Source organism: Capra hircus (genome assembly GCF_001704415.2).
Source record: "Capra hircus breed San Clemente chromosome X unlocalized genomic scaffold, ASM170441v1, whole genome shotgun sequence".
Taxonomy (NCBI): Eukaryota; Metazoa; Chordata; class Mammalia; order Artiodactyla; family Bovidae; genus Capra; species Capra hircus.
In genome coordinates this window covers 32,397,033-32,527,118 of record NW_017189516.1, presented here as the reverse complement: position 1 = coordinate 32,527,118, position 130,086 = coordinate 32,397,033, and the positions used below count along the sequence as shown (strand labels likewise).

The 130,086-nt window shown below is 39.5% G+C and overlaps 1 protein-coding gene across 1 annotated transcript; it reads left to right on the top strand.

The window, feature by feature from the left end:
* Positions 1–66,763: 66,763 nt before the first annotated feature.
* Positions 66,764–109,557, top strand: OTC (ornithine carbamoyltransferase; the record flags this gene model as incomplete). Its single annotated transcript, NM_001285729.1, is given in 13 exon segments — positions 66,764–66,770; positions 66,773–66,774; positions 66,777–66,783; positions 66,785–66,789; positions 72,454–72,474; positions 80,170–80,173; positions 80,176–80,180; positions 87,830–87,985; positions 89,956–90,078; positions 96,946–96,999; positions 97,080–97,229; positions 99,792–99,929; positions 109,363–109,557. Coding segments are annotated over 13 exon segments (732 nt in total), but the record flags the coding sequence as incomplete, so codon positions are not given.
* Positions 109,558–130,086: the final 20,529 nt, after the last annotated feature.

Sequence of the window (130,086 nt, the reverse complement as noted above, 5' to 3'; positions counted from 1 at the left end):
AAGAAGAAGAAAAAGAAGAAAGAAAAGAGAAGAGAGAGGAAAGAAAGAAAGAAAGAAAGAAAGAAAGAAAGAAAGAAAGAAGAAAGAAAGAAAGAAAGAGAAAGAAAAGAAGAAAGAAAGAAAGAAAGAAAAGAAAGAAAGAAAGGAAGAAAGAAAAAAAAAAAAGAAAGAAAGAAAAAAAAAAAAAAAAAAAAAAAAAAAAGAAAAAAAAAAAAAAAAAAAAAAAAAAAAAAGAAAGAAAAAAAAAAAAAAAAAGAAAGAAAGAAAAAAGAAAGAAAGAAAGAAAGAAAAAGAAAGAAAGAAAGAAAGGACCACAAATATAAACAAGAAAGTTAGGAAATGGGAAAGCTCACTAGCAAAAGCGAACATACAGTAAGGGTTGAGATCATCCACACAAAAATATGATATTTTAGCCAGTAGTTTTGACAGGTTATTTTTGTTCAAACACTAAGTCATGTCCAACTCTTTGTGACGCCATGGACTGCAGCATGTCAGGTTCCTCTGTCCTCCACTATCTCCTGGATTTTTCTCAAATTCATGTTCATTGAATTAGTGATGCTACCTTTCCAAGCACCAAGGTCTTTTCCAATGAGTCAGCTCTTTACATCAGGTGGCCAAAGTATTGGAGCTTCAAATTGTGGGAGGAGGAGAGTATAAATTCAAGATATTGAAAAAGCATTTGAAAGTAATAAAGCAGCAACTTCAAAAAATATACATGTATAGACTTGCTATCAAAAACTCATGGTAACTGCAAATCAAAAATTTATAATAGATACATACACACGAAGGAATTCAAACACAACATTAAGTAAAGTCATCAGATCATAACTAAAAAGAACAAAGTAAGAAAGGAAGAAAAAAGACCTACAAAACAATCCAGAAAACAAAAGAAAACTGGAGAGTAGCAATAATTATATCAGACAAAATCAAACTTTCTCCAGAATAGATTGCATGCAAGGTCACAAAGCAGCTTTACTTAACACAATATTGTGAAAGTTAACTACAAGAAAAAAAAATGGCAAGAAAGAAACACATGGAGGCTACAAAATATGCCACTAATCAACCAATAGATCACTGAAGAATTTAAAGAGGAAAGAAAAAAGTGTAAACAGATTAGTGAAAACTAAAATATGAAAATCCAAAACTTATTGAACAGAGCAAAAGCAGTCATAAGAATGAAGTTTATAGAAATATGCTACTGCTAAGTCACTTCAATTGTGTCCAACTCTGTGCGACCCCATGGACAGCAGCCCACCAGGCTCCCCCATCACTGGGATTCTCCAGGCAAGAACACTGGAGTGGGTTGCCATTTCCTTTTCCAATGCATGAAAGTGAAAAGTGAAAGTGAAGTCGCTCAGTCGTGCCCAACTCTTAGTGACCCCATGGACTGCATCCTACTAGGCTCCTCCATCCACGGGATTTCCCAGGCAAGAGTACTGGAGTGGGGTGCCATTGCCTTCTCTGTATAGAAATATAGCCTTCAGCTAAAAAGGAAAAATCTATAATAAGCAACTTAACCTTATAGTGAAAATGACTAGAGAAAATCAACAAAACCCAAATTTAGTAGAAGAAAAGTAATCATAAATATCAGAGCAGAAATAAGTGAAATAGAACTCAAGAAAAGAGTATAAAAGATGAAAGTATAAGTTGGTTCTTGGAAAAGATAAACAAAATTGATTAAACACTAGCCAAACTCAACAAGAGAAAAAGAAACGGCTCATATAAATAAAATTAGAAATGAAAAAGCAGTTATAATTGACATCAGATAAATACAAAGGACCATAAGAGGCTATTAGAAGCAACTATATCCAATAAATGAATAACTTAGAACAAATGGCCAAATTCATAGAAAAGTATAATCACCCAAGATTGAACTAAGAAGAAATTTAAAAATAAATGAACAGACCAATTACAAGCACTGATTGAATTTGTGATGAAAAACTCCCAACAAAGAAGAGTCCAAAACCAGATGGGTGCAGAGGCAAATTCTATTATTCATTTAGAAAGGTGTTAACATCTATATTTCTGAATATATTCCCCAAAATCGCAGTAAACAAAACACTTCCAAACTCATTCTATGAGAACACAATCACTCTGATACCAAAACCAGAAAAAGACACAATAAAAAATAAAATTACATGCAAATATGTCTGATGAACATACACATAAAAGTTGTAAACAATGTACTAGCAAACCAAATCCAACAATTCATGAAAAAGATAGTGCACCATGATCAAGTGGAACTTAGAGATGTAAAGATTTTTCAACATCTTCAAATCAATCAGCATGATATCCACATTAACAAAATGAAAAAAAAAAAAACTATATGATCATTTGGATAGATCCAAGAAAAAGCTTTTGAAAAATTCAACATCCATTTATGACAAAAAACTCTCCAGAATGTGGGTATAGAAGGAATCTAACTCAACATAATAAAGGCCATATATGAAAAACCTACACCTAACATCATATTCAATGGTGAAAAATTGAAAGAATTTTTTCAAAGATCAGGAGCAAGATAAGGAAGCCCACTCTTTCCTCCTTTATTCAACATGGCTTTGGAAGTCCTAACCTCAGAAATCATAGAAGAAAACAAAAGGGATCTAAATTGGAAAAGAAGAAATAAAACTGTCATTGATTGCAGATGACATGATACTATACATAGAAAATCATAAAGATGCTACCAGAAAACTAAGAGTTAATCAGTGAAAATTTGGTAAAGTTGCAGGATAAAAAATTAACACACAGATATAGTTCACACATCTATACATGAATGATAAATGATAAAGAGAAAAACAATACCATTTACCATTTCATCAAAAAGAATTAAAATATCTAGGAATAAACTTACCTAAGGATGCAAAATGTTGTACTTTGAAAACTTTAAGACACTGATTAATGAAATCGAAGGTGACACAAACAGATGGAAAGATATACTGTACTCTTGGATTGAAAGAATCATTATTGTAAAACTGACTATACTACTGAAAGCAATCTATAGATCAATGAAACATATACAAAATTATCAATGGTATTTTTCGCAGACCAGAACAAAAATTTTTACAATTTGTATGGAAACACAAAAGACCCTGAAGAGTCAAAGCAATTTTGAGTAAAACATACAAATATGGATTCCTCAATATGGCTTCCTGAATTCAGACTATAGTACTAGTCTATTGTTATCAAAACAGTATAGTACTGGCACAAAAACAGAAATTTAGACCAAGGGACAAGGACAGAAAGTCCAAAGGTAAACCCATGCAACTATGGTCATCTAATCTATGACAAACAAGACAAAAACATGCAATGAAGAAGATAGTCTCTTCATTACATGGTGTTGAGAAAACTGCTATATATAAAAGAATAAAATTAGACCATTCTCTAACATCATAAACAAAAAATAAACTCTAAATGGAGTAAAGACCCAAATGTAAAACCAGATACTATGAAGCTCCTAGAGGAAAATGTAGGCAGGATATTCTGACATAAATCACAATAATGTCTTTTTGGATCTGTTTTCTAAAGGAATAGCAATACAAACAAAAATAAATAAATGGAACCTAATTAAGTTCAGGAGATTTTCCATAGTAAAGGAAACTTTAGTCAAAATGAAAACGCAACCTACAGAATGGGAGAAAATATTTGTAAATGATGAGTCTGACAAGGGATTAATCTTCAAAATATACAAGAAACTTATGAAGCTCAATATGAAAAAAAAACCACCATAAAATGGACATAAGATCTAAATACACTTTTCTCCAAAGAGATACCGATATCCAAAAGACACATGAAAAGATGCTAAGTGTCACTAATCATTAGAGAGATGTAAATAAAAACTACAATGAGATACTACCTCACATCAGTCAGTCATACGCCCATCATCAAGTCTACAAATAATAAATGCTGGAGAGAGTGTGGGGAAACAGAAATCTTCTTACTCTGTTGATGGGAATGTATTAATAAATTGTTATAGCCAGTATGGAGAACAGTATGGAGGTTCCTTCAAAAACTGAGAAGAGCCAACATAAGATCCTGCAATCACACTCCTAGGCATATGTCTGGACAAAATGATAATTTGAAAATAAAAATGTACCCCAAATATTCATTGCAGCACTATTTACAACATCCAAGACATGGAAGCAATTTATATGTCCATCAACAGAAAAATGGATAAAGGAGATGTGGTATCAATATATACATGATGGAATATCACTCAGCAATAAAAAAGAATGAAATAATGTCATCTGCAGCAACATAGATGGACTTAGAGGTTATCATACGAAATGAAGTAACTCAGACAAAGCAGATATGATATGATATAATATCACTTGTATATGGATTCTAAAGATGATACAAATGAACTTATATTTAAAAAGTGATATAGAGACTTACAAGATGGTGGAGGACTAAGAATGCGAGATCACCTTCAAACCCACAAATATCATCAAAAATACTCCTACAGAACACCTTCTGAACACTGGCAGAAGATGCCAGACTTCCAAAAAGAGAAGCCAATCACCTCAGAATGAGGCAGGGCAAAAGATAAAGAAAAAGAAAGTAGACAAAGGATTTTGCGATGGGCACTTGCAACCAGGGGAGGGAGTCTTGAAGGAGGAAAGGTTTCTACACACCCAGAAACCCCCTCACAGGCAAGGTCAGGGGGGAACTACAAAACCTCAGAGGGGAACACAGCAACAGGTACTTGGAAGGCAAAATGGAGAGAATTCACTGCAGAGGTCATTGCCAAACAGCACTTTCCAGCCAAGAAATGGCTTTCATGCCCATGAAGAATGAGGGCTGGGTGCTGAGGCTCAGGCTTGGAGTATGGGGTTGGACCCCAGGGAGAGGACTGAGATTGACTGCCGTGAAGATACTCTGAGAGAGCTAGTACAACACAGCTGAGGGAGTCCAGGGAAAAGACTGGGTCTCCCAGAGAGGCAAGAGATCATTGTCATGAGGACTCTCTAACTTTGAGCACTTGCAGACAATGGCTGTGTTCCCCACTGGCTGCCAAAGCCAGCAGGAGTGCCAGTGGCAGAATTAAATGTGACTGTAGTTTATGATCACAGTGGGGGAAACATAAGCCAGGGGAGTGCCTGAGACAGCAGTTAAAATGCCATCACTGTGGTCCTGACCCCAGAGGTGGCAGTTCCCACCAAGCTGTGACTGCCCACACCTTACTGGGAGCCTAAGAAGCTTGACTCTTCCTAGGAACTCATAACAAGGGGCCAATTCCTCTTGGAGAGCACATGACTCCATTCAGACTGTAGCAACATCCTGAAGGTCTCTACCACTGCAGGCACTCCCTGGTACTTCCTAATTTTGGCTAACATAACCCATCCTCCCCCCAGCCCAACAGAGCACATGAGCCCTAATAAGCATCATCCCTTGTCCCCTCTTGTCTGGGTGGGGAACAGACATCAGAAGGCAGTCTAGAAGCAAAGGCAGGCCCCAAACCAAAGCAGAACACTCTGGGCTCTGTGACCAAAGAAGAGGAAGGAAATGCACTCCTTCAGGTGCAGGTACAATAGATTTGTTATTGTTCAGTCACTGAGTCGTGTCCACATCTTTGCAACCCCATGGACTGAAGCATGCCAGCCCTCCCTATCCTTTACTATCTCCTGGAGTTTGCTCAAACTCATGTCCATTGGTCGATGATGCCATCCAACCATCTCATCCTCTGTCATCCCCTTCTCCTCCTGCCTTCAATCTTTCCCAACATCAGTGTCTTTTCCAATGTGTTGGCTCTTTGCATCAGGTGGCCAAGGTACTGGAGCTTCAGCATCAATGCTTCTAATGAATATTCAGTGTTGATTTCCTTTAGAATTGATGGAGTTCACCTTAGTTCCATTTAATTGTGGAGTCTCCCTCACAAGGGTGGGTTGGAGCAATGCCTGTGAAGGTTTCCTGGTTGGAGGAACTTGTTCCTGTGTTCTGGTAGATGGAACTGGATCTTTTTCTCACTGAAGTAGTGTGTTTTGGGGTATCTGTGAGCTTGGTATGGCTTTGGGCAGCCTATCTGCTAACGAAGAGGGTTGTGTTCCTAAATTACTGAAGGTTTGGCATGAAGTGCCCAGCACTGGAGCTTGCTGGCTTTTGGGTAGAGCTTGATCTTAGTGTTGAGATGGAGGACTTTGAGAGAACGCTTGTCAATTAACTCTCCATGTGTTGGGAGTTTTTTCATTGTCCAAAATCCTAGAATCAGGTCTCCCACCTTTAAGGTTCAGGCCCAATTCCTAGCTGTAACACCAAGACTTTACAGGACACACAGTGCAGGAAACAAACCCCAAGACTAATGGTGGAGGCAACAGTCCAGAACACTCAAAGAAACTCACACACTTACAAAGAGTAAAGAAGAGATGAAAAAGTTTTTTAAAAAGGATAAAAACAGGGTGAAAAAAGAGAGAGCACTCAAGCCAGGAAACGCACCTATAAGTGAAAATTAGCACTAAAAGCTGGACTAGCAAAAATACAAAATCAAGAACATGGACAAAATGCAACATAATTAAAGAGTTCTGTAAAAATAGGGGGAAAATGCAATGAAATGTATTCCTCTGTAATGTACAGCATGATGAATATAATTAACACTGCCATATGTTTTATATAAAAGTTAAGAGAGTAAATCCTAGGCATTCTCATCAAAAGGAAAATGCTTTTTTTTAACTTATATGAAATAATAGATGCTCACTAAACTTGTGATAATTATTGCATAATGTATGTATGTCAAAGCATTAAGTGTATACCTTAAGCTTAATAGTTCTATATGTTAACCATATCCCTCCAAAAAAACTGGAGGGAAAAATAACATTCACTGTATTTCAATAGTATTACAAAAGCAATGATACTCTAATACTGGTAGCTGATACCAAGAGCAAAGCATTCTTTTTTTGCTTTTAAACTGCTTCTTTAGGATAAAAATCTCTTCTAAAGTTGTGGATGACTTCATTGAAGAAAATAGGTGTGATTTAACAGCACTTGGAAGAAAAGTTATGACCAACCTAGATAGCATATTCAAAAGCAGAGACATTACTTTGCCGACTAAGGTCCGTCTAGTCAAGGCTATGGTTTTTCCTGTGGTCAAGTATGGATGTGAGAGTTGGACTGTGAAGAAGGCTGAACGCCAAAGAATTGATGCTTTTGAACTGTGGTGTTGGAGAAGACTCTTGAGAGTCCCTTGGAATGCAAGGAGATCCAACCAGTCCATTCTGAAGGAGATCAGCCCTGGGATTTCTTTGGAAGGAATGATGCTGAAGCTGAAACTCCAGTACTTTGGACACCTCATGCGAAGAGTTGACTCATTGGAAAAGACTCTGATGCTGGGAGGGATTGGGGGCAGGAGGAGAAGGGGACGACAGAGGATGAGCTGGCTGGATGGCATCACTGACTCGATGGACGTGAGTCTGAGTGAACTCCGGGAATTGGTGATGGACAGGGAGGCCTGGTGTGCTGTGATTCATGGGGTGGCAGAGTCAGACACGACTGAGCGACTGAACTGAACTGAACTGAATAATAAGTGATGTTGATCATCTTTACATGTACCTGTTGGATATCTGTATCTGTAGAGAAATGTCTGTTCAGGTCTTCTGTCCATTTTAGATTGGGTTGTTTTGTTTTCTGACATTGATCTGTATGAGCTGTTGGTATAATTTATATATTAATTCTTTGTTGATTGCATCAATTGCAAATATTTGCTTCCATTCCATAGGTTGTCTTTTTTGTTTGTTTGTTTATGGTTTTCTCTTTTGTGCAAATGGTTTCAAGTTTAATTAGGCCACATTTATTTATTTTTGCTTTTATTTCCACTACTCTAGAAGGCAGATTCAAAAAAAAGAAAAAGAAAGCATTCCTTCCATTTATGTCAAAATGTGTTCTGCCTGTTTTCCTCTAGAATTTTTATAGTCTCCATTCTTACATTTATATCTCTAATGCATTTCAAGTTTATTTTTATGTATGGTATTAGAGAATGTTCTAATTTCATTATTTAACATGTGACTGTCTAGTTTTTCCAATATCACATGTTGAAAAGACAGTGTTTTCCCCATTGTATATTGCCTCATTTGTTGCAGATTAATTAACATATCTCTATCAGTTTTTATTTTGTTGTTTTTTTTTTTTCTTTCCCCCCTTTGCTCTCTATCCTGTTCCATTAGTTTAGGTGAAAATATCACACACTCTTGGTAACAGTAGCTTTGTTTTAAATTATGATGTCTGGGAGAATTATAGATCCAACTTTCATCTTTTTTTCCCCCTCAGGATTTCTTTGACAACTCAGGTCTCTTGTAGTCCAATATAATTCTTAGGAATTTTTTCCAGTGCTGTGAAAAATGCCCTTAGTATTTTGATAAGGTTTGAATTAAATCTATAGGTTTCTTTGGATAATATATCCATTTAAATAATATTGATTCTTTCAACCCAAGAGTATAGATTTTTTTTTTCATTTTTATAAGTCATCTTCAATTTCTTTTATCAATGCTTGCAGTTTTCAGTGTATAGTATATACACTTCCTTAGTTAAGTTTATTTCATGTATATTTTTATGTGATTTAGAAACTGTCCTTTTCAAAATTTTCCTTTCTGATAATTCATTATTAGTGTATACAAACACAACAATTTCTGTATATTAATTTTATATCCTGAAATCTTGTTGAGTTCATTTATTTGTTCTAATAGTATTCTGGTAGAAACGCTAAGGTTTCTATACACAATTTCATGTCATCTGCAAATAATGAAATTTTTACCTCTTTTCTTCCAATTTGAGCCATTATACTTCTTATTCTTGCTTGATTGCCGTGACTGGGACTTCCAATACTTTGTTAAATGAAAACAGTGAACGTGAAAGTTCTTGCCTTGTTCCTGAATTCAATGAGAAGTCTTTCAGCGTTTGACCATTGATTATTGAGCTGGCTATGGGGCTTATTGCATGTGCCCTTGATTATGTTGATATATTCCCTTTATAATCAGTTGGAAGAGAGTTTTTATTGTGAATGAAGTTTGAATTTTCTTAAATTATTTTTTTGCATCTATTGAGATAATCATGTGATTTTTATTCTTCTTTTTGTTACTGTGATATATCACATTGATTTCTGGATATTGTACAATACTTGCATCACTACGATAAATCCCACTTGATCAGTGTGTGACTCTTTTTATATATCACTGAATGTAGTTTGTCAAAATTTGGTTGAGTATTCTTGCATTTATATTCTTCAGAGATATTAGCTTGCATACTTTTTTTTCTGCAGTGTCTTTGTCTGGTTTTGTTATCAGGGTGATTGTGGATCCATAGAATGCCTTTAAGTATGTTCCTTCCACTTCAGCTTTTTTGGATTGGATTAGTATGAGAATGATATGTATGAGTTATCCTTAATATGTTTGGTAGTATTCCCCTGTGGAGCCATCTCATCCTGGAGTTTCATTTCCAGAAAGTTTAATTTTGACTAGAGCTGTTATTTCACTTCTAATGATCAGTCTATTCAAATTATCTATTGCTTTTTGACTCAGTGTTGGAAGGCTGTAAGATTCTAGAGATTTGTTCATTTCTCTAGGTTGCCACATAAAAGTTCTTAGCATTTTCCTATTTTTATTTGTATTGGTGCCATATTGATGGTTATTTCCCCTTTTCCATTTCTTATTTTGGACACTTGTCCTTGGGAGGGATCTGGATTTAGACAGAATGATTTGTCAATTTTATCTTTTCTTAAAAAAATAAAAAGCTCTTAGAAGATGGCAGAGAAGTAAGATGGGGGTATTGCTTTCTTCCCCACAAATACATCAAAAATACATCTGCATGTGGAACTGAGAGGACAAAAGGTAGGAAGGCCAGAGGTTCCCAAGTAGCAGGAGGAAATAAACTGCAAGTGGCAGACATTATTTTTCCTTCTCTACACAGAATTAAAAGAGACTTCTTGTAATTCTATGTTGATGACACCTGGTTCTGCCTTGAGGTAACCAATGTGGTTTTCTTATGGAAATGCTTTTCTTGAGCTACGTTAATGAACCTATGTATTTCTTTGGAATTTGCCTTTCTTCAAAATGGTTGCACCTAAGACTAACTTTTTGTTCTTTTCTCAAATTTTAGGTTGATAACGGCTCAACAAACCAGTATTCATATCAATTATTTTATACCAGGGGGATGACACAACTCATGCCATCATATCTCAAAAATGCATATTGTGAGTGAAATACCCTCAGCTTTGAGGTGTCTCTCTTATCTGATTAATAGCTTTCTAAAAGACATTACTTTGCTGACTAAGGTTGGTCGAGTCAAGGCTATGGCTTTTCCTGTGGTCATGTATGGATGTGAAAGTTGGACTGTGAAGAAGTCTGAGTGCCGAAGAATTGATGCTTTTGAACTGTGGTGTTGGAGAAGACTCCTGAGAGTCCCTTGGACTGCAAGGAGATCCAACCAATCCATTCTGAAGGAGATCAGCCCTGGGTTTCTTTGGAAGGAATGATGCTAAAGCTGAAACTCCAGTACTTTGACCACCTCATGTGAAGAGTTGACTCATTGGAAAATACTCTGATGCTGGGAGGGATTGGGGGCAGAAGGAGAAGGGGACGACCGAGGATGAGCTGGCTGGATGGCATCACTGAATCGATGGACGTGAGTCTGAGTGAACTCTTGGAGTTGGTGATGGACAGGGAGGCCTGGCGTGCTGCGATTCATGGGGTCGCAAAGAGTCGGACACAACTGAGCGACTGAACTGAACTGAACAAACATATAACACCTTGCTAAAAACTAGTAAGAGGGCACTCTTTCTGTCCCCTTCTGATGTCCATGTCAGAAGCTTTCCATATCTCTATTATACTTTAATACAATTTTGCTACACAAAACTCCAAGTGGTCAAGCCTCATCTCTGGCCCCATATCAAATTCCTCTCCTCCAGAGGCCATGAATCCCTGCATAACACACAGCTTGTAGCAGCAACCTTTCATCTCAGGGGGCTCATCTGGGATCTTCAAGACAACATAAGGACACTCGGAGCTCTAGTTCTTTGTTCTCCTAGTAAACACATTTTCTGCTGTACTTTAATAACTCCATGGTGTGCCTGTTTGTGTGAAAACAGCATGAATGAGACATGGAATTGGCCATGAAGCAATCATTGAGCCATGTTCTGCAATTTTCCAATGCTTCGTAATGACTGAAGGCAGACCATGCCAAGAGGCACCCATTGTCCCTGCAAGGGGAGCAGCCAGAAATGGGCAAAGTGTGTGGACTGAGCTTTTTTTTCTTGGTCACATTTCCTGGTCTCTTTGACCATTTCATAACTGCCTGAGGAACTAGAACTAATAACCAAGCCTGTCGGATCACAGACTTTCAAGGGACTTATGATCCATGCTGTTGGTTGTTTTATCATGCACTGCAGACAAGAGCACGTTCAGTAGCTACGTAGAGCTCTAGCTTCAAGAATGTCTCTCAGGCTAGAAGTCGCTCTCTAAACTACCTGCCTCAGTGGCTAGGGACATGAAAGTGAGTCTTTATCACAGCTGAGCCTCCAATCTATGTGGATAGGAACACTGCTGGTGACCATGAGGTTTTTGAGGACACAGATCGGGAATCCCAGGATCTGATCAGATTGGAAGTGCAATGGGCTTCTTCCTTTGGTAACACTAGCTCTTAGTGGGCCAGAGGTGGCTTTGGAAGGATTAGCCCTAATATAGCTTGAGGACAAAAATCACTTTTTCCTCATGGCCAGACCTTCACCACCTATTTTGTTATCACATATACTGGTGTGGTGACACTCAAATGGAACATCTTGGGTTTTATGTTTGCCCTTTTGTGATTTACCCATTCTATTGTGGTCAGGAATATACTCAGGACTGTGCAAAGGCATGCAGCAGATGGGTGTTTTCTCTGGAAATCTTAGCTTGGGAGGAATTCTGGAAGGCTACTCTGTTGCACCCCAGGTGGCATCAGAGGAAGAGTAGAAATCAGACAAAGGGTTTAATGATGAGGAACTGGACATCAATCTGGTATGCCACCAGGTCTACCCCTGGTGCATCTCCACCCTGCCTCAGTGGTAGAATGGTGAGGGACAGTAGTGGGACACCTGCGTCAGTAAGAGACAAGTTAACTCCAGCCAGGAAAGGAAGCTTAGGTGGAAGACTTATCTCCACCACCACCTAAAGCAAGGAGAGATGCCTCTGGTAGAAAAGGCTGCTGGATGCTGCTTTTCTCTCTTACAGATGGAAGCTAACAATTTCAGCCTCACTGCCTTGAACTGCATCCTGAAAAACTGGGATAAATTTGATCCCCAGAGCTTAAAGAAGACATGCGTGATCTTCCTATGTGATACTGCATGCCCAAGGTATCCATTGGAGGATGGTGAACAGTGGACAGTTGAAGGGTCTCATAATTATAATACTGTCTTACAATTAGACTAGTTCTGCAGAAAACAAGAGAAATGGCTAGAAGTAACATATGTGTTGCCTTTTATTTCTCTCTGTGAGACATGCCAGATTTATATCCTAAGGATATGCATTTGGGTGTGAAACCTTCAGCTCCCTCCTGTCCTCCTACTTTGCCCCCATATCCAGGGTTTCCAACTGAACAAACTGAAAGTCAGGGCACCCCTCAAGAGAAGATCAAACTGAAATTCAAACTGCTCCAGTCTCAGTAGAAGTCTAAACTCCAGTCTCAATATGACCTCAGACTACTTTGTTTTCAATTGAAATTCAGCCAGTCGAAGTAAGAGAAGCTCAGACAGCTAAAACTAAGGATGAAATACAGGATGAGACAGAGGACAGGAGACAAAGAGATAAGGAAAATCAGGCTTCTCCAATATATCCCTGGGAACATATGCAAAGGGCAGCCAGAGAGGTTGAGGAACAGCCACACAAGCTGTTGCCTCTCCATGAAGTAACTAACAAGAAAAGTAATGAATCTATGAGAGTTAATAAGCCCTTTTCTTATCAAGAAGTACCAAGAATCAAGGAAGGTCTGGGAGACTATTAGGAGGACCCAGAAAAATATATTAGAGCCTTTAAGTGTGTTACTCTGCTGTGTGACCTTACTTGGAAGGATGTGATGTATATTCTGGGGCAGACACTAACTCCTGACTCAGAAATTCAAGTTTTGGAGAAAACTATTGCCTATGGAGATGAATGGCTTGATAATGAATCAGCAGGAAAGAGGGAGGATGAGATAGCAACCCTTCCTACTGAGAAACAGGCTGCCCCAACTATAGAACCAGACTGGAACTATAACACGGCTAAAGGAAGGTGGGATCAGAGTCACTTTGTCAGATGTATTATTGAAGGACTCAGGCGAGCATGTGCTAAGACTTTAAACTATGCCAAATTGGCAAACATAGAACAGAAAGAGAAGGAAGCACCTGGTAAATCCCTACATAGACTGTGAGATGCCCTTTGCAGATTCAGTGAGATTGATTCTGAAAGTGAAGAGGGGAGATTGATCTTAAAGAATATATTTCTCACTTAGTGGGGAACAGTTATCCACTGTAAGCTACTAAAACAGACATATGGACCAAATCAGTCCTTAGATAATTTGTTGCAACTGGATCAGACAGTTCATTATAAAAACCATTCTGAGACAGCTTGAGAAAAGTGCCCAGAGGAACCCAGGTGGAAAAGGATGGATTTGCTGTTACTGTGGAAAGGAGGGGCACCACAAGTGGGATTGTCCTCAGGCTTCTAAGCTGCCCCGGGTCCATGTCCAGTCTGCAAAGGACCACACTGGAGGAAAGACTGCCCCCAGAGGCATAGGACCCAGCAGTTGGGCTCTCAGGACAGTCAGGACTGAAGCTGTGTGGGGATCCCCCTACAAGTTCCTATCCTAATTACTCTTGAGTAATCACAAATATTAGTAATGGGGAGCCAGTCAGTCAGTTTCCTTTTGGACACTGGGATAATTTACTCTGTGCTTATTGATGTCTCTGGTCCACTTTCTCCCTGATCCACTACTGTAATGGGACTGTCTGGATGACCCAAACATAATTATTTCAGTTGTCCTCTAAGCTGCAACTGGGACTCTGTGCTGTTTTCACATGAGTTTCTGATCATGCCAGAGTCTCCCTCACCCCTTTTGGGGAGGGATATACTGAGCAAGCTGCATGCCTCTGTTTTCATGAATGTTCCCTTTCTCTCCCATTGGTTGAACAAAATATAAATCCTAGAGTGTGGGCTAATGTAAAAACTGGGTTGAACACAAAATGCTATTCCTGCTGATGTCAGGCTCAAAGACTTACACATATTTCCACATCAAAAGTAATATCCTCTAATACCTGAGGTTAAAGAAGGGTTAAAGCCTATCAGTGAAAATTTAAAGGAGCAGGGGCAATTAATTCCCTGCAACAGTTCATGCAACACTCCTATTTTGGGTGTTAAAAAGTCAAATATAAATGGAGACTAGCTCAAGATTTATGAATAATAAATGAGGCTGTGGTCCCTTTACATCCTGTGTTGCCTAATCCTTATACTGTATTGTCTGAAATTCCTAAACCAGCCAAATAATTTTCAGTAATTGATTTAAATGCTTTCTAGTCTATACTATTGGTGAAGGAAAGCAAAATTTTATTTGCCTTTGAAGACCCTACCCAGCCAGCTTCTCAGTTAACCTGGAGAGTTTTATTCAGACAGAGTTTGTCATGGGATCTACAAAACTTTAATAACCCCGAGGCAGTAGTGTTACAATAAATAGATGATATTCTGCTCTGTGCTGAGGCAGAGAAAGCTTGCTCAAAAGCCTCAGCAAACTTTGTAAACATTTTTGGCTGGCTGTGGTTATAAGTCATCAAGGGAAAAGGCTCAGCTTTGTCAACAATCTGTTAAATATCTGGACCTAATCATATCTGAAGAGACAAGGGCCATAGGCCCTAAACGAATTAAGCCTATACTAAATCATCCCCTACTTATATAGCTCAGCTGATAAAGAATCTTCCTGCAATGCGGGAGATCTGGGTTCAATCCATGGGTTGGGAAGATCCCCTGGAAAAGGGAATGGCTGCCCACTCCAGTATTCTGGCCTGGAGAATTCCATGGACTATACAGTCCATGGGGTCACAAAGAGTTGGATACGACTGAGTGACTTTCACTTTCACCTATGACTTTAAGATAATGAGACGACTAACTTAAAGCTACTGCCACATTTGGATTCTGGGTTATGGGGACCTTGCCCAGCCTCTATATATTCTTATAACTAAAATTCAACAAGCCCAAACTGACAAGCTGGTTTGGTGTCCAGATGCTCAAAAGACTCTTAAGGCTCTTCAAACTGCTCTCCTGCAAGCTCCTGTTTTGAGCTTGCCCACAGGGTCAGAGTTTAATTTGTTTGTCAAAAAGAAAAGATATGGCCTTGGGAGTTATGACACAGCCCCAAGGGCCTCACTAGAAACCTAAAGGATACCAGAATAGATCATTAGAAATAGTGGCACTTTGTCTAGAAGTAATTCCTGATATTGCTTTATTAGTGCTTGAAGCTCTTAAGTTCATTAACGGGTGAAATCATACTGTTACTGACTTCTCATGATGTGAGTGGAATCTTAAACTCTAAAGTTAATATTTGGATGACAGACAGTCAGCTTCTTAAATATCAGTCATTGTTGTTAGAAGGACAAATAACTAAGCTTAAAGTTTGTGGCAGCTTTCAGCTTTCCAACAGATATTATGGAAACTCTGGGAGTTGACTCCTGACCCAGCCTCTAAGTCAAAAGAGCTGCTGTTTGAGCCAAGAACCAAGGTCCTGATAAAGACATTGGGATCTGGGGTCAATCTTTCAAGCCCCTCTGGGAAGGCCTTTACCATGTTATTCTTTCTTCTGTCATAGTTGTCAAGGTGCCAGGAAATGATTCATAGGTGCATCCTGACCCAGTCATTTTATGGCTTTATTCTCTATGCTTTTACTTTTTTACTTTTCAGATTGGCCTGATAATCTATGTGGGTTTGCTTTTGCTTACTTCAAAAACCCTGAGTCTGCCATTTGACTCTTACAACAATACCTTCTTATTCTGGGCTCATTCCTAAGCCACATCCCACAATCAGTCTAATTGCTGGGTCTGTGAAACATGCTTGTCCTCATCAGTGGAAGGCTTCCCATCATAGGTGTCTTCACTTCAGGGAAAGGACTTTTTCTGTGTCTGTGACTACCTTCGACAACAGCAATCATATGTGATGCCTCTTCTTAATCTGATGACATCTAACAATCCTAAAATGGACTGGTGTAACACTTTATACCTTAACTATGGACATAATGTGACTTTTAACTTTGATTATACTTTATCTTGGTTTAATGACTATTTTGCTGCACATAAGAAGACAAACGGATCTATATCTGATGTTTTTTTACCCAATGTTTGTCAAATATGAGATGAGGTCATATGGCCTACTCCTGAAAAGGGATGCCTAATGTCCAGTTCCCTCATATGCTGGGAACAAATAGAGTCATTCCCAGAAGTTAGCCCATAACTCAATTATAATCACTGGAAACAACTGGGATTTTTGCCTCAAGAAATATGCAGTGTAATTATTCCTGTGTTTTCTAACCTGCCTGGCCAGGCACTGATTGAGACTGGATCTCTCAGTTACAGTGGCTTGCTCCAAACAGGACCTACTAGATATGTGGCTCTTACCTATGGGCGTCACTTCCCCTGGCTGGATAGAGAGTGCACCCTAAGTCTAGTTTTTACTCATGCCTTCATATTTTCAGAAGTTCCAGAGATGCCTGATATTTTGCCACATCTTAGAACCCGTTGGACCAGGTCTGTATTTCACTGGTATGATTATTTGGCTGCAATGTTCGTTCCCTCTCTGGGAGCTACAGATGTTATGCTACAAGTTGATGCTCTGACTAACTATTCAACAGGCTTTACAAAATTCTCAAAAAAACTATTTCAGCCCTTAATTCTGAACAAATACAAATTAGAAAGGTGATTTTACAAAATGGATTGGCTTTAGATATTCTGACAGCTGCACAAGGAGGAACTTGTGCCATTATTCATACCCAATGCTGTGCATATATACCTAATATGAGCACTAATGTTACTCACTTTACTAAGCACATGAACAAGATGACTCAAGCTATGGATACTCCTGAAGCCTCAGTCACTTCATTTTGGGATATGTTAACTAGTTCCTCATGGTGGAAAACTATCTTAATTTTAATAATTCTGATTGTTCTACTTTTGCTGTTTGCTCCCTGCATCTGCAACTGTGTACCTGGATTTGTTTCTAGATACATGAAGCTTTCAAGGTCCAAATGGTTGTCCAAACTCCTATGAGTGTCACAGCTTCTTCCAACTACTACTTGGGACCTCTGGATCATAGACTTCTCAATATGAGGATTAGGAGAATATGTTGCCTCACCAATTTACAGAAGATGCCCCTTATCAGTTGGGAAGCAGTTATGGAATGAGAATGCTGCCCCTTTCCCTAGGCAACATAATTTTCCTAAAAGAAAAGGAAGAATGAGAGGATAACAGGCAGGAAGGCCCAAGGTCCCCAAGCAGCAGGAGGAAATAAACTGCAAATGGCAGACTTTTTTTTTTTTCCCCTTCTCTACACAAAATTAAAAGAGGCTTCTATCAGTTCTATGTTGATGACACCTGGTTCTACCTTGAGGTAACCAATGTGTTTTTCTTATGGAAATACTTTTCTTAAGCTATGTTAATGAAACTATGTATTTGCTTTGGAATCTGCTTTTCTTCAAAATAGTTCCAACTAAGGAAGAAGCACAAGCTGGAATCAAGATTGCCGGGAGAAATATCAATAACCTCAGATATGCAGATAAAACCACCGTTATGGCAGAAAATGAAGAAGAACTAAAGAGCCTCTTGATGAAAGTGAAAGAGGAGAGTGAAAAAGTTGGCTTAAAGCTCAACATTTAGAAAATGAAGATCATGGCATAGGGTCCCATTACTTCATGGCAAATAGATGGGGAAACAGTGGAAACAGTGGAAACAGTGGCTGATGTTATTTTTGCAGGCTCCCAAATCACTGCAGATGGTGATTGCAGCCATGAAATTAAAAGACGCTTACTCCTTGGAAGGAAAGTTATGACCAACCTAGACAGCATATTTAAATGCAGAGACATTACTTTGCCAAGAAAGGTCTGTCTAGTCAAGGCTATGGTTTTTCGAGTAGTCATGTATGGATGTGAGTTCGACTATAAAGAACGTTGACAGCAGAAGAATTGATGCTTTTGAACTGTGGTGTTGGAGAAGACTCGTGAGAGTCCCTTGGACTGCAAGGAGATCCAACCAGTCCATTTTAAAGGAAATCAGTCCTGGGTGTTCATTGGAAAGACTGACGTTGAAGCTGAAACTCAAATATTTTGGCCACCTGATGCAAACACCTGACTCATTTGAAAACACCCTGATGTTGGGAAAGATTGAAGGCAGGAGGAGAAGGGGATGCCAGAGGACGAGATGGTTAGATGGCATCACCGACTCAGTGGCCATGAGTTTGAGTAAACTCCGAGAGTTGGTGATGGACAGGGAGGCCTGGCATGCTGTGGTTCATGGGGGTTGCAGAGTCAGACACAACTAAATGCCTGAACTGAACTGAAACCCACACACTTATGGGCAACCTATCTTTGACAAAAGAGGCAAGAAAACACAGTGGAGAATAGACAGTCTCTTCGATAAGGGTTGCTGGAAAAGCTGGCCTGCTACATTTAGAGAAAAGAAACTAGAACATTTCCTAACACCATACACAAATATAAACTAAAAATGGATCAGAGGCTTAAATGTAAGGCTAGAAACTGTAAAACTCTTAGAGGAAAACATAGGCAGTACAATTTCTGACATACACGACAGAAAGATCCTCTTTGACTCACCTCCAAGTGTAATGGAAATAAAAACAATAATGAACAATGGGACCTAAATAAACTTTCCGTGATTGTGGTTTTCATTCTGTCTGCACCCTGAGGAATAAGGATGAGATGCTTATGGAAGTTTCCTGATGAGAGAGACTGACTGTGGCTCAGTAAACCTTTAATCCAATTTTCTGTTGATGGATGTGGCTGTGCTCCCTCCCTATTGTTTGACTTGAGACCAAATTATTGTGGAGGTAATGAAGAAAATGGTGACCTCTTTCAAAAGGTCTCAGCATGCACTGCTGCACTCAGTTCCCCTCACATTGCAGCAGGCCACTACCAACCCATGCCTCTGCCAGGGACTCTTGGACACTCACTGGCATGTTTGGGTCAGTCTCTTGGGGGTGGGGGGACTGCTACTTTCTCCTGGGTCCTAGTGCACACAAGGTTTTATTTGTGCCCTCCAAAAGTCTGTTTCCCCAATCCTGTGTGAGTTCTCGTGGGGTTAATGGAAACTTCCTCCAAAAGGGCTTCTGCCACAGCCAGGTCTGCTGCACCCAGAGCCCCTGCCTCGGCAGCAGGCCACTGCTGACTGCTACCTCCTCAGGACATACTCAAATACTCAAGGGCAGATCTGGCTCAGTCTCTGTGGGGTATCCTGGTATGCACAAGGTTTTGTTTGAGCTTTCCAAGAATCTCTGGCAGGTAAGGGATTTGATTCTAAATGTAATTTTGCCCCTCCTACCGTCTTGCTTGGGCTTTTCCTTTGCCCTTTGGCATGGGGTATCTTTTTTTTTTTTATGAGATCCAACATTCTGCTGTCAGTGGTTGTTCATCAGAGAGTTTTAATTTTTGAGTTCTCACAGAAGATGAGCACACGTTTTTCTCCTCTGCCATCATATCACCTTCCCTTTACATATCTGTGATCACAGAGGATTCTCTCCAGCATTTGACACATTTCCAGAATTCAGCAGTGCCTTCCCTTGCACATTACTATTTCAATTTTCACATTCCTAGGCAGCGTTATCATCCAAGTCTTCCAGAGAGATGTCCTAGTGTTGATCCTGTTTGGATGGGGAGGAGGAAGACTGTCCAGAAGTAAATAGGTCAACAGTGCCACTGAGACACGGGCCTTGAAGAGACACCATGTGGTGGTTGGCATCCTCTCGTCTCTGCCGAAGCAGTGTGGGGGCTGGCCTAGTGCAGTATGCATGCCAGCACCTCCAGAGACCAACAGGGGCTCAGCTGGTACTGGAGCTGTGCTGCAAGAGGAGCCCACACCGGGAAAGGTCACTTATTTTAGGGAGCTCTAAAATCACTGCAGATGGTGGCTGCAGCCAGGAAATTTATAGATGCTTGCTCCTTGGAAGAAAAGCTATGACCAACCAACACAGCATATTAAAAAGCATAGACATTACTTTGCTGACAAAGGTCTGTCTAGTCAAAGCTATGTCTTTTCCAGTAATCATGTGTGGATGTGATAATTGGACTATTAAGAAAGCTGAACACAAAAGAATTGATGCTTTTGAACTTACGGTGTTGGAGAAGCCTCTTGAGAGTCAAGATATCAAGCCAGTACATCTAAAGGAACTCCTGAACATTCATTGGAAGGACTGATGCTGAAGCTGAACCTCCAATATTTTGTCCCCCTGATAGGAAGAACTGACTAAATGGAAAAGATCCTAATAATATGAAAGATTGAAGGCAGGAGGAGAAGGGGACAACAGAGGATGAGATCATTGGATGGCATCACCAACTTGATGGACATGGGTTTGGGCAGATTCCGGGAGTTGGTGATGGACAGGGAAGCCTGGCGTGCTGCAGTCCATGGGGTCACAAAGAGTCAGGCACGACTGAATTGAACTGAAATAAACTTACAGGTTTTGCATGGCAAAGGAAACAATACAAAAGATTCAAAGACAATCATAAGAATGGAAGAAAATACTTGTAAATGAAGCAACTTGCAAAGGATTAGTATCCAAAATATATAAGTAGCACATGGAGCTCAATATTAGAAAAACAAAGAGTGCAATCCAAAAAAGGGCAGAAGAAGTAAACAGACATTTCTCCAAGGAAGACATCGGTTCAGTTCAGTTCAGTCGCTCAGTCATGTCTGACTCTTTGCGACCCCATGAATTGCAGCACGCCAGGCCTCCCTGTCCATCACCAACTCCTGGAGTTCACCCAAACTCATGTGCATCAAGTTGGTGATGCCATCCAGCCATCTCATCCTCGGTCGTCCCCTTCTCCTCCTGCCCCCAATCCCTCCCAGCATCATAGTCTTTTCCAGTGAGTCAACTCTTCACATGAGGTAGCCAAAGTCCTTCCAATGAACACCCAGGACTGGTTTCCTTTGGGATGGACTGGTTGGATCTCCTTGCTGTCTAAGGGACTCTCATGAGTCTTCTCCAACACCACAGTTCAAAAGCACCAATTCTTTGGTGCTCAGCTTGCTTCACAGTCTAATTCTCACATCCATACATGACCACTGGAGAAACAATAGCCTTGACTAGACAGACCTTTGTTGGCAAAGTAATATCTCTGCTTTTTAATATGCTGCTTAGTTTGGTCATTATTTCCTTCCAAGGAAGACATATAGATGGCCAATAAACACATGGAAAGATGTTCAACATCACAAATTGTGGGAGAAATGCAAATCAAAACTACAATAAGGTGTCATATCACACCATTCAGAATGGACAAATCTAAAAACAATAAATCCTGGAGAGGATGTGGAGAAAAGGGAACACTCCTGCACTGTGCATGGGAATGCAAACTGATACAGCCATTATGGAGAAAAATATGGATATTCCTTAAAAAACTAGGAGTAATCTATCATATGAACCAGCAAGCACACAACTGGGCATATACCCTGAGGAAACCCCAATGACACATACTCCAATATTCTTTGCAGCACTATTTAAAATAGACAGGATATGAAAGCAACCAAGATGCATATTGTCAGATGAATGGATAAAGAAGCTGTGGTATATATATATATATATATATATATATATATATATATATATATATATATATATATATATATATATATAATGGAATATTACTCAGACATAAAAAGGAATGGATTTAAGTCAATTGTAGTGAAATGGATGAACCTAGAGCCTGTTATTCAGAGTGAAGTAAGTCGGAAAGAGAAAAATAAATATTGCATAGTAACACATATTTGGAATCTGGAAAAATTATAGTGATGAACCTATTTACAGGGAAGGATTGGAAACTCAGAATGAGAAAACAGACTTGTGGACCCAGTAGGGGAAGGGGAGGTTGGGTCCAAAAGATAAAGTAGCATTGACATATATACACTATCAAGTGTAAAATAAAAAGATGGTGGGAAGTTTCTGTATAATTCAGAGAGACCGGCCTGGTGCTCTGTGATGATCTAAAGGGAAGAAATGTGTGAAGGGGATGGAGGCCTACAAGGGAGGGTATATATGTATAATTATGGCTGATTCAAGTTATTCATAGAAACAAGCACGATATTTTAAAGCAAACATCTTTGACAAAGGAGGCAAGAATATACAATGGATTAAAGACAATCTCTTTAACAAGTGGTGCTGGGAAAACTGGTCAACCACTTGTAAAAACATGAAACTAGAACACTTTATAACACCATACACAAAAATAAACTCAAAATGGATTAAAGATTTAAACATAAGACCAGAAACTATAAAACTCCTAGAGGAGAAAATAGGCAAAACACTCTCCAACATAAATCACAGCAGGATCCTCTATGACCCACCTCCTAGAATATTGGAAATGAAAGCAAAAATAAACAAATGGGTTCTAATTAAACTTAAAAGCTTCTGCACAACAAAGGAAACTCTAAGCAAGGTGAAAAGACAGCCTTCAGAAAGGGACAAAATAATAGCAAATGAAGCAACGGACAAACAACTAATCTCAAAAATATACAAGCAACTCCTGAAGCTCAATTCCAGAAAAATAAACGACCCAATCAAAAAATGGGCCAAAGAACTAAACAGACATTTCTCCAAAGAAGACATAAAGAAGGCTAACAAACACATGAGAAGATGCTCAACATCACTCATTATCAGAGAAATGCAAATCAAAACCACAATGAGGTACCATTTCACGCCAGTCAGAATGGCTGCGATCCAAAAGTCTACATGCGACAAATGCTGAAGAGGGTGTGGAGTAAAGGGATCCCCCTTACACTGTTGATGGGAATGCAAACTAGTACAGCCACTATGAAGAACAGTGTGGAGATTCCTTAAAAAACTGGAAATAGAACTGCCTTATGACCCAGCAATACCACTGCTGGGCATACACACTGAGGAAACCAGAATTGAAAGAGACACATGTACCCCAATGTTCATCGCAACACTGTTTATAATAGCCAGGACATGGAAGCAACCTAGATGCCCATCAGCAGATGAATGGATCAACCACTAAAATGAATACATTTGAATCAGTTCTAATGACGTGGATGAAACTGGAGCCTATTATACAGAGTGAAGTAAGCCAGAAAGAAAAACACCACTACAGTATACTAATGCATATATATTAAATTTAGAAAGATGGTAACAATAACCCTGTATGCGAGACAGCAAAAGAGACACAGATGATTTGGGAGAATGGCATTAAAACATGTATAATATCATATATGAAACGAATCGCCAGCCCAGGTTCGATGCATGATACTGGATGCTTGGGCCTGGTGCACTGGGATGACCCAGAAGGATGGTATGGGGAGGAAGGAGAGAAGGCGGTTCAGGAAGGGGAACACGTGTATACCTGTGGCGTATTTACGATGATGTATGGCAAAACCAATACAATATTGTAAAGTAATTAACCTCCAATTAAATTAAAATAAACACTGAGAAAAAAGCAAACTTCCTCCAATTAAAAAACAAATTTAAAAATTAAAAGCTTTCATCTTCCTTGATATTTCTATTACTTTATTTTGGTTTCTATTTTATTTATCTTTTCTCTAATTTTTTTGCATTTCCTTCTGCTGGCTTTACTTCTTTGCTTTGTTGTCTCTTTCTAATTATTTTAAACGTGGTAGGTTAAGGTGTTTACTTGGATGTACTTACTTCTTGAGCAACACCTGTGCACTATGAACATCCCTCTAAGAACTGCTTTTGCTGCATCCCATAGATTTCACAACACATTTTCATTTATCTCATCTTAAGGTATTTTCTGATTTCTTCTTTGATTTCATTGTTATACACTGGTTTTGTAGTGGCATAGTTTCAGTGTCCACATGTTTGTTCTTTCCCAGATTTATTTCTGTTGCTGTTGTTCAGTCATTCAGTTATGTCTGAATCTGTGTGACACCATGGACTGCAGCACACCAGACTTTCCTATCCTTCACTATCTCTTGGAGTTTGCTCCAACTCATGTCCATTGAGTCAGTGATGCCATCCAACCATCTTATCCTCTGTTGTCCCATTCTCCTTCTGCTCTCAATCTTTCCCGGCATCAAAGTCTTTTCCAGTGAGTTGGCTCTTCACATCAAATGGCCAAAGCACTGAAGCTTTAGCTTCAGCATCAGTCCTTCCAAAGAATATTCAAGGTTAATTTCCTTTAGAATTTAATGGTTTGATCTCCTTGCTATCCAAGGGGCTCTCAAGAGTTTCCTCCAGTACCACAGTTCAAAAATATCCATTCTTCAGGGTTCAGCCTTTATTGTGTAATTCTCACATTCATACATAACTACTGAAAAAAAACATATATTTGACTATACAGACTTTATGGGCAAAGTGATGTCTCTGCTTTTTTTTTTTTAATTTTAATTTTTTTATTTTTTTTTAAATTTTAAAATCTTTAATTCTTACATGCGTTCCCAAACATGAACCCCCCTCCCACCTCCCTCCCCACAACATCTCTCTGGGTCATCCCCATGCATCTGCCCCAAGCAAGCTGCACCCTACGTCAGACATGGACTGGCGATTCAATTCTTACATGACAGTATACAAGTTAGAATTCCCATTCTCCCAAATCATCCCACCCTCTCCCTCTCCCTCTGAGTCCAAAAGTCCGTTATACACATCTGTGTCTTTTTTCCTGTCTTGCATACAGGGTCGTCATTGCCATCTTCCTAAATTCCATATATATGTGTTAGTATACTGTATTGGTGTTTTTCTTTCTGGCTTACTTCACTCTGTATAATTGGCTCCAGTTTCATCCATCTCATCAGAACTGATTCAAATGAATTCTTTTTAATGGCTGAGTAATACTCCATTGTGTATATGTACCACAGCTTTCTTATCCATTCATCTGCTGATGGACATCTAGGTTGTTTCCATGTCCTGGCTATTATAAACAGTGCTGCGATGAACATTGGGGTACATGTGTCTCTTTCAATTCTGGTTTCCTCCGTGTGTATGCCCAGAAGTGGGATTGCTGCTTTTTAATATGCTGTCTAGGTTTTTCATAGTTTTTCTTCCAAGGAGCAAGCATCTTTTAATTTGATGACTGCAGTCACCATCCACAGTGATTTTTGAGCCCAAGAAAATAAGGTGTTCTAATTACATTTTGTTGTAGTCAGAACTTATGCTTGATATAGCTTCTATCCTCATGAGTTTGTAGAGGCTTGTTTTGTGACCCACTATGCTCTCTATTCTGGAGAAAGTTCCATGGGCACTTGAGAAGAATGTGTGTTCTTCTTTTTATGGATAGTATGTCTTGACTTATATCCATTAAGTCCATCTGCTCTAATATGTTATGTAAGACTTCTGTTGTCTTACCAATTTTCTACCTTGATGGTATGTCCACGGATGTCAATGGGGCACTAAAACCTCCTACTATTATTGTCTTATTGTAAATTCCTCTCTCCATATTTGTTAGCATGTGATTTATGTATTTAGGTGCTTCTGTATTGAATTTGTGTATGTTAACAAGTGTAATATCATCTTTCTTTCTTATTGATCCTTTCAACATTATATAATATCCTTCTTTGTCTTTCATTATATCATTTTCTTTAAAGTCTATTTTATCTGATATGAATATTGCTACCTCACTTTCTTATTTTCATTTGGATCATATATCATTTTCCATCCCCTCACTTTCAGTCTGTGTGTTTTTCATTCTGAAATAAATCTCTTGTAGGCATATTATTAGATCTTGCTTCCTTATCCAATTAACCACCCTATATCCACTCCAATATTCTTGCCTGGAGAATCCCCTGGACAGAGGAGCCTGGCAACGTACAGTACATAGGGTTGTAAAGAGTCAGATATGACTGAAGCAATTTAGCATGCACACACAACTTTTGAAGTAGCATTTAGTTCATTGACATTTAAGGTGATTACTGATAGGTATGTGGAGAAGGCAATGACACCCTACTCCAATACTCTTGCCTGGAAAATCTCATGGACGGAGGAACCTGGCAGGCTTCAGTCCATGGGGTTGCTAAGAGTCAGGCACGACTGAGCGACTTCACTTTCACTTTTCACTTTCATGCGTTGGAAAAGGAAATGGCAACCCACTCCAGTGTTCTTGCCTGGAGAATCCCAGGGACAGCGGAGCCTGGTGGGCTGCCGTCTCTGGGGTCGCACAGAGTCAGATATGACTTAAGCGACTTAGCAGCAGCAGCAGCAGCAGCAGCAACTGATAGGTATGAACTTATTTCCATTTTGGTACTTGCTTTCTAATTTGTTTTTGCAGTTCTTTTCTATTCTTCTTTTAGTTTCTTCCTATGTGGTTTGATAATTTTCTTGAATGGAATGCTTGTGACCCTTTCTCTCTTGTTTCTGTTTGTCTGTTGTAGGTTTTTGTTTTGTAGTTACTATGGAGTTTATGTATGTTTACCTGTAGCTATGTCTACTTGTTTAAACTAATAATCAACATCAATCATGTTCTCAATGATCTCCTTATTTTTTACTCCTATCCACTACATTTTGTGTTTTTCATGTTCTAGTTTTATACCTTCATGCTTATGCTTTTACTGTTTCCTGTAGATATAATCTCTCCTACAATTTTTTTTTAATTTTTGTTTTTAATCTGTTTACTAAGTTTTTAAAGTGAACTTCAAGCCTTACTATACATTTGACTTTCCTATTGGGATTTTCCCTTTCTATACATTCTAGTTTATTTTCAACTTAGAGAAGACCCTTCAACATTTCTTTTAGGGAAGGTTTATTATTGATGATTATTTTAATTTCTGCTTGTCTGAGAAATTGTTTATCTCTCCTTTTTCCTAAATGATAATTTTGTTGGGTAGAATATCCTAGATTCAAGATTTTCGCTTTCAGGACTTTGAATATATCATGACATGCCCTTTTGTCCTATTAAATTTCTGTAGAGAAATCAGCTGATAGAGTTATAGAGACCCTCTTGAATATGACTCTTTGCATTTCTCTTGCTGCATTTAGAGTATACTCTTTACCTTCAATTTTTGCCATTTTAAGTATAATATGTCTTGCCATGGGTCTGTTTGGGTTAATTTTGTTTGAGACCCTCTGTGTTCCCTATTCCTGGATATCTATTTCCTCAGGACTTTGGTTTGGGAAGGTTTCAGCCATGATTTCGTTAAATACATCTTTAATTCCCTTCTCTCTCTCTTCTTCAGGAACATTTTACATGATCCCATAGATCTTGTATCTTGCTTTCAGGTTTGTTTGTTCGTTTTCATTTGTTTTTCTGTCTGCTCTTTTGATTGCATGATTTTATTTTTTCTCTTTCTGATCACTTACTCATTCTTTTGTGTCTTTTAATCAGCTATTCAATGTTTCTAGATTGCCTTTTATCTCAGAAATTGAATTATCTATTTTTGATTCGGTCATTTTTATAGTTAAGAATGTCTTAACTATATGATCTGAGTTTATATTGGTAATCTTTCTAATTCAGTTAACATTTTTATTACCTCTTTTTGGAACCCAATGTCTCATGGACTGACAATGTCTGTTTCATAATTTAGTCTCAGTTTTCTTTTTTCTCTTACTCTTTTAGTTGGGATTCATTCTTCTGCCTTTTTATTTTACTCAACTTTTTTGTCTCGAATTTAGGTGAAAAGTTTGTCTGTTGTAGTCTTGAAGGTGTGCATTTATCTGGGAGTGTCCTTATGTCTACCACATGTGTCCAGTATCATTATGGCAAAACCGGTTTTGATGTGGACCCCAGCTATGACTTTCCTCAGGATATGTTGGCCACTATCACATTGACAGTGAGTGCAGCTGGTGTTGAAGGATGCAATGTCTGTGCAGAGTATGAGGCAGGACTTCCTCTTTATTCCATAGATGTTGCCAACCTCTCAGGGTTGGGTTCTGCTCCCTACTTACTGTAGCAGAAACACTGAGGTTCATGGTTGAGCTGACTCTCTCTCTTCTGAGTGTGTTTTCTGCCTCAAAGAGTGGAGTATTGATGTAAGTGTGGCTTATGCACTCACAGAGGTCTGATGCATTGCCTGTATAAGTGTTTGTATCTGCACTCCAAGATGTAGTTCAAGGTTGTATCATTCCTCCTGTTCTGGTCATCTCTAATCTAGTGCAAGCTTGCAGCATGGTGTGTGTAAGATTACAGCATTTGCTAGGCTGGGGCTGGGATTCAGGGCATTGTGGTGCAAGTAATTGAAGTGGCTACAGTGCTGTCTGAGATCTGGACTGCTTCTGTGGTGTTGATGGAGTCAGTACCGACATTGGCTGCTGTCACCCCACCTGAACAACTTCCCAGGACTCCAGCCATCCCTCTGTCCCTAGATCACATCTTTTCCCAGGATCTGTCTTCCTTAGACCCATCACCAACCTGTGGCTTGTGGGTGGGTGGAACCAGAATGTTTTTTTCAAATGGGAGCTGTGAGCAAGGTGTGGAGGTCATTAGTGCTTCTTGAGGTACCACTTGAATAAGTGCCAACAATGGTCACCACTGATCCATTTGATCACACATCAGGTCTCTAGACTGTCTATGTGTGGCTAGGCCAAATGTTTTTCCAGGGCCTGTATAGCACAGGTCCCACGCCAAGCTGCAGTGTACAATAAGCAGGCCTGAGTTATCCATTCCTCTTAGATTGGGGAGTGAGGTGACGTGGCAGTCACTAGCACAAAGTTGTCTCCACCCTGTTTATTGTCAAGCCAGCACCCTCATATTATGGAAGTGGAATTTAGCCTTCTCCATCACTTATATCTGTTTAAACAATTCTTCTAGCAGCTAAGGGGTTTGTATCTTTTGCATAGTACCCCAGGTCTGGGCCATGTAGTCTTCAGCTCAATCTCGTCACTGTCTAATGATCTGCCTTTGCATACCTTCTCTTCCTTTCAGATCCTTTCCAAGAGCAGAAATCCCAATCCTATGTCCTTTTGCTTCCTACCTAGTTACATGGAAATCTTTCTTGCAGCTTTTGTTGTGTAGGAGTTTTGCCATTTTCATATTTTTTCCCATGATAATTGTTCCACATGTAGATGTAATTTTGATATGTTCATGGGAGGGAGGTGTAGTTCATACTCTCCCACCTCACCATCTTTATACAACACCCTCTTCTTATTTCTATTATACATAGTAGTTTTTACCTCTTAATCCCCTACTTCTATTTTGTGCCTCATCTATACATTTTCCCTTTGGGAACCACAAGTTTCTTCTCTATGTCTAGAAATGTCTGCTCTTATGAAGTAGCTTGTTTTATTTTTAAGATTTCACATATAAGTGATAACATACAGCATTTGTCTTTGTCTGATTCATTTCACTAACTACAATAACATTCAGGTCCATTCATGCTGCAGCAAATGGAAAAATTTCATTCTTTTTATTGCTGAGTCATATGTGTGTGTGTGTGTGCCTGTGGGCTACAATCCACAGAGCCACAAAGAATCAGACATGACTGAAACAACTTAACACACATGAACAGATGCATATACCATAGCTTATTTATCCAGTTACCTGACATGTGCTGTTTTCATATCTTGGCTGTTAGAAACAATACTGCTATAAACTTTGAGGTGCATGTACCTTTTAAAATTATTAAGTTTTTGTTGTTGTTGTTTATTTGTTTGTTTCCTTCAGGTAAATACCTAGGAGTGGAATTGCTAGACCATATGGTATTTCTGAACATTCACAGACAAGTCTGGGTAAGTCCCTTGTGGGGTCACTGCTCCTTTCTTCTGGGTCCTGGTGCACACAAGGCTTTGTCTGTGCCCTCCAAGAGCCTGTTTGCCCAGTCCTGTGTAAGTCCTATAATCAAATCCCACTGGCCTCCAAAGTCAAACTCCCTGGGGGTTCTCAGTACCTTGGTCAGATCCCCAAGTTGGGAAATCTGTTGTAGGTCCTAGAATGTTCTTAAAAGTGTGTAAATTATTTCATATGATCGTTCTGCAGTTTGTGGGTGGTGTGCTTGGAGGCTTTATAGTGGGATTAATGGCAACCTCCTCCAAGAGGGCTTATTTCACATACTGTGTGACCCAGGTCTCTGCACCCATAGCCCCTGCCCCCATGGCAGGACACTGCTGACCCATACGTCTGCAGGAGACACTCAAAGGCAGGTCTGGCTCAGTCTCTGGGGGATCTCTGGGTCCTGGTGCACACAAGGTTTTGTTTGAGCCCTCTGAGCATCTCCAGCTGGTATGGGGCTTGATTCTAAACAGGATTTTGGCCCTCCTACTGTCTTGTTGGGCTTCTCCTTTGCCCTTGGACGTGGGGTATTTTTTTATTTTTTTGGTGGGATCCAATATTAGCCAGTTGATGGATGTTCAGCAGCAAGTTGTAATTTTAGAGTTCTCGAAGGAGAAGATGAGTGCAAGTCCTTCAAATCCACCATTTTGTGTAGTCTTGTAGTCCATAAGGACTTGTATATCTTCATAGAACTGTTCAACTTCAGCATCTTCAGCATTCTGGTAGGGGCATAGACTTGGATTACTGTGATATTGAATTGTTTGCTTTGGAAACGAACTGAGATCATTCTATCGTTTTTGAGAGTGCACCCAAGTACTGTGTTTCAAACTCTTTTGTTGACTATGAGAGATATTCCATTTCTTCTAAAGGATTCTTGCCCACAGTAGTAGATATAATGATCATCTGAATTAAATTCACCCATTCTGGTCCATTTTAGTTCACTGATTCTTAAAATTTTAAGGTTTACTCTTGCCATCTCCTTTTTGACCACTTTCAATTTACCTTGATTCACAGACCTAACATTCCAGGTTCCTATGCAGCATTGTTCTTTACAGCATTGGACTTTACTTCCATCACCAGTAACATCCACAACTGAACATTGTTTATGCTTTGGCTCCATCTCTTCTTTCCTTCTGGAGTTATTACTCAACTCTTCTACAGTAACATAATGGACACCTATTGAGCTGGGGAGTTCATTATTCAGTGTCATATCTTTTTTACCTCTTCATACTATTCATGGGGTTCTCAAGACAAGAATACTGAGGTGATTTGCCATTGTCCAGTGGACCATGTTTTGTCAGAACTCTCCACCATGACCTGTCCATCCTGGGTGGCCCTCACAGCATGGCTCATAGTTTCATTGAGTTAGACAAGGCTCTGGTCCATCTGGTCAATTTGATTAGTTGACTGCAACTGTGGTTTTCACTCTGTCTCCCCTCTGAAGGTTAAGGATAAGAGGCTTATGGGAGCTTCCTGATGAAAGAGACTGACTGTGGGGGAAACTGGATCTTGTTACAATGGGCAGGGCCATGCTCAGTAAATCTTTAATTGATTTTTAAATGATGAGTGGGGCTGTGCTCTCTCCTTTCTGTTTGACCTGAGACCAAAGGGTAGTGGAGGCAATGAAGATAATGGCTACATCTTTCAAAAGGTCCCCTGTAGGAATTGCTGCACACAGTGCTCCTGATCCTACCACAGGCCACTGCCAAAGCATGCCTCTGCTGGAGACTACTGGACATTCACAGACAAGTCTGTAAGAGTAGGAAGTCAAGAGATATGTTGAGTAACAGGCAGATTTGTCTTGGAGTACAAAATGAAACAGGACAAAGGCTAACAGATTTTTTCCAAGAGAACACAATGGTCATATCAAACACCCTCTTCCAACAACACATGAGAAGACATTTCAATACTGAAATCATATTGATTATATTCTTTGCAGCTAAAGATGAAGAAGCTCTATAGAGTCACCAAAAACAAGATTGGGAGCTGACTGCAGCTCATGAACTCCTTATTGCAAAATTCAGAGTTAACTTGAAGAAAGTAGGGAAAAACACTAGACCATTCAGATATGACCTAAATTAAAAGCTTAATGATTATACAGTGGAAGTGACAAATAGATTCAAGGGATTAGCCCTGATAGAGTACCTGGAGAACTATGCACAGAAGTTCAGGAGATTGTACAGGAGGCAGTGATCAAGACCATTCCCAAGAAAAAGAAATGAAAAAAGATGAAATGGTTGTTTGAGGAGGCCTTACAAATAGCTAAGAAATGAAGAGAAACTAAAGACAAAGGAGACTTTGTAGTAGAGCCTGAAGTCAGGCAAGTTGATTCCTCCAGTTCCATTCTTCTTTCTCAAGATTGCTTTGGCTATTCGAGGTTTTTTGTATTTCCATACAAATCTTGAAATTATTTGTTCTAGTTCTGTGAAAAATGTTGCTGGTAGCTTGATAGGGATTGCATTGAATTTGTAAATTGCTTTGGGTAGTATACTCATTTTCACTATATTGATTCTTCCGATCCATGAACATGGTATATTTCTCCATCTATTAGTGTCCTCTTTGATTTCTTTCATCAGTGTTTTATAGTTTTCTATATATAGGTCTTTAGTTTCTTTAGGTAGATATATTCCTAAGTATTTTATTCTTTTTGTTGCAATGGTGAATGGAATTGTTTCCTTAATTTCTTTTTCTACTTTCTCATTATTCGTGTATAGGAATGCAAGGGATTTCTGTGTGTTGATTTTATATCCTGCAACTTTACTATATTCATTGATTAGCTCTAGTAATTTTCTGGTGGAGTCTTTAGGCTCTACTACAAAGCCACAGTCATCAAGACAGTATGGTACTGGCACAAAGACAGGCATATAGATCAATGGAACAAAATAGAGAGCCCAGAGATAAATCCACACACATATGGACACCTTATCTTTGACAAAGGAGGCAAGAATATACAATGGAGTAAAGACAATCTCTTTAACAAGTGGTGCTGGGAAAACTGGTCAACCACTTGTAAAAGAATGAAACTAGATCACTTTCTAACACCGCACACAAAAATAAACTCAAAATGGATTAAAGATCTAAATGTAAGACCAGAAACTATAAAACTCCTAGAGGAGAACATAGGCAAAACACTCTCAGACATAAATCACAGCAGGATCCTCTATGATCCACCTCCCAGAATTCTGGAAATAAAAGCAAAAATAAACAAATGGGATCTAATTAAAATTAAAAGCTTCTGCACAACAAAGGAAAATATAAGCAAGGTGAAAAGACAGCCTTCTGAATGGGAGAAAATAATAGCAAATGAAGCAACTGAAAAACAACTAATCTCAAAAATATACAAGCAACTTATGCAGCTCAATTCCAGAAAAATAAACGACCCAATCATAAAATGGGCCAAAGAACTAAATAGACATTTCTCCAAAGAAGACATACGGATGGCTAACAAACACGTGAAAAGATGCTCAACATCACTCATTATTAGAGAAATGCAAATCAAAACCACAATGAGGTACCACTTCACACCAGTCAGAATGTCTGCAATCCAAAAATCTGCAAGCAATAAATGCTGGAGAGGGTGTGGAGAAAAGGGAACCCTCCTACACTGTTGGTGGGAATGCAAACTAGTACAGCCACTATGGAGAACAGTGTGGAGATTCCTTAAAAAATTGCAAATAGAACTACCTTATGACCCAGCAATCCCACTGCTGGGCATACACACCGAGGAAACCAGAATTGAAAGAGACACATGTACCCCAATGTTCATCGCAGCACTGTTTATAATAGCCAGGACATGGAAACAACCTAGATGTCCATCAGCAGATGAATGGATAAGAAAGCTGTGGTACATATACACAATGGAGTATTACTCAGCCGTTAAAAAGAATTCATTTGAATCAGTTCTGATGAGATGGATGAAACTGGAGCCGATTATACAGAGTGAAGTAAGCCAGAAAGAAAAACACCAATACAGTATACTAACACATATATATGGAATTTAGGAAGATGGCAATGACGACCCTGTATGCAAGACAGGGAAAGAGACACAGATGTGTATAATGGACTTTTGGACTCAGAGGGAGGGAGAGGGTGGGATGATTTGGGAGAATGACATTCTAACATGTATACTATCATGTAAGAATTGATTCGCCAGTCTATGTCTGATGCAGGATACAGCATGCTTGGAGCTGGTGCATGGGGATGACCCAGAGAGATGTTATGGGGAGGGAGGTGGGAGGGGGGTTCACGTTTGGGAACGCATGTAAGAATTAAAGATTTTAAAATTTAAAAAAAAATAAATAAAAATAAAAATAAATAAAGTTATATTTTAATGACAAAAAAAATAAAATAAATGATGAGAAAAAAATAAAAAAATAAAGACAAAGGAGAGAAGGAAAGATATACCCAATTAAATGCAGAGTTTCAAAGAATAGCAAGGAGAGATAAGAAAGCCTCCTTCAATGATCAATGCAAAGAAATAGAGGAAAATAATAGAATGGGAAAAACTAGAGATCTCAAAATAAGTCTGAAAGAAAAACACCAATAAAGTATATTAATCCATATATATGGAATTTAGAAAGATGATAATGATGCCCCTATATGTGAGACAACAAAAAAGACACAGATGTAAAGAAGAGACTTTGAGTCTCTGTGGGAGAAGGCGAGGGTGGGATGATTTGAGAGAATAGCATTGAACTATATATATATTACTATGTGTGAAATAGATCGCCAGTCCACGTTTGATGCATGAGACAGGGTGCTCAGGGCCGGTGTACTGGGATGGTCCTGAGAGATGGGATGGGGAGGGAGGTGGGAGGGGGATTCAGGATGGGGGACACATGTACACTTGTGGCTGATTCATGTCAACATATGGCAAAAAAAACCTCTACAATATTGTAAAGTAATTAACCTCCAATTAAAATAAATAAATTAAAAAAAAAAGAAAATTAGAGATACCAAGGGAACATTTCATGCAAGTTCAGTTCAGCTGCTCAGTCATGTCCGACTTTTTGTGGTCATATGAACCACAGCACGCCAGGCCCCCTTGTCCATCATCAACTCCCGGAGTTCACCCAAACCCATGTCCATTGATTTGGTGATGCCATCTAACCCATTTCATGTAAAGACGGGCATAATAAAGGACAGAAGAGGTATGGACCTAATAGAAACATGATAAATTAAGAAGAAGTGTCAAGAATATACCAAAGAACTATACAAAAAAGATCTTCGTGACACAGATAACAACGATGGTGTGATCACACACCTGACATCCTGGAATGTGAAGTCAAGTGGGCCTTAGGAAGCATCACTACGAACAAAGCTAGTGGAGGTGATGGAATTCCAGTTGAGCTATTTCAAATCCTGAAAGATGATGCTGTGAAAGTATTGCATTCAATATGCCAACAAATTTGGAAACTCAGCAGTGGCCACAGGACTGGAAAAGGTCAGTTTTCATTCCAATCCAAAAGAAAGGCAATGCCAAAGAATGTTCAAACTATGACACAATTGCACTCCTCTCACAGATTACCAAAGTAATGCTCAAAATTCTCCAAGCCAGACTTCAACAGTATGTGAACCAAGAACTTCCAGATATTCAAGCTAAATTTAGAAAAGGGATACAAACCAGAGATGAAATTGTCACCATCCATTGGATCATTGAAAAAGCAAGAGAGCTCCAGAAAAACATATACTTTTGCTTTATTGACTATGACAAAGCTTATGACTGTGGGTGACAGCAAACTGTGGAAAATTCCTAAAGAGATAGGAATACCAGACCACCTTATCTGCCTCCTGAGACATCTGTATGAAGGTCAAGAAGAAACAGTTAGAACCAAACGTAAAAACAGACAGCTTCCAAATTGGGAAAGGAGTACATCAAGGATGATATTGTCACACTGCTTATTTAAATTATATGCAGAGTACATCATGCTAAATGCTGGGCTGGATGAAGCACAAGCTCGAATCAAGATTACCAAGAGAAATATCAATAACCTCAGATATGCAGATGACACCACCCTTATGGCAGAAAAGGAAGTGGAACTAAAGAACCTCTTGATGAAAGTGAAAGATGAGAGTGAAAAAGTTGGCTTAAATCTCAAGATTCAAAAAACTCAGATCATGGCATACAGTCCCATCACTTCATGGAAAATAGATGGGGCAACAATGGAAATAGTGACAGACTTTATTTTGCGGGAGGCTCCAAAATCACCGCAGATGGTGACTGCAGCCAGGAAATTAAATGATGCTTGCTCCTTGGAAGAAAAGCTAAGAGCAACCTAGACAGCATATTAAAAAGCAGAGACATTATTTTACTGATAAAGGTTCATCTAGTCAAAGCTATGGTTTTTCCAGTAGTCATGTATGGATGTGAGAGTTGGACTATAAAGAAAGCTGAGCAGTGAAGAATTGATGCTTTTGAACTGGGGTGCTGGAGAAGACTCTTGCAAATCCCTTGGACTACAAGGAGATCAAGCAAGTCAATCTTAAAGGAAATCAGTCCTAAATATACATTGGAAGGACTGACGCTGAAGCTGAAACTCCGAAACCTCGGCCACCTCACGCAAAGAAATCACTCATTGGAAAAGACCCTGATGCCAGGAAAGATTGAAGGCAGGAGGAAAGGGGACAATAGAAGATGAGATGGTTGGATGGCATCACCAACTTGATGGACATGAGTTTGAGCAAGCTCCGGGTATTGGTGTCGGACAGAAAAGCCTGGTGTGCTGCAGTCCATGGCATTACAAAGAGTCAGAAACCACTGAGTGATTAAACTGACCTGATGGTATTTGTATTTGTAATTTTTTTTTTCTGACGAAGCTCCATGCTGTCTCACGTAATGGGTACGCCATTTAATATTCCCACCAACAACTTGCTAGGGTTCCCTTTTCTCCACATCCTTGTCAACATTTGTTAACCGTGGCCTTTACCTGGTCCTTGATTTTTCTTTGATCTTTATTATTTCCTTACCTCTGCTGACTTTGGCTTTTTGTTGTTGTTGTTGTTGTTATTATTATTTTCTTAATTCTTCTGCTCCTTCTTCATTTCTTAATTATTTTTATTAGAGCTGTTACTAATTTAACTAAGTTTGAAATTCATGCATACTCTAAATACACAAAGCATGAACTTTATCATTTTTGGAAATCTTTATAATTCCTGTACGTGAAAATCTGCTTCCTTCTTCAGCTTTAGGAAGTTTCATGCATAACTTCATCAAATAAACTTCTACCTCTTTCTCTCTTCTTCTAGGACCCCTGTAGTGAGAATGTTAATAAGCTTGGTGTAGTGTTAGAGGTCTTTTAATCTATCATTTAATTTTTTTTTCTTTTTTCTGTTCTGATTGTGTGTTTTCCATTATTGTATCTTCCAGATTATTTATACTATCTGTATAAATGAACTTATGTGTCACCTAGACTGCTAATTCATTATAGTGTGTTCTCATTTAAGTTACTCTTCACTTCTGACTGATTTTTTGTATATATTTTCTGGATTCTTCTTAAAATTCTCATTGAGTTCATCTATTTTTTCCCCAAGTTCAGTTAGTATATGTATTACTAATGCTTTGAACTCTATCAGGTAAACTATCTCTGCTTCACTAGTGTTGTTTTTGTTTGTTTGTTTGTTTGTTTTTTCAGTTTTTTTTTTTCTTGTTCATCTTTTTTTTTTTTTTTTCTTTTGCCACACTTTATGGTTTGTGGGATCTCTCCTGACCAGGAATAAATCTGATCCATGGCAGTGAAAATGCTGAATGCTAACCACTAGCCCATCAGGGTACCCCAGGCAAGGGCACTTCTTCCCTATTTGGCAGTAGTGCTGGAGTAAGAGGGGCTCAAGTGCAAATCTGTTCTGAATTAGGGTACATTATTGGATAGTTCCAGCAAGCCATTTAGAACCCTAGGTAATTTACAATCTCTGACTCTGTGTGTTCACTAGCAACGACTGCCTTCATCCCATTTAGAGGTAGGGCTGTGTCTGAGCTTGCTCTGCTTCCTCCTAGCACTTTCACCTCTCCTCAGCAATGGCACATTCACCCCAGTAGAGAGCATAGCCAAAGGAAGAGATACTGGAGGACATGCCCAGTGCAGGTCAAGAGCTGGAATGGTCCCAGCAGGCTAGTCAATCTCAGGTAGCTCCTTATCTGCTGATTCCGAATGCTTACTGGCAATGGTTGCCATTTCCCTGCTCAGAGGCTGGGCCAAGTCTGAGCCAGCTTTGTTCCCCTCAGTGCAAAATCTCCTGGGCAATGGCAGCATTTGCCCTAATAGAGAGCTGAATTGGAGCAAGAGGGTCTGGATCAGGCACTTGGTATGGGTTAGGGTGTATGCTGGACTGGTCCTGTGAAACTAGCCACAGGCCCAGGCTATTTTAAATTTACTTCCCCTACTTTATTCTTGGGTATAAGCAAGCTTGTGTATGTTCTGCTCATGAGCAGACTCTCAGTTTTTCACAGCCCTTTAGTAAGTCCTACTGGTTTGCAAACCAGCTAAGGGGATTGGTCTGCCCAGTGTCAGACCCCAAGGCTATGAAGCCCATTATCTGTCTCAAACCTTCAACTCCTCAGGGAGGATTCCCAAGCCTGAGATACCCCCCTTCTCTTCTGTATTCCCTGCTAGGGGCACAGGTCCTAACCTGATCATCTTTTACTTTCCTACCTGAGTCCTTGTGAATCTTTCTTTACAGAGCTGGTTATAGAATAGCTTTTCTGTCAGCCTCCAGTTTGTTTTCAGCGAGAGTTTCCCCATATTTAGATATATTTTTGATGTGTTTGGGGAGAGGTGAGCTCAGTATCTTACTATTCCATCATCTTGATCTCCGTTTAGAAAGGGGATGCTCTTCAGAGGTGTTGATAGTCTCTTTACTGTGTGTGCCTCCAGTGTTCCCGGTGCCTTGCTGTTTCCAGTGTCACTGCTGTTATTGCTGAATTTTCTGCCTTGGGAAAAAGGATGGCAAATGTTCTGCATTCAGGATGCCCTGTCTCACAACTCCACAGCTTCAGGGTGAGGGGGATGATTGAGGAAGAGCCAGAATCATAGTTGTCTTTGCCATGTCTTGCATCATCAGGTTCATAGGTGCCACTGCTGTGATGGAGGTAGGGAAGTAGATTCATGGGCACCTCTTTATTTAGATAGACAGGACTGCATACCCAACTGCTGTTGCTGTCCAGTTCTTTGTGGCCACAGATTATGCTGCAGCTGGGAGATGGGAGGTGTGTTTGCCACTCTGTCTATCCTGTGCTGTTACTGGACTCGCTGGGGCTGTGGACTCAGCTATCACAGGCAGGGATCCAAGATCACAGGTACTACCTCTGCTGTCTCCCTTGGTTCCACCTCCTATATGCATTCCTGTACTGCTGCTGCTGCTAAGTCGCTTCAGTAGTGTGCGACTCTGTGACCCCATAGACGGCAGCCCTCGAGGCTTCCCCATCCCAGGGATTCTCCAGGCAAGAACACTGGAGTGGGTTGCTATTTCCTTCCCCAATGCATGAAGGTGAAAAGTGAAAGTGATGTAGCTCAGTCGTGTCTGATTCTTAGCGACCCCATGGACTGCAGCCTACCAGGCTCCTCCATCCATGGGATTTTCCAGGCAAGAGTATTGGAGTGGTGTTCCTGTACACCCACCTTTAAATGCACAGTTGTGGGAAATTCCCCAGATTCCTTGTGTATAGGGCAGAGACATCTTTGTTAGTTGTAGATTGAGGGGCAGGAAAACGGAGTGTCTCATGCTTCCATGATGCCAATGCCATTCTTTTTGTAAATCTTCATCTTTAGTCAATAATGGCTGCCCTTGTGACTCAGCTGGTAAAGAATCCACCCACAATGCAAGAGACCGGCAATGCAGGGGTTGGGAAGAGCCCCTGGAGAAGCGAAAGGCTACCCACTCTGATATTCTGGCCTGGAGAATTCCGTGGACTGTATAGTCCATGGGGTCACAAAGAGTCAGACACAACTGAGCGAGTTTCACTTTAGTCAATAATGCTTTTATTCTATTTGGAAATAGTTATATTTTCAGGTCTTAATTTCCCTTTGTTAGGAAGATGTGGAGAATTATTTAGTCTATAATTAATTTTCACCATGACTGAGGCAACACCCTTTTGACTTTTCCAAAGATTGTGTTGTATGCACAAGGAATTCCACTCTAGTTGGGGAAAGAATGAACACTTCCATGAACTGTGTATTTAAAATACCTATACAGCAAATTAAAAAGTGGAGACATTACTTCGCCTACAAAGTTCCATATTAGTCAAAGCTATGTTTTTGTTTTTGTTTTTGTTTTAATTTTTTTCCCAGTAGTCCTGTACAGATGTGAGAACTGGATAATAAGAAAGGCTGAGAGCCAAAATTGATGTCTTCTAACTGTGGTGTTGGAGAAGACTCTTGAGAGTCTCTTGGACTGCAAGATTTAGCCAGTCAATCCTAAAGGAAATCAACTCTGAATATTCATTGGAAGGACTGATGCTGAAACTGAAGCTCCAAAACTTTGGCCACCTACTGCAAAGAGCCCACTCAGTGGAAAACCCCTGATGCTGGAAAAGACTAAAGGCAGGAGGAGAAGGGGACGACAGAGGATGGATGACATCGAAGGGGACGACAGAGGACAGAGGTTTGATGGCATCACTGAATCAAAGGACATGAGTTTGAGCAAATCCCGGGAGATGGTGAAGGACAGGCAAGCCTGGTATGCTGCAGTCCATGAGATCATGAAGAGACATGACTGAGAGACTAAACAACAACAATGTGAACTGTGTAAACTACAATCCCAATTTTATCCTTTTATGGTAGTTCTTTTCATAATCTTGCATATTCTTCTCTCTTTCTTGCACTGATCAATATTCAGCTAAACACTTACAATGAAACCTTTTCAGACCCTTGTAGTTTTTTTTTTTTTTTTAGAAGTTCAGCTTATGTTACCTATTCTCCATTTCCAACAGAACCCACAAAATCAATGATGCTACAAGTGCAAGAGCCTTTAAAGGCCACGCATTCAGCATTAATATTTTTCAGATAGGAAAAATGAGTCACTGAGATATTAGACTCAAGTATTTTTAAGTCTCTGGCAGACTTAGAACTAATTCTTTTGTAAGATTTTGTAAGTCTTAGTACAGTGTTGCATTAACTAATTTCTGCCATGCTTCATTCAAGATATCTCTAAAATTTGTCTTTTTTTCACATTCAAATTGAAAACTTTCTTTAAAGTCAAGTCAAATGTGTATTTGAAAGCAGAGACAGTCAAGATTTCACAAAGGAAGTTTTACTGAATAGCTTTTGCAGGATGGGTAAATAATCATGCAGGCAAATGTATAGGAGAGTATGGGTGAATCCTCACAGTGGCAATTATTTACAATCATTGTGGATTGAAACTCTATGGTGAGTTCTGGGGAACTATAAGCCCCATGGTATGGACAGAGGAATGACTATGATAAAAAGTTCAACTTTTATTCTGTAGAAAATGATTCACTGAATCATGAAAATAAATCAGATTTTATTTTAGATACATCACTCTGGAATCAGTATGAAGGAAAGATTAAAGAGTATGGAAAAGCTGTGGAAAGTTTAGATCCAGAATAGTTAGATGACTATTCTAATCATCCAAGCAAGAATTACAGAGAACACAAGTTAAAGGAATAAAAAAATGTCAGTTGGAAGTTTTAAAAACGAGATGGATATCTGTATCTATATATCTCTCTATGTATCTTGAATAGTAGATTCCCAGCTCTCATAACCAACTAAATATGAAGTTTGAGAAGAGAAACTATGATGTGATGGTTATGGTTCCCAGATATCTGATTCTTCCTGGAAATTTGATAAATGATTATCCCATTAACTAAGAAAAGGAGTTAAGAGAATGAATCCTTTTGGAAAAGAAATATGAATTCAGCATTAAATATCCTCAATTTAAAGAATCAAATGAATTTTTAGATTAAAAATTTAGGTTGAGAGTTGACTGTGAATTAGTTTCATGCAGGAAAGATGATCAAGATGTAGGCATAGCTAATTTTATTATGTTTGCTTTATTGTACTTCACAGATACTGCTTTTTTTTTTTTTTTAACAATTCAGCATGATATTTGTGGCAAACCTGCATTGAGCAAGTCTATTGATAACATTCTCCCAACAGCATTTGCTTATTTCATGTCTCTGCATCACATTTTAATAATTCTCACAATATTTCAAACTTCTTTATTATTATTTAATTTGTTATGGTGATCTGTGATCAGCCATCTTTGATGTTATTACTTTGACTCAATGAAGGCTCAGGTGGTTGTTGACATCTTTTAGCAGTATTTTTAATTGTGCACATAGACTACATTATTATGCATTGGGAAGCAAAAAAAAAAATCAGGTGACTCATCTTATTGTAATATTTACTTTATTGTGATGGTCTGGAACTAAACCCAAACTATTTCTGAGGTATGACTGTATATAAATTTTGGATCTATTAGTATGCAATTTATAGTAAGAAAAAGTGAATGTGAGTTAAAACACTCATATTATTAAAACGAAAGAATAAGATCAAGAAGAGTATCTTGGAGAAAAATGACTTTTATGGGTGGATGGAGAATAAAGACCTAAAAAAATACCAAGAGTAGGTGAATCCTAAGAGCAAAATACTCAAAAGCTAAGTAAAATTTTTTTTGTGTTTTTTATTATTGTTTTCTCTATTACACGGTGATGTTTCATTTTCTTAAATTGGAGGATAATTTCTGTACAATATCGTGATGTTTTCTGCCATACAACAATGTGAATCAGCCATAAGTATACACATATCACCTCCCTCTTGAAACACCTTCCTACCCCCAACCCCATTCCACCCCTCTACTTTGTCACAGAGTACCAGGTTGAGCTTCCTCTGTTTTACAGCAATTTTCCAGTAGCTATTTTACATATGGTAATGTACATGTTTAAATGCTACTCTTTCAATTCGTCCCACCCTCTCCTTCCTTCACTGTGTCCACAAGTCTGTTCTCTAGGTAGGTGTCTCTATTCACGCCCTGAAAATAGGTTCATGAGTACCATTTTTCTAGGCTCTAATTTCATCCACCTAACTAGAACTTAACCAAATTCATTTCTTTTTATGACTGAGTAATATTCCATTGTATATATGTACTAAACTTCTTTATCTATTTATCTGTCAATGGACATCTAGGTTGCTTTCACATCTAGGGTATTGCAAATCGTGTTGCAATGAATATTAGGGTATACGTGTCTTTTTTTTTTTTTAATTTGGTTTTCTCAGGGTATATGCCCAGTAATGGTACTGCTAGGTTATATGGGAGTTTTAGTGCTAAATTTTTTTTTTTTTTTTAAGGAATCGCCATACTGTTCTCTGGACTTCCCAGGTGGCACTAGAGGGAAATAACCCACCTGCCAATGCAGGAGACATAAGAGACGTGGTTTAGTCCCTGTGTGGTTCAGGAAGATCTTGTGGAAGAGGACATGGCAATCTACTCTAGTATTCTTCCCTAGAGTATCCCACGGACAGAAGAGCCTGGTGGGCTACAGTCCATAGAGTCACAAAGAGACACAACTGATGTGACTTAGAATGCATATAATATTTTCCATAGTGGCTGTATCAATTTACATTCCCACCAAAAGTGCAAGAGGTTTGCCTTTTCTCCACATCCTCTCCAGCAATTATTGTTTGTAGATTTTTTGACGATGGCCATTCTGATTGGGGTGAGGCGATACCTCACTGTAGTTTTGATTTCCATTTCTCTAATAATGAGTGATATTGAACATCTTTTCATGTGTTTGTTGGCCATTTATTTGTCTTCTTTGGAGAAATGTCTGCTTAGGTCTTTCATTCATTTTTTATTAGGTTGCTTTTCTGGTATTGAACTGCATGAGCTGCTTTTATATTTTAGAGATTAATCCTTTGTCAGTTGTTTCATTTGCAATTATTTTCTTCCATTCTGAGGTTTTTTTTTTTTAATCTTGTTTATAGTTTCCTTTGTTGTTTAGAAGCTTTTAAGTTTAATTAGGTCTCATTTGTTCATTTTTGCTTTTATTTCTATTACTCTAGGAGGTGGGTCATAGAGGATCTTGCTGTGATTTATGTCAGTGTCCTGCCTATGTTTTCCTCCAATATGTTTTTTATAGTTTCTGGCCTTAAATTTAGGTCTTTAATCCATTTTAAGTTTATTTTTGTATACAGTGTTAAGAAATAGTCTCATTTCATTATTTTACATGTAGCTGTCTTGTTTTTCCAGTACCACTTATTGAAAAGGCTATCTTTTCTCCACTGTATATTCTTTCCTCCTTTGTCAAAGATAAGGTGCCCATAAGTGTGTGGGTTTATCTCTGGGCTTTCTATCTTGTTACATTTATCTATATTTCTGTTTTTATACCAGCACCATATTATCGTGATTCCTGTGGCTTTGTAGTATAGTCTGAAGTCAGGAAGGTTGATTCCTTCAGCTCCACTTTTCTTTTTCAAGATTGCCTTGACGATTTGGGGTCTTCTGTGCTTTCATATTAATTGTGAGTTTTTTTGTTTTATTTCTGTGAAAAATGCCATTGGTAATCTGATAGGGATTGTGTTATTTCTGTAAATTGCTTCAGGTAATATATTCATTTTCACCATATTGATTCTTCCAAATGCAAGAAAATTATATTTCTCTCCATTTGTGTCATCTTTGATTTCTTTCATGATTGTCTTATAGTTTTCTTTATAGTTTTTTTTCTTTTTATGTCTCCTTAGGTAGGCTTATCCCTAGGTATTTCATGTTTTGTTGTTGCTGTTGTTGCTGTTGAAATGGTGAGTGGAATTGATTCCTTAACTTCTCTTCTTGATTTTTTGTCATTAGTGTAGAAGAATGCAAAGGATTTCTGTGTATTGGTTTTGTATCCTATGTCTTTAGTAGATTCATTGATTAAAAGCTAAGGAAAGATTTTAAAGAAGAGGTCAACAGTATAAAATATATAGAAAAGGCAACCAGAGAGATAATCTTATCTGAATCTAACACTGAGTTAGGTACAAGGCAGAAGACTAAGTTGTTTTCTAAAATAACAAAATAAAATATGGTGTCTTTTTATAATACACATTACTATTCTGAATTTGGCATCACATGAAGAAACATGCTATTGATATTGTTGTGGCAAGCCATTTAATAGTAAAATTACTGTAGAGATAAGGTCCTATGTCAGTTTGCCAAGTATTATAACTTAATGCTTCCTTTAAATCCACTTTTAATTACATCACTGTGCAACTAAAGCCAAAGGTAGGCAGAGATGTGCGGGGGGGGGGGAGGGGAATTGAAAATTTAAAAGAAACCCAGAAAGCAAACAATAATTAGGCAGTCATGAGTCCTGACATACCAAAATTCACTGTAAATGTAAACTGATTGAATTAATCAAAAGATACAGACTGACAAGATGGATAAAAAGACAGGATCCATCTTAGTGCTGCCCACAAGAGACTCTTCAGCTCTTAAGACATACACTCTAAAGTGCATACTTAAAGTGAAGTACAGTAAGTACCCTACATTAGAACAAGTTCTGTTCTGAGAATATACTCATGACTCCAATATGTTCATAAGTCTAAGAAAGTTCTCCTAGGTACCCAACTAACACAATTGGCTATATATAGGTTGATAATACTTTTCACAAAAATAATACAAAAATAAAAGAATGCTTTTTTTAATCTTACAGTATAGTAGTACCTTGAAAATTACAGTAGTACAGTACAGCAGCGGGCCTACAGAGGCTGGCATCTACTGAACAGGGAAGAAGAGCTACTGACTAGAAGAGGGAGAGGAAGTGGGAGATGGTAGAGTTGAAGGATTGACAGCAATAGAAGATGCCTGGCAAGTTATGATTTCACTTATGCCTTATGGTGATGGTACAGGTTCTGGTTCCTTGCTGGATTCAGTTCTATCTACCCTCTTTAAAAAATGATACAGTGGTGTCTTGGTATTAGCTCTTTTTTCTCATCATAGGTGACATGGTAACACTGGATTATATTCTGAACAGCTGCTGTAACCTTAACATACCACTCTATGTTCAAGTCCTGTACCTCAACAACTAACAGGGACTCCTCAAATAAAGAAAATACCGTTGCCATTGCCTGCATCATAAAATCTCTTGATTTTGTTATTACATCTTCCTCCTGTCTCTCTTTGTCCTTTTTCTGAACCTCTAATTTCATCAGGTCTTCATTAGTAAACTTTACATATTGCACAACAAAGAGTTCAATGAAGTTGTCCTCTTGCATATCTAGCTCCAGATTCTCACTGAGGGTCACTAAGTTGCTGAAAACCTCTTTGGGTTCCTCATCCACATTCACAAATCTCAAAACTGTGTGCAAGGATTCTTCCAGACCTATTCATGGTGATGGCCATTACCTCATGCCGAGCAAAGTAAATGTCTTTCATGACTGTATCGAGGTTATTGTTCCAAAATTGCTGTAACATTCTTTCTAACTCATCACTCACTTTTACTGTCTGATGAAAAGTGTGATATAAATAACATTCCTTTATAAAAAATTTATTTATTTATTTTACTTTACAATATTGTATCGGTATTGCCATACATTGACATTAATCAGCCATGGGTGTACATGTGTTCCCCATCCTGAACCCCCCTCCCACATTTCTCCCCATCCCATCCCTCTGGGTCATCCCAGTGCACCAGCTCCGAGCACCCTGTATCATACATCGAACCTGGACTGGCGATTTGCTTCACATATGAAAATATACATGTTTAAATGCCATTCTCCCAAATCATCCCACCCTCGCCCTCTCCCACAGAGTCCAAAAGACTGTTCTATACATCTGTGTCTCTTTTGCTGTTTCGTATACAGAGTTATCGTGACCATCTCTCTAAATCCCATATATAAGCATTAGTATACTGTATTGGCGGAGAAGGCAATTCTCCAGTACTCTTGCCTGGAGAATCCCATGGATGGAGGAGCCTGGTAGGCTGCAGTCCATGGGGTTGTGAAGAGTCGGACATGACTGAGCTACTTCAATTTCACTTTTCACTTTCATCCATTGGAGAAGGAAATGCAACCCACTCCAGTGTTCTTGCCTGGAGAATCCCAGAGACAGCGGAGCCTGGTGGGCTGTCATCTATGGGGTCTCACAGAGTCAGACATGACTGAAAAGGCAGAGGAATCAGAGATCAAAATGCCAACATATGCTGGATCATAGAAAAAAACAAGGGACTTAAAAAAATCTACTTCTGCTACATTGACTATGCTGAAGTCTTTGACTGTGTGGTTGACAACAAACTGGAATATTCTTAAAGTGATAGGAATACCAGATCACCTTACCCATCTCCAGAGTAATCTGCATGCAGGGTACGGGGAGGGAAGAGGGAGGGGGGTTCAGGATGGGGAACACGTGTATACCTGTGGCGGATTCATGTTGATGTATGGCAAAACCAATACAATATTGTAACTTAATTAGCTTCTAATTAAAACAAATAAATTTATATATTTTTTAAAAAAGAAACAACAGTCAGAACAGGACATGGAGCAATTGACTAGTTCCAAATGGGGAAAGGAAAGGACCAAGGCTGTATACTGTCACCTTGCTTATTGATGAAAGTGAAAGAGGAGAGTGAAAAAGTTGGCTTAAAACTCAACATTCAGAAAACTAAGATCATGGCATATAGTCCCATCACTTCAATGCAAATAGATGGGGAAACAGTGGAAACAATGACATACATTATTTTCTGGGCGCCAAAATCACTGCAGATGGTGACTGCAGCCAGGAAATTAAAAGACACTTGCTACTTGGAAGAAAAGTTATGGCAAACCTAGATAGCATATTAAAAAGCAGAGACATTGCTTTACCAACAGAGGTCCATCTAGTCAAAGCTATGGTATTTCCAGTAGTCATGTATGGACGTGAGAGTTAGACTGTAAAGAAAGCTGAGCACCAAAGAATTGATGGTTTTGAACTGTGGTGTTGGAGAAGACTCTTGAGAGTTCCTTGGACTGCAAGGAGATCCAACCAGTCCATCCTAAAGGAAATCAGTCCTGAATATTCATTGAAAGGACTGATGCTGAAGCTGAAACTCCAATACTTTGGCCACCTCATATGAATAACTCATTCATTTGAAAAGACCCTGATGATGGGAAAGATTGAGGGTAGGGGGAGAAGAGGATGACAGAGGATGAGATGGTTGGATGGCATCACTGAATCAGTAGACATGAGTTTGAGTGAACTCCAGGAGATGGTGATGGACAGGGAGGCCTGGCATGCTGCAGTCCATGGGGTTGTGAAGAGTTGGACACGACTGAGTGACTGAATTGAACTGAACTACTTATTTAACTTATATGCAGAGTATATCATGCAAAATGACACCCTGGATGAATCACAAGCTGGAATCAAGATTGCCAGGAGAAATATCAGCAACCTCAGATATGAAGATGATACCATTTTAAAGGCAGAAAGTGAGAAGAACTAAAGAGCCTCTTGATGAAGGTGAAAGAGGAGAGTAAAAAAAAAGCTTCTTTAAAATTCAACATTCAAAAAAACTAAGATCATGGCATCCAGTCCTATCACTTCATGGCAAATAGATGGGGAAAATGTGGAAACAGTGTCAGATTTCACTTTCTTGGGCTCCAAAATCAATGTGGATGATGACTGCAGCCATGAAATTAAAAGACGCTTGCTCCTTGGAAGAAAAACTATGACAAACTTAGACACTGCATTAAAAAGCAGAGACATCACTTTGCCAACCAAGATCACAGCTATGGTTTTTCCAGTAGTTATATATGAATGAGAGAGTTGGACCTTAAAGAAGGCTGAGTGCAGAGAAATTGACACTTTCAAACTGTGGTGCTGGAAAAGACTCTTGAGAGTCCCTTGGACAGCAAGGAGATCAAACACATCAGTCCTAAAGGAAATCACTGATGAATACTCATTAGAAGGACTGATGCTGAGGTGGAAACTTCAATACTTTGGCCACCTGATGCAAAGAGCTGACTCACTGGAACAGACCTTGATGCTGGGAAAACTTGAAGGCAGGAGGAGAAGGGGGCAACAGAGGATGAGATGGTTGGAAGGCATCACCATCACTGACTCTATGGACAGGAGTCTGAGCAAACTCAGGGAGATAGTGATGGACAGTGAAGTGTGGCATGCTTCAGGTAATAAGGTCACAAAGAGTCAGACACAATTTAGCAACTGAACCACAACAACCATAACTGTGCCCATAGGAGGAAGCTATGAAAAAGGAAAGGTTCCCACACCCAGGGAAGTCTCTTTACTGATGGAAAGATCAGATAGATTGGAGGAGGGGCTTCAGAGCCTGGGAGGATAGAATGACAACATTTAGTGGAAGGCAAAATGGAAAGTATCCTGCAGAGGAATTCAGCACCAACTCCCTGTGCTCTTGAGACTGAGATACTCCTCTGTTGGTGCAAGATGGGTCTGGACACTGAAGCCCAGGCTTCAGAGGTCAGATTCAGGGAGAAGTCCAGGGTTAGCTTCATGGAAATAGCCTGAAGAGATTGTGCAACTGATTGTGTACTCAGAAGAAAACCTGAGTACTGAGCCTGCTGGAGAGGCAAGGCACTATTATTAGAGGGAGGAAAAGGACAGGTGTGGAGCCACCATGAGAGCTCCTTTCCCTGTGAGCATTCCCAGGCAACAATACATTGCCTACAGGAGCACCAGGAGTGGGAGTGCGACACTGCTGTCATTACAGGCTCCAGAGACAGGTACCATTGCTTTTCTGAGACCCACAAACAGGCAGCAGGTCCTCTTCCAACTGTCCTGGGCAGGGGTACGTATAGTATTCACCCCGAAGAAACTCATGAGTAAGCAGTAGACCTTGCCGCCACTTTTCCAGAAAGGCACAGATAGCACCTACCTATAAGAAATCCACAAACAGGTGCCAAGCCCGGCCCCTGAAGTCCCAGGAGGGTGCAGATGGCACATGTGCCTAGAAAATCCATGAGCAGGTGGCAGGCCCAGCCATCACTGTTGCAGGAAAGCATGCATAATGCCTGCCTTTAGGAGAGCCAGAAGGTGCCAAGCCATGTGCCCACTGTCCTGGAAGTGTGTGAATAAAGCCTGCACTTAGAAAAACTGAAGCTGACAGCAGAGCCAGCCCTCACTGTTTCAAGAACATGCAGATAGCACCACCCCAAGAAAACTGGTTAGTAGATGCCAGGCCATTTCCCCACCATCCCAGGAGGGCACAATTGTGCCTGCCACTAGGAAATTCATGAGCAGGTACCAGGCCTTGCCCCCATTATCTTGAGAGAGTGCAGAGATGAACCACCCATAGGAGATCTTCAAGCAGGTGCTAGGTCTTACCTCCAGTGTCCTAAAATCATGCAAGGGCTGCTGCATCTGCACATCCTATATCAAGGAAATAATGGCCAGACACATTGAGGAAAGAGACATCAAATGTCCAAACTAAAAACAGCACTTCAATTCCATAAAAGATGGCTGAGTAGAAGGACTTGAGTTCACTTCCTCTCAGGAAATCAGCAAAATCACTACTGTTGAACAACCATTGATAAAAATGACTGGAACCTACAAAAAAGACATTTTACAGTCAAAAGAAAAGAAGAAACCAAAAAGAGATAGGCAGAGAGGAGCTTTAGCAACATAGTCAAACCTCATAGCTGCCAGGTGGGTGACTGAAAACTGGAAAATAATAATATCATAGAGGTTGTCTCACAGGAGTGAGATTCCCAATCTCCACATGCACCTGCCTAGCCTGAGAGTGCGGCAACAGGAGGAGAAATCCCCAAAGCATTTGGCTTTGAGGGCCAGCATGGCTTAAGTGCAAAAGTTCCACAGGATTGGGAGAGAGACTACATTCATGGAGGGCATGCACAGGGTCTCATGGACACAGACCCAGCACAAAGAAGTAACTCCATTGGAGCCTGAGCTGGAACTACCTATGAGACTTGGAAGGTCCCTGAAGTGTGTTGATTGTGATAACTTGTAGAGGACAAAGACACTAGTGGCAGAGGCCCAAGAAAATAATGATTGGTGTGAGCTCCACAAGAGGCCACCATTTTGGAATTAAGACTTGGCCCTACCCAACAGTTTACAGGATCCAATGCTGGAATGCCTCAGATGAAATAATCAGCAGGGTAAGAACACAGACCCATTCATTAGCAGACAGGGTGCCTAAAGCCATACTAAGCTCACAGCCATCTATAAACACACCTCTTGACACACCTCTGCTCACCAGAAGGACAAGACCCAGTTCCATGCACAAGTGAGTAGACACCAGTTCCTCCCATCAGAAAGCCACCACAAGATTCAGGACTAATCTAACACACCAGAGGGAAGACACCAGAATCCAAGAGGAGCTACACTCTTTCAGCCAGCAGAAAGGAGCCAACAAACACAGAAAGTCAGACAAAACAAGATAGCAGAGCAATATGTTTCAGGATGAAGGAACAATATTAAAACCCAAGGAAACAAGTGAAAATAAAGAGGAGATAGGCAACCGACCTGAAAAAGAATTCAGAGTAATGATAGTATAGATGATCTAAGATCTCAGAAAAATAATGGAAGGACAGGCCAAAAAGTTATAAGATGTTTAACAAAAAAGCAAGAATATGTAAAGAACAAGTTAAAAGAGTTGAATGATACTGTAACTGGAATAAAAAAATATACCAGTAGAAATCAATAGCAAAATAACTAAGGCAGAAGAACAAATAAATGAGCTGGAAGACAGAATGTTGGAAATCACTGCCACAGAACAGAACAAAGAATGAAAAGAAATAAAGAGAGTCTCAGGGGTGTCCGAGACAACATCAAATGCATCAACATGTGCATTTTATAGAAGGAAAATATTGAAAGAACCTGAGAAATATTTGAAGAAATTATACCCATTAATTTCCCTGACATGAGAGATTAAAGACTCACTCAAGTTCAGGAAAGGAAGGGAGTCCTGTACAATATAAAATCAAAGAGGACCATGTAGAGACATATATAAATTAGACTGACAAAAATTAAAGACAAAAACAAAAATTGTAGGGAGGATAAAATAGTTGAAGAGTAGATGGACATGGGGTAGGTGGACACTGGGACAACTCTCCCAGTGGATGCATTGGGAACATATTTTCAGACGAAGAAGTTCTGAGAACCACACAGACAAGTCTCCCAGAACAAAAGAGTGGCAGGGAGCTGGAGCATGGGGATTGGAGAGCAATCCCAGGCTGAGGACTGCTGTTGACTGCAGGGAGATGGTCTGAAAGGATGCGCTGGAGGAAATCTGCTGTAGGGAACGACTTTGGAGGAAAGCCAGGCGACCACAGAGGCAGGGTGCTACTGCTGAGTCATGTACAAGGAGTGGAGCCATCACTGTAGACTTTCACCCTTCACATGCTGGCACCAGTAGTTGACCAATAGAGAAAAAAACCCAGTGAAGGTGACACTTCAAGCCCATGATGCACCAAACAATAGAGAAGGACTCCAGCCAGGGTTGTCCTTTGAGTGCCTGCTGCACTGAGAAATAGAAAAGGACGAGCCAGGGAGGCCCTTTGAGTGTCAGCTGTCAGAGGCTAGCAACGAATCCTAAATGTGGTTCAAGCAGCCATGCTATCTCCACACCTGGTCCTCATTAGGGTAGACCCCAAACCTCCAGGGCACCCTCAGGAGCAAACTCCTGTGAATAAACCACATGCAGAGGTAAGGATAAAGGCACAGTTGAGCTTCAGGTGTGGAGAGACTAAGGAAAAGATAGAAACCCTTCCACCAGCTATACAAGCTGCAGAAGAAATCCACACAATCCACTGGGGAGATTCAGTGTTTACGGAATTATAAAAGAACGGTGAGTGTTCCCACAAAAGAAAAAAAAAAAAAACTCTAATACTGAAAGCTGTGGATATTGGAGGCAAAAACACACAGGAGTAGGGTCAGATTAGAGTCTAAACTGTGCCGATTGCAGGTCCAGAAACCGGCATTGGAAGGCCTCCTAGGGAGGTGGAGGTGGGCTATGCCTCAGAGTGGGGAAAAGGATGCTGACAGTTGAGCCTTGAGAAAAACATTTATTATAATTCTTAAATTTTGTTTCATTCTGTAGTTAGTTCTGGATTATTCCCCCCTTTTTTTCCTCTGTTGTTGTAGCTTTTTTTTTTTTAATTTATTACTATTATCTCTATTTGGGAATTAAAAAAAAATCTAACTATTACTTCTTTATGTATTTCTACTACAACTTTCTCTTTCTCTGTGTCTATGTTTTTTATTTTTTATTTTGGTTCTTGTACTTTTTCTTTAATATATATATGTATATATATATGTTTTTATTATACTTCTATTTAATTTTGCTATTATGTTGTTTTTCTTCTTTTCACCATGTGCTTTCATTCATTTTGCTTGCTTTATTCCTCGGTTGTCACTCTACTTTGTTCTTGTTTTCTGTTTTAGTTTTGTTTTTAATTGGTCAATACCATTTTTGGTTTCTTTGCTCCTCAGGAAACTCCTCTGTACTTTGTTATCCTTGGTGTGTTTCAGTTTCATTGTGTGTGCATGTGTGTGTGTGTTCCTTTGTTTTGTTTTTATACATGTGATGTAATTTTAAAGAGTCACATGGGTTTTGTTTTTTGTTTCATTTTTTATTGTTTTGTCTCTTTGTTTTAATCCCCTTTCAGTTCAGTTCAGTTTAGTCACTCAGCCGTGTCTGACTCTTTGCGACCCCATGAATTGCAGTACACCAGGCCTCCCTGTCCATCACCAACTCCCGGAGTTCACTCAGACTCACGTTCATCGAGTCAATGATGCCATCCAGCCAGCTCATCCTCTGTCGTCCCCTTCTCCTCCTGTCCCCAATCCCTCCCAGCATCAGGGTCTTTTTCAATGAGTCAACTCTTTGCAAGAGGTGGCCAAAGTACTAGAGTTTCAGCTTTAGCATCAGTCCTTCCAATAAACACCCAGGGCTGATCTCCTTTAGGATGGACTGGTTGGAGCTCCTTGCAGTCCAAGGGACTCTCAAGAGTCTTCTCCAACACCACAGTTCAAAAGCATCAATTCTTTGGTGCTCAGCTTTCCTCACAGTCCAACACTCACATCCATACATGACCACTGGAAAAACCATAGCCTTGATTAGACGGACCTTTGTTGGCAAACTAATATCTCTGCTTTTTAATATGCTGTCTAGGTTGGTCATAACTTTCCATCCAAGGAGTAAGTGTCTTTTAATTTCATGGCTGTAATCACCATCTGCAGTGATTTTGGAGTCCCAAAAAATAAAGTCTGCCACTGTTTCCACTGTTTCCCCATCTATTTCCCATGAAGTGATGGGACCGGATGCCATGATCTTAGTTTTCTGAATGTTGAGCTTTAAGCCAACTTTTTCACTCTCCTCTTTCACTTTCATCAAGAAGCTTTCTAGTTCCTCTTCACTTTCTGCCATAAGGGTGGTGTCTTCTGCATATCTGAGGTTATTGATATTTCTCCCAGTGATCTTGATTCCAGCTTGTGCTTCTTCCAGCCCAGCATTTCTCATGATGTACTCTGCATATAAGTTCAATAAGCAAGGTGACAATATACAGCTTTGATGTACTCCTTTTCCTACTTGGAACAATTACCGACCCAAAAATGGCCTGTAAGATATTGGCTCCCCAACCAGAAGTCAGGCCTGAGCCTGTAGCATGGGAGCGCTGAGTCCAGAACACCAGACCTTCAGAGAATTCCTAACCCCAGAGAGTATTATTCAGTTAAAACTCTCACAAAGGCTTCCACTTGAATCTAAGACCCAGAATCAATCAAATGCTTTCAGCACTCAGTGATGGACACCTCATTCAAATGACAAGCAAGACATAAACACAAACCCAATAATCAGCAGACAGACTGTCCAAAGACACTCCCAAAGTAACCACCTCACATGGACTTGCCCATCAAAAGAAAAAGCTCATCTCATCTCACAAGAACACAGGGACAAGTCCCTCATAACATGAAGCCTACACAAGCCACTGGACCAACCTCACTCACCAGGAATAGAGAGCAAAAGCAAGAAGATCTACAAACCTATAGCCTGGGAAAAGGGAACCTGAATACATTAAGTTGGAAAAAATGAAAAGACAGACAAATATGGTGCAGACAAAGGAACAAGGTAAAAATACGCAATACCAAATAAACAAAGAGGAAATATGGAAACTAACCTGAATACATTAAGTTGGAAAAAATGAAAAGACAGACAAATATGGTGCAGATAAAGGAACAAGGTAAAAATACACAATACCAAATAAACAAAGAGGAAATATGGAAACTACCTAAAAAGGAATTCAGAATAATTACAGTAAAGATGATCCAAAATGTCAAAAATACAATGGAAAAATGCAAGAATCATTAAAGACATTTAACAATGACCTAGAAGAAATAATAAACAGTGATGAACAGCATAATTATAGAAATTAAAATTATTCTAGAAGGAATCAATTGCAGAATAAATACTTCAGAAGAATGAATGACTGAGCTGACAAATAGAGTAGTGGAAATAACTTCAGAAGACCAGCAGAAAGATAAAAGAATGAAGAGAATTGAGGATAGTCTCAGAGATAGTGTTAGAATTTAAGAAAATATTTGACAAGATTATAGTTGAAAACTTTCCCAACACAGGAAAGTAGATAGTCACCAAGTTCATGTAGCCCAGAGAGTCCATACAAGACAAACACACCAAACACTCATTAATCAAACTAACAAAAATGAAACACAAAGAAAGATATTAAAAGCAGCCAGGGAAAACAAAAACATACAAGGAAATCTCCATGAGGTTAACAGCTGATCTTTCAACAGAAACTCTGAGGGCCAGAAGGGAGTGGCAGAATATACTTAAAGTGATGATAGGAAAAAAACATACAATCAAGGATTACTCTATTCCGTAAGGATTTCATTCAGAATAAACAGAGAAATTTAAAAATTTACAGGTAAGCAAAAGTTAAGAGAATTCAGCAGCACCAGACTAGCTTTACAACAAATGCTAAGGGAATTACTCTAGATAAGAAACACAAAAAAGAAAGCAAAGGCCTATAAAAACAAACCCAAATCAATACCCAATTAATAGGATCATACATATAAAAAGTAGCTTAAATGTAAATTGATTAAATGTTCCAATCGAAAGACAGAGACTGGTTGAATAGATACCAAAGCAAGATCCTATATATGCTATCTACAAGAGACCCACTTCAGACCTAGGGACACATACACACTGAAAATGAGGGCTGGAGAAAGATAATCCATGAAACAAAATCGACAGAAAGTGGGAGTAGTAATATTAATATCAGATAAAATAAACTTTAAAATAAAGACTATTACAAGAGACAAGGAAAGACACTACATAATGATAAAGGGGTCAATTCAAGAAGAAGATACATTAATTAAAACTTTATATGTACCCAATAAAGGAGCATCAAAAAACATAAGGCAAATGCTAACAAATATAAAGGAGGAAATCAACTGTAGTACAATAATAGTTGGAGACTTTAAGACTCCATTCACATCAATGGACAGATCATATGGACAGAAAATTAATAAGGAAACATAAGCCTTACATCACATATTGAACCAGATAGACCTGAATGATATCTATAGGACATTCAATCCCAAAACAATTAAATACACTTTTTACTCAATTGCACATGAAACATTATCCAGAATAGATCACATCTTGGGCCACAAATTGAGCCTTGGTAAATTTAAGAAAATTAAAATTATATCAAACATTTTTTCTGGCCATAATGCTATAAGATTAGCTGTCAATTATAGGAAAAAACTTCAAAAAACATGGAGGCTAAACAACATGACTCTGAATAACCTGGAGGTCACAGAAGAGAAAATAAATCAAAATATACCTAGAAACAAATGACAATGAAAATACAAGTCAAAACCTATGAGAAGTAAAAGTAGTTCTAAGAGGGAATTTTATAGGTATACAAGCCTATCATTTTTAAAAAATGAGAAAAAAATAACAAAAAAGCAACCTAAGCTTACACCTAAAGAAACTAGTAAAAGTATAAAAAACACTAAAAGTTTATAGAAGGAAAGAAATTACAATGATCATAACAGAAAAAAAACAATAAAAAAATAAACGACTAAGACAATAACAAAGATCAATAAAACTGAAGACAGATTCTTCCAGAAGACAAAATTGACTACACATTCACAACATGCATCAAGAAAAATAGGGTGAAGACTGAAATCAATAAAATTAAAAATGATGGAGGTTACAACAGACAATGCAGAAGTACAAAGGATACTAAATGAGCAACTATATGCCAATAAAATAGACAACCTGGAAGAAATGGACAATTCTTAGAAAATTATGAGTTTCCAAGACAGAACTAAGAAGAAATTAAATATATATATATATATATATATATATATATATATATATATATATATGAACCAACCAATCACAAGCACTGAAATAAAAACTGGGATCAAAAGTCTTCCAAAAGCAAAAGGCCAGTGCCAGAAGGCTGAATAGTCAAATTCTATCAAATGATAAAGGAAGAACTAAAACATATCCTGCTCAAAATCTTTGAAAAAGTTGCAAGAGAAAGAAAATTTTCAAACTCATTCTACAAGGCCACCACAACCCTGATACCAAAACCAGACAAAGATATCATGAATAAAGAAAATTACAGACCAATATCATTGATGAACACTGATGCAAGAATCTTGAACAAAATATAGCAAACAGAATACAACAGCACATTAAAAGGATACTTTATGATCAAGTGGTGTGTATCCCAGTGATGAATGTTTCTTTAGTATACATGAAATAATCAGTGTGATATAACACATTAACAAGTTGAAAGATTAAAAAAAAACATATGATTATCTCAGTAAATGCACAGAAAGTCTTTGAATACATTTAACACCCATTTATGATAAAATATCTTCTGAAAATGGGCATAGAAGGAACCTACCACATCATAAGACAGGCCATATATGACAAGCCCACAGTAAACATTATTTTCAATAGTGAAAAACTGAAAGGATTTCCTCTGAAATCAGATAAAAATAAAGGTTGTCCACTATCACCATTATTACTCAATATTATTTTGAAAGTCCTAGCCACAGCAATCAGATAAGAAAAGAAGATAAAAGAATCCAGAATGGAAAAGAAAAAGAAAATCACTTATGGTTTGAAGATGCCATGAATCTACATATATAGAAAACTTTAAAATACCACCAGGAAATTACTAGAGCTACCCAATGAATTGAGTAAAGTCACTAATATAAAATTAATACAGAGAAATAAAAATCAGAAAGAGAAACTAAGGAAATAATTTCAATCACCATGCAAGAAAAAGAATAAAATATCTAGGACTAAATCTACCTGAAAAGATACAAAAGACCTACATGCAGAAGATGGTTAGACACCAAAAAGAGAAATCAAAGACAACGCAAAAAAATATACATGCTTTGGACTGGAAGAATCAATTCTGTAAAAATGTATAATACTCAAAGCAATCTACAGATTCAATGGAACTTTATTCACAGAACTGGAATTGAAAACTTCAAAATCTGTATCAATTCAGTGCATTTCAGTTGTTCAGTCTTGTCTGACTATTTGTGACCTCATGGACTGCAACACGGAGAAGGCAATGGCACCCCACTCCAGTACTCTTGCCTGGAAAATCCCATGGACAGAGGAGCCTGGTAGGCTGCAGTCCATGGGGCCGCTGGGAGTCAGGCACGACTGAGCGACTTCACTTTCACTTTTCACTTTCATGCATTGGAGAAGGAAGTGGCAACCCACTCCAGTATTCTTGCCTGGAGAATCCCAGGGACAGAGGAGCCTAGTGGGCCGCCATCTCTGGGGTCGCACAGAGTTGGACACGACTGAAGCGACTTAACATAACATAGCATAGGACTGCAACACGCCAGACCTCCCTAGTGAAGTCACTCAGTCGTGTCCGACTCTTTGTGACCCCGTGGACTGTAGCCTACCAGGCTCCTCTGTCCATGGGATTCTCCAGGCAAGAATACTGGAGTGGGTTGCCATTTCCTTCTCCAGGGGATCTCTCCGACCCAGGGATCAAACCTGGGTTTCCCACATAGGAGGCAGACGCTTTAACCTCTGAGCCACCAGGGAAGCCCCACCTCCCTGTCCATCACCAAATCCTGGAGTTTGCTCAAACATATGTCCACTGAGTCAGTGATGCAATCCAACCATCTCATCCTCTGTCATCCCCTTCTCCTCCTACCTTCAATCTTTCCCAACATCAGGGTCTTTTCAAATTAGTCTGTTCTTCACATCAGGTGGCCAAAGTATTGGAGTTTCAGCTTCAGCATCAATCCTTCGAATGAATATTCAGGACTGATTTCCTTTAGGATTGACTGGTTGGATCTCCTTGCAGTCCAAGAAACTCTCAAGAGACTTCTCCAACACCACAGTTAAAAACCATAAATTCTTCAGTGCTCAGCTTTTGTTATAGTCCAATTCTCACATCCATACATGATTACTGGAAAAACCAAGCTTTGACTAGATGGACCTTTGTCAGCAAAGTAATATCTCTACTTTTTAAAATGTTGTCTAGGTTGGTCATAGCTTTTCTAGCAAGGATCAAGCATCTTTTAATTTCATTGCTGTAGTCACCATCTACAGTGATCTTGGAGCCCAAGGAAATAGTCTGCCACTGTTTCCATTGTTTCCCCATCTAATTGCCATGAAGTGATGCCATGATCTTAGTTTTATGAATGTTGAGTTTCAAGCCAACTTTTTTACTCTTCTCTTTGACTTTCATCAAGAGGCTCTTTAGTTCTTTGCTTTCTGCCATAGTGTGGTGTCATCAGTGCATCTGATGTTATTGATATTCATCCTGTCTATCTTGATTCCAGCTTGTGCTTCTCCCAGCCCAGTATTTAAAAGGAGTACATCAAGGCTGTATATTGTCACCCTGCTTATTTAACTTATATGCAGAGTACATCATGAGAAATGCTGGACTGGAAGAAACACAAGCTGGAATCAAGATTGCCGGGAGAAATATCAATAACCTCAGATATGCAGATGACACCACCCTTATGGCACAAAGTGAAGAGGAACTAAAAAGCCTCTTGAAAGTGAAAGAGGAGACTGAAAAAGTTGGCATAAAGCTCAACATTCAGAAAACGAAGATCATGGCATCTGGTCCCATCACTTCATGGGAAATAGATGGGGAAACAGTGGAAACAGTGACTTTATTTTTGGGGCTCCAAATCACTGCAGATGGTGATTGCAGCCATGAAATTAACAGACGCTTACTCCTTGGAAGAAAAGTTATGACCAACCTAGATAGTATATTAAAAAGCAGAGACATTACTTTGCCATCTAAGGTCTGTCTAGTCAAGGCTATGGTTTTTCCTGTGGTCATGTATGGATATAAGAGTTGGACTGTGAAGAAGACTGAGCGCCAAAGAATTGATGCTTTTGAACTGTGGTGTTGGAGAAGACTCTTGAGAGTCCCTTGGACTGCAGGGAGATTCAACCAGTCCATTCTGAAGGAGATCAACCCTGGGATTTCTTTGGAAGGAATAATGCTAAAGCTGAAGCTCCAGTACTTTGGCCACCTCATGCAATGAGTTGACTTATTGGAAAAGACTCTGATGCTTGGAGGGATTGGGGGCAGGAGGAGAAGGGGACGACAGAGGATAAGATGGCTGGATGGCATCACGGCCTCGGACGTGAGTCTGAGTGGACTCCGGGAGATGGTGATGGACAGGGAGGCCTGGCGTGCTGCGATTCATGGTGTCACAAAGAGTCGGACATGACTGAGCGACTGAACTGAACTGATGCTGCATAAAAGTTAAATAAGCAGGGGAACAATATATATCCTTGGCATATTCCTTTTCAAATTTGGAACCAGTCCACTGTTCCACACCAATTATAACTGTTGCTTCTTGACCTGCATACAGATTTCTCATGAGGCAGGTCAGGTGGTCTGGTATTCCCATCTCATGAAGAACTGTCCACAGTTTGTTGTGATCCACACAGTCAAAGGCTTTGGCATAGTTGATGAAGAAGTAGATGCTTTTCTGGAATCGATTTTTTTTTTTTTAATGATCCAACAGATGTTGATAATTTGATCTCTGGTTCCTCTGCATTTTCTAAATTCAGCTTGAACATTTGGAAGTGATCAACAGTTTGATCACTTAGGTTCATGTACTGTTGAAGCCTGGCTTGGAGAATTTTGAGCATTACTTTGGTAGTGTGTGAGATGAGGGCAATTGTGTGGTGATTTGAACATTGTTTGGCACTGCCTTTCTTTAGTACTGGAATGAAAACTGACATTTTCCAGTCCTGTGACCACTGTTTACTTTCCAAAATTGCTGGCATATTGAGTACAGCACTTTCACAGCATCATCTTTTAGGATTTCAAATAGCTCAACTGGAATTCCATAACTTCCACTAGCTTCATAGTGATGCTTCCTAAGGCCCACTTCACTTTTCATTCCAGGATGCATGGCTCTAGGTGAGTGATCACACCATCAGGTTATCAGGGTGATTAAAATTTATTTTTGTATAGTTCTTCTGTGTATTCTCAACACCTTTTCTCAATCTATTCTGTTTCTGTTAAGTCCGTATCATTTCTGTCCTTTATTGTGCCCATCTTTGCATGAAATGTTCCCTTCTAAGCTCTAATTTTCTTGAAGAGATCTCCAGTCTTTTCCACTTTATTTTCTCCTCTATTTTTTTGCATTGATCACTTAGGAAGGCTTTCTTATCTCTCCCTGCTAGTCTTTGGAAGTCTGCTTTCAGATGGTTATATCTTTATTTTTCTCCTTTGCCTTTAGCTCCTCTTCTCTCAGCTATTTGTAAGCCCTCATCAGACAACAATTTTACCTTTTTTAGTTACTTTTTCATGGGAATGGTCTTGGTCACTGCCTCCTGTACAATGTCACGAACCTCTGTCCATAGTTCTTCAGGCACTCTGTCTATTGAATTTAATCCTTTGAATCTATTTTTCACTTGCATTGTAGAATCATAAAAGATTTGATTTAGGTCATACCTAAATGGCTTAGTGACTTTCCCTTCTTTCTTCAATTTAAGTCTGAATTTTGCAATAAGGAGTTCACGATCTGAGCCACAGTCAGCTCCCAGTCTTGTTTTCGATGACTCTATAGAGCTTCTCCATCTTTGGCGCAAAGAATATAATCAATCTGATCAGCTGGTGATGTCCATGTGTAGAGTTGTCTCTTAAGTTGTTGGAAGAGGGTGTTCGCTATGACCAGTGCATTCTCTTCACAAAATTCTGTTAGCGTTTGCCCTGCTTCATTTTGTACTCCAAGACCAAATTTTCCAAGGTATCTCTTGACTTCCTACTTTTGCATTCCAGTCCTCTATTATGGAAAGGAAATCCCTTTTGGGTGATGGTTCTAGAAGATCTTTTAGGTCTTTACAGAACCATTCAACTTCAGCTTCTTTGGCATTAGTGTTTTGGGCATAGACTTGGATTATTGTGATATTGAATGGCTTGCCTTGGAAACAAACAGATATCTTTCTGTCATTTTTGATATTGCACCCAAAGATTGCATTTCAGACTCTTTGGTTGACTATGAGGACTATTCCATTTATTCCAAGAGATTTATACCCACAGTGGTAGATTTAATGGTCATCTGAATTAAATTGGCCCATTTCAAAATTTGTATGGAAACACACACAAAAAAAACTTGCAAAAGGAATCTTTAAAATAATGGAGCTGAAAGAATCATATTCTTGACTTCAGACTATAACAAAGTTACAGTTATCAAGACAGTATGGTTCTGGCAAAAGAAGAGAAATACAGACCAATAGAACAAGATAGAAAAACCAGAGAAAAACTTTAGCATATATGTGAACCTTATCTTTGACAAAGGAGGTAAGAATATACAATGGAGAAGAAAATAAACCTCTTCAATAAGTTTTGTGCTGAGAAAACTGGACAGCTAAGTGTAAAAGAATGAAATTAGAACAGTTCCTAACACCATACACACAAAAATTTTTCAAAATATATTAAAGACATTAAGACTTAAATCCAAGGCCTAAATCTATAATGCTCTTAGAGGAAAACATAGGCAGAACACTCTTTCATATAAACCACAGCAAGATTCTTTTTGAGCCACCACCTAGAGTAATGGACATAAAAACAAAAATTAAAAAATGGGACCTAAATAAACTTAGAAGCATTTGCACAGTATAGGAAAATTATAAACAAGATGTAGAGACAACTCTCAGAATGGGAGAACATAATTGCAAATGAACCAACAGACAGAGTATTAATCTCAGAAATGTATAAACAGATCATACAGCTAGCTTACTGTCTGAAAAGCAAACAAGTCAATCATAAAATTGGCAGAAGAACTAACAAACATTTCTCCAAAGAAGACATAAAGATGGACAACAAATACATGAAAAGATGCTCCACATCACTCATTATTAGAGAAATACAAATCAAAGCTTCAATGAAGTATTACTTTGCACAAGTCAGAACACCATCAAAAAAAAATCTACAAACAACAAATACTGGAAAGGATGTGTAGAAAAGGGAACCCTCCTATACCGTTGGCAGGAATGTAAAATTATACAGCTATTATGGAGAACAGCAGGGAGTTTTCTTAAAAAAAAATACTAGGAATAAGTCTGCCATATGACCTAGCAAAATCACTACTAGGCATATACTCTGTGAAATTCACAATTCTAAAAGTCACATATACTACAATGTTCATTGAAATAATATTTACAGAAGCCAGGAAATGGAAGCAACCTAGATATTGATCGAGAGATGAATGCATAAAAAAGTTGTGGTACACATAACAATTAATACAACTTACCCATAAAAAGGAATGAATTTCCTTTTTATGAGGTGGATGAACTTAGAGCCTGCTATAAAGAGTGAAATAAAACAGAAAGACAAAACTGAATATTGTATTTTGATACATACATACATATGAAATCTAGAAAAGTGTAACTGATAAACATATTTGTAGAGAAGGAATGGAGATGCAGACCTAGGGAATGCACTTTTGGACACTGTGTAGAAAGGAGATGGTGGGACAAACTGAGAAAGTAACATTGACATATACGTAATATTATGTGTGAAATACATAGCTAGTGGAAAGTTTCTATATGACACAGGCAAAACAGCCTGGTGCACTGTGATGACCTAGGAGGTGGAATGGGGAGAGTGGAGGAAGGCTCAGTGAGGAGGGGATACACACACACACACACACACACACACACACACACACACAAAATAATTTGAGATTGGATGCAACCTCTCTCATTTTTGACAGTGTGATCTTGGTTTGTTTCCAAGGCAAACCATTCAACATTACTGTGATCCAAGTCTAAGTTTCAACCACTAATGTGGAAGAATCTAATTAAACAGTTCTCTGAAGACCTACAAGACCTTCTAGAACTAACACACACACACACACACACACACACACTCACACATATACATATATATATATATATATATATATATATATATATTCATAGCAGGGGATTAGAATGCAAAAGTAGGAAGACAAGAGATGCCTGGAATAACAGTCAAGTTTGACTTTGGAGTACAAAATGAAGAAAGGAAAAGCTTAACAGAAAATTGGCAAAAGGACACACTAGTCATAGAAAACAACCTCTTCCAAAAACACAAGAGACGTCTCTACACATGAACATCATCATACGCTAAAAAATGAAACCAATTGATTATTCTTTGTGGCCAAAGATGGAGAAGCTCTCTACAGTCAGTACAAAGAAGACCAGGAGATGACTATAGTTCAGATCATGAGATTTTCATCACAAAATTTAGGCTTAAATGAAGAAAGTAGAAAAAAAGCACTAGGCAATTCAGGTATAACTTAAATAAATCTCTTATGATTATACAATGGGAGTGATAAATAGATTCAAGGAATTAAATCTAGTAGACAAAAATTGCCTGAAGAACTATGGGTGCAGGTCATAACGTTGTACAGGAGGTCGCAACCAAAATCATCACCAGGAAAAAGAAATGCAAGAAGGCAAATAGTTGTCTGATGAGGTTTTACGAAGAGCTGAGGAAAGAAGAGGAGTAAAAGGCAAGGGAGAAAGGGAAACATACATCCAACTTAATGCATAGTTTGCAAGAATAGCAAGGAGAAATTAAAAAAAAAAAAAAAGGTTTCTTAAGTGAGCAATTCCCAAAGAAAGGCAATGCCAAAGAATGCTCAAACTACTGCACAACTACACTCACCTCACATGCTAGCAAAGTAATGCTCAAAGTTCTCCAAGCCAGACTTCAACAATATGTGAACTGTGAACTTCCAGATGTTCAAGTTGGCTTTAGAAAAGGCAGAGGAATCAGAGATCAAATTGCCAACATCCGCTGGATCATGGAAAAAGCAAGAGAGTTCCAGAAAAACATCTATTTCTGCTTTATTGACTATGACAAAGCCGTTGACTGTGTGGATCACAATAAACTGTGGAAAATTCTGAAAGAGATGGGAATACCAGACCACCTGACTTGTCTCTTGAGAAATAAGTATGCAGATCAGGAAGCAACAGTTAGAACTGGACATGGAACAACAGACTGGTTTGATATAGGAAAAGGAGTATGTCAAGGCTGTATATTGTTACCATGCTTCTTTAACTTATATGCAGAGTACATCATGAGAAATGCTGGGCTGGATGAAGCACAAGCTGGAATCAAGATTGCCAGGAGAAATATCAATAACTTCAGATATGCAGATGACACCACCCTTATGGCAGAAAGTGAAGAGGAACTAAAAAGCCTCTTGATGAAAGTGAAAGAGGAGAGTCAAAAAGTTGGCTTAAAGCTCAACATTCAGAAAACGAAGATCATGGCATCTGGTCCCATTACTTCATGGAAAATAGATGAGAAATAGTGGAAACAGTGGCTGACTTTATTTTCTTGGGCCCCAAGATCACTGCAGATGGTGACTGCAGCCATGAAATTAAAAGATGCTTGCTCCTTGGAAGAAAAGTTATGACCAACCTAGATAGCATATTAAAAAGCAGAGACATTACTTAGCCAACAAAGTTTCGTCTAGTCAAGGCTATGGTTTTTCAAGTAGTCATGTATGGATGTGAGAGTTGGACTGTAAAGGAAGCTGAGTGCTGCAGAATTGATGCTTCTGAATTGTGTTGGAGAAGACTCTTGAGAGTCCCTTGGACTGCAAGGAGATCCAACCAGTCCATCCTAAAGGAGTTCAGTCCTGGGTGTTCATGAAAAGGACTGATGTTGAAGCTGCAGCCCCAATATTTTGGCCACCTGATGTGAAGAACTCATTCATTGGAAAAGACCCTGATGCTGGGAAAGATTGAGGGCAGGAGAAGGAGACAACAGAGGATAAGATGGTTGGATTGCATCACTGACTCAATGGACATGTGTTTGCGTAAACTCTGGGAGTTGGTGATGGACAGAGAGGCCTGGCGTGCTGCAGGCCATGGGGTCACAAAGAGTCGGACACGACTGAGTGGTAGAACTGAACTGAACTGAAAGTGAACAATGCAAAGAAATTGAGAAAATAAATAGAATGAGAAAGACTAGAGATATCTTCCAGAAAATTGGAGATATCAAGGGAATATTTCATGTGAAGATGGGCACAATAAAGGACAGAAATGGGAAAGACCTAACGAAGCTGAAAAGACTAAGAGGAGGTAGCAAGAATACACAGAAGAACTATACAAAAAAGGTATTAATAACCCAGATATCCATGATGGTGTGGTAACTTACCTACCTACAGCCAGATATCCTGGAATGTGAAGTCAAGTGGACTTTAGGAAGCATCATTATGAACAAAGCTAGGGGAAGTGAAGGAATTCCAGTTGAGCTATTTCAAATCCTAAAAGATGCTGCTGTTAAAGTGCTGCACTCAATATAGCAGCAATTTTGGAACGCTCAGCAATGACCACATGACTGAAAAAGATCAGTTTCTATTACAATCTCAAAGAAGGGTAATAAAAAAGAATGTTTAATCTATGGTTTAACTGAGCTCATTTCACATGCTAGCAAGGTAATTTCTCAAATCCTCTAAGCTAGGCTTCAACAGCATCTGAACAGAGAATTTACATAGGTACAAACTGGATTTAGAAAAGGAAGAGGAACCAGAGATCAAATTGCCATCATTTGTTGTATTATAGGAAAAGCAAGACAATTCCAGAATAATATCTGCTTCTGCAGTATTGACTACACTGAAGCCCTTGAATGTGTTGATCACAACAGACTGTACAAAATTCTTAAAGATATGGGAATACCACATCACTACTTCCATCTCCTGAGAAACCTGTATGCAGGTCAAGAAGCAATAGCTAGAACAAGACATGGAACAATTGACTGTTCAAAGTTGGGAAATGAATATAACAAGGATGTACATTATCACCCCACTTATTTAACTTGTATTCATAGGACATCATGTGAAATGCTGGACTGGGTGAATCACAAGTTGGAATTAAGTTTTCTGAGAGAAATATCAACAACCTCAAATATGCATAAGTTACGACTCTAATGTTAGAAATTGAAGAGGAATTAAAATCCTTCTTGATAAAGGTGAAAGAGGAGAGTGAAAAAGCTGGCTTAAAACTCAACATTCAAAACAGAAAGATCATGACATCCAGTCCCATCACTTCATGGCAAATAGAAGGGGGAAAAGTGGAAACAGTAACAGACATTATTTTCTTGGTGTCCAAATCACTGCAGATGGTGACTGCAGTCATGAAATGACTTTTTGGAAGATGCTTGCTTTTTGGAAGAAAATTTATGATAACTAAGACAGCATATTAAAAAGAAGAGACATCATTTTGCCAACAAAGGTGTATATAGTCAAACCTATGGTTTTTCCAGTAGTCATGTTCGGATATGAGACCTGGACCATAAACAAGGCTAAGCACCAAAGAATTGATGCTTTTGAGTTGTGGTGGTGAAGAAGATTCCTATGTACTGTAAAGAAATCAAACCAGTGAAGTCTAAAGGAAATCAGTCATGAATATTCATTAGAAGAACTGATGCTGAAGCTGAAACTCCAATACTTTGGCCACCTAGTGAATAGAGCCAACTCACTGGAGAAGACCCTCATGGGAAGATTGAAGGCAAAAGGAGAAGAGGGTGAAAGAGGATGAGATGGTTGAACAGCATCACTGACTTGATGAACATGAGTTTGAGCACAGTCTAGGAGATAGTGAAGGACAGAAAAGCGTGGCATGCTGCAGTCCATGGGGTCACAGAATTGGGCATGACTTAGCCACTAAACAACAAATATATAATTATGATTGAAACATATCTTTGTATGGTTGAAACCAACACAATATCATTAAGCAGTTTTCCTCTAATTAAAAAATAAATTTACAAAAGACATATGTACACCAATATTCATTGCAGCACTATTTACAACAATCAGGATATGGAGTCAATCTAGATATCCATCGACTGATGAATGGATAAAAAAGTTAATATACATGTATATATATATACACACACACACACACACACACACACACACACACTTTGGAACACTACTCAGCCATAAAACAAATGTGAATTGAAATAGATGAACCTAGAGCCAGTTATATAGATTGAAGTAAGTCAGAAAGAGTAAAACAAATATTGTATATTAATTCATCTATATGGAATCTAGAAAAAATAGTATTGATAAACTCATTTGTAAAAAAGGAGTGGAGATGCAGATGTAGAGAATGGACTTGTGGACACACTAGGGGAAGGAGAAAAGTGAAAGTGAAAGTCACTCAGTCGTGTCCGACTCTTCGTGATCCCATGGAGGATTCTCCAGGTCAGAATACTGAAGTGGGTTGCTGTTCCCTTCTCCAGGGGATCTTCCCAACCCAGGGATTGAGCCCAGGTCTCCCGCATTGCAGGCAGATTCTTTACCAGTTGAGCCACCAGGGAAGCCTGAGTGTTGGACTAATTTAAAGAGCAGCATTGAAGCATGGACTTTACCACATATTAAACAGATAGCTAGTGGGAAGTTGCTGTATAACATAGGGAGTTCAATGCTGTACTCTGTACAACCTAGAGGAATGGGATGTGTTGGGAGGGTGGGAGGGATGTTCAGAAGGATGGGACATATGTACATGTATGGTTGATTCACATTATTTTGGAGCAATTATCCTCCAATCAGAAATAAATTTAAAAAAAAAAACTAAACAACAAGGGAAAAATAAAAATATATGCAAGGGAACCCCAAGGTTATCAGTGGATTTTTCAGCAGAAACTCTGCAGGCTAGAAGGTAATGGCATGATATATATAAAGTGATGAAAGGGGGGAAAAAAAGAAAAACTACAACAAAGTAAACTCTAGCTTGCAAAACCATTGTTCAGATTCAAAGGAATAATCAAAAGTATTAGAGACAAGCGAAAGCTAAGAGGACACAGCACTGACATAACAGAGTTACAGTAAATTCTAAAGGAACTTATTTTTTATTTCCCAGGTTTGTCTGTAATGGAGTTTTTATTATTTTTTCAATTTATTTATTTTAATTGGAGGCTAATTACTTTACAATATCGTGGTGGTTTTTGCCATACATTTACATGAATCTGCCATGAGAGTTCATGTGTTCCCCATCCTGAACCTCCCTCCCACCTTCCTCCCCATCCCATCCCTCAGGGTCATCCCAGTGCACCAGCCCTGAGCACCTTGTCTTTTGAAGAAGAGAAACAAAAAATGACACCAGAATTAGAATGAAGAACATTGCAGTGAGGAAGCTCACCAGTAAAGGTAAACATAATGTATAGGTAGTAAATCATCCACACACAAGCCGTATCAAAACCATCAATCATGAGAAGAAGCTGCAAGATACTGTAAATACATTTGAAGTTAATAGATAATTGAATTAAAACAATCTTGTAAATGTATAGAATTACTGTTATATCAAAACTATACGGGAATGGCAAACCAAAAATCTACAATGACAAACACACACACAAAAGAAAAAAGCAATCCAAACACACCATGAAAGACAGACATTAAATTACAAGAGAAGAGGACAAATGAGAAAGGGAAAAAGAACCTTCAAAAATCCAAAATAATTAAGAAAATGATAATAAGAATTCTTATATCAATAATAACTGATATCAATAATCAATATTAAAATAAATAGATTAAATGCATCAACCTGAAACATTGACTGAATGGATACACTAAGGACCAGTATCTACAAGAGATTCAATTCAGATCTAGGGACATATACAGACTGAAAATGTTGCATGAAAATGGAAATTTAAAAAAGTTGGAGGAGTAATACTCATATCACACAAAATAGACTTTAATAGAAAGACACATATGAGAAACAAAGGATGCTACATAATGATCAAAGAATCAATCCAAGAAACTATAACAATTTTAAATATGTATACAGTCAACAAGGGAGCATCTCAATATGTATGATAAGTGCCAACACTATAAAAGAAATTGACAGTACCGGAATAACAGTGTGGTACATTAATACCCAACTTTCACCTATGGACAGATCATCCAGATAGAAAGTGAATTAGGTAACACAGATATTAAATGACATATTAGATCAGATGGACTTAATATACATTTATAGAACATTCCATTGGAAATCAGCTCTTTATACTTTCTTCCCAAATGCCCATAAAACATTCTCCAGGATAAATCACTTCTGGGTCACATATCAATCTTCTATATTGTTAAGAAAATTGGAATCATACCAAGCATCTTTCCCAACCACAGGGATATGGGATTAAAAGTCAGTTAGAGGAAACCAAACTGTTAAAACACAAACAAGTGGAGGCTACAGAATATGTTGCTGCTGCTGCTGCTGCTGCTAAGTCACTTCAGTCGTGTCTGACTCTGTGTGACGCCATAGATGGCAGCCCACCAGGCTCCCTCATCACTGGGATTCTCCAGGCAAGAACACTGGAGTGGGTTGCCATTTCCTTTTCCAATTCATGAAAGTGAAAAGTGAAAGTGAAATCACTCAGTCGTGTCTAAACAACAAATGGATAACTGAATCAAAGAGGAAAGAAAAAAATACCTGGAGACAAACAACAACCAACACCATGATCCAAAATTTGGAGACATACCGAAAGCAATTCTAAGAGTGAAGTTTGTAGCAATAGAATCTTACCACCTCAGGAAAGAAGAAAAATACCAAATAAACAAACACCTTACTTCTGAAGCAACTAGAGAACGAGGAGAAAACAAAATCCAAAGTTAGTAGAAGGAAAGAAATAAAGCTCCCCTTACAAACTGAGCCACTTGGGAAGCCCATGAAAATAAGAGCAGAAATACAGGTAATATAGGCAAGAAAGAGAAAGAGAGAAAGAGAGAAGTCACTCAGTCATGTCCAACTCTGTGACTCCATGGACTATAATTGACCAGGCTCCTCCGTCCATGGGATTTTCCAGACAAGAATACTGGAATGGGTTGCCATTTCCTTCTCCAAATATAGGCAAAGAAAACTATATAAAAATCAATGAAATTAAAAGCTGGTTCTTTCAAAAGATAAAATGGATAAATCTTCAGCTAGACGCACCAAGAAAAAAAGAGCGAGGACTCAATTCAATAAAATTAGAAACGAAAAACAGATGATAGCTTAAAGAGAACAAGATGACGGAGGAGTAGGTAGATGTGGAGTACATTTCTCTCCATGGATACATTAGGAATGCACCTTCAGACACAGAAGTGCATACAGAACACCAGCTGAGAGGAGAGAGGAGTACACGACCACCAAGAAAAAAACGTATAGAACCATGCAAAACTTGGTAGGATGAAGGAACTAGGGGGAAGGACTGGACCTGCCCTCAGTAGATGGGGGAACTGAAGCAGGGGTTCAAACTTCATATAAGGGCAGTTGTCTAAACCAGAGGAGAAACACTTAAGGCTGAGAGTGAAAGAGCTGATTTGTGGCAGGCTAAATGGAAAGAAAATCAGACAGTCGTTGCCACAGCCATATGTATCTTGGACAGGACACAGGTCCCCTAGAAGGTGCAGCAGCTGGGAGCTGGACAGTAAGAATTTCAGAGCAATCTCAGGGTGCGGGCTGCTGTTGACTGCAGACAGATGGGCCAAGGGGATGTGAGGGAGGATTGTGGTGGGAATTGCCTGTGGAGGAAAGCCAGACAGACATGGAAGCAAGGCAATACTGCTGAGTCACACATAGGAGGTGGAGCCATCATCATAACCTCTCTCTCTCTACACCCCAGCATTAGCAGATGAACAACAGAGAGGCTGGCCCATCAAGTGCCTGACACACTGAACTACAGAGTAAGATCCCACACAGGGTGCCCATTTAAGCGCCTGACACTCTGATCTACAGAGTCGGATCACAGCCAGTGGGGACACTCTATGTGCCTGATGCACCAAACAACAGAGAAGGACCCCAGGCAAGGGAGCCCTCTAAGTACCTGAACAGGCAGAACTAGGGAGAAAGACTGGCCAAAGAGGCCTTCTTATTGCCAGCTACCAGAGGCTCAAAAAAAGACTCTGATTGGGCCATAACTCCTGCGACTGAGGCAGTACATGTCCCTGCATACTTGGTACCACCAGGGTTCTGACGACCAAGCAGCTGTGTCACCTTCATGCTCAACTATCACTGGGGCAGAGCTGCCAAAAGCAAAAAAAAAAAAAAAAGCCTTGCATCTATGCATGTGAGGTTGCTTCAGTTATGTCCAACTCTTTGTACCCTGTGGACTGTGGCCTGTCAGGCTTCTCTGTCATGGGAGTTCTCCAGACAAGACTACTGGAGAGTACTGGCCAGTACTGGTTACCATACCCTTCTAGAGCACTGTATTTCCTGCTGCCCTAGCTGCCAACTCCTGAGTACCTGGTGCTGCCAAAACCCCTGCGACCCAAGCAGCTGCACCACCTCCACATTTGGCCCTCACTGGAGCAGACCCAAGTTCTCCAGGGCAGCCTCAGGAGCAAACCCCATTTGACAAACCATATGCAGAGGTGGAAATAAAACCACAATTAAAATTCAAGGTCAGTGTGGCTAAGGAAGAAGACCCAAAACCTTCCCCAAAGCTATACAAGCTGCAGATTGAATCCACATGATCAACTAGGCAGACTCTGTGTCTATAGAATATATAAAAGGACATTGAGAGCTACCACAAAAGAAACTGCACTAGCTCTGATAGCTGTGGACATTGGAGGCAAGAACACACAGGTGTAGGACCACATTAGAATCTGAGCTGCCCTCACAGCAGGTCCAGAGACCAGCACAGTTTTGGAGGGCATCCTAGGGAGGTGAGGTGGACTGTGACTTCCAGAGAGGGAAAGGACCCTGACAGGAATGACTCAAGGAAAACATTTATTATTCTTATATTTTGACTTTTTCTGTATTTACTTTTGGATTTTCTGTCTCTTTTTCCTTTTTTGTCCCCCTCTGCTGTAGTTGTCAATTTTATTAACACTATGGAAGCTAATTAAGCTTTTGAATTTTTTTTAATAACACATTTTTTTTTTGTTGTTCTAAACCTCTGCCTCTATGTTGGGCTTTTGCAGTTCTGTGGAATTTTCCTTCTTTTTTTTTTCTATTATTTTATCTTAAATTCAATTTTTAACTTTTTGAACCTATTATGATTTTCTACAGTTATTCCTTTGTTTGCTATCCTTACTGTTCTTTTCCCCTTTCAGTTAAATTTTAATGAATATAAATATTCTTTATCTACCTCTATTTAACTTTGCATATCTATTCTTTCTATTTTCTTTCTTTACTTTCCTCTCAATATATTTTTTAGTTTTGTTTTCATTAATTTACTTCCCCACTTGGCACCTTGCTTTAGTTTTTTTTCCAGTTTGTGCTTTACTTAGTTTTGTTCTTAACTGTTTGCCATAATTTTTGGTTTCATTTGTTCACTGGGTGAGTTTAATCTGCTTAATTTTTCTTGGACTGTTTTGATTTTGCTTATGGGTGTGTGTGTGTGTGTATATATATATATATATATATATATATATATATATATATATATACATATCATCATTGTAATTATTATTTGCCTGATTTTGTAACTGCCATTTGTTTGGGGTTCATCTTTGGTTTCTCATTCTGGGGTATTTGTTTTGGGTAATCACACTTAATGCCATAACAAACCACTTGTGGAATCTTCATTCCTGACCAGAGATCAAGCCCTGGGCCTTTGGTGTGGGAACACTGACTTCAAGACCCTAGAATACCAGAGAACCAAACCCAGGGAGTATCAAATAGTTACAATTACCTCATAGGAAACCACTGGAATACAAGATCCTGCATCACCCAACCACCAGTAGCACCCTGAGGAGTAGCACTTCATCCAAACAACAAATAAAACAAAAAACCAAACCTAATCACCAGCAGACAGGATTACCACCTCACCCAGCCTTGCCCAGCAGATGATAAAACAAAAACAAAAACAAAAACAAAAACCTGAGTACAAATCTCACCCTATACGAAGCTTACACAAACCACTGGACGAACTTTAGTACAGCAGAAACCAAAAGGAAGAAAGGACTCAACCTTGAAGCCTGGGAAAAGGAGACCTCAAACACAGTAAGTTAAAAAAGAAAAAAGAAAAGAAAAGAAATGGCAGAGAAATACTTCACAAATGTAGGAACAAATTAGAAACACAGAAGTTCAAATAAATGAAGAAGAAATAGGCAAACTACCTAAAATATAATAGAGAATAATGATAGTAAAAATGATCAAAAACCTTGAAAACAAAAATGGGGAAAATACAAGAATAAATTAGCAAAACCTAGAAGAATTGAAGAATAAATATACAAAGACAAACAACACAGCTACTGAAATTAAAAATGCTCTAGAAGGAATCAATAGCAGAATATATAAAGCAGAAGAATGAATCAGTGAACTGGAAGAGAAAATAGTGGAAATAACTTATGAAGAGTAGAATAAAGTAAAAAGAATGAAAAGAACTGAGGACAGTCTCAGAGTCCTCTGAGACAATATCAAATGCACCAGCATTCGAATTATAGGGGTCCCAGATGAAGAAGAGAAAAAAGAATGGTATGAGAAAAATTTTGGAGAGATTATAGTTGAAAATTTCCCCAGCATAGAAAGGGAAACAGTCAACCAAGTCCAAGAGACATAAAGAGTCCCATAAAGGATAGACTCAAGGAGATACATGCCAAGATATGTACTAACTTAAAACTAACAAAGATTAAACAGAAAGAAAGAATAATAAAAGCAGCAAGGGAAAAGCAACATATACAAGGGAAACCTCATATGTTTAACAGCTGATCTTTCAGCAGAAACTCTGAATGAAAGGAGGGAATAGCAGGGTATATTTAAAGCACTGAAAGAGGAAAATCTACAACCAAGATTACTCTTCCTGGCAAGGCTCTCATTCAAAATTGATGGAGAAATCAAAAGATTTTCAGACAAGCAAAAGTTAACAAAATTCAGTACCACTAAAACAGCTTTACAACAAATGATACAGGGACTTAAACAGGAAATACAAAAGAAGAAAGAGATCTACAAAATCAAACCCCAAGAATGGCAAAACCAATACAATATTGTAAAGTAATTAACCTCCAATTAAAATAAAAAAATGAAAAAAAAAAGAAAATGGCAATAGGAACATATATATCAATAATAACTGTAAATGTAAATGGATTAAATGTGCCAAGCAAGAGACACAGACTGGCTCAATGGATATAAAACAAGACCCATATATATGCTGTCTCCAAGAAATCCACTTCAGATCTCAAGACACATATAGATTGAAAGTGAGAGGATGGAAAAATATATTCCATGAAAATGGAAAGCAAACGAAAGCTAGAGTAGCAATCCTCATATCAGACAAAATAGACCTTAAAATAAAGAATATTACAAGAGATAAGGAAGGACACTACATAATGATCAAGGAATCAATACAAGAGGAAGACATAACAATTGTAAGTGCCTATGCATCCAACATAGGAACACCTCAATAAATAAGACAAGCACTAAAAGGCACAAAAGGAGAAACTGACAGTAGCACAATCATAGTAGGAGACTTTAACACCCCACTCACGCCAGTGAACAGATCACCAAAAGAGAAAATTAACAAGGAAATACAAGTCTTAAATGATATATTAGGTGAGATAGATCTCATTGATATCTTTAGGAAGTTCCATCCAAATTCAGAAGAATACACCTTCTTATCAAATTTACATGGAACATTCTCCAGGACAGACCACATCTTGGGTCACAAATCAAACCTCACTAATTTTAAGACAGAAATGGTATGGACCTAACAGAAGCAGAATATATTAAGAAGAGGTGGCAAGAATACACAGAAGAACTGTACAAAAAAGATCTTCACGACCTAGATAATCATGATGATGTGATGACTCATCTAGAGCCAGACATCTTGGAATGTGAAGTCAAGTTGGCCTTAGAAAGCATCACTATGAACAAAGCTAGTGGAGGTAATGGAGTTACAGTTGAGCTGCTTCAAATCCTGAAAGATGATGCTGTGGAAGTGCTGCACTCAATATGCCAGCAAATTTGGAAAACTCAGCAGTGGCCACAGGACTGGAAAAGGTCAGTTTTCATTCCAACTCCAAAGAAAGGCAATGCCAAAGAATGCTCAAACTACCGCACAATTGCACTCATCTTACATGCTAGTAAAGTAATGCTTAAAATTCTCTAAGCCCCTTCAGCAATACATTAACCGTGAACTCCCTGATGTTCAAGCTGGTTTTAGAAAAGGCAGAGGAACCAGAGATCAAATTGCCAACATCCGCTGGATCATGCAAAAAGCAAGAGAGTTCCAGAAAAACATCTATTTCTGCTTTATTGACTACGCCAAAGCCTTTGACTGTGTGGATCACAATACACTGTGAAAAATTCTGAAAGAGATGGGAATAACAGACCACCTAACTTGCCTCTTGAGAAATCTGTATGCAGGTCAGGAAGCAACAGTTAGAACTGGACACGGAACAACAGAGAAGTTCCAAATAGGAAACAGAGTGCGTCAAGGCTGTATATTGTCACCCTGCTTATTTAACTTATATGCAGAGTACATCATGAGAAACGCTGGACTGGAAGAAACAAAAACTGGAATCAAGATTGCCAGGAGAAATATCAATAACTTCAGATATGCAGATGACACCACCCTTATGGCAGAAAGTGAAGAGGAACTAAAAAGGCTCTTGATGAAAGCAAAAGAGGAGAGTGAAAACGTTGGCTTAAAGCTCAACATTCAGAAAACGAGGATCATGGCATCCAGTCCCATCATTTCATGGGAAATAGATGGGGAAACAGTGGAAACAGTGTCAGACTTTATTTTGGGGGGCTCTAAAATCACTGCAAATGGTGACTGCAGCCATGAAATTAAAAGACGCTTACTCCTTGGAAGAAGAGTTATGAGCAACGTAGATAGTATATTCAAAAGCAGAGACATTACTTTGCTGACTAAGGTCCGTCTAGTCAAGGTTATGGTTTTTCCTGTGGTCATGTGTGGATGTGAGATTTGGACTGTGTAGAATGCTGAACGCCAAAGAGTTGATGCTTTTGAACTGTGGTGTTTGTGAAGACTATTGAGAGTCCCTTGGACTGCAAGGAGATCCTACCAGTCCATTCTGAAGGAGATCAACCCTGGGATTTCTTTGGAAGGAATGATGCTAAAGCTGAAGCTCCAGTTCTTTGCCCAGCTCATGCGAAGAGTTGACTCATTGGAAAAGACTCTGATGCTGGGAGGGATTGGGGGCAGGAGGAGAAGGGGACGACCGAGGATGAGCTGGCTGGATGGCATCATTGACTCGATGGACGTGAGTCTGAGTGAACTCTGGGAGATGGTGATGGACAGGGAGGCCTGGCATGCTGCGATTTATGGGGTGGCAAAGAGTCGGACACAACTGAGTGACTGAACTGAACTGAATTTGAAGAGAATCAAAATCATTTCCAGCACCTTCTCCAGCCACAATGTTATGAGACTAGATATCAATTACAAAAAATAAAAATGAAAAATGAAAAAAACACAAACACATGTAGATTAAACAGTATGTTTCTAAATAACCAACAGGTTACTGAAGAAATCAAAAGAGAAACCAAAAAATTTCTAGAAAAAAATGACAATGAAAATTGACAACTCAAAACCTATGGGTTGAGTCAAAAGCACTTCTAAGTGAGAAGTTTATAGCAATGCAATCCTACCTCAAGAAACAAGAAAAACATCAAATACACAACTTAACTTTACACCTAAAGCAACTAGAAAAAGAAGAACAAAAAAAAAATTAGCAGACAGAAGAAATCATAAAGATCTGGAGCAGAAATAATTGAAAAAGAAATGAAAGAAAGAATAGAAAAGATAAATAAAACTAAAAGCTGGTTCTTTGAGAAGATAAATAAAATTGACAAACCTTTAGCCAGACTCATTGAGAAAAAAAAAAAAAAAAGAGAGAGAGAGAGACAAGAATCAAATCGACAAAATTAGAAATGAAAAGGGAGAGGTTACATCAGACAATGTAGAAATATAAAGGATTATGAAACGAATCACCAGTCCAGATTCGATGCATGATACTGGATGCTTGGGGCTGGTGCACTGAGACGACCCAGAGGGATGGTATGGGGAGGGAGGAAGGAGGGGGGCTCAGGATGGGGAACACGTGTATACCTGTGGTGTATTCATGTTGATGTATGGCAAAACCAATACAATATTGTAAAATAGTTAACCTCCAGTTAAAATAAATAAATTTATATTTTTTAAAAAAAATAGAAAAAAAAGACACTTATGAACAACTATATGGCAACAAAATGGATAACCTGGAAGAAATGCACAGATTCTTAGAAAAGTTCAGTCTTCCAAGACTGAACCAGGATGAAACACAAATTATGAACAACCCAATTACAATCACTGAAATCGAAACTGTGATTTAAAAAATCTCCCAAAAACAAAAGTCCAGGACCAGATGGCTTCACAGGAGAATTCTATCAAGCAAATATTTAGAGAAAAGCTAATGTGTATCCTTCTGAAACTCTTTCAAAAAATTACAGAGGAAGGAATACCTACAAACTCATTCTACAAGGCCAACATCACCCTGATACCAAAACCAGACAAGGATAACACACAAAAAGAAAACTACAGGCTGATATCATGAATGAACATAGATGCAAAAACCTCAAGAACATGTTAGCAAATAGAATTCAAAAACACATTAAAAAGTTAATATGCCATGATAAAGCTCGGTTTATTCCAGGGATGCAAGGATTCTTCAACGTATGCAAATCAATCAATGTGATACACCATATTAACAAATTGAAAGATAAAAACCATATGATAACCTCAATAGATGCAGAAAAAGTCTTTGACAAAGTTCAGCACCCATTTATGATTAAAATGATTCATAAATTGGGCATAGAAATTTAGGTAGTCAGAATAGGAAAAAGGAGTCCGAAATGGCAGTGGTTAAAAGAAAAAGAAGGGAGAAGCCTGGGAAAACAGAATAAAGGAAGGTCCAAGGACCAGAGTGAGGACTTCAGGTAAAAGAAACAACCCCTGGCTAGCCCAGATTGCATAGGGCAGGCTCAGGAGGAGGAGTAGAAACATATAAAAAGAGGAGCCAAAACAGAGCTGTGGGCTTCTCTTCTTAGTCTTTTAGCCACCCCCATTTTGCACTCCTTTTTCCTCTTCTAACATCATAATGTCGGAAAAGTGTGTAATTTCCTTGGTTCTGTCTCGCCACAGCCAAACTCTGAAGTGACGGACGAATCAGTGTTAACAGTTCAATTTATTAGGAAAAAACAAAGGATAATACACCTTGAGGTGTGAGGGCAGGCTGACTCAAAAGATGTGAAAAGAAGATAAGCTGCTGGCTCAACTTTGGCTCCTCTTTTTGTGCTTTTTCTCCTCCCCCTGAGCCTGCCCTATGTAGATTGGGCTAGTCAGGAGGGCTGTTTCTTTTACCTGAAGTCCTCACTCTGGTCCTTGAACCTACTTTTGTTATATTTTCTTGAACTTTTTTCCTTCTTTGGCTTTTCAGTTCAGTTCAGTTCAGTCGCTCAGTCGTGTCCGACTCTTTGCAACCCCATGAATCACAGGCCTCTCTGTCCATCACCATCTCCTGGAGTTCACTCAGACTCACGTCCATCAAGTCAGTGATGCCATGCAGCCATCTCATCTTCGGTCGTCCCCTCTCCTCCTGCCTACAATCCCTCCCAGCATCAGAGTCTTTTCCAATGAGTCAACTCTTCGCATGAGGTGGCCAAAGTGCTGGAGCTTCAGCTTTTGCATCATTCCTTCCAAGGAACTCCCCAGAATGGACTGGTTGGATCTCCTTGCAGTCCAAGGGACTCTCAAGAGTCTTCTCCAACACCACAGTTCAAAAGCATCAATTCTTCAGCGCTCAGCCTTCTTCACAGTCCAACTCTCACATCCATACATGACCACAGGAAAAACCATAGCTTTGACTAGACGGACCTTAGTCGGCAAAGTAATGTCTCTGCTTTTGAATATACTATCTAGGTTGGTCATAACTTTTCTTCCAAGGAGTAAGCGTCTTTTAATTTCATGGCTGAAGTCACCATCTGCAGTGATTTTAGAGCCCCCAAAAATAAAGTCTGCCACTGTTTCCACTGTTTCCCCATCTATTTTCCATGAAGTGATGGGACCAGATGCCATGATCTTCGTTTTCTGAATGTTGAGCTTTAAGCCAACTTTTTCACTCTCCTCTTTCACTTTCATCTAGAGGCTTTTTTTTTTTAAATCCTTTTCCTACCCTAACTACCTAATACTAGGAACCTACCTAAACATAGTAAAAGCCAATAATGATAAGCCTACAGCAAACACTATTCACAATTTTGAAAAACTGAAAGCATTCACCCTAAGATCAGGAACAAGACAAGGGTTTTCACTTTCACCACTATTATTCAACATAGTTGTGGAAGTCCTAGATACAGGAGTCAGAGAAGAAAGAGAAATTTAAAAAAGTGAACATCGGAAAAGAAGAAGTAAAACTCTTATTATTGGCAGATGACATGATACTATACATAGAAAACCCAAAGAAATTATCAGAAAATTACTAGAGCTAAGAGATGAATTTAGCAAAGTGGCAGGATACAAAAATAAATGAACAGAAATCACTTGCATTTCTATATACTAACAACAGAAAATCAGAGAGAGAAATTAAGGAATCAATCCCATTCACCATTGAAACAAAAAGAATAAAACATCTAGGAACAAACTTACCTAAGGAGACAAAAAACTGTACACAGAAAATTATAAGATACTAATGAAAGAAATAAAAGATGACATAAACAGATGGAGAGATATTCCATGTTTTTGGGTAGGAAGAAACAATATTGTGAAAGTGACTATACTAGCAAATGCAATCTACTATCAAATTACCAATGACATTTTTCACAGAACTAGAACAAAAATGTTCACAATTCATATGGAAACACACAAGATCCCGAATAGCCAAAGCAGTCTTGAGAAAGAAGAATGGAGGAAGACGAATCAATCTTCTTGACTTCAGATTATACTACAAAGCTAAAGTCATCAAGATAGTATGGTATTGGCACAAAAACAGAAATATAGACCAATGGAATAAGATAGAAAGCCCAGAAATAAACCCATGGACCTTAGAGAACCTTATTTTTGAGAAAGAAGGCAAGAATATACAATGGGGCAAAGACAGCCTCTTCAATAAATGGTGCTGGGAAAACTGGACACCCATAAGTGAAAGAATGAAATTAGAACACTTCCTAACACCATACACAAAGATAATCTCAAAATGGATTAAAGATCTAAATGTAAGACCGGAAATTCTTAGAGGAAAACATAGGCAGAACACTCGATGACATAAATCAAAGCAAGCTCCTCTATGACCCACCTCCTAGAGTAATGGAAATAAAAACAAAAGTAAGCAAATGGGACATGGTTATACTTAAAAGCTGTTGCACAGCAAAGGAAACTATGAAGTGAAGTGAAGTCGCTTAGTCTTGTCCGACTCTTTGCGACCCCATGGACAGTAGCCAACCAGGCTCCTCCGTTCATGGGACTTTCCAGGCAAGAATAATAGAGTGGGTTACCATTTCCTTCTCCAGGAAATTTTCCCAACTAAGCAAAGTGAAAAGACAACCCTCAGAATGGGAGAAAATAATAAATGAAACAACTGACAAAGGAATGTAAATTGATATAGCCACTATGGCAGACATTATAGAGATTCCTTTAAAAAAAACAGGAATAAAACCACCATATGACCCAGCAATCCCACTCCTAGGCATATACCCTGAAGAAACCAAAATTGAAAATGACATATGTATCTCATTGTTCATTGCAGCACTATTTACAATAGCTAGAACATGGAAGCAACCTAGATGCCCATCGACAGATGAATAGATAAAGAAGTTTTGATACATATACACAATTGAATATTACTCAGCAATAGAAAGAAACACATTTGAGTCAGTTCTAATGAGGTGGATCAGCCTAGATATTATTATACAGAGTGAAATAAGTCAGAAAGAGAAAATAAATATCATATACTATGTGCTACAGTCCATGTGGTCATAAAGAGTTCAACACAACTGAGCAACTGAACTGAACTGAATGCATATATACTGAATCTAGAAAAATGTTACTGAAGAATTTATTTGCAGGGCAGCAGTGGAGAAACAGACATAGATAATAGGCTTATGGACATGGGGAGGGGGGAGGAGAGGGTGAGATGTATGAAAAGAGAGTAACATGAAAACTTACATTACAATATGTAAAATAGATAGCCAATGGTAATTTGCTGTATGTCACAGGAAACACAAACAGGGGCTCTGTATCAACCTATAGGGGTGGGATGGTGAGGGAGATGGGAGGGAGGTTCAAAAGGGAGGAGATATATGTATACCTATGGCTGATTCATTTTGAGTTTTGACAGAAAACAACAAAATTCTGTAAAGCAATGATCTTTCAATTAAAAAAGAAAGATGTTAAAACCAACATCACAAATAAATACAAATAGTCATAAGAGACAACTACAAAAAATATATACCAATAAGATAGACAACTAGAAAAAATGGAAAAATTATTTTAAAAGATGCAAACTTCCAAGACTGAACCAGGAAGAAAAACAAAAATATAAATAAATCAAATAACAAGTACTCAAATTGAAGAGTGATTAATAAAAATTCCAACAAACAAAAATCCAGTACCAGATGATTTCACAGGTGAAGTCTATGAAAGAATTGTAGACTAGTTAACATTTAAGTTTCTGAAAGTTTTCCAAAATTTTCAGATGAAGGAACATATCAAAGTTATTCTATGAGATCACCATCTCCCCACCACTAAAACCAGACAAAGATACAACAAAAAAGAAAATTTCAGACCAACATCATTGATGAACATGTATGCAAAATCCTCAACAAAGTACTAGCAAATCAAATCCAACAGTACATTAAACGGATCATACACCTTAATCAAGTGGAGTTCATCTCAAGAAAGCAAGACTTCTTCAATACCTGCGAATCAAACAATGTGATACATGACACTAACAACCTGAAGAATAAAAACTATATGATCATTTCAATAGATGCAAAAAAATATAACTTTTTACAAAATTGAAAAACCATAAAATCTCTCCAGAAGATGAACACAGAGGGAACTTATCTCATCATAATATAGACCATATATAAAACACCAAACTCACAGGTAAAGTCATTCTCAGTGGGGAAAAGTTTGTAAGCATTCCCTCTAAGATCAGGAACAAGAAAAGAATGTCTATTGTCACCACTTCTATTCAACATGTGTAAATGTACCACACTAATATGTTTCACACTTTAACTTTACATAACCTTATATGTCAAATATATCTTAATTAAAAAAGAGAAAATTATTAAATGTTAAAAAAGAAGAAAAAAACAGGACACCTCTTAAGGAATAATAATTAGGCAAACAGAAAACTTTTCATTAGCAACAATAGCTGCTGGTCAAAGGTAGATTATCTTCTAAAAGTCAAGGAAAAAGATCTTCAAAGCAGAGAAGTCTATACTCAGTGTAAATCAAGAGTGAAATTTCATAATTTTTTCAGATATATAAATTCCATGTAAAATCTCTGCAAACTTATCATCAACTGACCTACATTAAAAGAACTATTAAAGGATATTACTTCAGCAAAAGGAAAGCGTAGATGAAAAATTAATAAATTGTGTTGATATATCTAAACAAGTATAGAATTAAAAATAATCTGAGAAGTGTTTAAAGCAAAGCATAGACAAATGGCTACACATCTATAATATTAAAGATGAAACAGTAGAAAGTCAGAGAAAAGTGAAAGATTCTGGGATCCTTTCATATTGAGGAACAATATACCTTAGACTTTGTTAGAAATGGCATGTTACACTTTAAGGTTAAACACTAAAAGAAAAAATAGGCATGTATAAATTCCACACCAATAGAAAATAAAAAGGAAATAAAATTTGATCAAGCCAACAAATTCAGAAAATGAAGAATGAAAAGTATGATGAATAGAAAATGGGAATAAAAATGTTAGAAAGGTATTCAAATAGACCAGTAATTATAATAAATGCATATGAGTCAAACTTATCTATTAAAGACTCTAGGAATAGATTTAATTTTCCTTTTAATTTTGAAAGAGTTGTAGATTCACATGAAGTTTCATAGAAATGTACAGGGAGGGGGAACTGTAAAGATGGGGAGGAATAGGACAGGAAGACCACTTTCTCCCTCACAAATTCCTCAAAAGAACATTTCAACACCGAGCAAACTCCACAAAACAACTTCTGTAGGCTGGCAGAGGACATCAGGCAACCAGAAAAGCAGACCATTGTCTTCAAAAACAGGTAGGAAAAAATATAAAAGACAAAAAAGGAGACAAAGGAGGTGGGGAGGGAGCTCTGTCCCAGGAAGGGAAGCCCGTCCCGGAAGGGAAGCCCGTCCTGGGAAGGGAATTTTAAGAGAGAGGTTTCCAAACACCAGGAAACACTCTCCCTGCCGAGTCTGTGGCGAGCCTTGGAAACACAGAGGGCAACATAACAGAAGGAAAAAATAAAGAAATAATTAAAACCAAGAGATTACAAGCCCAACAGTAAACCCCCAGCGGAAAAGCAGCACAGACGCCTGCATCCACCACAAAGCTAGTGGGGGCAGGGCAGGGAAGCACGGGAGGCGCGGGCTGCAGTGCTTTGTAAGAATTGGGCAGGAACGCCCCATGCGCAAACCAGAACGATCTAACTTGGGCTAGCAAACCAGACTGTGGGATAGCTACCACACGAAAAGCTCGAACACAAGGTGTGGTGTTGGAGAAGACTCTTGAGAGTCCCTTGGACTGCAAGGAGATCCAACCAGTCCATTCTGAAGGAGATCAGCCCTGGATTTCTTTGGAAGGAATGAGGCTAAGCTGAAATTCCAGTACTTTGGCTTACTCATGCGAAAGAGTTGACTCACTGGAAAAGACTCTGATGCTGGGAGGATTGGGGCAGGAGGAGAAGGGGACAAACAGAGGATGAGATGGCTGGATGGCATCACTGACTCTTATGGACGTAAGTCTGAGTGAACTCCGAGAGTTGGTGATGGACAGGGAGGCCTGGTGTGCTGTGATTCATGGGGTCGCAAAGAGTCAGACACGACTGAGCAACTGAACTGAACTGAACTTACTCTGCATATAAGTTAAATAACCAGGGTGACAATATACAGCCTTGACATACTCCTTTCCCGATTTGGAACCAGTCTGTTGCTCAGACATATAAAAAGGATTAATTTTCCAAATATACGATGATTTAAATACAAATCCATAAAATACTTACTAAATGCATACTAGCTTTAGTTTTTATAGTTTCTTTTGACATGGTAATATCACCAACTACTTTTTGATCTTTCATCACGAACAAGGCATCATACTATGCATCTTATGTAGGCTATCTCATATAATCCTCCACAACAACACAATGAGATAGATACCGTTATAATGGCTTTCAGTTCAGTTCAGTTCAGTCGCTCAATTGTGTCCGACTCTTTGCGACCGCATGAATCGCAGCACGCCAGGCCTCCCTGTCCATCACCAACTCCAGAGTTCACTCAGACTTACGTCCATTGAGTCAGTGATGCCATCCAGCCATCTCATCCTCTGTCGTCCCCTTCTCCTCCTGCCCCCAATCCCTCCCAGCATCAGGGTCTTTTCCAATGAGTCAACTCTTCACATTAGGTGCCAAAGTACTGGAGTTTCAGCTGTAGCATCATTCCTTCCAAAGAACACCCAGGGCTGATCTCCTTCAGAATGGACTGGTTGGATCTCCTTGCAGGCCAAGGGACTCTCAAGAGTCTTCTCCAACACCACAATTCAAAAGCATTCAATTCTTTGGCACTCAGCTTTCTTTATAGTCCAACTCTCACATCCATACATGACCACTGGAAAAACCATAGCCTTGACTAGACAGACCTTTGTTTGGCCAAGTAATGTCTCTGCTTTTCAATATGCTATCTAGGTTAGCCCATAACATTCCTTCCAAGGAGTAAGCGTCTTTTAATTTCATGGCTGCAATCACCATCTGCAGTGATTTTGGAGCCCCCCAAAATAAAGTCAGCCACTATTTCCACTGTTTCCCCATCTATTTCCCATGAAGTGATGGGACCAGATGCCATGATCTTTGTGTTCTGAATGTTGAGCTTTAAGCCAACGTTTTCACTCTCCTCTTTCACTTTCATCAAGAGGCTTTTTAGTTCCTCTTCACTTTCTGCCATAAGGGTGGTATCATCTGCATATCTGAGGTAATTGATATTTCTCCTGGCAATCTTGATTCCAGCTTGTACTTCTTCCAGCCCAGCGTTTCTCATGATGTACTCTGCATATAAGTTAAATAAGTAAGGTGACAATATACAGCCTTGACATACTCCTTTTCCTATTTGGAACCAGTTTGTTGTTCCATGTCTTACAGATGCAGAAACCAAGTTATAGAGAAATTAAATAACATGTCCAGGGTCACACATCTAGTAAGTTAGAGCGTCAAAATTACAAAGTCTCACTTATAATAATAACTTATAATAAGACTAACTTATAATAACTTATAAGGTATAAGGATACCCTATAATAATGATTCTCTATTTAATAAAACTAGTATCATGAGAGGTTTTCCCTTTTTTGCCATTATAAAGAGTTCCTTAAAACTGAAATGACTAGAAGCCTCTGCTGTGGGGTTTCCATTTAATAAGAAATAAGACATAATGAAAAAAGCAAGATTTTAAACAAAAGCCATTCCTGTTATTTTTGTAAGGCTAAAACTTTAGCTGAGGGACTGCCATCACTCTGACACATGGAGAGAACGTAAACTCTGGATCCCAGATTCTCATTCCAGGTTTTTATCATCTGCAGATATGAGGCAATGTATTATAATGGTAAGATCATGGACTTTTGAAATTAAACTGACTTTGGTTTGAAGATGAGTTCTTCCAATGTAATTAGTTGTGTGAGCTGGGGCAAGTTACTAAACTTCTTTGTAGTTCAGGTCCTTCAGCTATAAAATTAGAATAGTTATATCCAACTTCACTGCCCAACAGAGACAGACGTCCCATGTCAGGCAGAATGGCCCAGCTCTGGGGACCCCACTGTGCTTGGCCCTTGATGGGAACAGGCTGGGGAGGTTGTGGCCTTGACAGAAATGCTGTGGCAGATCCCAAAGGTGCAACAGCTGGGGGCTGTCAGCTAATGGCACTCCTTCCAGAAGGTTCTCTCTTGAAAAACAATCTGTGTGTGTACCTCCATGGTTGCCACACTGCTACTTTCTATTTTGTAGTGAAACTGCATACTTGAGGGGTGATGTCCCCCCTCCCAAATGCCACAATCCAGTTTACTAATTTTTCTCTATATATCTTGTCTTTGGTCTTGTCCCTTTCAGCTTTACCAATTGCCATATATCAATTATAGTTCATCATTACAATTGATAGGCCCACAGTTGGCTTCTTAGCACTGCAAAAAATACTCAAATCAAGGCTAAGACATCAGGGGAACAACATCTGGCTTCTGTAATGACTACATATTTATCATTAGCTTTTAAACCTGTCATGTTGATAGGTAGTTGTAACAGTAAAAATTCTCATGTATTAGCATTTCTTATGACTCTTTAAGATCCTAAATTAAGAAGGAATTATTAAGCCTAATCAACTTGGATAATCTTTTCTTCATTTGCCACAGTGTGTTGTCTAGCATGACAGATGCCGTGCTGGCACGAGTGTACAAACAATCAGATCTGGACATCCTGGCTAAAGAAGCATCCATCCCGATTGTCAATGGGCTGTCGGATTTGTACCACCCTATCCAGATTCTGGCTGACTACCTCACGCTCCAGGTTGGGTTATTTCTTTGCCTCACACAAGAGCAAAATCAATAAATAATTCCTAAGTAGCTCTAAATGGAAGCATTTAACTTGTGGTATTGGTGTTTTGTTTTCAAATAACATCTTGGCAGAGATGCATAGCATATGTGTACAACTTGATATCCAAGGAAGATAGGGCATTATTGAAAACAGACTAGAAGACACTTCAGTTCTCAAACCTTTGCTTTTTGGGTGCCATATTTATTTAACACAGTGGATGAACACGGAGTGCTGGAGCACAGAAAATGGAAACATCTTTATGTCATGCATAGTCCGTCAGGTTCTATGATTTGGGAGTGAAGACTGATGGAGAGTGCTTTGAATATTCAAAATGGCCAATTACTAAATCACTTTCTGAGAAGAAGGCCATTTGCTATTATTTTAATAAACTGCTTAAGACTGGAGTTAAGAGCATGTAGAATTCATAGAATGGACGTGCAGATTTAGCCTTGTCCCTTCAAATTATGAACCTGAATAACTTTGAAAGATTCATCCTATTGGATTGGCCACAGTCAATCTACATAGTCTTGCCACTGGGAATCCTAACAACCATGGTTTCTGCATCTATGAACTATTCTGGGAGACAGGGCAAACTGGACAGGTCCACCTTGCTCCTCATTTGAATATGCCACACACATGTAAATGTGAGGTTAAACTCAAAATGAAACTCTTTGGTGATGAAGATAAGATGAATGCAGAGAGGACATACTATGCTAGACACCAAGCAGCTGTTTGTAGGTATGGCTTTCCATATATGCCAGATAATTTAATGCTTCTCGCTGGGGTTTCATCATTCCTAGTTTATATATTCATGAGGGACAGTGAAATGTTCTGTTCATCATATTATCCCCTGCAGGACCTGGTGCAATGCCTTCATAACAGACATGCTCAAAGTAGGAGTTGAATGAATAAACAGCAGCTTGTTAAGAGCATGGAATTTAAATCAGATGGACCTGGATTTACATCCTAGCTTAGCCACTTAACTAATTTGTGATCTCCAAATTAGTTAGCCTTTCTCTTTTAAAAATCTTAAAATCTTCACACTTACATTTAAATCTCTTTACATTTGTAAATATATAAATGTATACAATATATGAAACTTACAGACACTTCAAGAAAAGTAAAATAAACACCCATGTGCCCATTATGCAGTTTTGGCAAATCTTACTTTAGAATTTTTTGTTTTTAAATAAAATATTACAGGGACTTCCCTGGTCGTCTGGTAGTTAAGACTCCAGGGTTCCACTGCAGGGGGTGCAGGTTCAATCCCTGGTCAGGGAACTAAGATCCTGCAATCCCATGCAGTGTGGCCAAAAAATATTACGGGTAGATTTGAAGTCCACTGTGTAACTATCTTTGATCCCATTTCCTCCAACCCCTCAAAGACATTTTATCCTGGTGTTTGTATTTATGATTTCCAAGCATGTGTTCATACTTTAACTGTCCATGTCAATATCCATAAGAAATCAAGTATATTAACGGTTTTTCAGCTATATAAACAGGAACATTCTCAATACCCATGCTATATTGTTCTAGGTGCATTCTATTTCCCCTTTCTTATTCTAACAAGTATAAGCTTCATAAAAGCAGAGAGTTTTGTCTCCTTTGTTCATTGTTATATCTCCAGGGCCAAGGACAGTGTCTGGACATGGATGGTTCTCAATTTGTTGAATGAAAGAACAAATATATGAACATATGAATCTTCATATGTTCATATGATGTCTTGGCTTAAGATATTAGGATATTTTTTTGGTTATTAGGACTTCTTTTTGGTGATTGTACCTTCATGTTATCAAATTGCTCTGTATAATGCAAAAAAAAAAAAAAGTAGTTTCTTCATTCCAACAAAGATGTGGACTGTTTCTTTTATAGTAACTCTAATAATTGTTTCACAGAAGTGGATTTCCTCCTGGATGTAATTTCCTCCATCCTTTGCCTTTCAGGAACACTATGGCTCTCTGAAAGGCCTTACCCTCAGCTGGATTGGGGATGGGAATAACATCCTGCATTCCATCATGATGAGTGCGGCTAAATTCGGGATGCACCTTCAGGTGGCTACCCCAAAGGTAGGGAAACTTTCTGCCTTGAAACTAACCCCCCTTGGAAATCATTCCCAGATACAATCACCTAGTGAAAAACAGACCTCTCTTCCATTCAAGGAGAGCACAGTTGAGGCCACAAAATTTAGGTTATGTCGCTATTCCTACTATTGTAGCTATCCAGCCTCTTAGCGTCCAATTTCCCATCTCTACAAAAAGAGATAATCATGGCTGATGCCTTTCATCTTGTGAGTTTCTGTGTTAAAAGCATGTCTGAATTATCCCTTTGAATGCCCTGAAACCAGCCATTATGATAACTGGCTTTCTTGTGTATTGCTACCACAAAGGCTGAAGAATATAATGAAATCCAGACAGGCTAGAAATCTCAAGGCATGGGGAAGATGCTGTCATTGTTCAAATATTACAGTTTGGTGAAAACAAATTCAATCAAATGTGGACACAGTGATGACGTCTGCATCAGCTTAGTGCTTCAAAACTCAAATCCAAGGGTCCTTCAGCCTTTTAAATCTGAATCCTGGCTGTGAAGCTGACCTACCCTCCTTCCTATCCTGCTGTTAATCTCTCACAGGACGTATGGGAACGGGAACAGGCCTTCTTTTATAGGTCCAAAGTAACCCTTTTGATATACAAGAAACTAGTAATAATTGTTGTCTGTGGGAAATGAAGCTGGGAGGTTCAAGGTTAGAGGTAGGAGGGAGACTTTATTTCTGCAATATATCCTTTTATATGGTTTAAATTTCTTAACATGTAAATGTTTTACGTACATGATTACATAAGTCCATAAATAAATACACTAAAATTAAAAAGTGCAGATCCTCCTAGGAGAAGCCCTATGTTACAAAACTCCCAGCTTCGAGTATAGGATTAATAGATGCAAACTAGTATATATAGGATGGCTACACAATAAGGTCCTACTGTACAGCACAAGGAAATATATTCGCTACCCTGTGATAAACCAGAATGGAAAAGAGTATGTATATTATATGTTTACATATATGCATGTATGTTCTTTTTATATATAATGGAGTCTTCTTCCTGTGCAGCAGAAATTAACACACTGTAAATCAACTAAACTTCAAAAACATTTTAAAAAAGATACTCCTAGCCTCATACAGAATGAGTAGGCCTTTTAGAGGATAAAAACTAATCCTACAAGTGACCCATACACGAATCAGTTCTGAGCTATCCCCACAGAACCTTTTACATAACCCATCTCTACTAAGTTCTTTTCTTTGTTATGTTTCTATTAGTTATGATTTCTGATCAGGAGTCTTTTGGAAGGAAAATGCCCCTAAATAGAAGACATTGCAGAAACAAAGGACAGAACTGACCTTTCCGTTAAGGGACGATGATTTATAATATTGTGCACCAGTGTGTTTCTGGCTGAGCATGCGTTTGCTCTCAGTGGTCACTGCCATAGTTCACTCTGATAATCTAAGACATTGAGAGGTGAGTGTGTGAGGCCTAAAACTCACTCTCTGGTTCTGCTTCTTGAGTTTAAGATTGACTAAGGGATTTCTAGGGACATGGGACTATCAGTGCTAAAACCAGGAAGGCCACAGGCAAACTAGAGTGATCTGGTCACCCAAATGTCATGTCAGGCACAGTGCTTCAGGCTGATCCAACAAGTGAGCTCTGGAGTGTTGCCCCAACCTGAGACAGGGAGGATGGGCTTTTATCCTTGGAACCAGTCATTGGTCAAGGGCAGCATGGAGAGGTGGGTGGTGAATCCTCTGGCACTTCTTTTTCTTTGTTTTTTACTAGCTTCAGATTTTATCTTTGAATTCTTTTTTTTTAATAATTGGAAGATAATTGCTTTACAGTATGGGCTGGCTTCTGCCATACAACAATGTGAATCAGCCACAAGTACACATATGTTCCCCTCCCTCCTGAACCTCACCCCCCACCCCATCCCACCCCTCTAGGTTGTCACAGAGCATCAGGCTGAGCTCCCTGTGCCCATACAGCAGCTTCCCACTTTAGCAGGAAGAGCAGCTGGGGAGTCAGAGGGCCATCCTAAAGAAGAGCTGAGTGTTAGGTATTAAAAGCACACTGATGGGGACTTCCCTGGTGGCCAGTGGTTAAGAATCTGCCTGCCAATACAGGGGACTCAGGTTCGATCCCTGGTCGGGGAAGATCCACGTGCCACTGAGCAACTAAGCCCATGAGCTGCAACTACTGAAGCCCATGCTCTAGAAGCCTGCACACCACAACTAGAGAGTAGCCCTCACTCATGGCAACTAGAGAAAGGCCTGGTGCAGCAGTGAAGACCCAGCACAGCCAAAACTAAATAAATAAGTATATTTAAAAAGCACACTGAAAAGGGAAGAGGGGGCAAAAGATACAGATCAGGGTCCTCTGAGGGCCTCTGAGTAGAGCACCAGCATTGTCTGCTGCATCCTGCCAAAACCAAATGCAACAAACAAGGCAAAAGAAAATGTCTTCCCCTCGTGTTCTTGCTGAACCACTTCGAGTCAATGTACCCTGCTGCCTTAGTCTCCCAGGACTGCCATAACAAATTCCCACAAACTGGGTGGCTTAAAACAACAGAAATGTATTCTCTCACAGCTCTGGAAGCTAGCAGTCCAAAATCCAAGTGTTGGCAGGACAACACCCCGCCGCCACCACCACCACCACCACACACACACACACACACACATGCGCGCGCGCGCGCACACACACACACACACACACACACACAATGCCTCTAGGGGAGGATCCTTCCCTGTCTCTTTCTCACTTCCGGTAACTTCAGGCATTCCTTGCCTTGTGGCTGCATCACTCCAGTCTCTGCCTCCGTCCTTCCTTTATTCCCATTTTCTCTGTCCACATGTTCCTCTTCTTATGAGGATAGCAGTTATATTAAACTTCAGCTAAGCTCAGTCGCTCAGTCGTGTCTGACTCTTTGCGACCCCATGAATCGCAGCACGCCAGACCTCCCTGTCTATCACCAACTCCCAGAGCTTACACAAACTCATGTCCATCGAGTCAGTGATGCCATCCAATCATCTCATCCTCGGTCGTCCCCTTCTCCTCCTGCCTTCAATCTTTCCCAGCATCAGGGTCTTATCCAATGAGTCAGTTCTTCGCATCAGGTGGCCAAAGTATTGGAGTTTCAGCTTCAGCATCAGTCTTTCCAATGAATATTCAGGACTGATTTCCTTTAGGATGGATTGATTGGATCTCCTTGCAGTCCAAGGGACTCTCAAGAGATCTTCTCTAACACCACAGTTAAAAAGCATCAGTTCTTCGGCGCTCAGCTTTCTTTTTGGTCCAACTCTCACATTCATGCATGAATACTGGAAAAACCATAGCTTTGACTAGATGGACCTTTGTTGGCAAAGTAATGTCTCTGCTTTTTAATATGCTGTCTAGGTTGGTCATAGCTTTTCTTCCAAGGAATAAGCATCTTTTAATTTTATGGCTGCAGTCACCATCTGCAGCGATTTTGGAGCCCAGTATGACCTCCTTTTAACTAAGTATATCTGCAAAGACCCTACTTCTAAAAAAAGGTCACATTCTAGGACTGGTGGTCCAATGGTTAAGAATCCACCTAGTAGTGCAGGGTATGTGGGTTTGATCCCTGGTCAGGGAACTAAGATTCCACATGCCTTGGAGCAAATAAGCCTCTACTAGTGAGCCCACATGCTCTGGAGCCCGCATACCACAACTATAGAGACTGTGGCCTGCAATAAAAGATCTCACATACTGAAACTAAGATCCTGAGTATGCAACTAAGACCTGACACAGCCAAATAAACAAATATATGTTTAAAAGGTCACATTCTGAGGTTCTGGTGGGGAATAAATGTTTGGAAGACATTCTTCTACCTAATACACTTGCCATAGAAGAAATGCCAGGTAGGCAGCATAGGGTGTCACCCTATTTTATAGAGTAAACTTTGGGTACTCAGAGAGCTAACTCTTATAAGAGAGAATTCACTCTCATTCAGCAAACACTGAGATAAAAGGTCAGATTTGACATGTGAATAAGGTAGTTCTTCATTTTATGGGAAAACTTAGCACACTCTTACTGCAAATCTAGTCTGAGGAAGGGCTCTATATTAATGCAAACAATTTTACAGATAAAATATATATTCACAATGATTGTTCCCTGCTATAAGGTTTTTTTTGGAAAGGTTTTATTCTGTTGGGGAAATACATGATTTAAACATTTTATTGCATGTCCAAGATGTTTTATTAACATCAAAGGGAAAACTTCCAATGTTACAGAGTAATTTCAGTATTGTTCTTATGCAGAAACTCATTTAAATGATAACAAGTACTAAAACCTGGTTAAATCTGGGTGGAAGTAAGAGTTTTCAAAAGTCTTCTGGATAGTCTGAAGTGTAGAAGGTGCTCCATCAATTTATAAGTAGACCCTTTTCCTTTAAAGATAAATCTAGCAGGTTTATTATAAATTTAAGAATCACTGAAAAATTTCCAAGGCCATAATTAATCTATTTCCCCATCCTTCAACCAAGAATAACTTACATGTTTGAGAAAACATAATTTTGTCCTGGATTGTAAAGTTATTCCATAAACTATTGATGGTAATGATTTTAACATTGTTCTAAGTGAGTATTTAGACTGAACTAGGTCTGTTAATCACCTTCATCTGGTTTTAAGATTTATGTCAAAGCCAATGAGTGATTTAGTACTGAAAGCTTAGCTGTGAGTAAAGAATTCCTCTTTGTATTCTCAGTCATGGCCCAATGCATGCAAGGTTGGGTGATTTTGTAATTTCCAAACCACTCTGTTGGTTCTCTAAGTACTTATTGATTCCTTCTCTAAGAATGATTATACTTGGAAGTATAAAACCTGTTTTCCAGAGGGAAGGCTGGATTTTCAGGGCAGGAGGTACCTGGGGTAAGAGCCAAGCCTCTTCATTTATGTTTACCAGTATGAATGGTCACAACATGAGTTGCTAAATTAGCAAGCCTTTATTAATTACCTTCCCCAAATATAGATAAACAAAGCTCCAGAATTTATGGCTATTGAGGGTGATAAAGCTGCAAAAAGATCTGCAGGAATCATCACCATCTGATAGCTTCTATCCTCAAGAATTTTTTTATTGAGAGAAGGAACTATGATAGATAAACATGTGTAAATAAACACAATTTCCAATGAATAAACCTGAACATCCCTGCTGTGGGCTGAGCTTCCTGAGAAGCAGACTCTGACACAGAGTTCAGCCTGCAGGTTGTTGATGACGGTGTGCCCTTGAGAAGGGAGGGGAAGGAAACAGGAGAAGTCAAACTGATGCAGGCTCGAGAGCAGCCTCAGCTGACCTGATAGAGAATTCTAGATCTGAGATGGTCATTTAAGGGTTGTTGCAGGTTGGGAGGAGGGAGTCAAGTTTTCATGTCCCCCTGTCAATCAGTCTCAGAATGCAGGTGGCCTTGGAAGGGTATGCGACCTTGGGTGCGTCAGCTCTCTGCAGCTGTGCCAGTGCCCAACTAGGGCTGACAGCTGAAAGCCACCTTCCAGGGCATGCGCAGCAGCTGGAGCACAAGTCCATTATTCATGAAGGGGATCTGGGTGGCTTACCACACCCATTGCTGTGCCCTGCTGAGAGTTTATAAAAAGAGGCATAAATCAATTCTAAGAATTCAGGAAAACGAGAAAGATGGGGAAGATGAGAATAATGATGATGTTTTGACTGACGAGCCTTCCACTTGGAGGGTCTGGAGGTGGGGCTGGCCCAGGGTTTTGACAAAGGAGGAGCTGACATGTTCCAATAAAGACGCCCAGGAAGGGACAGAGGGGGGAGTGTTCAAGGGTGAAAGGCTGTGACGGCAGCAAAGGGCAAGATGTGTACAAGTATGACAATTAGATTGGCTTTCCTGCAGCAAGATGTTGAGAAAAATTAAAAGAGACAGAAGCAAGAGATGTCGGCGGGAAGGCTTGATACCCTTAATCAGCTTCGACTTATGGAACAAGTGGTAAACATTGAAGGCTTCGGAGATTATTCATGCTGCTGTGTATGGTGCACACTGGAGGCTGAGGATGGAAGAAGACGGGCTACCTGTGGGGTCTAGAAGAGTTGCGGGGACTTCAGCTGTTTCCACAGCATCCCCTCAGCTAAAGTTGAGACCAGAGTGAGCGAGCAAGGTACCTAGGGTGCAAAATTCATGCTTGCACGACTGTCAGTGAGTGCCTCACTCAAGTCCTGACCCTGCCCTCACCAAACAAACCCAAACACATATATTTCAACAAAAAACAGTATATTTGCTATGCAAAGGCCATTTCAAAGCCAGCTCCCTGCCTGCAGAACACTGGCTGGTGAGACTAAGATGTGTGCGTGGGCTCTTAATATTCAGCTGAGACGCTGAGGGAAGGTTTCTCTGAGGAGGAAACATTTGAGCTGAGAGCATTGAGACCTGAAAGCTTTATCCACATGGAGTGGGTGGGGAAAAGCATTTCAGACCAAAGGAAAACAGAACATTAAAAAAAAAAAAAAACAGCTTGTAGAAAGACTCTGAGACAAAAATGCAGTAAGTTGTAGGCTTATGTATACAATCCTCTTAAACTATTAGAGGAACAACAAAAGGTGCTACCAAGAGCTGGAAAGCACCACACCCCGTTTATCTTTAGGACTAAAGAGGTCAAAAATAATCGAAGCAAAATGGGGCAACTGATTACCTTTGTAAATTCCCAAAAGCACTCTTAAGCTTTGAAATTCTAGATGTCAACATCATATTCTACTGAACATGGGGAGTAGGCATGTTCAGTAGGTTGGGCTACGACTTAAAGCAGAAACAGGAAAGACAGCAGGACTATTGTTGAAAGTGATGCATATATAAGAAGGCATATATAATTAAAAAAAACACACACACACACACCAAATAACAGTTAATTCTTTCCCCTGCAGGGTTATGAGCCGGATCCCAGTATAACCAGGTTGGCGGAGCAGTATGCCAAGGAGGTATGCTCCTTATATGTAAAGGTGTCATTGTCTTTCCCTGTCTCATGAAGTTCTTTAACCAGCTTGCTTGTGTATGCCAGAATGGTACCAAGCTGTCGCTGACAAATGATCCATTGGAAGCAGCTTGTGGAGGCAATGTATTAATTACAGACACTTGGATAAGCATGGGACAAGAAGAGGAGAAGAAAAAGCGGCTCCAGGCTTTCCAAGGTTACCAGGTTACAATGAAGGTACAAATTGATGCCTCTCTGAAGGTTCATTAATCCCATTCATAAAGGCCAGAATCAGCTAATCACTCAATCACTTTTGGGAGAGCAGACCGTCCCTTCCTTCCTTATCAAGGACACGCTGATTGTACCCCTCCACCCCCCCACACCCCCCACCCCCCACACCTCCTCCCCCCGCCCCGCCGCCCTGTGATTTCTTTCCTCCTAAAGATGAGCTCTGCCCTTTGGAAAGACACTTTTGTCCAGGATGAAGGAATTGAAACCCAGGCAGAAGAGAGAAGCAAGCCTTTCCCTCTCGCAACAGCAGAGGCATCAGAATACTTGATGATCTGTTTAGATATACTAGGCAACTTCTGTTGCAAGCAGTTTCTTTTGATTTCTGCTCTAAGAAAAGCCCCATAGTTCTGTACTTCAGGCTAGCCCTTGCCTCTATTTTCCAAGGACTCAAGTCGTTTAGTTTTGCTAACTGCCTCCAGGGCACTCCCAGGGGAATTCCATCTATTCTGATGCTTTTCCTTAAGCTCTGAAGCATGGCTTGTCAACCTTGAGCGTGACTGAGAATTGACTGGAGTTGTTAATACATAGCTGGCAGGACCCCCCTTCTCCAGGGATTCTAAATCAGTAGGTCAGGGGTGGGACCCAAGAATTTGCATTTCTGCCAAGTTCCCAGGTGGTGCAATACTGCTGCCCCAGGATCAAGCTTTGAGAACCACTGTTCTGCAGGAATATCCTAAAAGTCAGGTGTACATTGGGATTCTGTCTGCAGAGCAACTCTTTTGTTTGGTGGAGAAAGGGATTAAGCAATTGCAATAGATGTTTTATTGATAAAATATTTAAAATATAAATACAAGCCTCTTATTTATACATGACAACAGAATGAAGTTAGAAAAATAAAGTGAAAATGTATTTGCCCTAGCCCCTTAACAGTGACTATTCCCAGAGGTAGCCAGTGTTAACAATTTGATGTGTCTCTTTGCAGACCTTTTCTGTGTATTTACATATTCCTATACACACCCACACCCACACCTCTACACCTCTAATGATTTATCATAAATGGTAGATTAGACACATTATTCTGACTTACTTTTTCCACTTAACAAATCTTAGATTTTCTTGTCTATTCATTTAGATATCCTTCCTTCTCTCTGACTGCATAGAATTCCAAGTGTATGAGTGGGCCTTATATTATCTGCTTCCTGTCAAAAAATCAGGCTATTTCCAATTATCCCAATTGCAAACAATGCTGCAGATCCTCATATATATATTTCTTTGTGCAGGTATTATAGAGAATAGAATTCTTTTAGGGAGAAGAATTTCTGGGTGAAGTAGTATATACTTTTTAAAATAAGAGAAATGCTGCTAAACTGCCCATCCAAAAAGAATTGACAATTTATAACTTCCTTCCACACTCTCTCCATTTATTTGCTATTTACATTTGTAACTTTAAAAAATCTGTATCTCAAGCTTTTTAAAATTTGTGTTTCTTTTACTGCTAATGAAGTTAAACATCTTTGAATGTTTTTTGGCCATTTCCATATGTTTTTCTATAAACTGCTATCATAGTCTTTAATATTATATCATATCATATTCTTTGCCCATTTTCTATAGCTTTTTTTTTTAACAAAAAAAAAGGTTTAGCACAAAGGCAGTAATTTTGAGGGAAGAATTTATGAGGGAATATAGTTTTGAATCTGTAAGTAAACAATGAAAATGGATGGGAAAATGTAATTTTTAGGAATTAACTGTTAGAGAAAATTAAAATTGTTAGAACATTTACATGAAGAATGAATCACCTAGTGTATAGTGCCCATAATCCTGTTTAATGCACTATCTCAGAGCTCTTTTTCAACATTGTTTTAACTAGTAATTAAATTTGCTTCAAGTGCTAAAAACCATAATTTGGAGACAGGCTAAAAAATATAATACAATCATGTAAAGGCAACCTTTAATATATTGGGTTGGCCAAAAATTCATTTTGGTTTTTCTGTACCATCTTATGGAAAAACCCAAATGAGCTTCTTGGCAAACCCAATACGTTGGGGTATAATTGATGATTTTTGCTCTCATCCGCATCTTACCCTAGTAGAATTCTTTACTGAAAGGTCCACTATCTCACAGAAAACTGAGTTAGCGGTTTTATTTGGAGTGGTGATCTTCCGAATTAACAGAATGACTAGAAAGTTTCTTAAGCTGAAAGTATAAACATTTCTGCTGGGTGCCTTGAGCTGAAAGCCCCAGTCTGCCCCCTTTTCTCTCCCTTTGCATGGACCTTTGAGCTTCCTGGTGGCTCAGACTATAAAAAGGCTGCCTGCAGTGCGGGAGATCTGGGTTCGATCCCTGGATCAGAAAGATCCCCTGGAGAAGGAAATGGCAACCCACTCCAGTATCCTTGCCTGGGAAATCCCATGGACAGAGGAGCCTGGCGGGCTACAGTCCATGGAGTCACAAAGGGTCGGACACAACCGAGTGACTTCACTTGACTCCAGGCCAGAGACGCTGACTCTGAAGAAGACAAATGTGATAGCTACAGATCAAAACACAGTCTTATCTCCATCTCTTCTGTAGACTGCTAAAGTTGCTGCCCCTGACTGGACATTTTTACACTGCTTGCCCAGAAAGCCAGAAGAAGTGGACGATGAAGTGTTTTATTCTCCACGATCTCTTGTATTCCCAGAGGCCGAAAACAGAAAGTGGACAATCATGGTAAGCAAGAAATGGGGATTGGAGGATGGGGAGTTCTCTGTGTGGACCCAACTTGGTCATTCATGCCTTTTGGTAAACAATAAGCAGCTGGTATTACCCATATACATTACTTGCTCATATGATATCTATTTTTTTCCAGAAAGTTTGCAATATATCATTAGTGCTTAAAGTATGTATAGTGTATTTTTAATGGAGTAAGACTGACCCCCATGTAAATATACCTATTTTAATAAAAATTCTTACCATTGTTGATCAGCCTGAACACTAGCCACCATTGCCTGTCAACCCTTATAGGTTGTATAATTCTTATACAATAATTTTATAATCCCCTTGTTAATGTTTACAGAAGTCCCTAATTCAGTGTCTGGCACAAAATGGGCATTCAAAGAAATCTTATTTCCTTCCTCCTCTCTTTCTTCCCTTCTATCATTGCCTAGGTAATTGTTTGGTTCTCTACTGGCTTTAGACAGTAGAGAAACATTGTTCTTAGGTATAGAACATTATCAAAATTGCAGCAAGACTAATCTTAAAAATTATTAGTCCCTTTAACAAAATGCCACTTGTTTATCTTCACCACCACTATTCTTGGAAACATTAACCTCACATCTCTGCTTTACAATGTCTCAAATACCATGCTTTTCTCTGGAAAATGGAACACTCCAGGGCCATAATTTAGTACCACCATTTTGGTGATTTAACTGATCTCCATTACTATATCAGCTAGGGTCTTACTGGAAAACAAAAAAATCTACTTCGGGTAGAGAAATAAAAAGAAATTTGTTAAAAGACATTAGGCACTTCCCAGAATGATTCATTATTGTATATCACATATTCAGAAACACAGGCAGGAAAACTGCCCAACAACACTGTGCTTCTTTTGTAACCAAAACACCACTGACACAGCCTCCCATAGCCTGGTACCTAATGCCCTGGAAACTAAATGCCAGATAACCCATTATAGCTTCCATGGAGGAGAAAATGGCAAGTGGCTCCAGTATTCTTGCCTGGGAAATCCCATAGACAGAGGAGCCTGGCGGGGAGCCTGGCGTGCCATGGTACAGGGGATCGCAAAGATTCAGACACGACTGAACACACACATAAACAAAACATTTAGTATGTTATCTAATACACTGTAAATATTGTTATTATAATTATCATCACCACTGTCATCTTCTGATAGTTGTTGATCTAATGCAGAGATTTGAGCTCCAGTATGGCTTCCCTGCTGGCTCAGCTGGTAAAGAATCCACCTACAATATGGGAGACCTGGGTTCAATCCCTGGGTTGGGAAGATCCCCGGGAGAAGGGAACGGTTACCCACTCCAGTATTCTTGCCTGGATAATTCCATGGACAGAGGAGCCTGGCAGGCTACAGTCCATGGTTGCAAAGAGTCAGACACGACTGAGTGACTTTCACACACACTCATGACTCCCTTTGCAACGAAAAGTGGTATATCAGGCCCAAGTTGTCATATCTAATAAGAGGAATGACTTTTTCTTTTTTTACTGTACCTTTCAGCTTACAGCCTCAGGACACTCACTTTGGCCAAAATGGCAATTATCATGTCAGTTAGACCAGTGCCTCTAAAGATTTTGATCCATCTGAATCACCTAGGGACTTGTTAAGTGCAAATTTGGATTTGGTCTGAGATGTGGCCCAAGATTCAGCATTTCTAATAAGCAACCAGGTAATGAATATGCTGCTGTCCTGCAGACCACATTTTGAATAGCAAAGATCCAGATGCAAAAAAAAAAAAAAGTGAGCTCTCCAACCATATACCTCAGAAAGAAACATAGCAATGAATTTTCCTCAAGCTCTACTCTTAATCAGAAGATGACGGCAAAGACAAAGATAGATCAACCCAAATCTGTTAAAATAGATTCTTTTGTAGAAATTCAGGGGCCGGAAGGGTGACTAAAAGTAAATTTTCTAAGGTATAATTATGAAGATGCTCTGTACTTCTGAATTTTTAAAGAGCTTGTTATGCACTTGTGTATATATATATTATACACACACACACACATATATATACACGCATATTCACAGTGAAGTCTTATGCCCACCCATTTTCCACCATCTAAGTCCTACCACCCTCTCTCCATCTCCCACCTTCCTGAGGTATCCACTTCCCCTAATGGGTTCAGTTCAGTTCAGTCACTCAGTCGTGTCCGACTCTTTGCGACCCCATGAATCATAGCACGCCAGACCTCCCTGTCCATCACCAACTCCTGGAGTTCACTCAGATTCACATCCATCGAGTCAGTGATGCCATTCGGCCATCTCATCCTCTGTCGTCCCCTTCTCCTCCTGTCCCCAATCCCTCCCAGCATCAGTCTTTTCCAATGAGTCAACTCTTCACATGAGGTGGCCAAAGTACTGGAGTTTCAGCTTTAGCATCATTCCTTCCAAAGAAATCCCAGGGCTGATCTCCTTCAGAATGGACTGGTTGGATCTCTTTGCAGTCCAAGGGACTCTCAAGAGTCTTCTCCAACACCACAGTTCAAAAGCATCAAATCTTCCACACTCAGCCTTCTTCACAGTCCAACTCTCACATCCATTCATGACTACCAGAAAAACCATAGCTTTGACTAGATGGACCTTTGTTGGCAAACTAATGTCTCTGCTTTTGAATATGCTATCTAGGTTGGTCATAACTTTTCTTCCAAGGAGTAAGCATCTTTTAATTTCATGGCTACAATCACCATCTGCTAAATATATTAAAAAAATAAGATGCACAGCCATATTAAAATGAAAGTAAAGAATCTAAAATAGAAAGAATGCTTGACTGGGAGTGAGAAGACTTGAATTCTGTAACTGTCTTTGATACTAGTCAGCCATATCATTTTGGCTCTGTGACCTCTCTGGGTCTCAGTTTCCTTCCACATAAAATAAGTAGGTTGAGCTATCTAGATGGCAAATGACTTTTAATCTTAGGTCCTCAATCTCATCAACGGGCTACATGGAGTCCTATGTTCAAAAGCTTCTAAGCCTGCCTGTGGTCTCGGAAGGAAAGAGTGACATAACTGACTAGTGATACCTGACATGGATTTTGGAAGGGGGTTGGTAACGCACATGCTGTGCTCTTTATGTCTCCAAACCGGATGATGTGGACGTCCCACTGAGTTAAGTTCATTTCAGCAACCATGTACTGAGTATCTACTGTGTGCCAGGTTCTCTGCCAGGCACTGCAGATTAAGAAAAAAAGAATATTATTCAGTCTCCGCACAGTCTGTACAATTCACAGAAGCATGGCATTTTCAAGCGGGATGAGACCTTACAGATTACCTAGTCTAAATTCCTATTTTATAGGCAAAGAAATTATTCTTAGATGGCTTATTTAGAATGGCATTTAGGCTCAGCACTGCTCTGCTAGATTCTTCTGGAATGTTCTAAAGATACAATACCTGTTTTCCTCTAGAATCTCCCTATCCAACACAGTAGCCACTAGGGGCATGTGGCTATTTAAATTTAGACTTCAGCTAACTAACTGGAGAAGGAAAGAGTACCCCACTCCAGTATTCTTGTCTGGAGAATTCCATGGACAGAGGAGCCTGGCAGGCTACAGTCCATGTGGTTGCAAACAGTCAAACACAACTGAGCAACCAAACAACAAAAATGAACTAAAAGATAATAAAATATAAGATTCAATTCCTCAGACATACTAACCACATTTTAAGTGTTCAGTAGTCACAGAGGGCTGGTGGCTCTACACTATTTCTATTTGACAGCATAGACAGGGAATGTTTCCATCATGACAGAAAGTCCGACTGGGCAGCACTACTGTCTGAAGGGTGATTTCCACACACACAGTTTCATTTACAGTCAGGATAGAATAAGGAAGGAGAGACACCATCCAGCCTCAAGTTCTGAGGTGCCCGTAATGACTAATGTAATATCTAAATAGGTGAAGGGCTTGTTCTAAAAGCACATAATGTTTTTAAAGCAAACGTGTACTCATTCAGCACTCACACTAGCTTTTTAAGGCCTTCATACTGGGAGATTTCCAGCAGTGCTTTTCAGAACATTCTGGTAATCACATCATTCTCTCCATAGTGCACAGGCCTTTGGATCTCTTTGTTTAAAAAAAAAAAAGAAAACAACACACACACACACACACACACACACACACCCCTTCTCCTCACCACAAAGCTTGCTTTTATATTTTTCAATAATTACTAAGGCTACAGGACTCATGAAACGTGAGGTGGGTTTCTTCCTCTGCCTACAAATTTTACTGTGGAGCTAAAGAAACCTAAAGGGACCCTGCAAAAAATCTGCCACTTCAAAGTACTACTATCAGGATGACCTTTAGATATACAACGCCATTGCAATGCAGTTCACAGTATTCTACCATCTCTTCTCTCCAAGTGAGGGGTGCCAGATAAAATGCAGGATACCCAGCTACAGTGGAGTTTCAAATGTGGTGTGGTGTTTAGACAATCTATTAAGACAATAAATAATTGTTTAGTATAGACATGTCCTAAGGGCTTTCTTCACAGCTCAGTCGGTAAAGAATTTGCCTGCAATGCAGGAGACCTAGGTTCAATACCTGGGTCAGGAAGATCCCCTGGAGAAAGAAATGGCACCCCACTCCAGTATTCTTGCCTGGAGAACCCCATGGACAGAGGAGCCTGGCGGGCTACAGTCCCTGGGGTCGCAAGAGTCAGACACGACTTAGCGACTAAACACCACCACCAGTAGACATGTCCTATGTAATATTTAGGGCTTCCCTGGTGGCTCAGAGGTTAAAGCGTCTGCCTGCAATGCAGGAGACCTGGGTTCGATCCCTGGGTGGGGAAGATCCCCTGGAGAAGGAAATGGCACCCCGCTCCAGTATTCTTGCCTGGAGAATCCCATGGACAGAGGAGCCTGGTGGGCTACAGTCCATGGGGTCACAAGAATTGGACACGACTTAGCGACTAAACCCCACCACCAATAGACATGTCCTATGTAATATTTGGAACATTCTTATAGTTTAAGAAAAATTGTTGTTGACCTGAAATGCCTTCTTATGTATGTGTGTAAATATGTATGTCTGTATCTAACTAAATCTGGCAGCAGCTCTACTCATAATTAACTTTCTAAGATTTAATATTTGAAAATAAATTTGACATATGCTATGACCATTAAAAACAAAACCAAACCTAAGAGGTGATCCCAGGAGCCCATAAAAAAGCTTAAAGTATTTTACTGGAAGATGTTCTTATCCTAGTGTTTGACCTTTCTGTCTTCTTCCTGTCATTCAGATCTCAACTTAAATGTCACTCTTTAACAAGATTTTCCCTGTCCACCCTCTCTAAGTGGTTCCCCAACCTCCTTTATCCTGTTTTTTTCTTTTTTTGTAATTTTTTAATGACATTTATCACTCCTTGATATTTTATTTTTCATTTGTTACCTGTCCTCTCCCTATAATGATATGTGCTCAATAATTTTTGTAGTCTGAAGGCAATACAGAATACTGTTTAGTTTTCAAACATGGGCTTTGGAAATCAAGTTAAAATTCTGGCTCTCTGTGTGGTCTTGGGAAAGTATCATAACTCCTCTAAGTCCAGTTTATTCATATGGAAATGGTGGTCAAGGAATAGGACAGGCAGGTACACATCCATGCCTCACTCACCACTCAGGAAATACCTGTGCTTCAGTCTGCTCATCTGTATTTCCTATCTCTTCGTACCTCACACAGTAGAAAAGGATATTACATAGTCTGGTCAAAAAGCAACAGCACTCAGACATAAAAAGGAATGAATCTGAGTCATTTGTACTGATGTGGATAAACCCAGAGCCTGTTGTACAAAGTGAAGTAAGTTAGAAAGAGAAAAACAAGTATCATATATTAATGCATCTATATGGAATCTAGAAACACGGTACTGATGAACCTATTTGCATGACAGGAATAGAGATGCAGATGCAGAGAACGGACTTGTGGACGCAGGGAAGAGGGGTGGATGAACTGAGAAAGTAGCACTGACATACATACACTACCGTGTGTAAAACACACGGCCAGTGGGAAGCTGCTGCAGAGCACAGGGAGCTCAGCTTGGTGTTCTGCGAGACCTAGAGGGGTGGCATTGGCAAGGGGTGTGGGAGGGAGGCTCAAGAGGGAGGGGATATATGTATGCTTAGAGCTGATTCACTTTGTTTTACAGCAGAAGCCAATACAACATTGTAAAGCAATTATATTTCAATGAAAATAAAATAAAAGGAAGAGGAAACAAAACAAAACAAAATAAAAGCAAGAGCAAGTACCTGAAAGGCAGTAAAACTACCTCTTAAGAGTGGAGTCAGAGAAACTTGGGTCCAAACCCAGTTCTGTGTTGTTTCCAGGCTTGAGTTTCTCATCTGGAAGTGATAATAGTAGAGATTCCCTTAGAAGGTTGGTGTGTTACATGAGCTAATTTACAAACACTTCTCTCTACCTGACTGCAGTACCTAGCACAGTGATAATATCAGCAACAGTGATGACAACAAATGTTGATGGTAAGACACTTAGTCTGGTACATAGTAAGCACTCAGTCAGCATTTGTTGTCATCACTGTTTCTGATATTATTACGATTGTTGTGATTTTAGAAGCTGGGAAGAGTAAAAGTGAAAATTCCTCTTTGCTGCTGATGGCCTGATGGGAAGCTGTACTCTAGCTTATAAATATTCTTTTAGGAGAATCCAGATTCAGAAAGACATTATTCATTAACCTTAATAATTTGCATCTAATTTATTCTAAACTTTTCTAGGTTACAAGTATCCAAACCACAGTGCAAACACAAGGATGGGAGGAATTCTATTTCTCCACAACCAGCCAATAGGCTGTCAGTTCAGTTCAGTCGCTCAGTTGTGTCCGACTCTTTGCAACCCCATGAATCGCAGCACGCCAGGCCTCCCTGTCCATCACCAACTCCCGGAGTTCACCCAAACTCATATCCATCAAGTTGGTGATGCCATCCAGCCATCTCATCCTCTATCGTCCCCTTCTCCTCCTGCCCTCAATCTTTCCCAGCATCAGGGTCTTTTCCAGCGAGTCAGCTCTTCACATCAGATGGCCAAAGGATTGGAGTTTCAGCTTCAACATCAGTCCTTCCAATGAACACCCAGGACTGATCTCCTTTAGGATGGACTGGTTGAATCTCCTTGCAGTCCAAGGGACTCGCAAGAGTCTTCTCCAACACCACAGTTCAAAAGCATTAATTATTCTGCGCTCAGCTTTCTTTATAGTCCAACTCTCACATCCATACATGACCACTGGAAAAACTATAGCCTTGACTAGAAGGACCTTTGTTGGCAAAGTAATGTCTCTGCTTTTAAAAATTTGTTTATATTTTGTTGTTTTTTAATTAACATGATTAAAAGTGACAGCATATTTTATTATCTTAGATACCTATTTGTGTGGGTATATATATATATATATATACACATACATATATATACACATATGCATATATACATATACATATATATGTGTGTGTATATATGTGTGTATATATATATACCATCTGAGCCACTTTTTAATATGCTGTTTAGGTTGGTCATAACTTTCCTTCCAAGGAGGTAGTGTCTTTAATTTCATGGCTGCAATCACCACCCACAGTGATTTTGGAGCCCAGAAAAATAGTCAGCCACTGTTTCCACTGTTTCCCCATCTATTTGCCCTGAAGTGATGGGACTAGATGACATGATCTTAGTTTTCTAAATGTTGAGCTTTAAGCCAACTTTTACACTCTGCTCTTTCACTTTCATCAAGAGGCTCTTTAGTTCTTCTTTGCTTTCTGCCATAAGGGTGGTGTCATTTGCATATCTGAGGTTATTGATATTTCTCCTGGCAATCTTAATTCCAGCTTGTCCTTCCTCCAGTCCAGCGTTTCTCATGATGTACTCTGCATATAAGTTAAATAAGCAGGGTGACAATATACAGCCTTGATGTACTCCTTTTCCTATTTGGAACCAGTCTGTTGTTCCATGTCCAGTTCTAACTGTTGCTTCGTAACCTGCATATAGGTTTCTCAAGAGGCAGGTCAAGTGGTCTGGTATTCCCATCTCTTTCAGAATTTTCCACAGTTTATTGTGGTCCACACAGTCAAAGGCTTTGGCATAGTCAATAAAGCAGAAGTGGATGTTTTTCTGGAACTCTGGCTTTTTCAATGATCCAGGAGTTGGTGGCAATTTGATCTCTGGTTCCTCTGCCTTTTCTAAAACCAGCTTGAACATCTGGAAGTTCACGGTTCACATATTGCTGAAGCCTGGCTTGGAGAATGTTGAGCATTACTTTACTAATGTGTGAGATGAGTGCAAGTGTGCGGTAGTTTGAGCATTCTTTGGCATTGCCTTTCTTTGGGATTGGAATGAAAACAGAGCTTTTCCAGTCCTGTGGCCACTGCTGAGTTTTCCAAATTTGCTGGCATATTGAGTGCAGCACTTTCACAACATCATCTTCCAGGATTGGAAATAGCTCCACTGGAATTCCATCACCTCCCCCAGCTTTGTTCATAGTGATGCTTTCTAAGGCCCACTTGACTTCACATTCCAGGATGTCTGGCTCTAGGTAAGTGATCATACCATTGTGATTATCTGGGTCATGAAGATCTCTTTTGTTCTTCTGTGTATTCTTGCCACCTCTTCTTAATAGCTTCTGCTTCTGTTAGGTCCCTACCATTTATGTCCTTTATTGAGCCCACTTTGCATTAAATGTTCCCTTGGTATCTCTAATTTTCTTGAAGTGATCTCTAGTCTTCCCCATTCTGTTGTTTTCTTCTATTTCTTTGCATTGATCACTGAGGAAGGCTTTCTTATCTCTCCTTGCTATTCTTTGGTACTCTGCATTCAAATGGGTATATCTTTCCTTTCTCCTTTGCTTTTCGCTTCCCTTTTTTCACAGCTATTTGTAAGGCATCCTCAGACAGCCATTTTTCTTTTTTGTATTTCTTTTGCTTGGGGATGGTCTTGATTCCTGTCTCCTGTGCAATGTCACAAACCTCCATCCATAGTCCATCAGGTACTCTGTCTATCAGATCTAGTCCCTTAAATCTATTTCTCACTTCCACTGTATGGTCATAAGGGATTTGATTTAGGTCATACCTGAATGGTCTAGCGGTTTTCTCCACTTTCTTCAATTTCAGTGAGTAGGCTTCACTTAAGACTAGAAAAGCCAGTCATGGCTACCGCCCTGGTACCTCCATTTGGCTCTCACCCGCACTGGTCCTGGAATGAGGCCCAAAATAGCATGATGTTTGTGTATATATTTGGGTCATCATGATCCTTCATGAGCTCCCTTAATAAAAATAAGTATTAGTTTGGAAGCGACCCTTTATCATTTCCTTAGGAAAACGCATGTCTGCCATAGATCTTCAAAGCTGTAACCCAGATCCTCTTCCATAGGTCCCTAAGTAGGATCTTGCTAATATTTACCCATTTCTTTCTTTCTCTTTCTCTGTGTGTCATTCCAGGCTGTCATGGTATCCCTGCTGACAGATTATTCGCCTCAGCTCCAGAAGCCAAAGTTTTGATGCATTGATGCTTCTCAAGAGAGAAACCATGTTCTTCAGGAACAGAATGAGTCAGTTTATGAGCGAAGGAGAAGAGAAGAGAACAAATCACAGAAATAAAGAAATTCTAACACATGGTATAGGTGAATGGTATGATATTGCTTTGCCACTGTGAAACCTTCCTGAAGCTCCTAATTTCAGTGCTGATGCACTGTAACATGTGGCTTAACTTGGTTTAAACTTTCTAATTCACAATTTCTGAGTTACATTTGGGTACGATATTAATAAGCATACACACTTGCTTCAACTAAACATAAAATACTGTGTTCATAACACTTAATGCCTATGCCATTACAAGTAATCTATGCTTATTGCTCTAATAAATTATCACCCGCGCTAATTTATAAGTAAACATTTACCAGGAAGTAGCTGCTGGCAGACCTATGGGCTGTGCTCATATCCCCTAGGACCAACAAGGAAGCCAAATGATCCATCTTGCTGATGCAACCAATTTGCAGGCAAATGGGGTAGACACACATTCAGTTAGGGAGGCAAAATGATGAAATTCTTAGAAAGACAGCTATAATTGTGTCCAAACTCTGGAGTTTTTTCTAGTCATTTGTGGAAGGAGGGTCCTTCGAGAGCACACATCTCTATTCTGTAATGAATACTTAATGCTACAAGCCTAAAGAAGCCTTTGTGAACAAGTGGTAAAACCACGGATACCTAAGTAGGAATATAATGTCCATTAGTGACGTTTTCATAGGTTCAAGTTCTCCAGCAGGAGCAATTTAATTTTTTTTCATGTTTGTGTTTGTCATGCAGCTCATCATACCATGCACTGGATATTTCCATAAGTCCACTACTTGCCACATTTTAGTTTATATTTTCCTCTAATTTTTCTTCAAGCTAAGAACAATTTGCACCACTGGATTATTATGTAATTAAAGCTAGATGTCTCTTGTGGGTGAACGAAACATGTAGTATTGAACTATTATGATATAATTTAAAATCTTTAGTTCAAATGTTAAATAAGTGAAACTTTTCAAAAGTAGTGTATTTTATAGAGTAATTAACTTGACATTCCATTTCTACTATTGGAAGAATGTTTCCAGCCTAGTTGACTGATATTCTTCAGCAGATAGCTGAGTTAAATGAGTGAGTATGAGATGAATACAAATTAGATCTGCAATGAAGATACAATAAAACATATTTAGTAGGGAGAGGGGGAAGCGCATAATATTACAGGGGAAAAATTCAATTTTTCTAGTAAATAACAAAGGTGACTTTCACATTGATGGCGATTTATTGGGAGCACTTGAGAAAGAAAGAGTGGAGTTTTGTAAGCTGTCTTCTTTCAGCAGAGAGTATAAGGACAATTTAACCAAGAGGTGCTGTGTGGGTTGTAGGGGCTTTCCCTCAAACTGCCTCCATACAAAGTACATGATCCTGAGTAATATTCCACTTTCTAAATGGTCCCCTATAGCAGGAGTCCCTCAACCTTGGAGATCTAATGCCTGGTGATCTGAGGTGGAGCTGATGTGATAAAAATAGAAATAAAGTGCATAATAAACGTAATGTACCTGAAGCATCCTACAACCACCCCCACCCCCAGTCTGTAGAAAAACTGTCTTCCACGAAACCCATCCCTGGTGCCCAAAAGGCTGGGGACTGCTGTCCTATGACAATGAACTCTCATCTCTTTATTGGTCATTCTTAGAACCAAAGAGGAGGTACAATCTTCTTTCCTCAAAGGGAAAGAACTTTTATCATTCCCTTGTCAAAATGTACTCACTACCTCAAAATGTCCCAAAGCTTTCTTTTTTATGAACACACCATTTAACATGGTTCTCGACCCAAACCTGTAAGCCTATAGGAATTTATTTGCTTTCTTAACTTTTCCTCTTAAGAAGACACTATTTATATTGTCAATTTATAAAGAAAACTAGGGAAGGAAGACTTAGCACTATTTTTTTTCCAAAGCTATTTTATCTCCTGTTTCATTTTATCCTTTCCTCCTTCATTCCCTTTCCTGTGTAACTACTGCAATGACAGAGATTAACAAAAACTCCAGCAATGACCTTTGGGTCACTGGTGCAGTAGATCCTATCAACTTAATTAATATAACTAGTCAAAGAGTGCCTTTCTTCCAGGCTTTCTCCACTGTAACACTGGAAGTAAAAAATATCATATGATTATACTGCAATGGGGGCTTCCCAGGTGGTACTAGTGGTAAAGAACCCCCGGGCCAATGCAGGAGATTTAAGAGATGCTGGTTCAATCCCTGAGTCAGGAAGATCCCCTGGAGGAGCCACGGCAACCCACTCCTGTATTTTCGCAGTGATGAGTTTCTAGGAACTTTGGAAAAGTAATTCTACAACAGATATTTTGAATGAATATTGTGCCAACGATTTGACTATTATAATGTCCCCAAGCAGAAAGATCTGCCTGGATTAACATGGTAATGCCACATTTGATCTCCTACATAAATAAGAGACTCTAGAATTTCAGTTAAAATGGTGAGAGCCTCTTGACCAGTGCTAAAGACCTAAGGCAAACCTTGCCACATAATAAAAAGGCATAAAGAATACATACAGACAGGGTGTCCAGAACAGTCTTTCTTTGGGCCTTTTTGTCTTGGACATTCTCATCAATGAAGATGAGCTGCAGGATGTCTTGAGACATGGCATCACTCAGCAATTTTGTAGGCTTGATGACAAACATAAAAGGTCACACCAAAGAATGGAAAACCAGTCTGGTTACAATGATTGGACACCTACAACTGGGAGCACCATATACTGACATCCAAGATGTACTCTGTGCCAACGTCTCAGGTAAAGGTGTGTCTAAAGAATCTGCCTGAAATGCAAGAGACCTGGTTTTAATCCCTGGGTTGGAAAGATCCCCTGGAGGGAATGGCAACCCACTCCAGTATTCTTGCCTGGAAAATCCCACAAAAAGAGGAGCCTGGCGGGCTACAGTTCATGGGGTTGCAGAGTCAGACATGACTGAGCAACTAACACTTTTACTTTTTCAAAGGTAAGGGCTAAAACCTGGTCTACACTTCAAATACCAAGGCTTGTGCTTCCTTAGAGCCTTACAGCCAGGAGAAAGGAATGACTTTTAAAGTTGCCCACCCAGAGGGTATACTTTTCAGTGTTTTATAAGCCTGAATAGGTGCTTTAAGTCACAAAAAAGGCACCCAAAAGTCACACAAAAGTATCTGGTAGGGTTAACCCTACTTTCAATTATTTACATCAGGAATTTTTTTCAATATCACCTTGTACTTGTTAAAGTGAGACATATAGGGACACTTCAGTGAGGATTTAGGCATTTTGCCTGTTTCTGTCACAGTTTCAAAATTCCAGAATGGAAATGATAGCATCTGTCCATTTTTGTGTGGCAAATACATGACACATCATGGAGGCAGGAATCTGCAATCAACTCTGAAGTTCTTTAATTAAAAAAAATTAATCCCTAATAATTGTCCAGAAAATTTAGCATCAATTATTGAGAAAAGAATCTTGGTCAGAGCAAAGGGAAGTGCATTCCTTTATATGAATTAAATCTTTTCACAGACTGAGGAATGCCTGACTTGTATCAATGACACTAGACTTAGTTTCTAACTGATGTTCTTCTGGAGCTCATTCCCAGAGGCAAGGCGAGCACAACAGCTGCCTTCTGGAACAAAATCATTAGGTAAAAAAAATTTTGAACTGAAATGAGGCTTAGAAATAATCCAGATCATCCCTTCAGTTTACAAAAGAAGGAAACAGGAAACAGCAACCAAATATTCCTAGGAGAGAAAGATATTCTACAGGGAGGGATTATGCATGTGTTCAGCACCCCTCCACAAACTATCTGGGATCCTTCAAAGGCTGAGTGGGGAATAGGGAACTGGCTGGTCTGGGACTGTGACTCTGTGAGGCCAGCAGATGAGAGGAGAGCTCACACCTAAGCCGAGATAGATACAGACATTCAGAGGTGTAAACAGAGATCCAAAAAGCATTCATGGAGTCGATGCTGTTGGTGTCCCATCCAGATGTCTGTTATCTGGCCTCACCCATCCCCCAGCTGCCATCAGGGCTAGATACTGATGGCTCACAGCTGCTCGTTTTTCTGAAACACTATCCTCAACCAACCAGGAACCACTTAGCCCAGGACGTTAGACTCTCGCTGTCATCCATCATCCCACTACTGGCAGTTCACAGCCAATGAGTAACTGACAGAGAGGATCTCTTCCCTCCAGGCAAGACGAACCCAGTGGTGAAATTCATGCCCCAGGCTGAAGCCAGTATCTGTTGGAGACCACATCCTTGGTCGTTGTTATTTTTGCTGTTTCGTTGCTCAGTCGTGTCCGACCCTTTTTTTCAACCCCATGGACTGTAACCTGCCAGGCTCTTCTGTCCATGGGATTTCCCAGGCAAGAATACTGGAGTGGGTTGCCATTTGCTTCTCCAGAGGATCTTCCCAACCTAGGGATGGAACTCGTGTCTCCTGCTTTGGCAGGAGGCTTCTTTACCACTGAGCTACCCAGGAAGCCCAAACTGATGCTTAACCTTCTTCCCTCGTTTCTAAGAGTGCTCCTTCAATAAATCATTTGCACAAGAGTCCCCATCTCAGGCTCTGCTTCTCAGGAATCTGATCTCAGAAGATACATGAATAAGATTTTTCAGAGGTTTGCACTGCTCTGCTGATCCTTCAGGCATCAAGGGAGGAGTAGGAAGTTAAGTGGCCATTAGACAAATGGTGAAGAGCTCAAACTTCAGCAAGCAAAAATGTTTCTGGTTACCAGGATCAGTCTTCCTTAAGAAGGAAGCAGACCATTATAAATAACAAATATTTTCCTGTCACATGTTCAAATTCATAGTGAGGGATTTATTAGCTGTGTGGAACAGACCTATTTTCTTTCCCCAGAGAGGAGTACCTCTGAGTTAACTGACACAATATTGCAGGTTTATTTATGTGATAGTTTAACACCTTTAGAGGTTGGTGCCTCTGGCACCTCGTCTGTCCTTGCTCCTTCCTTCCCCTTATTCAGCAGGTCTGGACCAGGGCCTGAGAATCTGCATTTTTAACATGTCCCCAGGGATTTCAATGCTGCCAGTCCAGGGACCACACTTTGAGAACCATTGGTATGAGGTACTGCTAAAGAATTATTGGAGGTGTCTTTATCTCCACATCCATAAAGCATTTGACATAACCCAGATCCTCTAACTATTAATCTGTCTTTGGAGCCACTGAGGCCTGGATTTTATCCCTTCTCTGCTACACAACAGCCATCTAATCCCACTTTCCTTATCTGTAAAATGAGAATTATAATGCCCATCTCATAGTGTTGCTAAAATATTTAAATGAAGTAACACATATAAGGGTATTTGGCTTAAAGCCAGTGCTAAATAAACACCAGCCCCCTTTTATTTGATTGATTGCTTCTAATACTTTTATATTTTTTCTTTTACCTTTAAAACAAAATTATATCCCACCATCAGCAACATTGAGTTGAACAGCTGGTGTCCAAAAGAGGGCAAAGAATGAGTTTGTCCTCTGAAGTTGGCAGAACCCAGCAGTTAATGCTTCATTAGAGCTATACCTTTCTAGAAGCTGGTTTGTGAATACATATGCTACCCAGGTGAGTGGCTTGGCTCTTTGCCCAGCTGAATCATAGAAGCCAATAAGTCCCCAAATCTAATCAAACTGACAACTCTTTTGCTTAGGGAAGCATGACAGGAATGTACATTTATGTGAAATAAATTTGAGGCATTTGGCTTTGGGTCTAGCTGATAAAAGGGGAAAGGGATTAGGGAGCACTCATCAGGGTTTATTTATCTTTGTTTGAGGCTAGAAGTGCTCAGAGGAAGAAATTTTCAAACTGTTCTTAAGGCAGCAGTTCTTAAATGTTTTGTTCTTAGGACCTCTTTATGCTCTCATAAATTAGAAAGATCTCAAAGATATTCCTTTATGTGGTATATATCACATTAGAAATTTAAGCTGAGAAATTTCAGAAATATTTATATATTGATTAATTTACAGTTAACAATACTAGACCTATAATAGTTTATGAAAATAACAAAGTTCATGAATAGAGTGGATGACATTGATTCGTTTTTCGCATCTTTGCTGCCTGCCTTAATAGAAGACATCTGTATTCTCATATCTGTTTCTGCTTTCCACCCATGGTACTATGTTGGTTTGAAGTAAAGTGAGATGATCCAGCCTCACAGATATAAGCAGTTAAAACAGGAAGTAGCTTTTCAAATAATCATCAATATTCTTGGATGTTACACTGAAACTCTGCCAGTGATAGCTCCTTAGAGATGAGTTGCAATGTGGGATCTGACCACATCAGTGAGCTTTTCTACACTGTTAGGTGAAACTTCACTTTGAATAAATCTTTTGCACATGTGTGATTCCACATCAGTCATTTGGAAAATATTAGGTCACTGATTCTTGCAGATCTTCCAAATAATGCTGTATTACATTATGGAAAATAAAAAAAATTGCATTTGTTCACACCACCACTGCTTTGGTCTGAATGTTTGTGTGCCCCCAAAATTCATATGTTAAAATCCTAGCCCCTAAAGATTATGGTATTAGTACGTGGGGCCTTTGGGAAATACTTAGGTCATGAGAATGGGGCCCTCATGAATGAGATAAATGCCCTTGTAAAAGGGACTATCCAGAGTTCCCTAGCTCCTTCTGCCAGGCTAGGACACAGAAGGCACTGACTATGAACCAGGTATAGGGTCCTCACCAGAGCATAATCATACTGGGTACATTTATCTTGGACTTCCCAACCTCCAGAACCACGGGAAGTAAATGTCTACAGCCGCCTGAACAGGCTAAAACAATGACCTATCTCATTAGAAAAGTATTTAAGTATTGCAAAGGGGATAAAAATTTTACACAATTCTGATTTTCTCCTGAAGGCTCAAATTTTATCTTTGGCAACAAATACCTTCAGTTACTTTGCTTGACAGGTTCACCTCGTTCATTTTCAAGATGTCTGCCAAATGACCATAGTTTGTGAATTTTTTTTTTAATTAGAACTTGTGTACCATACAAAAGGCAGCTAGTTTAGCATACATCTCAAAGAACTGCACATGTTATTTTCTTCAAGACAATCATCACATTTTGTTATGCAACAGACTTAGTGCTTACTTCTCATGCCATCACACAGAATATTAAAGAAACATGTATTTTAAATTTAATAATTTTTACGGATTCATCAAGGGCATTAATAAGTGAACCCTTTAAAAACATTCTTGGATGTGATAACAAAGAGTAAAATGACTTTTGATTCTATTGCCTTCATTTGTGCTAAGGTGTCAGCAGTCTTGCCTACCCTTCCCTCTGTACCATCTGCTGATGCTGCTAGTGCAGGGACCACCCACTGTGAAGCAAGGTCGTGTACTGCCTTCAGAGAACCATGGAAGGCCAAGTGGAAAGAGCTCTAGAACATCCATTTCTGATTAAACCAGAACAGCTGACTCAAGTCTAATTTTATCTCATTTAATATTTAGCAGCACTCCCCAAAGGGCTTCCCTGATAGCTCAGTTGGTAAAGAATCTGCCTGCAATGTAGGGGGCCCTGGTTCAATTCCTGAGTCAGGAAGATCCGCTGGAGAAGGGATAGGCTACCCACTCCAGTATTCTTGGGCTTCCCTTGTGGCTCAGCTGGTAAAAAATTTGCCTGCAGTGCAGGAGATCTGGGTTCGATCCCTGGGGTGGGAAGATCCCCTGGAGAAGGGAAAGGCTACCCTACCCACTCCAGTATTCTGGCCTGGAGAATTCTATGGACTGTATAGTGCATGGGGTCACAAAGAGTCGGGCACACTGAGTGACTTTCACTTTCACTTCAGCATTCCCCAAAAGGATTCTTGTGAAAAATAAAGTCTGTGACTCACTTTTATAAAGTGAGTCTTGGGTTCATTATGAATAAAAATCCATTTTATTCATCCTATTGAGAGTGTTAATAGCCTTGGTAGGGAGGTCCCCAAGCACCAGGAGGAAATAAAACTCCAAGTTTCAAACATTTTTTTCTTTTCTCTTCTAATCCTGTGTTGTCATGGCAACACCTGGTTCCACCAGAACTTAACTTTATTTCAAACCTTGAGCTAACCAATGCATTTTTCTCATGGAAATGTTTTCCTTCAGCTATGTTAATGGACCATGTATTTGCTTGGAAATCTGCCTTTCTTCAAGATTCATGTCAACTGTTTTATGGCCAGGATGACTCACCTTGTGCCAATGCTATCTCAAGATGCATGTTGTGGGTGAGGGACCTGGTGCCACTCCCTCAGTTCTGAGGCATTTCCTTTCTCTAATTAGCAGCTTGCTAATAGGTTTTAACTCTTTGCTAAAAACTAGCAAGGCGGCATTCATTCTGTCCCCTTCTGATGTCTATGTCAGAAGCTTTTTCTATCTCTTTTATGCTTTAATAAAACTTTATTACACAAAAAGCTCTGAGCGATCAAGCCTCATCACTGGCCCTGGATCAAACTCCTCTCCTATGGAGGCCACAAATCCCGGCATTGTTCAAGGCTCATAGCAAACTTGTCATTCAAGCTTGTAACTTGTCACTATGCATACTGAGCCTATTGTTTAGAGTCCTAGCTTTGCGCCCAGCACTTGTTATATGATGGGAATATAGCAACTGACAAGAAGTTATAGTCTAGTAGGGCAGACAGACAACCACATGGAAATAGATACTGTGATAGGAGCTGGGAGAGAAACAAACAGAATGCTCTAATACAGAATAAAGGGACGGAAGAAAAAAGCACACATTTGGATCAGTAGTTCTCAAACTACAGTAAGTATCAGAATCACTTGGAGAGCTAATAAAGATTACAGAGACCTTGGCTTTTTGACATATGGAGGGCCTTGGTTTATTGAAATAGGGAGGGCCTGGGCTTCTGTAGTTTTACCAAATTTTGAGTAGTGCTGCTTTAAATACAGTACTCAGAGAAAGCCTCTCGGAGAAGGTGACCTTAAAATGGAATCCTTAGTGCTGAGAATAATGGCAGGGCCCAGGCTTTTAACTGGATTTGGATCCAATCTGTCTGAGGTGATGCCAGATCTACAGCTATAGGTTGAACCATAGGGCTGGTGAGTTCATTTACTGCTTAAGTGAGCCCCTTCCATTTATTATTACAAAATTATTTTATCACCAAAGTAAATAACTAAAAGTTCCTATAACAAACATGTTTTATAAGCAGAAGTGTTTTATAAGCAGACTTGTATTTACAAGTCATATCAGAGAACATCTCATCTCATTAACAAGGAACATAGCATGTATCTTTATATTTAAAAACTTATGTTCTTATTGGCTATTTTTCCAACAGTGCCTTTTTACATGGTCACCAGAATTTAAATGTCTTCTGAGTTCTCTCAATTATCTTCCTGAGAGTTGTACCAACCATTTGCCATTTTGAATTAATTCTCAAAGTACTTATGCTAATAAGATTAGCTCCCCTCAAGACTTTTCATTAAATATAATTGTAAAAATTACATTTCTTTAACTAAGGTCAGTAAAAGAAATTAAGGTATTTAATTTCTGATCCTCACATAATTAAGTGAAGAATGGAAAAGAGTATTCCAGCTAGAGGGAATAGTGTACAGGTTGGTCCTGAGGTAAAAAGGGGCTTGACTTCTTGAAGGAACTGGAAGAAGGTGAGTAGAGCTAGAGTTTAGTGAGCAAGGGAGAGAGGAGCAAGTCCAGAAAGTTCAACAGGGATTAGTTCACACAGGCCTTTGAGGTCAAAGCAAGAATTTTGGTTTTTATTCTAAGTGCAATGGGAAGCCACTGATAGGATGTATCCATTAAAAGTGTTTTATGAAGACAGCTATGAGTTGATTGTATTGTAAAATAGTGTCATTGTGCATGAAGATGGGCTTCCCAGGTGGCTCAGTGGTAAAGAATCTGCTGCCAATGCAAGAGACACAGGAGATGTGGGTTTGATCCTTGGGTTGGGAAGATCCCCTGGAGAAGGAAATGGCAATCCACACCAGCATTCTTGCCTGGGGAATCTCATGGACAGAGGAGCCTGGTGGGTTACAGTTCATGGGGTCACTAAAAAGAGTCAGACATGACTGAGCAACTAAGTAACAACAACAACAACAACAACATTAATATATGCTATCTGGTTTATCCATCAATCTCAGACATTTGTTTGGTATGAGTTTAGCCCTCAAAGTCTACACAACTGCTGATAAACCTGGAAAATGGCATTTGCACAGCTTTAAAGCTGAGAACCAAATAGGTGACTAAATTTGAGCCATTTAAGAATCTACAAATTTACAGTTTTTTTAATGAAAGGAGGACCCTGGAAGACAAATGTTGACAAAGCTAGCAAAATCCTAAGCTCCATTGTATTGGCTTATGCTTCAGTCCATCTTTTCATTGCACTTTTGTTAATTCTTGCCCTCCTCTGTTTCTCCGTATTCACCTTCATTGTAGTCTTCCATTGTATTATATCCCTTTAATCCCCCTCTCTTCTTCCTGGAGCAATTGCAACTTGGGATCATATCTTAAGTGCACTATACCCTAAGGGATAAGAATATGGGCTATTCAGATGCCACTCTCCTCTTACTGGTTGGATGATCTTGGCTATATCCTATAATACATCTAAGCCTCAGATTTCTAACTTGGAACAGAGGATAATAATACTGCCTATTTATAGAAATAAATATGCAAGTCCAGGAAAACAATGCATGGACTGCTGTATAGAAAATGCTCAAAATGTTACTAACATGTATTTCATTTCCTAATTAAAATTTCCACTTCTATTGTCATCTCACATTTTGAGTTCTTTCAGTTTACTGCTGCTGCTGCTGCTGCTAACTCGCTTCAGTCGTGTCCGACTCTGTGCGACCCCATAGACAGCAGCCCACCAGGCTCCCCCGTCCCTGGGATTCTCCAGGCAAGAACACTGGAGTGGGCTGCCATTTCCTTCTCCAATGCATGAAAGTGAAAAGTGAAAGTGAAGTCGCTCAGTTGTGTCCGACTCTTAGTGACCCCATGGACTGCAGCCCGCCAGGCTCCTCCATCCATGGGATTTTCCAGGCAAGAGTACTGGAGTGGGGTGCCATTGCCTTCTCCATCTTTCAGTTTAAGGAGCATAAAATGCATTTTCAAATCTACCATGCCACTTTCATCCTTTTGTTACTCTGTAAGTAATTTGCTGTCTCCTTAATACAACTGAGACATGTCGCGGGAGTTCAGAGAAGGAGAAAATACCTGATAAGGTCAGTGGATGGATATGACTTCATCACTGAAGACCTGGCAACATTTGCTTAGACAAAGGAAAAGGAGAGGGAATTCAGGTTGGCAGGTCTGTGAGCAAATGTGTGAGAGAGAATTCTTATATGATGATCAGTAAGTAGTTTATATTGTTTGAAATGGAGGATTTGTATATAGCAGTGTTTGGAAAAAGTTTGTTGGTACAAGACTGAGGAGTGTCTTCATCCAAAAGCTACTAAGTGTGGAATTTTTCCTGCAGGCTTTGGGAAGCCAATGAATAGTGTGGCAGGAGAGAGGGACATAATGAAAGCATGTTTCATCACAATTGGTATGGTGATACTGTGTAGATTTATTTGGGAAACCAGTCTTGTGGCTATTTTGCTCCCTGAACAAGAGTAGCAGCTGTGGAAATGGAAGCCTTGATCCAAGAGAAAACTGACAGGGCTTGGCAACTTGAATCTAAAAGTCAAAGAAAGAGAATAAACACTTCGAACTTGAAATTATAAGGAAAAATACAAAAGCAGGTCATTTCGCCTCTTTGCCTTAATAGTTCTATCTTTAAAGCAATGTTAATAAAATATAACATAAATATAAGATAAAATATAATCTCTTAGCTTCACAGGGTTGAGAAGAACTGAAGCAAGATACTTGGCGTGAAGTGTAAATGTGATAATAGATGCAGGAACCCCAAGCCATTTACCTAGCACAAAGAAAGTAATTAATAAACGTTTGCTCACTTTTAATTATTTTGAATCAAAATAATTTAGGAATAGAGCCCCACAGACATATCAAGGCCATTTTAGAGGGTAAGAATAATTAAGGAAAAGGATTAAAGGAGATGATGGATCTCTATTTCTTGTCTTCAAATCTTGGTTTACAGATTAATAGATCAAACAGACATATTTCCTGCTCAAGGATCTGAGAGCAGAATAGAATGAAGTATGGAAAGTACTTAGTTATAACTATTCACGGCTTCCTTGTCCTTCCTCTTTCATCAGTAAAAGCTCAATAACAGCCAAACCTTATCAACGTGAACATCTCTCTTTCTCTGACCTAAGAAAGTCCAAGTCCTTTGATGATTAAATTATTAATCCTTTAAATGCCACTGAGAAGAAGTTATGCACATTTAAGCAAGAATAGACAGTTGTTCTAAGTAATAAAATGCATGATCCATTCCTTCCTCTGGAGCCAACAACTTCTCTGGTCCCTGAAGTGGCCATTTCCCTCCTTGTACCACTTCAGCTTGGGGCACAGTCTCAACTTTAGTTTTCAGGAATCATTTCCAGTGGCTTTTCCAAAGGCGTCTGAATTTATAGAACTGTTTCTTTCGTTACTTCTATAGGTCTACTTACAAAGAACCAAGAATATTATAATAAATAGTCAATAAAAAATAAATATATATCACAACCTTATGGAGTAAAACCATCCCAAGCTCTTTAAGAGGTTCTGAGAGCACTGACATGCCTTTGTCTGACTGATAATGGCTCAGTTAATCTTACTTAAAAGTGGAAAGTCTCCACCAGAATGGCCCAAGTTTAAAGGAATTACAGTATCTACCATCTGTTAGGCCAGGATAGGATAGCAAACAGCTAAAACTTTGACACCTTACTGATGGGAGTGAAAACTGGTAGTACAACCACATTATAGAGCTATTGGGTAATATTTAGCAAAGCTGAACACACATATTTCACTGACCCAACATTTCACTTCTGGATGTGCACTTAAGAGAAATGAGCACTCGTGTCCATCATAAACCATCTTCAAGAATCCAAGCACACACCACTATAAATAAAATAGATAACCAACAAGGGCATACTGTATATCACAGGGAACTATATTCAGTATGTTATAATAACCTATAATGGAAAAGAATCTGATAAAGAATATACATATATATAGATATAAAACTGAATCACTTTGCTGTACTAACACATTATAAATGAACTATACTTCAATTTTAAAAATTTTATAAGAAAACCAAATAAACAAACCAAATAAAAAAAAGAATCCATAGCAGTTTTTTTCTTAATAGTTTCAAATTGGCAACAATGCTAATATCCATCAATAGTAGAATGGGCTAGTAAATGATGACTGCAGTGGAATACTACACAACAATGAAAATAAATAAAGTACAGTCACCCACAAAAGCATGGATGGATCTCAGATATAATGTATAATGGAAAAAACTAGAAACAAAGGAGTTCATGAAGTTTAAGGACAGGAAAAATTAATCTATGTTTGCAGAAGTCAGAAAAGTGGTTACCTTTATGTGTGTGGGGGATGGTGAATGGGAAGAAGCATGAAGGAGCATTCTGGAAGCCCTAGAAAATGTTCTGTATCTTGACCTGATTGGTGGTTACATACATACGTGTGTAAAAATTCACTGAACTGTTCTTTTAAAATCTGTTCATTGTGAATTATGTAAATTTCACCTCAATTAAAGTGATACATAAATAAAAGTATTGGTAAACATTAAAACAGGTCAGTAAGTTCAGTCACTCAGTCGTGTCTGACTCTTTGCAACCCCATGAATCGCAGCACGCCAGGCCTCCCTGTCCATCACCAACTCCTGGAGTCCACCAAAACCCATGTCCATTGAGTTGGTGATGCCACCGAACTATCTCATCCTCTGTCATCCCCTTCTCCTCCTGCCCTCAATCTTTCCCAGCATCAGGGTCTCCTCCAATAAGTCAGCTCTTCATATCAGGTGGCCAAAGTATTGGAGTTTCAGCCTCAGCATCAGTCCTTTCAATGAACACCCAGGACTGGTCTTCTTTAGGATGGACTGGTTGGATCTCCTTGCAGTCCAAGGGACTCTCAAGAGTCTTCTCCAACACCACAGTTCAAAAGTATCAGTCCTTCGGCACTCAGCTTTCTTCACAGTCTAACTCTCACATCCATACATGCCCACTGAAAAACCATAGCCTTGACTAGATGGACCTTTGTTGGCAAAGTAATGTCTCTGCTTTTGAATATGCTATGTAGGTTGGTCATAACTTTCCTTCCAAGGAGTAAGCATCTTTTAATGTCATGGCTGCAGTCACCATCTGCAGTGATTTTGGAGCCCAGAAAAATAAAGTCTGACACTGCTTCCACTGTTACCTCATCTATATCCCATGAAGCGATGGGACCAGATGCCATGATCTTCGTTTTCTGAATGTTGAGCTTTAAGCAAACTTTTACACTCTCCTCTTTCACTTTCATCAGGAAGCTTTTTAGTTCCTCTTCACTTTCTGCCATAAGGGTGGTGTCATCTGCATATCTGAGGTTCTTGATATTTCTCCCGGCAATCTTGATTCCAGTTTGTGCTTCTTCCAGCCCAGCGTTTCTCATGATGTACTCTGCATATAAGTTAAATAAGCAGGGTGACAATATACAGCCTTGACATACTCCTTTTCCTATTTGGAAGCAGTCTGTTGTTCCATGTCCAGTTCTAACTGTTGCTTCCTGAATTGGATACAGGTTTCTCAAGAGACAGGTCAGGTGGCCTGGTATTCCCATCTCTTTCATAATTTTCCACAGTTTATTGTGATCCACACAGTCAAACGCTTTGGCATAGTCAACAAAGCAGAAATAGATGTTTTTCTGGAACTCTCTTGCTTTTTTGATGACCCAGTGGATGTTGGCAATTTGATATCTGCTTCCTCTGCCTTTTCTAAAACCAGCTTGAACATCTGGAAGTTCATGGTTCATGTATTGCTGAAACCTGGCTTGGAGAATTTTGAGCATTACTTTACTAGTGTGTGAGATGAGTGCAACCGTGCCGTAGTTGGAGTATTCTGTGGCATTGCGTTTCTTTGGGATTGGAATGAAAACTGACCTTTTCCAGTCCTGTGGCCACAGCTGAGTTTCCCAAATTTGCTGGCATATTGAGTGCAGCACTTTCACAGCATCATCTTTCAGGATTTGAAAGAGCTCAACTGGAATTCCATCACCTCCACTAGCTTTGTTCGTAGTGATGCTTTCTAAGGCCCATTTGACTTCACATACCAGGATGTCTGGCTCTAGGTGAGTGATCACACCATCGTGATTATCTGGGTCATGAAGATCTTTTTTGTACAGTTCTTCTGTGTATTCCTGCCACCTCTTCTTAATATCTTCTGCTTCTGTTAGGTCCATACCATTTATGTCCTTTATTGAGCCCATCTTTGCATGAAATGTTCCCTTGGTATCTCTCATTTTCTTGAAGAGATCTCTAGTCCTTCCTATTGTGTTGTTTTCCTCTATTTCTTTGCATTGATCACTGAGGAAGGCTTTCTTATCTCTCCTTGCTATTCTTTGCAACGCTAGGGGAGCTTAATACACAGGGATCAAATGAGTTGTGCAGGGTCATTCTTTGCCAGGATTTGTAAATGTATTCCAGTACATTCTTTCAACTGCACTGCTTACCAAGAACGAATACCATATTGAAAACATTTTACTTGATTAAAGAAATTGGGCATCTTGTTTATTAGAACAAATGTCTGGAACTGGTAGATTCACCAAACTTCTGCTCTGCTAAACTATGAGACAGGAGAGGGTTTCAAGATTGAAAAGCCTTTATGGCTTCCCAGTCCTACTGTTAAAATTCTCCCCAAAATGGGACTATTTTGGCCTGGATCCTTATATCCAGTCAAGATATTCAGATTATCCAATTATAGAGTACTGTATGTATTAAGAGGCTATAGGCATTCATTTTAATGAAGAGGATACAATACATTGTTAAGGAATCTGTGTCTTTTGAAGATATGCTGCTTATTTTTCAGATAAAAACCCACAGCAGTCTATTCTCATTAAATGACATCAGCAGTAAATTCTGAAAACAGGTGTTCTTAACCACCCATGCAATCCAATGAATGGACTTGAGATGGTCCATGAACCCCATGAAATTGCACACATTTTTACATGTGCATATTAGTATTCTTTTCTGTGAAGGGAAACAAAGCTTTTGTGGCAGCCATGAAAATAAAACTCTCAGATCCTCTAGTGCAAGGACCATAAGTGACTGATGGTCCCAGCTGCTGCAGTGAAATGTATCATTGTATAGATGCCAAGGTCACGCTTTCCACAGCCTGTTCGAAGCCAATGATGCAAGACTTTTCTCTTGTTTCATTATATTCAGTACTTTTATTTTTTAGATTCCACATATAAGTGATAACATAAAGTATTTGTCTTTCTCTGACTTATTTCACTGAGCATAATATTCTCTAGGTCCATCTATGTTGGATGCAAGACTTTTCAGATAAAATCTCTGGCTTGGGACTTTCTGACAGCCTTGCAGAACTCCTTCAGAGCTGCATTGCCATCTAAGATGCTTCCACCCAACCTTCCTCCTTTCTTCCTCCCTTCTCCCTCCCCTTCACACAGAGTTGAGTCTGCTTTGAGGTCTGCATCCAGCATCCCTTGGTTCCTTCCCCATTTTCGGTCTTAGGCACTGTCTCTAAGAAATCTCTTACATGCCTAGTTCTGTTGTGGCATCTACTTCCTGTAGGACCTGGACTATATAAGTGGTACTGGAGTGGTCTCAGAATATAGGCACTAAGATGTGGAGTTGGAACTTGGTCATTCACTTGCCTGCAGGTAAAGATGACACTGTTCTGGTTGGTAGGTGAGACATGCTGAGTCTCTGGCTCAAAGCCATAGTAACTTACTTGCCAAAGGTTTCACTGGTGGTGATCCCAGTGGAGGAGTCCAGGGTTCAGGGGTGTGCTGGAATACCCACTCTAAAGTGAAAAACAGTGCTGAATTTTATATCCCCTACTGCAGAGAAGAAGCATAGCATCTGGTCAGCCTCTTTCAGTCCTGGAGGCAGGACATTCTACTCTTCGCAATATTGCTCTGGTAGAGAAGGCTTCCAGCTTTAAGTAGGGACTAGAGGAGGAAAGTGTTCTACAGGAGGTTCAGGTTATGGTGCAAGCAACATGGCCATGTGGGCCATACAACCCAGCAGACCTTAGGGTGCTCCAAGTGTCAGTGGTGGAAAATGACACAGTGTGGAATTTATGGCAGGCTCCAGTGGGAGAAAAAAAATGTAAGTCCTTGGAGTCTGGAGCAAGGGTATGCCATTCACAGCAGAAAAATAATCTGCCTTTTGAGAAACAGGTCCTGGTATGTTAGCGGGCCCTGGTAAGGACACAACATTTGACTAAGGACACCAACATGCAGCTGGAACCACACATTATGAGTTGGGTTCTTTCTGAACTCTTAAGTCATAAAGTAAGACAGGCCTTGCATCAGTCTATAACAACATGGAAATGATACATCCCGGATAGGGCTTGAGTAAGACCACAGGACTCAAGTTAATTGAATGAGCAGGTAGCCTAGATCTGCATGTCATCTACAAGAGTTATACCAGTGCTCCAGCAAGGATTGAACCTTATAGACCCAGGGGGAGGGTTCTCATACACACAGCTGAAGGAAGAGCCTAAAGCTCTTGCTCAGTATGTGAAGAAAAGCTAAAAATGAATGGTGGCCACATTACATCACATTCGAGAACGGCCCTAAATGAAAACGGGAGGGATGATTTTCCAATGGGTAGAGCCAAAATGGTACATCTAGCCATCCAGTTTGTGTAGAAGAAACAGCAGTGTGAGGTGAGAATATTTGCACTCATGGAAGTGGCCAATGGCCTGGAAGGGAAGACTAGAAGATCAGATCCAAGGATGGGAGTGGTTATAAAATATGAAGGTCTTTGTATCGCACATAAATGTCCACCAGAAATCATCCACCACAGACAAGGCGCCTAACAACTAAGTAGACAAAATGACTCAGACAGTTGACATCAGCTAGCCTTTTATTGCCCCTCACCCCAGAATTGGCATGATGGGCATATTCATGTAGTGGCCATGGTTGCCAAGATGGCCACAATAACGTGGACTCCCACTGACTAAAAATGATCTTATTGGTGCCTCCAATATCCAACTAGCTTATTGGTGCCTCCAATACCAATAGCTTATTGGTGCCTCCAAATGTCCAACATATTGGCATTAGAGATCTAAACTGAGCTCCCATATCTGGCACTATCTCTTGGTCATTTGGTATCAAGTAAACAGCACTGAGTCCCTTCCATCATTTGTCCTCACAGGTATAGATCCTTATTCTAGACTTGGGTTTACCTTTCCTGCCCGTAGAGCCTTAGCAAGTACCACTATCCAGGGGATTATGGAAGGCTTAATCTACAAATATGGAATCCCATGCAACATGGCATCTGACCAGGGGACCCATTTTACAGCAAAGGAGGAGGTAGGAGTGGGCCCATGACCATGGGATCCACTAGTTGTATCACACATGACACTATCTAGAGGCACTCAGCCTCATAGAACACTCCAAGGAATACCTAAATTGCTAGTTTGGGGGCAACACTCTGAAAGAAGGGAGTGCCCTTCAGGATACAGTGTCTATATTAAAAATCAGAGACCTCTATCTGGCTCTACATCCAAAGAATACATGGATCCAGAGATCAAGGGGTAGAAGCATGAGTGGCCCCACTTACCACTGAAGGTCTCCATGCTTCCAGTCCCATCAACTCTGGACATGACAGAGCTGGTGGTCATGGTTCTCAAAGAGGGCACACTCTTGCCAGAAGATGCAGGAAAGGGTCCCTTTGAATTACAAGCCATGACTACTACCAGGACACTATGGATTCCTTGTGCCCAGGGACCAGAAGGTAAGAAGAGGAATCAATTGTGACAAGAGCAATTGGCGCTGATCAGCAGGAGGTAGCAGGGCTGCTTTGACATAATGGTGGAATGGGGAATGTGTGTGCTACCCAGGTGATGTCCTTGCACACCTCTTGGTACTCTTTTGCCCAATTATGACTGTGTTCAGTTCAGTGCAGTTGCTCAGTCATGTCCGACTCTTTGCGAGAGTCTGCGTATGACTGTGTATGGGCAAGTATATCCACCCCAGCCTCATAAGGGTATGATTCCCAAGGGCTCAGACCTCTCAGGAATGAAGGTTTGCATCTGGAAAGATATGTCAACACTGGGAATAAGTTTAGGCCCAAGAGTGATTTCTCTTCCCTCTGGCTAGGCAGGTCACCTTTCCAACAGAATCAGCCTTATTATATAAACTACAGGGACTTAGTGGAATGTTGCAAAAGCACTTAGGGTGGAGAAATACTTTGCCTTAAATTTACTTATTAAAGTAATACATTAAAGAGAATAAAAATCCTTCTGAATCATCCAAGTCACAATGCTATCATTCACTCCAAGAACTTGAAGTGTACCACCAACCAATACAAAGGCTTTCTCCATCCTGAAAAATGTAGTGATTAGGAAAGATGATTGCAAACCATTTCTGAAGAAAATTAAATACATACATTTCAGGTTTTAGACAGTTAGGCTTTTTTTTTGTTTGTTTATAAAATGTTCATTCCCCAGCCACCATGGAGCTTTCTCCATGACATTAATCGTGTTCTGCTGCTGGATCTGCTGCTGCTATCTGCCTAATGGATCTGTTACCCATGGGGTAGTGTTTCAGAGGCTGGTGACATCCTCCTCTCGTATTGGTGACAAGACTGATTCAGAGTACTCCTTCCTGACCCATTTATTCATGGGTATGTTATCAAAAATAAGCTTTCTACTTCACAGCATAATAAAAAACACATAAACTCAAGCCAAATTCATACTCTATCCTCTTTGTGTCCCACTCTTGTCCTAGTAATATTTCCTCCCAGGCCTTTGCTCCTCCAAACTGCAAAATAAAAATCTTATTTTCTAAAATTTCAATGTCTGAAATCCCACCAGATGTCAGTCCAACTTAAAGAAACTGAAGATGGAAGAGCAAAGGTGAAGGAAGGAGACACAGGTATACCTATGGCTGATTCATGTTGATGTTTGGCAGAAACCAACACAATTCTGTAAAGCAATTATCCTTCGATTAAAAACACATAAATTTAAAAAGATTTTAAAAAGTGACTGAAGGTATGACGCTCTTAGGGTGATGTACAAGGGGAGAAGCGACTGGAGGTGGGGCCCAGCATATAGGTGGCAGTGAGGCCTTTTTAAAGCACAGGAAATCCAAATGATCCTTTCTCAAGAGTGAGGTCTCATGGGGGGACACCAAGGTGTTCACATGAGATATTGTAACTAAGCAGGACCCTATGAGACCTTCCCAGAAAAGGACCCCCCCCATGTCCTCCACCTCCTTTTGTCTGTAGAAAAACTTTAGTCAAAGAATAAATTTAATCAGAGAATTGGAAAAATGCAGAAAGAATGGAAAACAGTCAAGCAAGACAAAAGAATAATAGTTTAGCCATTAAACAAAGTCAAGGACCTTTAGTTCCTCCTTCAGGGCTATAAATAATATTCGGAGACAAGTCCTTTGTGCTGTTTTGCAGAGACTGAAATCCCCGCCAGGTGGAAGAAGTTATCTGTTTGCTACCCACAAGCACATAGACTCCAGACTGGTTGGAATCAGAAGGTTGATGATGTTGGAGCAACCATATATCTCTAGGACGTAGGG